This window comes from Schistocerca americana, chromosome 9 (assembly GCF_021461395.2).
Source record: "Schistocerca americana isolate TAMUIC-IGC-003095 chromosome 9, iqSchAmer2.1, whole genome shotgun sequence".
NCBI classification, from domain to species: Eukaryota; Metazoa; Arthropoda; class Insecta; order Orthoptera; family Acrididae; genus Schistocerca; species Schistocerca americana.
The window spans coordinates 85,003,809-85,141,737 of NC_060127.1; the positions used below are offsets into that span (position 1 = coordinate 85,003,809).

The window sequence follows — 137,929 nt, forward strand, 5'->3', positions numbered from 1 at the left end:
CCATTTCCTAGTATTTTACGACGCACTTTTTTCTTTTTAAACACAGAACCTGGTGATGATCTGCTAATCAGTAAAACGAGTAATATTACCACTTGTGTGATCACATGGTGAAATATGCTATCATAACAAATACATGACAGTCACTGTGTTTGTCTGTGGCAGTATGTCCTGACTGTGGAAGTATTTGCCATTGGATGCTAGTAGTGATATTGTCCAACTTTGAACAATGTCCTCATGCAGTGGCAAATTTTATTAAAATCAACCCATCCCTTGTCAGTCAGTCTGTCTTTACTACAGATATGTTCTTGGTAAGGGTAAGGGAATTATCAACAGCAGCAGAACTGGTGTAACAGGAGAAGGATCATTATGTATGGGATCTATACTCTGTGAACCACTGTGAAGTGCATGGCTTAGGGGACATCCCACCAGCAGTTAATATACTTCATAGAAACAGGTTACTGTAGTTGTTTCACTCAACTGCCACATTTTTAACTCTTTTCAAATTTTAGTTTGATGAAAGAATCCCACTGAATGCTTTGGATCATCCAGTAAATCGAGATTCCTCAATAGGGCACAGACAAAAACTAAGTGCCATCTGCCAACAGCCACTGCAAAAATTTTGATAAAACTATGTATTTCATTCCAGATGCAGCAATACAAATTAACACTTGGAAGAACTGTGTATAGCATACCAAGTTAAATGCAGATTGCTTGACAATCTTCCCATTATTTCTCAGCGTGACGATCAATTTCCTCTTCATTGGAGATTTCTCATATACAGCCATAGTGAAGTTCAGGTCAGTTGCAGCATGCTGCATACTCTTGCAACCAGTCATCCACCATTCGAGGGCACAGGCAGCAACAGTCACTGAAAAAAAAAAAAAAAAAAAAAATCAAAAAGCTACACAGTATCATTTCTTCTGGTGGATATGATGTAATATGTGTGATACGTTCAACTGAAAAATCATTTCTTCGAATTAATAGGCTGGTGCAGCTCATATTAATTTTTCATGGGAGTATCAAAAGCAGAAACATGCCAATGATTCACTATAACATCTTACTTGTTCAATCACATTACAACAAGCTCCTGAGTATCCAAGTTACTGCAATGATAAGTGAAAAGCATACATAATCCAGAACACACGTTTCCACCAGAAACTGCTATTTAACAAATTTACAAATCCTGGAACACGACGTACGTGAAAGCCCACTACGTTACACACACCCAAAAGTACCATTTAAGTACAAAATTACCCTTCAAAAAATTACTGTGTTTTGTATTACTACGTTCCAATCAACTTTCAAGAAATAAATGTCTAATTTTTTTTTCTATCTGTTTTTCATTCACTTCCTTTCCAGATGGCAGTTCTCATGTTCTTAATTTGGTCCTACATACTCTAATAATTAATCAATGAATTTCACTGCCTGGATGTGCATGACAATGAACACACTTTGTGGAATATATCTACTTCAATTAGCTACTAAAATCTTAGTTCATAGGCATTGCTGTTTGTTTTCACTATCTACATCCTCACAGGCAGAGATTTGTAACAATGATGTCAGTCAGCAGCAGAGAAGTACAATGTACGTCAATTACATCTTTGGCTGTGCAGTGAGTCCTTGCTGAGATGTCAGTGTATCATTCCGAGCTTCACTGTTTGTAAGTTTATTACAGAAAATGCTGCAGCCCCACATATAATTAATGCAAATTGTACTTCTTTGCTTCTGATCAACATCTCTGGCACCTATGTATCTGTGACCACATGCGCAGTGGCACGGTCCGTGATTTTAGAAGGATGCAGTGAGTGTTGGACATCAGTCTTTTGGCTCACTCTGAATGGCCAAACGATATACAGCTCAAGAAGAAGAAGAAGAAGCTGATTCATGTGACTGTACACTCAAAATTTAATGGAGCAATCGTGCTGTGAAACCATGAAGATTCATGATCCTAAAAGATTTTTTAAAATTTTTATTTCTTAATTAACTTTTTTTTTGGAAATATCTTTGATCTGTGCACTATATTTGTTTCATTCAGAAAATGAGTACTGAAGTGATATTTCACTTATTTTGCAATTAGAATGAGAACTGTAAAATAATTTTCTCAATTTTCTGCTTTACACATTACACTGTTCTTTAATATATACTACATGTTCTGGAGATGAGTCCCTAATTGCAATTTGCTGAAACTTAAGTATAAGAGTTTTCATTTGAACAGAAATATATTGCTATCTGCATAACTGCAGCCATGCTCCAGTGGTCCTGTTTGGTAACTGTTAAGTGGATTTTCTTCTTTTATCACCCACAAAGTAAAAGTTTCGTTGCACATTAGGCATGATACAAAAATATTTCATTTTCAACAAATTCATATTTGTAGAGTGGGAAAGATGATTGACCTAAGTGATGAAACTGGGCAGTTAGTGTTTCTCTTTCATAGTAATCTGCCAATACAGAGCTATGTGACACAAGTGGAAATTTGTCTTCCTCCAAGGGGTGGCACCACCAGAACCAGTGCCCCAGCATAACAGTTTGTGTATAACTTATCTCACTGAATGCAATTTACTGCTCTTAGGTTTGTGTTTTTTGTGAAAAGGACATCCAAGTTTTCAGTTTATCTTAAAATACAGGGATGGGAAAAGAACACTGGAAGAATCAGTGGAAATCCTACAATAATCAAAAACCAAAACAGAAAGTGGCAATACAAGTGCTAAAAAGACCATGCAAACCATTCTAAACTTCATAATGTGGAAAACCTCAAATATGTCATTACTACTGCTCAACTCTCTTTGATTTGACAGTGGCACAACAAAATGTGAGGTGCCACCCAAAATATCTGTGAATTTCACTGTAAAAATCAGAAAACTATATTTACATCCTAACACCTGCTGTAACCATCACATTAGTCACCTTCGGCATGTATACAATGATCCCAGCACTGTTCCCATTTTTGGAAGCACTCCTGGAAGTCTGCAGAGTGAATTGTGTTCAGGACCCATTGTGATTTCACTTGGATTTCTTCAATTGAATCAAAAAGTCATTCAACACAACAGAAGTTGCACGGGGCTAGGTCTGGCAAGTGGGGTAGATGGGGGACTGTTGCCATGTTCTTTCTGGCCAGGAATTCCTTCACAACACGTGAGGCGTGTGTGTGTGAGGGCATTGTCATGTTGCACTAACAGTTTTCTGTTTTCACAACTGTGGCCATTTGTGCCAAATACTTTCCCTTAATCACCTCAAAATCTGGCCAGGTGGAACAAAATCCATAAGAACTAGACATCAAATTTAGAAAAAAAAAGTCAACGTTGACTTCATGCTGCTGCAAACTTGTTGAACTTCGAGGATGGCTCTTTCCACTGTGATGATTGCTGCTTTGTTTCAGGGTCATAACCGTAAGCCAAAGATCAGTCACCTGTTATGACCCGGGTTATGAATTTTCGACACTCCCAATCTCTTTGTTACATCTCAGTGCACCTCTGAATCCTGACATTTTGTTGGTTGATGAGAATGGGAGGGAGAGGCTGCACTGCAATTCATCTTATGTTCAGTTCATTGGCTAAAATTCACTGACAGGTATGAAGCTAAAGTCTGTTACAAATGTTGTGAATTGTCTGCCTTCAGTCTTCATGAATCACATCAAGCACTTTCACGATCATTTGTAGTGTTGATAATTTTGACAGTTGAATGTTTGTTGTCTTCTATTGTTTCTCAGTCTCCCTCTAAGCACTTGAACCACTCAAATGTTCTTGCTTGACTTGGTACACTGTCACAAAATGCAGTAGGTTTCAGCTATAGTTTTCTTCAGCTTGAAACAGAATTTAATGCAAATCCATTGCTCCTTCGTGTTATCCTTTTCACAATTCGCAGAAGTGTTGAATCACATCCTGACACACAATACTACAATTCACAGTTGCAATTTTGTGCCACAGTATCTAAGACGTGCACCTCAAGATATCTGGTGGCGGAACATCATAGTGCTACTGGTTTGACTAGTCCAATGAAATTCTCAGATATTTTGGGTAGCGCGTCATACTTAGAAGCTTACAGGCGTGCTATTAGCCAGGCTTCATGATGAAATAAGGCCATGGTGTTGTTTATTAGAAGATAATTCATTGTGACTTTCTTCAGTGGCAGAAGCAATTTATTTTGAAGTGAGGTATTGCCATTTATCATAAATGACCAGCAGAATTTTTGTCATTGCTTTCTGTTTGTGCTCATGAATGAAACAAAGAAGGTCATTTGACTTAGCTTGATTTTTCAATAAAGAAGGCAAGAAATTTTTTAACAGCATTCTAAGTGCCTAACAGCTTATCTAACGATTGGACTTGGATCACATTGGATGACGCAACATGGACGCAGATCATTGTTGATTTTGATAATATCTAAAGCGGCAGTTTGTTTTTCCTCCAGATTGTTCCTGTACCCGAAAATGTTCACCATTCTCAGCAGTTAAAAAGAAAAAAATTGTTTAAATTCTTACCACCACACAGTGTTTTCTACCTCCTGGAAAATAATGTCTTTGGTGCTTAGATCAGTTAGTGTTTCGACTTACATTTATCAATGATGTTACAGTATTCAGCTGACGGCTGCATCTAGTACAGTCTTAGATCTACACATGGACAAGGGTGTGTAAAAAGTAAGTTCAGAGAACTAGTGTATTACACACTGTTGCTGATGTCATAAGTGATAGTACTCACTTGCCAAAACAGAGACGACGAGTGAATAATGGGATGCCTCAATGCATCTGCCTTCCTTGTTTACTGCAGAAATGATATATGATGCCCATGTCATATATGTTATTGTGAATATTACATACAGGTACACCATGCTGGGATTTGGTAATGCAGATACCTAGGAGGACAGTAACAATATATTAATTATCAACCAAAAATTAATGTTATTTTTTTTAATTAGTAAAGTACACTGGATTATTACTCACTTTTCTTGATATGACTGTGAGGTAAATACTGCTGCAAATAATTGGCGGGATCAAGACAAATGGCCAGCTCATCATAAACCCTGAAAATAATCTCATGCAATTAATACAAACAAAACTGATGAGAAAGGAATATGTATAAAGAACTATAAACATTATTAAAAGTTTATTAATTGAAGTCACCATATACAGGGTGAAAAGTATTTAAACCGACAAACTCTAGGAGGTTGTAGGGGACATCAAAACATATATTTTTCCCTAATGTCATTTTTTCCTATGAGGAGTATTTAAACCGGTAGAGGAAGATTTCTCTGGCGGCAAACTAATTAAACCAACAAACACTTTTCCATTTTTTTTATGACCAAAAGACAACACATTAACACAACACAATTTAAATTACAGTAGATTTTCAAAAATGCCTCCATTGACACATAAACAAAGGCTGCACAGTCGGATCATGTTCTGTCTGACACGGGCAAAAACCCCAGGAGTATCCTGAATTGTTCCTGCAGCTGCTACTATCCGGGCAACCAGATCCTCTTCTAATGCAACAGGAGTTGCATAAACAAGGTTGTGAATCTCTCCCCACACGAGAAAGTCCAGAGGGGACATATCTGGGGATCGAGCAGGCCATGGTACAGGACCACCTCTGCCAATCCACGTTTCTCGCAACCGTCGGTCCAGGAATCGACGCACATCACGACTGAAATGGGCCAGCACCCTATCATGTTGGAACCACATGCATTGACTTTTAGGGAGTGGGACATCTTCCAGCAATTCTGGCAATGCTCTGGTGAGAAAATTGTAATAGTGCCTGCCATTTAATGGCAGATATGGCCCAATTAAACATTCCCCAACAACACCGTGTCACACATTAACGTAGAACCGCACTTGATGAGCGCTAGTAACTGTGGCATGTCGGTTATCCTCACTCCAAACATGCAAATTGTGCATGTTGAAGACTCCATCACTCCCGAACGTTGCTTCATCGGTAAACAACACAGAGGATGAAAATGTAAGATGCATTTCACACTGTTCCAGGTACTACTGCAAAAACTGTGCTCTGGGTGGATAATAAACTGGTTCCAGGTTGTGGACATGCTGTAAGTGAAATGGACGTAACAACTGCTCTGGAAGGACTGTTCTTACATTCGTCTGATTCGTTCCTATGTTACGTGCAATTGCACGAGTGCTGATTGAAGGATACCGCTCCACATGCTGCAAGACAGCTTCGTCAAATTGCAACATTCTTACCGTGCGACGGCGTCCCTGTCCAGGTAATCTGCTAAATAACCCCGTCTCACGGAGACGTTGGTACACAGCAGGAAAAGTCGTATGATGCGGGATACGGCGATTATGATATTGTTGTTGATAAACCCGCTGTGCTACGTAGTACGCACCAACCATATCAGTGTACTCACTCCAGGTGTATCGCTCCATTAGTAAACAGAGACAATGCACTACTACACTGGTGGACAGCATTTGCCTACAACTGAAGAGCGTAATACGCCCTCTAACAACTGAAGAGCGTAATACAACCTCTAACAACTGAAGAGTGTAATACGGCCTCAACCGGTTTAAATAATCCTTATAGGAAAAACAGACATTAGGGAAAAATATTTGTTTTGATGTCCCCTACAACCTCCCAGAGTTTGTCGGTTTAAATACTTTTCACCCTGTATACGTTTCTTACATTCTAGAACAAATTTAGATATAAGATGTATCAGACAATATTCTCAACTGATTAGCTGAGTGAGTAAGTAAACATCTCTCCTAGGATTCTTGGAAAGAATGAAACTGGAGATCAGTTCTTGGATTGCCATCCTAATCTATTCGCTATGTGTATGGACACATTAACACTAGACAGAATGTTCCAAATGTGTGCGAACTTAGAGGATGAGTTGAACAATATAAATGATTCACAAAGGCATCCACATAGTGTCAGCAGCACCCACTCTTGTTCTTCTAACGCCAAATTAAATTTATGAAGATGAACAAATTGGGAACATGGAAGACAAGGTTAATTATCTTACACTGACGACAATGATAGCTATATCAACTTAAGTGTGTATACAAGCAGGAGAAAACCATAAGCCTTTAAGTAATAGGCTAGCTTTTTTATTTGCCAATGATTTTCCTCGGAAGACAACATGCTGCATCATCACTGCCCCGAAATCCTCAATCCATTTATAAACTTATCTGTATACCTTACATGATCATACTTTTGACAATATGCATACATGTGCAACTGAGTCAAATGCTTTGCAGAAGTCAAGATATACTGCATCTACATCACTGCCTTGATCCAAGGCTTTTCAGGATGTCACACGAGAAAAGTAAGAGTTGGATTTCATATGATCAGTGTTTTTGGGATCTGTGCTGGTTGCCATGGAGGTCATTCTATGACCTACACTTTTTTCCAACCTATAAGTGCAGTTTTTTGTTTGAGAGATCTATGGTATAGTACAATTAAAAGAAGGACTAACTCAGCCAATGATTCAGTGTAAAATCTGACAGGCTCTGGAGTATTGTTTAATTTTAATGATTTCAGTTGTTTCTCAACACCACTGATACTAATATCAAATTCAATCTTCTTCAAAGTGCTATGAGAATTTGATTAGTGCAATACTCTTGGATTTTCCTAAGTAAAAGAACATTTGAAAACAGAGTCAGCATTTTTGCCTTTTCACTGCTGCTCTTAGTTTCAATTCCCATCTCATGCATGAGTGTCTGGACATAGTTGTCGGTCTGTGTGGTGGCTGTCGGGAACAGCAGAAGGTGTAACTTGCCCTCCCCCCCCCCCCTACCCCCCACCCAAAAATTATGAGTGCTGATGGGAGAGGAGTGGTGGTGGTGGGGGGTGGGGGGCAGGAAGACAGAATGAGCTGCTTCCTGCAATTCTGGCTCCATTACCCTTAATAATGCATACAGTAGGACATAGCATCTAGGGGCAGCTTAATATTGGCAGCACTCACACACAAATGAATATCTTTCAACTAGTGCCGACTCTCTTCACTTCTCGCAGCACCAGTAAATCATCAATTTACCATGGACAAGTTGTAGTTGTTGAAGGCTTTATGCACAGTCCAGTTGGCAGCCAAATGTTTTTCATTTAACATCTCTCTATTTATAGCCCTATGGTTTTACAACAAAGATTTATGCAGAAATCTCTGTTCCTTTCAAAGTTTATTTACAATGACTGTTTACCATGAAGGGCCATTTCCATCATGAAGTGTACTACTAGGTACATGCTCAGGTAGCATAATAATTAAGCCCATTGCTCCTCTAGGTTTTATTCTATGTCTGGCACAAAAATTTGACAGTCATCACACATTAATTTACACTAATGCTTACATGTAACTAGTGGCAGGATGTAGGTAAAGCACACAATTGGAGCCCAAAGTACTGTCCACCATCAGGCAATTCCACATTTTGTATTTCAGCTTGACAATGCCTAGCACTATGTGGCAAGGAAATCACCAAGTTACCATGGACAAGTTGTAGTTGTTGAAGTCTTTATGCACTGTCCAGTTGGCAGCCAAATCATGTTCAAGCTATGTGCTCATGTGCCCACTTCAGTAAAAACAGATACTGAGTCAGTGACAAGAATGACACCAGCACAGCCCACTGCAGGCAGCTTAGAACCTTCAGTACATGAAGCCTTCTTTAGAGAATGATGGGTACAACTGCTTTCCTGGCCTCCATGTTCACATAACATCGTATCTATAGAACATTGGTTGTCAATTTGTTCTTCATGGTCCTCAAGCAATTACTCTTAGAGTTGGTTGATTTGCACTTGTGGTCAGTTTATCTTAAAAGTGCTTTTGCACTTGATTCTTCTCATAGTGCCAAATTTTTGAGCAGTATAGTTTCTATAAAATGATTTTAATATCCTAGCATGCCATAATTTGCAAGTACATTATTCAGTGTAACACTTAAAAAACTATTCACAAGGGGTAGTCATAAACTTTTAATTATCAACTCAACAAATAAAGTTTTGTAATTAATTTTGTTTGTTTGCAAGTACGTGTCTACAGGTACATTGATATTCTGTGCCACAGTACTGTAGCTTGCTGCAAGAAGAGCCAAAACAAAATCAGGCAGCAAGCAAAAAATTGATTATTTTTTCTTTTCTTCTTGGTGATAAAAAAAAAAAAATGTGTGTGGACTACACCTTGTACATCTTGCCTAGCTGCACATGTATGGTCTGGAAGCTCATGTACTTCCACAGACCGGGTTCTGGAAAAAATGTTGGTGGAACCTCGCAGTAACAAGACCTAGTCACACATCTCAGTTGTGCTCTGACAAGTGAGTGACATGTGTTAAAAAAGTAAGTGTTGTGTTATTAGTATACATATCTTTGGCACTCAAGTGTGTTTGGAAAACATTTATGTAAATACAAATATTGTAGCAAAAGAAGAATGTGACCTAATAACGTCAAATAAAGGAAATATATTCATACATAAATGCAAGTTTTGTAGTATCCCTTTATGATTTGCAAAATGTAAAGAACATTTGTCTGTTCAATTTATTGCACAGAAAATAGAAGCATATCGATTTTTAGAGATGGAATGTCTACAAACCCAACCAGAAGTTATCTACAGATGGCAATACTTCGGAATCACAGTGATGCTAACAGCTTTGTTAAGTTGCATTTAAAATGGCATGCAAATAACAATTTCAAAAAGATACATACTTTGAAATATTTTATACACAGTACTTATGGCTACAACTGAGATTCTAAAACACTTTCTAGCTCTGATGAGCATAAAGACATTTTTAAGCAAAGTGATGAAAACTACATTGAGCGCATTAGTGATGTTCTCCATAGAAAATGAGAAGATTCAAAGCATACCTGATTTCAGTGAAGTGGCATCTGAATTGTTTGCATCTAACAATACAAAAAATTGATCTCATATAAAAGAATTCACTTTTATTATAGGTTGATTTATTGCAATACTGTTTTGAGCATTATGTGGATATTGGACTCAAAATCTGCTGAATTAATTTACGTATAAAGAGACAGAATAATTTAATGCTTGTACTTACACATGGGAGTGTCAAGTGCGTAATAGAACATGAATCCGTGGAAAACCAGTGCACAAGTGAAAGCAATCTGAAAAGAAGACAAACACCAGAATCAGACGATAAGGCAATGAATGACAAGACTTGACATAATTTTTAGTATGGTACATATTTACATTGCCTAATGCATTTAAGTAAAAGTAAACCAACACAAAGTGTGTTATTGCAACTTATTTAGGAATCTGAGATTCATTAGCATAGCACCATACTTACAATTATTCCGTTGTCATAACTTCAGTGTTTTAGATTGGCTTGTGCGAAGATCCCAGTGTCTTACTCCATTTGTTCATTTCACACAATCTTACCAAATGAAGTGGCTTAAGGCACTGGCTTCGTATTCGGCGTAGGGGTGATTTCAAATCCACTTGCAGCTGTTCTGATCTATGTTTTCCACATCTCCCAAAACTGCTTCACATAAAATGTCAGTATGATTCCTTCAGAAAGTACATAACTGAATTTCTTGCTTATGCTTGTTCAGTCAGAGTCTGTGACCAGTTGACAATGATCTTATCATGAGCCATTAAACCATATACTTACTTCCTTTCTGTAAATATGATAATGTAGGAGAACCATCAGGTGTGTGGACTGGGCTGAGGTATATATTAAGAAGGAGAAGCAGTTGTTGGAAAGTGCATTAATAATTATGTTTCATTATACTACTGTTTCAGGATGGCAGCTTAGTTCCTTCACACAATTTTTCTGAGAATTCCAGGTTTTACCAGATTGAAATTCAAAATTTCCCTGAAACAGTTTTTCTTATATGTGAGAGTGTGTTGTACTTGACAGCTGTCATAGTTGGAAATGAATTTTTTTGAGCTGCCATGTCACTTATTAGTGGGGATTCTAGATTTATGGATTCATCAACAATTCTGTGGATTGTAAGGTCTCGCCAATCCTGGAAATTCCTTTGTCACTCATTGGCAGTCACTACTCTATGTCGTCATGTTGTAACCTAAAGTACATAAGAAGTACTTGGAGGAACATCTTGGAACTGTTGTCACTGGAATGCAATATTAAAAGACTTCGATAGCAATGACACTTCATGTTTCAAGCTGGTTGCATTTTGCACACGGCAAATTACTATACTTTGCATTGAAATTAATAAAACAGAACCAATGCCTAAATATTCTGGAAATCTATAAAACATGTGCTCCCAAACTATTTTTAAGCAATAAAAAAGACACTGTTTCTTTCCTGTTAATGACAAATTCACAGCTGAATGGCAGATTCTCACATGCTCGTTAGTCTCTCTTACTCATAACTGTGTGATGGGAAATGGACCTAGAGACCAAAAACCAACAGACAATAATGAAGATTCAAAAAGTCAGTTCTATGTTTACGGTAAATTTTACCAAACTTTTGACATGTCTCTTGTACCTGAATCAAATGATTTTGATTATGTATGTTATGAGACTAATAAACTACAATTCAACAAGTCAACCTGCACCATGCCTGCAAAGCATACCATACACAAAAAATGGTAGGAAATATTGTGATGATCACAATGAAAATAATGTACTTACTGCACAGAGTGCACTCAAGCAGAGTGCACTGCCAGGTGGCTGTACAGCGTTGACTGGTATATCAACACTCTCAACAACCACAATGTTTTTTGCAGACCCAGTGCGACGCTTTTTGTGCTGACATGAAGCAGGTTTTGGACTTGCAAAGTACTCTACTGTTGGTGGCGGTGGTTCTGTTGGTGTATGCGGCCGAGCGTAAACAAAACTCTCTCCCTAGTACATAAAAAAGAAAAGATAAACTGAAATATGAAACGATATGAGGAATACCTCAATATTATTCTGCTTGTATGAATGCATATTTGAGAATTTTGTCAATGTTGGTTTCTTATCATCTATGGCAAAATGAAATGTAGCCATTCTAATATGTTAAAAATCTGAATAATTTTTGAAATACAGTTACTGTATAAAATAACAACATAATCCTTCAGAAATCTCAGAATACAAATTATTGTCCATCCTGCCCAGGTTTAGCTGAATGTGGTACACTATGTTTTGCTGGCCGGTGTGGCCTAGCGGTTCTAGGCGATTCAGTCTGGAACTGCACGACCCCTACGGTCGCAGGTTCGAATCCTCCCTCGGGCATGGAAGTGAGTGATGTCCTTGGATTAGTTAGTTTTAAGTAGTTCTAAGTTCTAGGGGATGTTAAGTCCCATAATGCTAACAGCCAACCCCACAACAGGCCACAGCAGTCCAAACCCCCCCCCCCCCACCCGCCCTCCTCCCGACCTCTCCACACCGAACCCAGGTTTACTGTGCGTTTCAGCCCCCAGTGGACCCCCCCGGGACCATCTCATACTAGATGTGTGTAACCTCAAATGTTTGCGTGGTAGAAAAATTGTTGTGTACGCATACGTGGAGACAGTATTTGCACAGCAATCACCAACTTAGTGTAACTGAGGCGGAATAAAGGAAACCAAGCCGCATTCACCGAGGTAGATGGAAAACCATCTTAAAAATCATCCACAGGCTGGCCAGCACACTGGACCTCGACACAAGCCTGCCAAGCGGATTCGTGCTGCAGACCGGCACACCTTCCCGCTCGGGAAGCAGCACGTTAAACCACGCAGCTAGTTGGGCGGGCTATGTCACTATAGGTAGTACATCTATACCTATTACAGTTCAGTTAAATTCCAGGAATAAATTTTAGTAACATAGAAAGAGCTGTCAATCAGGCTAAATCCAAACTGAGGTGCTACGTGTCATTTCTTGTTAATATGAAGTATTACCAAACATGAAAGTCATGTTAAATGGTTGCTAAAAATCTTAGGAGCTACCAATGATCAAACCAGAAAACTGTGGATCTACAGTCTTGACATTTATCTGCTGACCCACCAAGCATTGTAACAAAACGGGATACAAGAAAACATTCTTATTTGTTATCTTTCAGCTTGTTAAGCTGTTTACCAGAACAAGACCAAAGGAAAGCTGAAATATTGTGATCATTCCAGCTGATCATACACCCATATAGTTTTTGTTTGCATTCATGTAAGTCTTTTACTAAATGCAGTTAAAACAATCAGCTATGGAGCTAGTGAAGCAGAATTGTCTGTTGCATATGAGGTGCTAAAGGCATCTCCCCTATCATCATGTCTGTTCCAGATCTGGCATTTATCGTTAACATATTAGCACTCCACATCATCCCTGTGAACAACCAAAAAATAATATGAATTCTTAAACCCAGACACAAATGTTTTTCTAGCTTTACTGGGAGTGTAAGCAGTTTGTCTCACTTAAGATTTAGTGAGTAGGATATGCAGAATTGTGTGTTACTGGTTGCACGAAAAGAAACGCATTGGATTCCCAAGCTCCCAGATGTATTTACACATGCTGAAAATCTCAACTGGACTCCCACAGTAGAAAGTATTTTTCCACTAAATGATATGTTTATCATCTCAGCTAATGAAAATGAATAGATTCTTCTAGGTTAAGAGTAATATTCGCATTAATTTTAAGGCTATAATGTCAAGAGGAAGGTCTGATAAAAAAGTCACAAATTATTAACCAAACACTGCAGGAGTGACCAAACAAAAATATAAAAGAAAAACACCAGAATAATGAAATGCTATGACAGTGACACATGCAGCCACTGATAGTGTTATATTAATAATAATGGATAACAAATTAGTAATAATAATAATAAAAATAATAATAATAATACATTTGAGTCTTGCAAATCCTAATGTGGTCTGGCACCATATGAATCTACTACTTGGTGAGAAAACATCACTGGAAAAGAACCAGCATACACACAAATGAGAACTTATGTCAGATCAACTTTTCTGAACACTGGAACTTGAGATTTGACCCCCATTTTTTCCATTAGATGAATACCAACCCTGGTAACAGTAGTAGCAGTTTGAAATGTATTTTTAGTTGCACAGAATGAAAAAGAAGTTGACTACATTCATACAGTGTATATTGTTAACAGATGAATAAAGAGATTGATTGATCGATTGAGCCTTACTTCTGGGATATTGGGTGGTGCCCAAGTTCCAAATGATGCCATTGTAGAATCTGCAACAGAAGGAACGAAATATTACTTTTGTGCTTTGCATTAGTGTTCTGTAAGGTATATCAGCACAATTTGTTTTCCAAAATATTATGAAGCCTTTACCAGAAAGTCTATGGTTGGAGTATCATTGCATAATATAGACTCAGTTACATTCATGCAATGATCACATGGCTGAGAATTAAAAATAATGGAAAGTACAAAGTAGAAATGTATGCACACTATATAATGTGGGAGTGCAGTAAAAAAAGTTTAAAGCAAGACTCATTCATCAGAACTATAACAACAAAGCAAACACAAGATGTGTTTCAGTGACAAAGGCCAATACTGCTGTCTTGGAGAAACAAGAAGTGTCCAGAAAACATTGTCCCTCATATTTCTGTAAAATAACAGAACTCTTACAAATAGGCTCATATTTGACACTAATTACAATGACTAGGTACCAACAATATTCACACTGTCTGATCATACACTGTGTTCGAACGTAAATACAGAATAGGCTGCCGTTGACAGAGCAAATAGTTGCCCAACAACTACTTCTCATATTCATAACTGCTACCGAGCAAGGTGGCGCAGTGGCTAGCACACTGAACTCTCATTTAGGAGGTCGGCAGTTCAATTCCACGTCCGGCCATCCTGATTTAAGTTTTCCGTGATTTCCCTAGATCGTTCCACGCAAATGCTGGGATGGTTCCTTCGAAAGGGCACAGCCGACTTCCTTCCCTAATCCAATGAGGCCGATGACCTCGCTGTCTGGTCTCCTGACCCAAACAATGCAACCCTTATAACTGCTTATTCCAGGATTACCTGGAGAGACATTAGATTCTTTCTCACTGGGAAACTATGTTATTATTGAAAATTAAGTGACTCACGTTACATTATAGTGAGAGATAGAAATGGTGAGACCTGTAACAGACAAATAACTAATAAACAGTGTAACTCTTTCCATTCATTTTCAGTTTCAGAACGACAAAATTTAGTAAAAAGGAAAAAGGTGTGTTGCTTGCGAGGATTTTGCACGACCTGACCATTTCTGGAAGGTCTCTTTGCTGCTATTCTGATAAAGGAAGTTTCACAATGTTTCTTTCCATTATTGTATAACAAATCATCTTTTCGAGAAATCAGCCACTGGCGAGAAGAGTTTTGTACATATGTACATAGAAATAAGTCATACGGCCCGTGGGTTAAGGTGTGGTGCCCGACTCCCCCCCCCCCCCCCCCCCCCCCCATTGTTATGACAGACTTATTTCTAGTGCAGCCCAAGATCTATGTTAAGTAGGAATGAGACAATTTGGTTGTGAATTGCCAAACCCAATGAATATGAAAGCAGAAGAGCTAGTTTTGGTAACAAATTGAAAAATCTGAGGGGGGGGGGGGGGGGGGGGGGGGGGCGGCATCAATACATAACTATTATCGAATAATGTGCAGAGTCCAACCTACAACCACATCCAGATATTTAAAATCCTCACATCTACTGTACAATGTATATTTTTCATATGGAAGAGAGTCCCATTTTAAAATCCAATAGCATATCACAGTCGTGATACAAGAAGAAAATTAGACATTGGTTCTACTTACATAACAACATCGAATGTAACCACACCCAACTTTAAATACTAACTCGTTCCAAATCCTGTATGATATATTCACAACACTGATCGCCAGAGTACGAAATAAATAAATTGCTTGACATTCTCATCCTTGACTGTCTCGCTTACTGCGCTCATATTGCTAACGGCTGTTAATGTTACTCGAATGGAGCGCAAAAACTGTCACCTATCGTAAAACTTCGAACACTGTGATCGCTGTTGCGCAGAGAAGCCGTTTTTTCCTCGAATGAATCACAAGTAAAATACAAAACTGGAAAGGTACTGTTTGCAGGCCCACTGTGATAGAAGCAGAACCGTTATATGTGCTAGACCTCGATTTACATGTAGCGAAATTTGTTATGCACTTTATCTTGAGACACCTCACAACACAAACTGACCAGCATTTCGCTTTCTGTGTTTATATTCGCCTCGCTTCATTGTTGCAACTTGGTCTTACGCGTCACTCTAGCGACCAAGCCCCCTGAACTAGGAAGATCCTTTGCGGAAGACAATCGCAAACTGATACGAAAATTCTGTACTCTGCTAGACGCTAGTGCTTAATTTTTTAGACGGCCATATGTACACATTTCTGTGCTTTCAGTAAATGCTTTACATAAACATAACTTACCGTACCACCGCACTGTGTCCCTCGAGACTGCTTCTTTTTTCGGCACTGTTTACCAAGCTGCAAAACACAGAAAGGAGTTAAATACGGTGTCAAACATTGTTAGGTTTCTACGATCCGAGTAATGTTTTTCAATACGACCCTCAAACACTTTATAAGTCACCTCATATGTTATTTCTGTCACAGTAATGATTCGTGAAAGGAAGCAGACAGTATATATTTTTTAGATATAATTCGTTACATAATAAAGTAATTGCATTCACAACCTTAAAGAGAATGTTGAAAGACATGGTAAGCTGTGAGGTGTACATCCTGTGGCACGAAGATAATTACCTTTTTTTTATGTATGACAGTAAAATAAATTATTATTTCATTGCAGACGCTGAAATACGAATGGATAAAGGAAAAATACATTAACAGCAATTTTCATACGCTGGATTTCTGTATTACATTCTTTACAAGCACGGACATCAGCTACGATACCTACTAACAAATGTAAGTGGATAAGCTTGCAACTGGCATAAGACGTCATGAACTGTAGGAAGTTAAAATTGATCTTCTTTTTTACCCACTGAGAAAAATGAAACAGGTTAAATGGTTGCAGCGTGCAGTGCAGCTAACTTACCAGATATCCGACTGCGAGCTAAAGAGACGTCCTCCGGTATCCCTGAAGATCTGCCGAAGGCATTGATGGGAACAGCGGAAGGGCGCCCTTTTATAGAGTTCTGAATGGAGCTGGTGGGGGGACCACACCTACCAAGCTTGTAGCGTTCTCGAACTAGCTGCATTCTCATTGGCTCGCTGCACAGAACATTGTTCTAGCGACATTTATCGATATACGGCCGAGACTGACAAATTCCGACGGCGCTTTGTGCCAGAACTTTCCCTGTCGACTTGTATCGATATATGCCAGAGACAGGCAGAAGGTCTTTCATGACCATTTACATCTACATACATATTCCGCAAACAACAGTGAAGTGCATGGCTGAGAGTACTTGCCATTACCACGCATTATGTTTTCTGTACATACGACTAAAAAATCATTCTATTTCAATTTCCCAAAAAGCCTTAAAGCCATGGATATGCTAAAGCTAATCGATTCCAGTTGTTATTCTCTGGTACAGGATACAGTGTTTCTGTATTTTGTGACGGGCACAATTTTACATTTTTGAACACTTGAAGAAAATACCAATCTTCACACCATTTTGAAATTTTACGAATATTTGTGCAGGTTTATCCAGACACTTCGCAGTATAAATAACAGCTTCCTCTACAAAAACGCTCAATTTATGTTAATGTCATCTATGACACATCAACATAAAACATAAACAGTAAGGGTCCCAACACTAAGTTTTAGCCTGCAATTACTTCTACTTATGTCGATGTGTGTCCAAGATAACATGATCCATCCTACCTATCAAGAAGTCTACTCACAAATTTAGTGTGGTAGTCATACTGGGGTTGGACAAAAATATACAAACCCAAGAAAGCCAGAGATTCTTAAGGCCTCCCCCCACCCTTTGCTTGCCCCTGCATTTTCGGACTTGTTGTTGTTGTTGTTGATGTTGTTGTCTTCAGTCCAGAGACTGGTTGTATGCAGCTCTCCATGGTACTCTATCCAGTGCAAGCTTCTTTATCTCCGAGTAACTACTGCAAACTACGACCTTTTGAATATGGTTAGTGTATTCATCTCTTGGTGTCCCTCTGCGATTTTTACCCTCCACGCTTTCCTCCAATACTGAACTGGTGATCCCTTGATGCCTCAGAATCGATCGCTTCTTCTGATCAAGTTTTGTCACAAATTCCTTTCCTCCCCAATTCTATTTAGTACCTCCTGATTAGTTACGTGATCTACCCCTCTAATCTTCAACATTCTTCTGTTGCACCACATTTCGAAATCTTCTATTGTCTTCTTGTCTAAACTATTTATCGTCCATGTTTTACTTCCATACATGGCTACACTCCGTACAAACACTTTCAGAAAAGACTTCCAGACACTGACTTTCGGACATTGTCAATCTTTTTCACAATGTCATTCTGCCATGATATCACGTATTACACTTACTCATGCGTCTTTTTGACATAGGTACGTCTTTAAGACCTGAGACACCAGTAAGTGGAACAGAAGTGAAACGTTTAAGCTTGTAATACGGTTTGAATTATGGCTCAAAAATTAAGTTACCCACTCGCAGAGTATATACCCTACCGGTAACTAAAGTCACTTTTCTCGTTCCTTGAGCGTGCGATGTGAGACTGAACAACTGGCACAGCTGAGTACTCCATCGTCGACGGAATCATCTTCGCTTCTGTTGTCATAGGACAACGAGTGATCTACGTGTAAATGTTTTGTTGAAAAAAATTGTATAAATCGCCAGTACGGTTAACTATTTCGTGTGTCCGTAGTACACAAAGGAAAACAGCTGTGGTCCAATACTGAGGAGACGTGCTTTCCGTCATGCCACGACCGTGATTTAAGGGTCAAAACAAGCAATTCTAAAAGCACTTCAATTTATTGCAACGAAAAGTAACAGTTATATGCTGGAGCGCAAACAGTGTAAAATACGACGAAACTGGATACTTTGTGCTTGCAATGAATTGTAGTTGTTTCAGATCCGCAATATCTTAATATCTATTGATCATGCCTTCGACACCGAGCAGAAAAAGGGATTGAGGGAAAACTTAAAAGACGTTACGGACAAAGCAGAAATAATTAATGCAGAGAACAGTGGCTAGAAGAGCGATGCAGAAGGATTTTATGGCAGATGCAAAGGAGTGGGAGTATTGGCTGGGGTGGGGGGGGGGGGGGGGGGGGATGCTATATATATCTTTCCACTTGTAACCACCAATTAATCACTACGTCTGGATTTTAGACTGGCATGTGACGGGGAGTGCTATTTTACTTATTTCTTCAGTATTTATTACAAAGTGTTTTTCTGAGCATTTAGGGTTTGTTAGACCGTCATATGCTGACATTTATATTTATTTCTTTATTATACAGTCGAGGGGCATGAAACGGAAGCAGTGGTTGGTAAGGAAATGAGACAGGGGTGTAGCCTCTCTGCGATGTTATTCAATCTGTATATTGAGCAAGCAGTAAAGGAAACAAAAGAAAAATTCGGAGTAGGTATAAAAATCCATGGAGAAGAAATAAAAACTTTGAGGTTCGCCGATGACATTGTAATTCTGTCAGAGACAGCAAAGGACTTGGAAGAGCAGTTGAATGGAATGGACAGTGTCTTGAAAGGAGGGTATAAGATGAACATCAACGAAAGCAAAACGGGGATAATGGAATGTAGTCTAATTAAGTCGGGTGATGCTGAGGGAATTAGATTAGGAAATGAGACACTTAAAGTAGTAAAGGAGTTTTGCTATTTGCAGAGCAAAATAACTGATGATGATCGAAGTAGAGAGGATATAAAATGAAGACTGGCAATGGCAAGAAAAGCGTTTCCGAAGACGAGAAATTTGTTAACATCGAGTATAGATTTAAGTGTCAGTAAATCGTTTCTGAGAGTATTTGTATGGAGTGTAGCCATGTATGCAAGAGAAATATGGACGATAAATAGTTTGGACAAGAAGAAAATAGAAGCTTTCGAAATGTGGTGCTACAGAAGAATGCTGAAGATTAGATGGGTAGATCACATAACTAATGAGGAGGTATTGAATAGAATTTGGGAGGAGTTTGTGGCACAACTTGACTAGAAGAAGGGATCGGTTGTTAGGACATGTTCTGAGGCATCAAGGGATCACCAATTTGGTATTGGAGGGCAACGAGGAGGATAAAAATCGTAGAGGGAGAGCAAGAGATGAATACACTAAGCAGATTCAGAAGGATGTAGGTTGCAGTAGGTACTGGGAGATGAAGAAGCTCGCACAGGATAGAGTAGCATGGAGAGCTGCATCTACATCTACATCTATACTCCGCGAGCCACCTTACGGTGTGTGGCGGAGGGTACTTATTGTACCACTATCTGATCCCCCCTTCCCTGTTCCATTCACGAATTGTGCGTGGGAAGAACGACTGCTTGTAAGTCTCCGTATTTGCTCTAATTTCTCGGATCTTTTCGTTGTGATCATTACGCGAGATATATGTGGGCGGTAGTAATATGTTGCCCATCTCTTCCCGGAATGTGCTGTCTCGTAATTTCGATAATAAACCTCTCCGTATTGCGTAACGCCTTTCTTGAAGTGTCCGCCACTGGAGCTTGTTCAGCATCTCCGTAACGCTCTCGCGCTGACTAAATGTCCCCATGACGAATCGCGCTGCTTTTCGCTGGATCATGTCTATCTCTTCTATTAATCCAACCTGGTAAGGGTCCCATACTGATGAGCAATACTCAAGAATCGGACGAACAAGCGTTTTGTAAGCTACTTCTTTCGTCGATGAGTCACATTTTCTTAGAATTCTTCCTATGAATCTCAACCTGGCGCCTGCTTTTCCCACTATTTGTTTTATGTGATCATTCCACTTCAGATCGCTCCGGATAGTAACTCCTAAGTATTTTACGGTCGTTACCGCTTCCAATGATTTACCACCTATGGCATAATCGTACTGGAATGGATTTCTGCCCCTATGTATGCGCATTATATTACATGCAAACCAGTCTCAGGACTGAAGACCACAACAACAACAAGAAGGCTTTCATGGGAATCTTGTACCATTCTTCCTGCAAAATAGTGACAAGTTGAGGCGAAGAAGAGGTGGATAGTGATCACGCACCCCTGTCTCCCTTTAGTAGACCACAAAGGCTAAATAATATGGAGATCTGGTGACTGATGACCAGGGGAGACGCGACAATTCATCCTCGTTTTCGCAAAACCAATCCTGGACGATGCAATGTGTGTGAACAGCAGCCCTGTCGACTTGGAACACAGCTTCACCACTGGGGAACCAACATTGCACAGTGGGATGAACCTAATCAGCCAAAATGATCACATAATCGTTGGTTGTAATGTGCCTTGCAGAGTAATCAAGGGACCGATGGAACGTCACGGTTGTTGTTGTTGTTGTGGTCTTCAGTCCTGAGACTGGTTTGATGCAGCTCTCCATGCTACTCTATCCTGTGCAAGCTTCTTCATCCCAGTACCTACTGCAGCCTACATCCTTCTGAATCTGCTTAGTGTACTCATCTCTTGGTCTCCCTCTACGATTTTTACCCTCCACGCTGCCCTCCAGTACTAAATTGGTGATTCCTTGATGCCTCAGAATATGTCCTACCAACCGATCCCTTCTTCTAGACAATTTGTGCCACAAACTCCTCTTCTCTCCAATTCTGTTCGATACCTCCTCATTAGTTATGCGATCTACCCATCTAATCTTCAGCATTCTTCTGTAACACCACAATTCGAAAGCTTCTATTCTCTTCTTGTCCAAACTATTTATCGTCCATGTTTCACTTCCATACATGGCTACACTCCATACAAATACTTTCAGAAACGACTTCCTGACACTTAAATCAATACTCGATGTTAACAAATTTTTCTTCTTTAGAAACGCTTTGCTTGCCATTGCCAGTCTACATTTTATATCTTCTCTACTTCGACCATCATCAGTTATTTTGCTCCCCAAATAGCAAAACTCCTTTACTACTTTAAGTGTCTCATTTCCTAATCTAATTCCCTGAACATCACCCGACTTAATTAGACTACATTCCATTATACTCGTTTTGCTTTTGTTGATGTTCATCTTATACCCTCCTTTCAAGACACTGTCCATTCCGTTCAACTGCTCTTCCAAGTCCTTTGCTGTCTCTGACATAATTACAATGTCATCGGCAAACCTCAAAGTTTTTATTTCTTCTCCATGGATTTTAGTTCCTGCTCCGAATTTTTCTTTTGTTTCCTTTACTGCTTGATCAATATACAGATTGAATGATATCGGTGATAGGCTACAACCCTGTCTCACTCCCTTCCCAACCACTGCTTCCCTTTCATGTCCCTCGACTCTTATAACTGCCATCTGGTTTCTGTACAAATTGTAAATAGCCTTTCGCTCCCTGTATTTTACCCCTGCCACCTTGAGAATTTGAAAGAGAGTGTTCCATTCAACATTGTCAAAAGCTTTCTCTAAGTCTACAAATGCTAGAAATGTAGGTTTGCCTTTCCTTAATCTTTCTTCTAAGATAAGTCGTAGGGTCAGTGTTCCAACATTTCTACGGAATCCAAACTGATCTTCCCCGAGGTCGGCTTCTACCAGTTTTTCCATTCGTCTGTAAAGAATTCGCGTCAGTATTTTGCAGTTGTGACTTATTATACTGATTGTTCTGTAATTCGCACATCTGTTAACACCTGCTTTCTTTGGGATTGGAATTATGGCTGCCCAGATCGTTACCGAACCCCCGCCATGTTTCACCATCGCAGATGAAAGTCGTTTTTTCAGTTTCCTGAGGGTGTCATAGTACACGTCAGAGGTGATAGTTGCACCGTGAGACAGGACATCAAACAGAATAACCACTTCAGAATCCCAGAGGTCGTTGCCATGACTTTACCGACGGAGGGTGCGGCTTTGAACTCTTTCTTCAGACGAGAGATGGCGTGGCACCACTCCATGGACTGGCATTTTGTTTCTGGTTTGAAGTGATGAACCCTTTATTCATCGCCTGTGACAACGTTCGACAAAAAATGGTCACGGTCAGCGTCGTAACGCGCGAACACTGCCGCACAGGTGATCCTTCGTTGCTCTTTATGGTCTTCTGTTACGTGGCGAGAAAGCCAGCAGGCACACACATCTGAGTACCCCAACTGGTGGACGAGTATGTCAGCACCACCAGCAGAGGCGTCCAGCTGTGCAGCGAGGTGTTTGATTGAGATCCATCGATTATGTCGAATGAGAGTGTCCGCACGTTTCAACACATCAGCAGTCACAGCTGTGTGCGGCCGGGCGGCACGCGGGGCATCGGACTAGTTTCTGCGACCTTGTCGTGATGATGACAGAGACCTCTCTCAACGACTCACCGTGGTTTTGTTCACTGCCTGTCTTTTGTAGACATTCTGCAAACGCCTAGGAATATGTGCGATGCTACGGTTCTCCTCCAAAAGAAACTCAATGACAGTTCTCTGCTTGGAACGCAGCTCCGCTACAGACGCCATTTTGAAGGCTACATACACTATGTGATCAAAAGTATCCGGAGACCTGGCTAAAAATTACTTGTTCTTGGCGCCCTCCATCGGTAATGCTGGAATTCAATATTGTGTTGGCCCGCCTTTAGCGATGATGGCAGCTTCCACTCTCGCAGGCATACGTTCAATCAGGTGCTGGATGGTTTCTTGGGGAATGGCAGCCCGTTCTTCAAGGAGTGCTCCACAGAGGAGCGGTATCGATGTCGGTCGGTGCAGGCTAGTCCATTACAGGGATGTTATTGTCGTGTAACCACTCCGTCGCAACTTGTGCATTATGAACAGGTGCTCGATCGTGTTGAAAGATGCAATCACCATCCCCGAATGGCTCTTCAACAGTCGAAAGCAATAAGGTGCTTAAAACAGCAATGTAGACCTCTACTGTGATATTGCCGCGCAAAACAACAAGAGGTGCAAGCCCCTTCCACGAAAAACACGACCACGGCATTCGCCATACCCACACCCTGCCATCGGATCGCCACATTGTGTACCGTGATTGGTCACCCCACAAAACGTTTTTCCTCTGTTCAGTCGACCAATGTTTATGCTCCTTACATCAAGCGAGGTTTCGTTTGGCGCCCGGCGGCAGTGGCCGAGCTGTTCTAGGCGCTTCAGTCCGGAACTGCGCGACCGCTACGGTCGCAGGTTCGAATCCTGCCTCGGGCATGGATTTCTGTGATGTCCTTAGGTTAAAAAAAAAAAAAAAAAGCTCTGAGCATTATCTGACTTAACATCTGAGGTCATCAGTCCCCTAGAACTTAGACCTACTTAAACCTAACTAACCTAAGGACATCACACAACTCCATGCCCGACGCAGGATTCGAACCTGCGATCGTAGCTTTCGCGCGGTTCCACTCAAGCGCCTAGAACCGCTCGGCCACACAGGACGGCTTGTCCTTAGTTTAGTTAGGTTTAAGTAGTTCTAAATTCTAGGGGACTGATGGCCTCCGATGTTAAGAAGTCCCATAGCGCTCAGAGCCACTTGAACCATTTGTCGTTTGGCATTTAGCGGCGTGATGTTTGTCTTATGAGCAGCCGCTCAACCACGAAATCCAAGTTTTCTCACCTCCCGCCTAACTGTCTTAGTACTTGCAGTGGATACTGGTGCAGTTTGGAATTCCTGTGTGATGGTCTGGATAGATGTCTCCCTATTATACATTACGACCCTCTTCAACTGTAGGCGCTCTCTGTCAGTCAACAGACGAGGTCGGCCTGTACGCTTTTGTGCTGTACGTGTCCCTTCACGTTTGCACTTCGCCATCACATCGGAAACAGTGGACCTAGGGATGTTTAGGAGTGTGGAAATCTCGCGTACAGACGTATGACACAAGTGACACCCAATCACCTGACCTCGTCCGAAGTCCGTGAGTTCCGCGGAGCGCCCCATTCTGCTCTGTCACGATGTCTAATGTCTACTGAGGTCGCTGATATGGAGTACGTGGCATTAGGCGGCATCACAATGCACCTAATATGAAAAACGTATGTTTTGGGGGGTGTCCGGATACTTCTGACCACATAGTGTATAATATATCGCCGCTGCCCATCGGAACTTCATGAAACTATAATAGTTGACGCAGGAATATTCCACGATGTTCCGCCACAAATTCCGTATTTATTCAACGGAAATAGACCGTGAAAAAAAAAAAAAAAAAGCATTGCCCCTCGTAGTCAACGGCCTTCTCGTAGAGTTATGAGCAAGTTACATTTGTATGTGCTGAGTATCACTTACCACTAACTGCACCGAGCATCGACCTTCTACACCATTCCCGCATTGCCGAGGAGGAGATTGCCGGCCGGAGTGGTCTAGCGGTTCTAGGCGCTACAGTCTGGAACCCCGCGACCGCTACGGTCGCAGATTCGCATCCTGCCTCGGGCATGGAAGTGTGTGATGCCCTTAGGTTAGTTAGGTTTAAGTAGTTCTCTAAGTTCTAGCGGACTGATGACCTCAGAAGTTAAGTCTCATAGTGGTCAGAGCCATTTGAACCAGTTTTGATGAGGAGATTAGTGTTTATTAGAGACGGAGCGCAAGCTCGGATTAGGGAAGGATGGGGAGGGAAATCGGCCGTGCCCTTTCAAAGGAACCATCCCGGCGTTTGCTTGAAACGATTTAGGGAAATCACGGAAAACCTAAATCAGGATGGCCGGAGACGGGATTGAACCGTCGTCCTCCCGAATGCGAGTCCAGTGTGCTAACCACTGCGCCACCCCTGTCGATACCAGCATTTCGCTACAGTTTTCTAGCGCTGTGACTTCTCTGTATACAACAGTGTCATCCGCGTACATTCTCAGTTGCGGGGTACAGGAGGCGATAACATATATGCACATTGTAGCAAAGAAAGATTAGCTTTTCTGTCTAAAGCAATTTTGTTATCAAATCTATACCTAAATCTCGTGGAGTCACTGCGTGTCATAATAAACCTGTTCAGTCAATTTATTTCAGTATTTTGTTTGATGTATCTGCTCAAGGAAAAAATTGTCGGTTTGATAATTTCTTGTTGCATCCTAACTTCTAAGATGTTCGCCTGTTTAGTATTTTCGGAGCCATATCAACTCCGTTGTATCACCTGTGGGCGCATTTTGAAGCTGGTGAATAAGGTAGCAGGCAAAGGAAGGAGCTTGGCGATGGTTGGTCGGTTTATGCGCTAGTTGTGTTGCGCTTTAACAACTTAAGGTCTCTCGTTAGACGTGGATTTCGAGATTCGAGTCTTTCATGTGGGTGCCATATCAGCAGCAATTGAAAAGAAACATAACTAGCTGCTTGAGGTTATTCTCACCGTTGTTCATTTAGCTGTTATCGCCATAGGTAAGCAATACTGTCATTAACGGCCGTACAGTTGAATACCTCGGACATCAAACGTGTGACATGACATTATTTTGATACTGAAATATTGGGAGTAACCTATTCATTGTAAATTCTATGCCCCACTAAAACTTTTATGTGTAACCAAAAGATAAAGAAACTTGCGGAGAACGTGCCGTTCTCGGAAACTCTTACTAGGAAATAACATAAAAATTCTATAACTCGTTATATGGCCGCTGGGAGCTGCTTTCAGAAGATTTTGAAACAATTGTTTATTTCGTATTAGATAAGATCTGTGGAAAAGTCTGTTTGTGAGCGAGAAAATTCTGAACGTAACCATAATGAGTTATCTCGAACTGAATGACCTGTTGCATGCCAGCCAGCGTAGATTACGAAAACAGCGGTAACGCGGAATACAACTCACGCGTTTTCCGCATGTCATTGGGAAATCCGTGGATGATGTCAGTTACTGCAGGTACATGTCGGTGGGGTAACTAAGATTTTCGGGGGCCCTGAAAATAAATTTTGGCGGTCTTTTGTACGCTCATAAAACTTCTAAAAACAAATATGAAAATAAAAGATAATCACACACCACAATTCAGTTTAAATGTAAAATAAAATCTTCTGTTGACGGTTTCATTAATTTGTCTATCACGTCGTGCATTTTCTCTGACCCTGAAGAACCGGCACGCTACACAACACACTGCATTTAAAGTGGGAGAGCAGCATTGCCAAAATCGTTGAATCATTTTAGTATCAACATAATAATAGTCGCAGCTAAACGATCTTCTAGTCTTAGTCTTAAGTTTGGCCTTTCCAGTCACTCAACCGTGGATTAGTCCTCTATCATTGCTGAAAGGTGGATTTTGCTAATTGTCTTAAATTTGAGAGGAACAATCTGTTGCCGGCCGGAGTGGCCGTGCGGTTAAAGGCGCTACAGTCTGGAACCGAGTGACCGCTACGGTCGCAGGTTCGAATCCTGCTTCGGGCATGGATGTGTGTGATGTCCTTAGGTTAGTTAGGTTTAATTAGTTATAAGTTCTAGGCGACTGATGACCTAAGCAGTTGAGTCGCATAGTGCTCAGAGCCATTTTGAACAATCTGTTGCTGATGAATCGGTATCCGTAATGGACGCTAATGGCCCGTTTCCAAATTGCGAACCGCCAGAATTTACACCTAATTCATTTAGACAGCTGGTATCGTGTCTTTGAGGTTTCCCGAAGACACTGTAATTCTGCCAGAGACAGCAAGGGACAGAAGAGCACTTGAACGGAATGGACAGTGTCTTGAAAGGAGGATTTAAGATGAACATAAACTAAAGCAAAACGAGGATAATGGAATGTAATAGAGTTAAATCAGGTGTTGCTGAGGGAATTAGATTAGGAAATGAGACATTTGAAGTAGTAGACGAGTTTTGCTATTTGGGCAGAAAAATAACTTACGATGGTCGAAGTAGAAAGGATATAAAAAGTAGACTGGCGATGAGAAGGAAGGCGTTTCTGAAGAAGAGAAATTTGTTAACATCGAGTGTAGATTTAAATGTCAGGAAGTAGTTTCTGAAAGTATTTGTATGGATTGTAGTCATGTATGGAAGTGAAACATAGACGATAAATAGCTTAGATAAGAAGAGAATAGAAGTTTTCGAAATATGGTATTACAGAAGATTGCTGAAGATTAGATGGGCACAACATGCGACTAATGAGGATGTACTGAATAGAATTGGGTAGAAGAGAATTTTGTGGCACAAATTGACTAGAAGATGGGATCGTTTGGCAGGACGCATTCTGAGACATCTAGGGATCACCAGTTTAGTTGTTGAGGGAAGTTGGGAGCGGGGGGGGGGGGGGGGGGGGGGGGGGCAAAAATTGTGGGCGGAGACCAAGGGATGAATACAGTAAGGAAAGTCAGAGGGGTGTAGGTTGCAGTAGCTACTCGGAGATGAAGAGCCTCGCACACGATAGAGTAGCACGGCGACCTCATCAAACCAGTCCATGGACTGAGACCACAACAACAACATCGTGTACTCACTGAACTTGCAAACTACTAGAAACTGCTCCTTTGATTTTTACAACTGTATTGACTTCCAGATTCAACTTTTAAAGCTCAGACTTTTCTTCAGTTTCGCTTTCAGTACTAATTGTAGTACACACACTGCTCTCCATAAGTTAAAAAACGCATGCTGCGCACCGAGCGAGATGGCGCAGATGTTAGCGCACTGGACTGGCATTCTGGAGGACGACGGTTCAAACCCGTGGCCGGCCATCTTGACTTAGGTTTTCCGTGATTTCTATAAATCGCTTCAGGCAACTGCCTGGATGAATCCTTTACAAGGCCACGTCTGACTTCATTCCCTATCCTTCCCTAATCCTACGGAACCCGGAACGGATGACCTCGCTGCTTGTTCCCCCCCCCTCCCCATTCCCCCCACCCACTCCCCGGCAAAAACAACAAACCAACCAATCAACATGCTGCGTATTACAACGGAGCGAGTTGAGTGGTATCTTAGTGAATTATTGGTTAGAATACAGAATAGTATGCTCAAATAACAATTAATAGCCAAGTGATACTTATAGTATTGTACAGATAATTATTTTACATATACATTCATACTGGTACATGTTGGTATTGCTCAGTTTTATACAAACTGACTTCATCCGTCCAAGCAGTTCCACTGAACACGATAGGTAGCGACATTAGACGGTACGACTGTGTAGAGGTACGTTGTTTACAGTTGCGTTCAGTTGTACACTGAAGCGCCAAAGAAACTGGTATAGGCATGCGTATTCAAATACAGAAGTATGTAAACAGGCAGAATACTGCACTGCGGTCGGCAAACACCTGTATAAGACAAGGGTCTGGCGCAGTTGTTAGATCAGTTGCTGCTGCTACAATGGCAGGTTATCAAGATGTAAGTGAGTTTGAAGGTGGTGTTACAGTCAGCGCACGGGCGATTGGACACAGCATCTCCGAGGTAGCGATGAAGTGGGGATTTTCCCGTGCGACCGTTTCACGAGTGTACCGTGATCGTCAGGAATCCGGTAAAACATCAAATCTCCGACATCGTTGCGGACGAAAAGATCCTGCGAGAACGGGACGAACGACGACTGAAGAGAGTCGTTCAATATGACAGAAGTGCAACTCTTGCACAGATTGCTGCAGATTTCAGTGCTGGGCTATCAACAATTGTCAGCGTGCTAACCATTCAACGAAACATCATTGATATGGGCTTTCGGAGCCGAAGACCTACTCGTGTACCCTTGATGCCGCACGACTCAAAGTTTTACGCCTCGCCAGGGCTCGTCAACACCGATATTGGACTGTTGATGACTGGAAACATGCTTCCTGGTCGAATGAGCCTCATTTCAAATTGTATCGAGCGGACGGACGTGTACCGGTATGGAGACAACCTCATGAATCCATGGACCCTGTCAGCAGGGGACTGTTCAAGCTGGTGGATGCTCTGTAATGGTGTGGGGGCGTTGCAATTTTAGCAATATTGGACCCCTGATGCGCTTAGATACGACTGTAACAGATAACACGTACGTAAGCATCCTGCCCATTCTGCTTTTCGAGGGACTTTAGCAATTTCAGCAGGACAATACGACACCCCACACGCCCGGAAGTGCTACAGAGTGACTCCAGGAACATTCTTCTGAGTTTAAACACTTCCGCTGGACACCAAACTTCCCAGAAATGAACATTATTGAGCACATCTGGGATACTTTCCAATGTGCTGTTCAGAAGAGATCTCAACCCCCCCCCCCCTTGTACTTCTACGGATTTATGGACAGCTCTGCAGGATTCATGGTTTCAATTCCCTCCAGCACTACTTCAGACACTAGTCGAGTCCATGCCACGTCGTGTTGCTGTACTCCTGCGTGCTCGCGGGGGCCCTACATGATATTACACACGTGTACCAGTTTGTTTCGCTCTTCCTTGTAATTCCGTTGGTATGAAGGTAGGACACGCCTCGAAAGAATGTAGTTCACGCGGCAAAAGTAACTGAAAATGGCTCCAAAGTGCCAGATTGCCGTGGTACAATGTTAAAGATAATCATTCACCAAGTAGACAACACTTTACTATCGCAAAAAAAAATGGATCGAGTGTCACGGATACGGTAAGCGAGTTGGTTGGTTGGCTGGTTGTTTTGGCGGGAGGGGACCAAACAGCTAGATCATCAGTCCAATTGGATTAGGAAAGTGTGGGGAAGGAAGTCGTCCGTGCCCTTTTCTATGGAACCATAGCAGCATTTACCTGAAGCGATTTAGGGAAATAACGGAAAATCCAAATAAGGATGGCCGGACACGGGTTTGAACCGCTGTCATCCCGAATACGAGTCCAGTGTGGTAACCACTGTAGCACCTCGCTCGGTGAATCGGGTTGGCTGTCATTCAAACAGAGTGTTTCATTGTGGCGAGATCTTTTCAAGAAATTTTGATCACCAGCTTTCTCCTCCGAATGTGAAATTACTTTGTTGACTCCCACCTACATACGGAACAATGATCATTGTAATAAAATAAGAGAAATCAAAGCTCGCATGGAAAGGTAGGGTACAGATGTCAATTTTTCCCACATGCTCTTAGAGTGTGGAATTCTGTGAACACAATGCCAAATAATCATATGTGAATTGCAGAGTAATCATGTAGATGCTCTCTCTCCCTCTCTCTCTCTTTCTCTCTCTCTGCGCGATGGAGAGCCGATCCAAGTCTCTCGCTGGCGAGCAGTTTTATTCTGCCAGTGTTTCGTATCGGCGCGCACGAGGCAGGAGAAAAGAGTGCATCGTTGTCAATTATGTAATTTTTAATTAATTGTAAATTGATACCGCAACTGGATAATTTTCGTGGGATCTACCCTTAAGGAAAAAGAGTTCTCTGAGCTGGACCACAGCACTCACTAAACATACCTTTTCTTGCTCCACTATTGACAAAATAGCACTTTCGATGAATGTAACACTTTGGTGTTTGTGTGTTCCACGCTAACCATTCTTTTCTTTTATTTACAGGTAAGTGAGCTGCAGCTGAGCTTTCCAGCTTCGATTCTACCGGGTGAGTACGATGTTCTGTAAAATATGAAAGATATGTTGTTTCGGAACAGACACCGTTACGATTATTTCTACTTCGCTCTGCAATGGAGTGTCCGCTACTTTGGAAAGACCTGACGGCTAGAAACGGTGTGCTGGACCGAGACTCGAACCCGGAACCTCCTGGACAGTTCTCATACCGACTTAGCTACTGAGGCACGCACCGCGCCCCGTCTTCACAGCCTCTTTCTTCATTTTTCCAGGAACGCTAGAGTCCATCGGTGTCGGCAAAGTAGGGGTAGTTTCTCTGAAGCTTGGCAGGTAGGAGGTAGAGATTCTGGCGGAAGGTAAGCTGTGATGGCGGGCTTGGACTGCTTAGTAGGTAAGAGTCATTGAGCGAAAGGCGGTGTTCCGTGTCATAAGTCCGGTCCAACACTCATATTTAATCTGCGAAGAAGTTTTGATGTAAAATTTTGTATTTGTGGGGATCTACAGCCACTAGATGCCTAATAAACGTAAACATGGTCCGAGGTAGGCTGCAGTGCGATGTTTACTTCATTGTACGATTAGCTAATTTCGACTAAGCGTCATTGTCAAGCACATTTATAACAACCGTATTTCATGTCATTTTCAAATCGCTCTTAATTACGGGAGAAAGGTAGCCATTTACCGTCATTTTACGAAAGGACCCACACTACGACAACCTTTTAAGACCGTAATCTGAACTTTGCTCTATGTACAACAACACGGTAGCATTTGTCGTACATAGCGCGAAGTTCAGAATACGATCTTAAAAGGTTGTCGTAGTGTGGATTATTTCGTAAAATGACGGAATATGGCTACTTTTTACTTGTAATTAAGAGTGATTTGAAAATGGCATGAAATGCAGATGTCACAAATGTGTTTGACAATGACGCTTAGCCCAAATTAGTTAATCGCACAATTGAATAAACATCGCATTACAGCTTGCTGCGGGCCGTGTTTACGTTTATGAGTTTTGATGTGGTTGCTTGGTTTTTCTTTAATTTATCCAGATGACAAGCACAGGATTTTCATTCATACAGTGATCGATTTAGACCGTAACCCAAAGTCAGCTTACGATCGATAAGCAAGGTGAGCCAAATTAAGCAAGGCTTAGAAATGAATACTCTATATTCTAAACGACAAGGACGGTGTACCGACCCAGCTGCCTATGTAACAGCTTCCAGGGGAACGATACATTTGATTTTCAGTAATTCATACAATTATTGACCCAGTTTAACAATTCTAAATGCTGTCTTAATCCACCGATATGAGGTACAAGCCTACGTTAAAAGTTTAACAGAACAAGAGTAGTAACACTGTGTATATAAGTTCCGACATCGAAGCTCAAGGCGCGCAAGTTACCCCGACTGTATTCACCCAGTACTTGAGAACAAGAGCACTTAGACACTTCCAACAAACTTAACTCGTAATTTCAAAACTCGTTTTCTCTGCCCCCCCCCCAATAAAATAATGAAACGAAAAAAGATGCAGTCACTTCAGTACCTTGCATGAAGCTTCACTTTTTTTACTTCTTTCTTACTAAATCTATTCCCAATACGTTTTTAAGACAGTACAGGGTTATTACAAATGATTGAAGCGATTTCACAGCTCTACAATAACTTTATCATTTGAGATATTTTCACAATGCTTTGCACACACATACAAAAACTCAAAAAGTTTTTTAGGCATTCACAAATGTTCTATATGTGCCCCTTTAGTGATTCGGCAGACATCAAGCCGATAATCAAGTTCCTCCCACACTCGGCGCAGCATGTCCCCATCAATGAGTTCGAAAGCATCGTTGATGCGAGCTCGCAGTTCTGGCACGTTTCTTGGTAGAGGAGGTTTAAACACTGAATCTTTCACATACCCCCACAGAAAGAAATCGCATGGGGTTAAGTCGGGAGAGCGTAGAGGCTATGACATGAATTGCTGATCATGATCTCCACCACGACCGATCCATCTCCTGTTTAAGAAATCCAGAACATCATGATGGAAGTGCGATGGAGCACCATCCTGTTGAAAGATGAAGTCGGCGCTGTCGGTCTCCAGTTGTGGCATGAGCCAATTTTCCAGCATGTCCAGATACACGTGTCCTGTAACGTTTTTTTCGCAGAAGAAAAAGGGGCCGTAAACTTTAAACCGCGAGGTTGCACAAAACACGTTAACTTTTGGTGAATTGCGAATTTGCTGCACGAATGCGTGAGGATTCTCTACCGCCCAGATTCGCACACTGTGTCTGTTCACTTCACCATTAAGAAAAAATGTTGCTTCATCACTGAAAACAAGTTTCGCACTGAACGCATCCTCTTCCATGAGCTGTTGCAACCGCGCCGAAAATTCAAAGCGTTTGACTTTGTCATCGGGTGTCAGGGCTTGTAGCAATTGTAAACGGTAAGGCTTCTGCTTTAGCCTTTTCCGTAAGATTTTCCAAACCGTCTGCTGTGGTACGTTTAGCTCCCTGCTTGCTTTATTCGTCGACTTCCGCGGGCTACGCGGGCACGCGTTTAACCGTTTCTTCGCTCACTGCAGGCCGGCCCGTTGATTTCCCCTTACAGAGGCATCCAGAAGCTTTAAACTGCGCATACCATCGCCGAATGGAGTTAGCAGTTGGTGGATCTTTGTTGAACTCCGTCCTGAAGTGTCGTTGCACTGTTATGACTGACTGATGTGAGTGCATTTCAAGCACGACATACGCTTTCTCGGCTCCTGTCGATCTCGAGCGCTCTGGCGGCAGAAACCTGAAGTGCGGCTTCAGCCGAACAAAACTTTATGAGTTTTTCTACGTATCTGTAGTGTGTCGTGACCTTACGTCAATGAATGGAGCTACAGTGAATTTATGAAATCGCTTCAATCATTTGTAATAGCCCTGTATGCACATATAACACTGAATGTATTAGGGCAATTCAAAAAGAAACAAGCTGGAGGCTGTAAAATGAAAAACTAATGAAGCGACTGTAATGTCACTGTCTGTGGAAGAATTTATGATCTCTATAAGAGCATTGAAGCTCCAAATTTGCTGCTACAGGGACATGGGTAAACACAAACATGAAAACAAAGGGTGCACGTACATGTGTCGACTATCTACTGACATCAGTTGTGCTAAAAACAGACACATGGGGTCTCAAAAAGAAGATCAAAGTGTTGTAGTGTGTTTTTGTACGAGGGGCACTGCTTGACTTTTACAAGGGTGAAGGTACGCCACAAACACTTCAGGGAAGCACGGATGTCATTGGTTGATGACATACGAGCTGGAATGCCACACCACATTACTATTCCATCGTCCAGCAGGTAGGTGCCCTCGTTATTGATGACCGGCGAGTTATGGTGGCAACCAATGCCCCAGGGGTAGAGCGAGTGTTGGAACTGCAACAGACCTTCAGCGCTCTCTGTTCGCTTGTGTCATTCTTTGGTGAATTCCTGTATCCTACACTACTCCTGCTGTCAGAAAATACACTACCCCTTTTGCTTTTATTTTGGAACCTACAGTCCTCTGCTTTCAGCTCTACTGAGTGCAGTGGATGGTTGATGCAAGAAAATGCTCGCTCTGTCGTCACGTGATTGGGCGGCCACATCCCTCTGTCATCGAGGCTGGGGTCTCAGCGCCCTTCTTCCATAGGCATTGGCATTAGGATGCCCTCAGAGATTTTCATTCTACAGCCTCCAGTTCATTTCTTTTTGAACGACCCTAATACCTGCAAAATTATACTACTGTACGCCCCAGGAGCAGACAACATTACATTGGAACTACTGACGGCCTTGGGAGAGCCAGGACTAACTAAACTCTACCATCTAGTGAGCAAGATGTATGAGACAGGTGAAATACCCTCAGACTTCGAGAAAAACATAATAATTCCAATCTCAAAGAAAGCAGGTGATGACAGATGTGAAAATTACCGAACTATCAGTTTAATAAGTCACGACTGCAAAATACTAATACGAATTCTTTACAGACGAATGGAAAAACTGGTAGAAGCTGACCTCATGGAAGAGCAGTTTGGATTCCGTAGAAATGTTGGAACACGTGAGGCAATACTGACCCTACGACTTATCTTAGAAAATAGATTTTGCAGACTTAGAGAAAGCTTTTGACAATGTTGACTGGAATACTCTCTTTCAAATTCTGAAGGTGGCAGGGGTCAAATACAGGGAGCAAAAGGCTATTTACAATTTGTACAGAAACCAGATGGCAGTTATAAGAGTCAAGGGGCATGAAAGGGAAGCAGTGGTTGGGAACGGAGTGAGACAGGGTTGTAGCCTATCCCCGATGTTATTCAATCTACCGGGTGATCAAAAAGTCAGTATAAATTTGAAAACAGAATAGATCACGGAATAATGTAGATAGAGAGGTACAAATTGACACACTTGCTTGGAATGACATGGGGTTTTATTAGAACCAAAATAAAAAAAATACAAAAGTTCAAAAAATATCCGACAGATGGCGCTTCATCTGATCAGAATAGCAATAATTAGCATAACAAAGTAAGACAAAGCAAAGACGATGTTCTTCACAGAAAAATGCTCAATAGGTCCACCATCATTCCTCAACAATAACTGTAGTCGAGGAATAATGTTGTGAGCAGCACTGTAAAGCATGTCCGGAGTTATGGTGAGGCATTGGCGTCGGATGTTGTCTTTCAGCATCCCTAGAGATGTCGGTCGATCCCGATACACTTGCGACTTCAGTTAACCCCAAAGCCAATAATTTTTTTTGTTCTAATAAAACCCCATGTCATTCCAAGCATGTGTGTCAATTTTTACCTCTCTATCTACATTATTCCGTGTTTTATTAAGTTTTCAAATTTAGACTGACATTTTGATCACCCGGTATATATTGAGCAAACAGTAAAGGAAACGAAAGAAGAATTCGGAGTAGAAACTAAAATCCACGGAGAAGAAATAAAAACTTTGAGGTTCGCCGATGACACTGTAATTCTGTCAGAGACAGCAAAGAACTTGGAAAAGCAGTTGAACGGAATGGACAGTGTCTTGAAAGGAGGATATAAGATGAACATCAACAAAAGCAAAACGAGGATAATAGAATGTAGTCGAATTAAATCGGGTGATACTGCGGGAATTAGATTAGGAAATGAGACGCTTCAAGTAGTAAATGAGTTTTGCTGTTTGGGGAGCAAAATAACTGATTATTGGTGAGGTAGAGAGGATATAAAATGCAGACTGGCAATGGCAAGGAAAGCGTTTCTGAAGAAGAGAAATTTGTTAACATCGAGTATAAATTTAAGTGTCAGGAAGTCGTTTCTGAAAGTATTTGTATGGAGTGTAGCCACGTATGGAAGTGAAAGTGGACGATAACTAGTTTGGACAAGAAGAGAATAGAAGCTTTCGAAATGTGGTGCTACAGAAGAATGCTGAAGATTAGATGGGTAGATGACATAACTAATGAGGAGGTATTGAATAGAATTGGGGAGAAGAGAAATTTGTGGCACAACTTGACTAGAAGAAGGGATTGCTTGGTAGGACATACTCTGGGGCATCAAGGGAATACCATTTGGAGGGTAGGGTGGAGGGTAAAAATCGTAGAGGGAGACCAAGAAATGAATACACTAAGCAGATTCAGAGGGATGTAGGTTGCAGTAGGTACTGGAAGATGAAGAAGCTTGCACAGGATAGAGTAGCATGGAGAGCTGCATCAAATCAGTCTCTGGACTGAAGACCACAACAGCAACACGCGATATAGTTCAGGAGATAAGACGTCATAAACTTTGAGATGGGTGAAAAACCGGTTTTTCTTTAAACAGAGTCACTCTGTTGTATACAAGGGAGTTCGATTTTTTAAAGAATCGTGGGTTTGGTTGCTGGTAATATTACAAAATGAGCAGACAAAGTATCGTGCTATCATATAATATACTATTATATACTTTCCGTTGTGTTTTACTAGTATTGTGAGATACATTACGTAGTTTCACACACAGTGCAGTCACAGTAATATGACCACGTATCAGAAGCGTGAATAAGAACATTTTGCAGCGCTTACCGCTGCGAAACGTGCAGGAAGAGCGTCAGTGAGGTTGCGTAAGGTACCGACAGGGATTAACAGCCATGACGACCCCCCAGTGTCGTGGCCAGATGTGCTACGTTTCTCGGTTGCGGATCGGTGGCGCGAACAACCCGATCCAGGCGGCGCCCCAGATTCTCACTTGGGTTCAAATATAGGGAGTTCAGTGGCCAGGAGAGTACGGTAAAATCGTGCTGCTGCTCTTCTAACGACCGACGCGCAGTCTGTGCTGTGTGGCACGTCGCATTGTCCTGCTGGTACAGGGTGGCGCACGAAATGTGTTACCATTTTGTTTTTCAATATAAACTTTATTGTCAATACAATCTGAAAGGTACATATACTACAATGAAGAGCCGTCCATGGAGATTTTTTCTAACTCAGCACATGCTCAATATTGGTTCAAATGGCTCTGAGCACTATGGGACTTAACATCTGAGGTCATCAGTCCCCTAGTACTCGTACTTAGAACTACTTAAACCTAACTAACCTAAGGACATCACACACATCCATGCCCGAGGCAGAATTCGAACCTGCGACCGTAGCGGTCGCGCGGTTCCGGACTGTAGCGCCTAGAATGGCTCGGCCACATCGGCCGGCCATGCTCAATATGTCCATCATTTCGTTTCCTAACTTCCTTCAAACGAACACTGAAGTTAGTTATTACCCTACGGCACATGTCTTTCGTAATTATTTCACTGCAAGCTTGAAGAATAAGTCTTCTGAGCTCCATTAAATCACGTGGACGTTTCGGGAAAATTTTTTCCTTTAGGTACCACCAAAGAAAACAGTCACATGGATTGAGGTCTGGACTATTGGGGGAGGGGGGGGGGGGGCAATTTTGTCCGTCATTGAAGCGACCTGGAAACCTGAGTGAAATGATCCGCGTGTCGAAATGCTCGTGTAAAAACACTAACACAGTGTTTGCAGTATGTGGCCTTGCTCCATCTTGCATGAACCACTGCATGTTGAAGGACAAGGCAGTGGCAAGAAGCTGCGGAATGAAGCTATTGCGAAGCATGCTCAAATAACGCTCGCTGCTCACAGTTTGTTCAAAGAAGTCCGTGACTTGAAATTGCTGCCCACGCTGTAATCCTCGGAGCATAATGTTGTCGTTCATGAAGCACTTGTGTGGTTTTGTTTGTTAACCACACCGTCTAAATGAAAATGCCCCTCGTCCTAAAACCAAACGTTGTTGTGAGTTTTTCCCTATCCTCCGCCCACTGAGCAAACAGTAGTCTCTGCTGCTTTGCGTTCTTCAGTGAGCTTCTGTGCACAGGTCATCTTATATGGGTACATATGGAGGTCACTTTTAACAATGCGTTGAACGGAGCGTCTGGATATTCCCAGTTGCACTGCTGCCTTTCTACACTATTTCCCGAGACTTCTCTGTACAGCAACTCGTACCGCTTATTCTCCGGCGAACAAACAGGCTTAGGCCGAGGTCGCTTCGCTTCCAATACTGTTCCTTCCTGTACAAATTTATCGTACAACCTGTGGATGGTCTTCTTGCAAGGGACCCATCGTGTGTTAAACTGTTATCGAAAACGCCTCTGAGTCACAACAAGGTTTTTCGTTTCGTGAAAAAGTAGCACAATTGCCGATCGTTGCTGTGTCGTCAGTATTCCATTGTCAGCCATTGCTGCTTACTAGTCTCGTAGCGGCAGTATCGTGAATTACACGTCATTTCGTAACTCATTTGTTTTTCCAAGCTCTGCAGGTACTGCTGTAGAGATCCGAGCGGTATATCTAACGTGCGTCGTAAATTGTGAAAGAAACAATTGGTAACACGCCGGCCTGTGTGGCCGTGCGGTTCTAAGCGCTTCAGTCTGGAACCGCGTGACCGCTACGGTCGCAGGTTCGAATCCCGCCTCGGGCATGGATGCGTGTGATGTCCTTAGGTTAGTTAGGTTTAAGTAATTCTAAGTTCTAGGGGACTGATGACCTCAGAAGTTTAGTCCCATAGTGTTCAGAGCCATTTGAACCATTTGTTTACTTCCCTACTTGGCTACAATGCAGACATTTGTTTACTTCCATACTTGGCTACAATGCAGAAAAGGCTTCCTAACTTCTAAGTCTATATTCGATGTTAACAAATTTCTCATATTTACAAACGCTTTTCTTGCCATTGCCAGTCTACATTTTACATCCTCTCTACTTCGGCAGTCAGCAGTTAATCTGATTTGATCCATTTAAATGGTTTTTGAAAGTCTGCGACTGTGAAAACAATAGGTTTCCAGAATGAGATGTTCACTCTGCAGCGGAGTGTGCGCTGATATGAAACTTCCTGGCAGATTAAAACTGTGTGCCCGACCGAGACTCGAACTCCGGACCTTTGCCTTTCGCGGGCAGGTGCTCTACCAACTGAGCTACGGAAGCACGACTCACGCGCCGTACTCACAGCTTTACTTCTTCTAGTACCTCGTCTCCTACCTTCCAAACTTAACAGAAGCTCTCCTGCGAACCTTGCAGAATTAGCACTCCTGAAAGAAAGAATACTGCGGAGACATGGCTTAGCCACAGCCTGGAGGATGTTTCCAGAATGAGATTTTCACTCTGCAGCGGAGTGTGCGCTGATATGAAACTTCCTGGCAGATTAAAACTGTGTGCCCGACCGAGACTCTGCAAGGTTCGCAGGAGAGCCTCTGTAAAGTTTGGAAGGTAGGAGACGAGACACTGGCAGAAGTAAAGCTGTGAGGAGCGGGCGTCAGTCGTGCTTCGGTAGCTTCCCCGCGAAAGGCAAAGGTCCCGAGTTGAGTCTCGATCGGGCACACAGTTTTGATCTGCCAGGAAGTTTCAACAATAGGTTTGTTTATAAATAAATCTTCTGCTACCAGTCACGATTTTTCTTTATTTTACTTTTCGCACGACGCGTTTCGGGAAGTCATTCCCATTTCCAAGTGCGTTTTTTGCGTGTATTAAGCCATTTCTATTGATGTTGTAAGTGTGTGAGAGTCTGCTTCATTTCGTTGAATTTTATTGCAATATATAGGAAGCACTCGATTTTTTAGCTGGATATCGATTCTTTTGGTGAAGGTAGTGGCGAAATTTAGAAGAATTTGTACTTACAGTTTTCTAATGGTCCATTTGTGTAGAGTCTCTCACACACACTAAACATCACACACAACTTGTTGTATACTTTACACATCGAAAATATGTAAAGAAAACAGTTACATAGATCTTCTTACAGGTAGTTCACAGAGGTAACATTATAAGTCAAGTGGACTCTCACAGACTGACAACATCAATACAAATGCCTTAATACACAAAAAAACGCACTTGAAAATGGGAATCATTTCCCGAAACGCGTCGTGAGAAAAGCAGAATAAAGAAAAATCGTGACTGAGTCATTAGTTATTTTACTGCCCAATCAGCAAAATTCATCTTCTACTTTCATTGTCTCATTTTCTAGACTAATTCCCTCAGCATCACCTGATTTAATCCAACTCCATTCCATTATCCTTGTTTTGCTTTTGTTGATGTTCGTCTTACATCCTCCTTTAAAGACACTGTCAATTCTGTTCAACTGTGCTTACAAATTGTTTGCCTTCTCTGGCAGAATTACATTGTTACTGGCAAACCTAAAATTCTTGTTTCACCTCTCCAAACCTTAATTGCTACTCGAAATTTTGCCTTTCTTTCTTTCACTGCTTGCTCAGTTTACAGATTTAATAACGTTGTGGATAGGTTACTACCCTGCTCACTCCCTTCCACGCCGCTCTTACAATGGCCGTCTAGTTTCTGTACAAATTATAAATAGCCTTACGCTTCCTGTATTTTATACCTGTTACCTTCAGAATTTCAAAGAGAATATCAATCAATATTGTCAACAGTTTTCTCGAAGTCTACAAAGGCTATAACTACAGGTGTGCCTTTCCTTAACCTGCCTTCTGAAGTTACGTTGAAGGCTCAGTATTGCCTCGCGTGTTCCTACATTCTTCCGGAATTCAAAATGATCGTCCCCGAGGTCGGCTTCTTCTTGTTGTTCCATTTTTCTGTAAACAGTTCGTGTATGTATTTTGCTTCCACGACTTCTTAAACTTGTCAGCAGCTGCTTTCTTGGGAATTGGAATTATCACAAGCTTCTTGAAATCCGAGTGTATTTCGCCTGTCTCACACATCATGCACACCAGATGCAAGAGTTTTGTCATGGCTGTTAGTAGTTCTGATGAGTGTCGTCTACTCCAGGGACCTTGTTTCGACTTAGGTCTTTCAGTGGCCTTCCTGCAATATCGTAACTCCCAGCTCCTCTTCATGGTGTAAGCAGAATAATTTCTGTGCTGTTTGCCATTGCATATGGGTGCGAGGAAAGATACTACAGCCAGACGAGATTAAAGAGATCTTGAGTTGACAGACTGTTACCTTCGTTTAGCGATTACAGAGCTGATTTGTTGAACGCTGTCAGACAAAGCCCTGTAGTCAGTCGACTGAATTAACACACTGGACTCGCTTTCAGGAGGAGTGTGTTTCCGATCTTCGTGTAGTCTTCCAAACTTAGGTTTTCCCTAGTTTCCGAAATTACATAAAATGACACAGTCGGTACGATACCTTCAATGAGATCAGATTCTTTTCTCTCTAATCTTTTACTTTGAGGCTCTCAGCGTTAACTAAAACTTTTCCATTTCTATTTTGCGAAATAGTTTTGAATTTCACAGTCATTTTTTTCGTTGTATGCGACGTTTGGCTACAGAACGGTTTTAACTTAGCTTTAGGTGATTCTCTTGGGTGCACAGACCTATCGAATGAACGTTAAAGAATATTGATGTATCCAGTGAAATTAGTGTACCGGCATTTTGGTATTACAGCGCCACATGTCAGTCTTCACATCGCTGTAACCGTTTCAGGACGCTTTCAATTTTAGCTTATTTTTCGGATATCTAGTGAGAAGTTTCAATACAAACTTTCACTAGCATTGTGTCTTTTCAAAACCTTTCGAATGCGGTAAAAAGTGCTTATTTCCTAGAATGATATTTTCGCTCTGCAGCGGAGTGTGCGCTGCACAGAGAAAATCTCATTCTGGAAATGTCCCCCAGGCTGTGGCTAAGCCACGTCTCCACAATATCCTTTCTTCCAGGAGTGCTAATTCTGCTATTTTTGCAAGAGAGCTTCTGTAGAGTTTGGAAGGTAGGAGACGGGATACTGGCGGAAGTAAAGCTGCGAGGACAGGGCGTGAGTCGCGCTTCGATAGCTCAGTTGGTAGAGCACTTACTCGCTAAAGGCAAAGGTCGCGAATTCGAGTCTTGGTTCGGCACACAGTTTTGATCTACCAAGAAGTTTCAAATAAGCGCACACTCCGCTGCAGAGCGAAAATTTCATTCTGAGAACCTGGCACTTTTTACCGCATTCGAAACGTTTTGAAAAGACACAATGTTAATTAAAGTTTGCATTGAAACTTCTCACTAGAATATCAGAAAAATAAGCTAAAATTGAAAGCGTCCTGAAACGGTTATAGCGATGTGAAGGCTGCATGCGGTGCTCTAATACCAAAATGCCGGTACACTAATTTCAGTGGATGCATCAATATTCTTTAGGGTTCATTCGATAGGTCTGTGCACTCTAGAGAATCACCTAAAGCTTCCGTAACCGCAAGTTAAAACAGTCCTGTAGCCAAACGTCGCATACAACTAAACAAAAAATGACTGCGAAATTCAAAACTGTTTAGCAAAATAGAAATGGAAAAGTCTTAGTTAACGCTGAGAGCCTCACAGTAAAAGATTAGAGAGAAAAGAATCTGATCTTATTGAAGGTATCGTCCCGACTGTGTTTTTTGATGTGATTTCATCTACCAGGAAGTTTCAAGTATTTAGTTGCTTTAAAAAAGACACATTTGCTTCAATATCTCGGCTGATAAAAAACTGAATCAGAACAGAATCGAACTTTCATCATCTGATTACGCAGATACCTAAATCATTGAGTTAATGTGCAGGAGACTTAATTGAGACAGGTCTAATAAGTAAAAAAATTAATCTGAATTAACAATCATCAGTACGATTTTATTCGATTTTATTACGTTAGCGCAGATAGAAAACTTTATCATCATTCAAAAATTCCTTGGCTGAATAATAACATTTTTGCATAAGGACGGCAAAAGGATAGTATGTAATTTTCTTTTCGGAAAACTTAGATCCAGTTTTGAAGGGTTTTCATTTTTAATTTAGCATAAATTTCCATAGTCATGTACTGAGGCGCCTGGGAGAAGATTTTTAATCTAAGAGATTATCTTTGTTGCTGTTATCGTACGTTATGTTGAAAAGGGTTTGCTATAGATAATTCTAGATTGTTATGTATAAAGATAAGCAGTTCATAAATATAAATATTCGCTGTAGTTAACATGCTGAGACCTCTAAATATTGTTCAGCATGAATTCAGAGGCTTGAGTATTACACATCTATCTAATACTAGTTTTGTAGTAACTACATTCCACTAAAAGAGTATTCCGTATCTTACAACAGATTCAAAGTAGGTGTGATAAACAATTCTTCTAGTTGGTCAAATATTTGAGTGGAGCGAAAAGAAGACACTCTAAGGCACATAAGTTACGAAATGGCTTTTTGCCCGACTTTTCATAGCCAAGCGAAGAGTGGGAAATAGACAAATAGGGTATCGAATTGAGTAGCGTGAGATCTAGCTTTGCAGAGAAAGTTTGAACTGCTTGAAATTAATTAGAACACTTTATGATTTGAGATGAGGCTGAAATATTTCATGAACAGCAGTTACCATATCCCATGCTTTCTGGCCAAAGCTTGAGAAAACTTATAAGAAAATACGGTGATATGTTGTAAATAAAGTAGTGATAAGTTCATCTCTTCAAGGCCGAAGTATTTTGCGTAGCATTGATACAGAAATTGTGAAATTATTTCTTGCAAGCTGAAAAATAAAACAAATACCAAATTATAGCATAAATTGAAACTTTTCTGCTTTCCATTGATCTCTGTGCTCTCAATAACGAAAGAATACCAATTGACATTGAAATATTTCATATTTAACGTTCGAAATTCTGAGAGATTCGAACTTCTGAGAAAATTAGGGGTAAGCTATAGAGAGAGATGGGTAATACACAATATGTGCAAGAGCCAAGAGGGAATAATGGGGGTGGACGACTAAGAACGATGTGCTCGGATCAAAAAGCGTGCAAGAGAGGGATGTAGTCTTTGGTCTCTACTGTTCAATCTGTACATCGAAGAATCAATTATGCAAATAGCAGGAAGCTTCAGGAGGGGAATTACAATTCGCTGATGAGATTGCTGTCCTGAGTGGAAGTGAAGAAGAATTACATGATCTGCCGAATGGAAAGAACAGTCTAATGAGGACAGAATATGAACTGAGAGTGAATCGAAGAAATACGAAAGAAAAGAGATGTAACAGCAATGAGAACAGCGAGAAATTTGACGACGGGACAGATGGTGACGAAATAGATGAAGGTAAGGAATTATTCTACCTAGGAAGCAAAATAAACAATAACGGATGGAGCAAGGAGGACGTCAAAAGCAGTCTATCGCTGAAAACAGGCCATTCCTGGCAAGAGAAGTCTAATAGCATCAAATATAGGCCTTAATGTGAGGAAGAAATTTCTGAGAACGTACGTCTGGAGTACACATTGTATGGTAGTGAAACATGGACTGCGAAAAACCGGAACAGAAAAGAATCGAAGCATTTAAGATGTGTTCCTACAGAAAATGTCGAACATTCGGTGGACTGATAAGGTATAGAGTGAGGTGGTTCTGCGCACAACGGGAGCGGAAAGGAATATGTGGGAAACACAGACAAGGAGAAGAGACAGGATGATAGGACATCTGTTAAGGCATCAGGAAATGATTTCCATGGTACTAGGGGGAGCGCTAGAGGGCAAAAACTGTAGAGGAAGACCCGGCAAATAATTGAGGACGTGAGTTTTAGTCTGAGAAGAATAGGTTGGTACAGGAGAGTAATTCGTGGCGAGCCGTATCAAACCAGTCCGAAGACTGGTGACTCAAAAAAGCTTTCTGAACCAAAATTGAAAAAAAATTGACAAAAAATACGGTCATATGTTTTGGGCAATGATTTGTTAAGAAGTAAGAAAATGAGACTAGAAAACATTTGATGTGCCTCGTTTGCTTTACATGATTTCGAGTGTTGTTCAAACGTGCAACTGTTTCTCTGCTCTGCTTTACACGTTAATTTAAAAAAAATTTCAAAACTTTCAACAATATTTTTGTCAGTTTTTTCAAGTTTGGTTCGGACAGTTTTTTTTTTTAATCATCAGTCTTTTGTCTGGTTCGAGGGGGGGTAGCACGTCAAACGGGCCGACATGGAGCAGGAGAGGCATCGCAGGACATTTTAATTTCCACTGTCTATACTTTTACAAATAAATTCATCAGCAGGAAGGATTCAGGATTCACACCCATTGCAGTGGAAGTTCGAAAACATAACAATATAAATTTTTTTACGTGCGAAATTTCATCATTTTTTCACTTACTAATGGATGCATTTGTTGCTATAGGTACACTTTTTTTCATAAGTTAGAGAGATTCTTCGATGAATTTAGCGCAGCATACATACGATACTCACAGGTGTATGAAACTCTAGAATTTATTTAATTTATGAAAAAACAAATGAACTGTTATATTTTAAACTTCATGTTTAGAAAAAAACACAAATTTTGTAGTTAATTACCTCAATTTTTCCAGAGTTTTTAATAGATTTGGAAAATTCTAGTTTCATACACCTTTAAGTATGGTTTGTATGCTGTGCAAAATTCGTCGAAGAATCTCTGTTACTTATGAAGAAAAGTGTACCTACAGTAAAAAGTGCTGCCATTAGTAAGTGAAAAAAATGAAGAAATTTCACATGTAAAAAAAAATTATGTCGTATGTTTTCGAACTTCCACTGCTAAGAGTGTGAATTCTAAATCCTTCCTGGTCATGCTGACAAAGTTTTATGAATTTATTTGTAAAAGTATAGACAGTGGAAATTAAAATGTTCAGTGGTGCCTCTCCTATTCCAAGTCGGCCCGTTTGACGTCCTACCCCCCTTAATACAACGCACAACGAATTCTCTTCTGTGCCAACCTCTTCATCTCAGAGTAGCACTTGCAACCTGTGTCCTCAGTTATTCGAATCTCTGTCTTCCTCTACAATTTTTGCCCTCTACAGCCCCCTCAAGTACCATGGAACTCATTCCGTGATGTCTTAACGGATTTCTGTACCGTATCAGATGCGTGGGACAGTGTTATCATTGCACCTAAAACTCTGCGTAGTACCGCATGCAAGAAACCTCGTTTCGAAACGTCGAACGATTCGGGAAATAAGCTGGCTGCACGTTCTCGGTGACTCACGCGGTCAGTGCTGTTGTACAGTCAGAGGAGTCGCAGTCTCAGGCGGACGGACGTGGCGCGTGGGTGGCGGGGGCGGGCAGCCCGGCCGTGTCGTCGCGCCGCGTGAATTATTCGCCTTCTCGCCGGCCGGCCGTGGCTGCGTCGTAAATAATGCGTCGGCGAGCGGTCGTTTCGGGCGGAAGCGGACGCCCTTAAAACCGGCCTGCAGCAGGCTCGCAACACGGCCGTCGCTGCGCTAGCACCTCTCTGCTGATTGCGTTCTCGGAATTCCGGCGCCCGTAACACGCGCTCGGCGAGCAGCTTTTGTCTTCTGCGGCGAGCAGCTTTTGTCTTCTGCGACGCCGCCGATAGCGCCTGCAGGCTGCTCGGCGTCAGAAATTCCACAGCCCCGACTCTTCTCTGCCTCTGTTTCCTGGAAGGCACACACGAACAGGCTCTGCGTGGAGTAAGAGCCACTACTAGCCAGAAACTAGTAAACATCCAGCGAATTGTTAGAAAACGAACCGTGACTCCAACCAATGCAAAGTCCAGTTAACGGTCACCACCGTCCTACATCTTTTAAACCTACACTACTGGCCATTAAAATTGCTACACCAAGAAAACGGGTATTCATTGGACAAATATATTATACTAGAACTGACATGCCATTACATTTTCACGCAATTTGGGTGCATAGATCCTGAGAAATCAGTACCCAGAACAACCACCTCTGGCCGTAATAACGGCCTTGATACGCCTGGACATTGAGTCAAACAGAGCTTGGATGGCGTGTACAGGTACAGCTGCCCATGCAGCTTCAACACGATACCACATTTCATCAAGAGTAGTGACTGGCGTATTGTGATGAGCCAGTTGCTCGGCCACCATTGACCAGACATTTTCAGTTGGTGAGAGATCTGAAGAATCTGCTGGCCAGGGCAGCAGTCGAACATTTTCTGTGTCCAGAAAGGCCCGTGCAGGACCTGGAACATGCGGCCGTCCATTATCCTTCTAAAATGTAGGGTTTCGAAGGGATCGAATGAAGGGTAGAGCCACGGGTCGTAACACATCTCAAATGTAACGTCCACTATTCAATGTGCCGTCAATGTGAACAAGAGGTGACCGAGACGTGTCACCAAAGGCACCCCCCTACCATTACGCCGGGTGATGCGCTAGTATGGCGATGGAGAATACACGCTTCCAATGTGCGTTCACCGCGATGTCGCCAAACACGGATGCCCCATCCTGATGCTGTAAACAGAACCTGGATTCATCGGAAAAAATGACGTTTTGCCATTCGTGCACCCAGGTTCGTCGTTGAGTACACCATCGCAGGCGCTTCTGTCTGTGATGCAGCGTCAATGGTAACCGCAGCCATGGTCTCCGAGCTGACAGTCCATGCTGCTGCAAACGTTGTCGAACTTTTCGTGCAGATGGTTGTTGTCTTGCAAACGTCCCCATCTGTTGACTCAGGGATCGAGACGTGGCTGCACGATCCGTTACAGCCATGCGGATAAGATGCCTGTCATCTCGACTGCTAGTGATACGAGGCCGTTGGGATCCAGCACGGCGTTCTGTATTCCCCCCCCCCCCCCCCCCCCCCGAAACCACCGATTCCATATTCTGGTAACAGTCATTGGATCTCGAGCAACGCGAGCAGCAATGTCGCGATACGATAAACCGCAATTGCGATAGGCTACAATCTGACCTTTATCAAAGTTGGAAACGTGATGGTAAACATTTCTCCTCCTTACACGAGGCGTCACAACAATGTTTCACCAATCAACGCCGGTCAACTGCTGTTTGTGTATGAAAAATCGGTTGGAAACTTTCCTCATGTCAGCACGTTGTAGGTGTCGCCACCGGCACCTACCTTGTGTGAACGCTCTGAAAAACTGATCATTTGCGTATCACAGCATCTTCTTGCTGTCGGTTAAATTTCGCTTCTGTAGCACGTCATCTTCTTGGTGTAGCAATTTTAATGGCCAGTAGTGTACTTACCCATTTTATTTTGAGATGCGGTTTTACTATACGAGTTTAGTGTCTATGACAAATTACGGTTTTACGTCGGAGAGATACACTGAGGAACCAAAGACACTTGTACACCTGCCTTGTAGGGGCCGCGCGAGCACGCAGAGGTGCCGCAACACGACGTGGCATGGACTCGACTAATGTCTGAAGTAGCGCTGGAGGCAACTGGCACCATGAATCCTGCAGGGTTGTCCATAAATCCATAAGAGTACGACGGGGTGGAGATCTCTCCTGAACAGCAACTTGCAAGGCATCGCAGATATGCTCAATAGTGTTCATGTCTGGGCAGTTTGGTGGCCAGCGGAAGTGTTTAAACTCGGAAGAGTGTTCCTGGAGTCACTCTGTAGCAATTCTGGACTGTAGAGTGCCGCATTATCCGGCTGGAATTGCCCTAGTCCTTCGGAATGCACAATGGACGTGAATGGATGCATGTGATCAGACAGGATGTTTACGGACGTGTCACCTGTCAGAGTCGTATCTAGACGTACCAGGGGTCCCGTATCACTCCAACTGCACGCGCCGCACACCGTTACAGAGCCTTCACCAGCTTGAACAGTCCCCTGCTGACATGCAGGATCCACATATGCATGACATTGTCTCCATACCCGTACACCTCCATCCTCTCGACGCAATTTGAAACGAGACTCGTCCGACTGGGGAACACGTTCTCAGTCATCAGCAGTCCAGTGTCTGTGTTGACGGGCCCAGGCGAGAAGTAAAGGTGTGTGTCGTGCGGTCATTAAGGGTATACCAGCGGGGCTTCGACTTCGAAAGCGCATATTGATGATGCTTCGTTGATTTTTTTTTTACTTTTTATTACTCAAGGCAAAATTGTTAACTTCTCACCCACATACAAGCGTTCTTTCTACTATTGTAGTGTGCATAATATCTTTCTTTTTGTTTGTGACCGTATCATTCCTAAGCATTTATTGTAATTGTCGAATAACACGTTTGACTTGCCTAATCTTATTTTTAATATGTTCTACACTCTGTCATTTCTCAAGAAGAGTTACAGTTTTACTATTAAAAGATCATCGTCATTTAACCCTCGCGCAACCAAAGCGGGGGACGGGGGGCGAGTGCTCTGTGTGAACCTTTTGAAAATATTGTAATTTAATGAGCTACATTATATTTACCTATTCTGAAAAAAAATGTTGTCTGTAATGAATTCTTCTACCGAATTTCATAAATATTTTTAATTTTTCAGTCAAACTAGCAGAATTCACTTTCCCCAGTGAACGTCATGTTCAGTATCTTGAAGGTGAGGACCGTACTTACACATCAATATCTCTTTGAAAAGTATGTTGTGAGGAAAAGTCAACAACTGTTAAGGAAATACGCATTTTTAAAACTTCTTTTTAGAGTGAGCATAAGGTGACGCCCCAACCCGCTCCCTCTCCTCGGTAGTGCACGTTATTGAAAGTGCCTTATTGAGGCTTAGAGTGTGCTAAAAGATACTTTCATGGTCAGGACATGTGTACGCCTTTAAAAATTATGTTTTTAATGTAAGTCAACAACATTTAACGAATTTTGCATTTTTTCAATTTTTTCATGGAAGCAATGCCCCAATTCTTGGAAAACCTGTTGTCTGAGCCGATAATTCATGAACTTGATGGGTTCAGTAACCAGTAATAATCACAATTTTCAGCACTTTCCTTCTTTGGGATTGTTGCGGTTTTTACGTAGGTTGGAACTTAAATAGTGGCAACACTGCTGTGGAGACATTGTGCAATTGGCACGTTGGGTGAAAGCCTTCAACGAAGGTCGGCGAACTGTGGCAGACATGCATCGGGCAGGTCGTCCTACCGTCTCTGAAGAAGGAGGAGAGGCTTTCTTAGCCGTATCGTAACACTGGATGAGACATGGGCCACATCGTACGAGCCAAAACTGAAACGCCAATCCAACGAATGGCGTCGTTATGGGTCGCCGCGAAAGTCGATAGTGCGTCTGAGCCCCAGTATGGTGAAAGTTACGGTGATTCTCATGTACGACTGTGATGGTGTTACCCTAAAGCATTACGTTCCTCCACGGCAGACCGTCAACGCACAGTATTACTGGTCGTTTCTGGAGCATCACTGCGACCAGTTGGGCGAAAGAAGCGGCGACACTTTCTGCGCAACCCACCCATCATTTTGCACGACAATGCGCGGGCGCATACAGCGCAAGCTGTGGCTGCTCTGTTCGGGAGATGGGACTGGGAAGTACTCTACCATCCACCATTCCCCCCGTACTTAAGTTCTTGTGACTTTGATTTGATTCCGAAGATGAAGCAACCACTTCGTGGCATTCGCTTCAGAACTGTTGCAGAGATTCGGCGGGCAGTAGACAGCTCCATTCGCACGATCAACAGAACAGGCTCTGCTAACGGTATACTACGCCTTCCACATCGCTGGCAACGGGTTCTACACAACGCTGGTGACAACTTTGAAGGGCCGTAACAGGTGCAAACATGTAACTCTTTTGTATCGGTTGTGAATAAATAGTTGTCACTATTTAAGTGTCCGCCCCCGGTAGCTGAGTGGAAAAAAAAAAAAAAAAAAAAAAAAAAAAAAAAAAAAAAAAAAGAAAGTGGTCAGCGCGAGTGGATGACAATCCTAAGGGCCCGGGTTCGATTCCCGGGTGGATCGGAGATTTTCTCCGGTGAGGGACTGGGTGTTGTGTTGTTCTAATCATCATCATTTCCTCCCCATCGACGCGCAAGTTGGCGAAGTGGCGTCAAATCGAAAGACTTGCCCACTGCGAACGGTCTCTCCGACGGGAGACCCTAGTCACACGACATTTGCATTTATTTACTATTTAAGTTCCATCCCTCCTATTCTTCATGCGCTCACAAAGAAAATACTGAAATTCAAGAAGGTGATGTTTTGACGCGTGTGATTTAGCCTGGTTTCTCGTGTAATTCAACTTTTCGTCGTGTACACGCGCAGTAGAAGGCAGAGCCAGTGCCGGCGGCGTATGCTCTCTGTAGGATGCACGCGTGGGAGTGTGGATTAAGAGTAGGCCGGGGTGGCCCGCCTACGCCGTGCGTGAGCGGAGTTACGCTGGAATTGGCGCCAGTCAACGATGGTGCCTGGACGCTTGTAAAAAACAATAAGTAGGGAGATGGCAGACTGGAACGTGAGACCAGATGAGTGGCTCTGTATGTGCTCACTCCAGGAGAAAGATGGTCGTGGCTGTTGTTGTTGTTGTTGTTGTTCCGAACACTGGTTTGCTGCAGGTCACCACGGTAGTGTAACCTGCACAACTCTCTTCATCTTTGCATAACTACCTAGAGTTGTAAAGCTACCGTAGGGTACCTTAGACTGTCTTAAGCATAAACCACGGTAGTTCACCTGGCAATATTGCTCAGCTAAGATCGTAACTGTGTCACCTTTTCGTTAGGTTTGTTGCATACCTATCGGGCTTCACCTCGCTTAGATCCCTTTGCTGACGTATGCGGTCAGTGTGTTATAAGATTCCCCTAGAAACCAGAAGTGGTGAACCGTCTAGAAACTGAGTGAGGATACGTAAAGGGCCGCGTAATGTGCTGGACGTGTTTGTTATCCGCATGTCTGTTACTAAGAGATAAACAATATTTGTACCAAAACTGAAACTGTCACTGTTCTGTTCAAGGTTTATTCGAAAGTTGTTAATCTGTAACGTGCAACAAACGGATGTTGAAAAAAAAGAAAGAAATAAAAGCAGATTTATCCTACAGCGCTAGAAAACGCAACTTCCTCAAAGACAGGCAAATTTTTTTTTAAAAAAAAGGAAAAAAAACGCTGAACAAAGATATATCAAATATCGCTTCAGTACTTCGTTGACGTCATTTAAAATATGTTTCTGTTACTTATAAACAACTTTCGCACTTATAAAAAATAACTAGTGACACTTGCCTTTGATCGTAAGAGGATCGTTCTATTCAGTACAAATAAAAACAATAATTGCCGGCCGTTGTGGTCGAGCGGTTCTAGGCCCTTCAGTCTGGTCCCGCGTAACCGCTACGGTCGCAGGTTCGAATCCTGCCTGGGGCATGGGTGTGTGTGATGTCCTTAGGTTGGTTACGTTTAAGTAGTTCTAAGTTCTAGGGGACTGATGACCTCAGATGTTAAGTTCCATACTGCTCAGAGCCTTTTTAACCATTTTTTTAAACAATAATTGTGTAGATCTTTTGTGTTTGTGCCTGTAAACTTTAGTTGCATCAAAAGTAACTGCTTTCGTTACATAAAAGCGTAGAATTTACTCGATCAACTAATTTTTATATTTATTTCTGAGGACGTAAAATATACGCTGAACTAACACTGAACGGTGTGTGGTTCTAATTATGTGCGAAACAAACAAACAAAAATGAAAAAGAAGTTGTCGATTCCCAGATTCCCTCTCTCAGTTCATTTATGTTTCTTTCTCTACCAGTGCTACCAGTATTACCGGTAGTCCTACCATTTACGTCGCCATTTATGTGCTGTATCAAAATCACTCCACTCCACAATCATTCGAACCTGCTTACCGTAGCGAAACCTTGGTCTCCGACTGTAATCCTCGCCTCTCACCCCCTCCACACACACACACACACACACACACACACACACACACACACACACACACACTTTCACATCCCACACCCCCCACCTCACCCCTATACCAACCTGACAATTTCTTGATACTTCAGCATGTTTCTTCTTTTAATCGAATTGTCACACAAATTTCATTTTTCTCCGATCGGCTCAGTGCCTCCTCACCAGTCAGGCGATCACTTATTTTGAACATTGTTCCGTGACAACGCATTTCAAAAGCTTCTACTCTCTTCTTCTCTCAACTGCTTATCGTCTATAACTGCCTTACATGGCTGCACTCCAGACGAATACCTTCAGAAAAATACAGGGTGGTTGTAGTTAAGCTTCCGCTGCTTAAGAGGGGCCCCATGAAAATCGAGTTTTTGTAGGGCAATGAAATTTCGTGGAAACGTTTCTGAGGAGAGACGGAAGAGAAATAACAAATAAACCACCGAAAGAAACAAGCTTTACTTTCCGTATGACGGGGTAACATTTGTTAACTACGTACCGTGTTTACATTCCAGGGCACACATGTTGCTCATGTTGCTCTTTGTGACGACCACCTGCATCCACTACAGCCTGGAACCGCAAAGGAGATTTGTCTACTGCGACCCGAAACATTTCAAGAGGACCATGGAAAGTTGAGCCGTCGTGACACAGTTCGTGCACTGCTTGAACATCCCACTTTGCATCCAGCGTCCTCAGTCACGGCGGCAGGAACTTCTCCGACAGTTTATGGAGCAATTGGCCATCGGTCTCTCTCAGGAGCTATTTCCAAATCGCCAGCTGATTCTAACTTCCGAATCGTGTTCTTCAATCGCGGCGCGGAAAGAGGATGTCGCCGTATTCCTTTAACGTGCCGATACTCGCGATAAAACTGTTTTACAAGTAAAAAGCCCTACTCACTTCTTGTCTGCCTGCAGCTGTAATGTACACTGACGCTCGTTTCAACCCTACGTCGCACTAGCAGTACCGGCGCCTAACAGCAACTCACCACAGTGATACTGCAAAGAAGTAAGTTTCTTCCGCGCACGTTCTGAACAACATTCCTATAAAGTTTGGTACCCATACAGTAAATACACTCTGTGATCAAAGGTATCTGGACACCCCCAGAGACATACGTTTTTCATATTAGGTGCATTGTGCTGCCACGTACTGCCAGGTACTCCATATCAACGACCTCAGTAGTCATCAGACATCTTGAGAGAGCAGCATGGGGCGGTCCGCGGAAATCACGGACTTATAACGTGGTCAGGTGATTGGGTGTCATTTGTGTCATTCGTCTGTACGCGACACAACATCCCTAGGTCCACTGTTTCCGATGTGATGGTGAAGTGGAAACGTGTAGGGACACGTACAGCACAAAATCTTACAGGCCGACCTCGTCTGTTGACTGACAGAGACCGCCGACAGTTGAAGAGGGTCGTAATGTGTAATAGGCAGCCATCTATCCAACCATCATACAGGAATTCCAAACTGCGTCAGGATCCATTGCAAGTACTATGACAGTTACGAGGGAGGTGAGAAAATTTGTATTTCATGGTCGAGGGCTGCTCACAAGCCTACTTCATCCCTGAGAGCTACCCATTCGTCTTCTACTGTATTTCTTTCCCGCATTCCTGTCAATTGTGCCCTTATGCTGTCCCTGAAACTCTGTAAAACCTCTGGTTTAGTCAATTTATTCAGGTTCCATCTCCTTAAATTCCCACCTTTTTGCAATTTCTTCAGTTTAATCTACAGTTCATAACCAATAGATTGTGGTCAGAGTCCACATCTGCCCCTGGAAATGTCCTACAATTTAAAATCTGGTTCCTAAATCTTTGTCTTACCATTATATAATCTATCTGACACCTTTTAGTAGCTCCAGGATTCTTCCATGTATACAACCATCTTTTATGATGCTTGAACCAAGTGTTAGCTATGATTAAGTTATGCTCTGTGCAAAATTCTACAAGGCGGCTTCCTCTTTCATTTCTTCCCCCCAATCCATATTCACCTACTATGTTTCCTTCTCTCCCTTTTCCTACTGTCGAATTCCTGTCACCCATGACTATTAAATTTTCGTCTCCCTTCACCACCTGAATAATTTCTTTTATCTCATCATACATTTCTTCAATTTCTTCGGCATCTGCAGAGCTAGTTGGCATATAAACTTCTACTACTGTGGTAGGCATGGGCTTCGTGTCTATCTTGGCCACTATAATGCGTTCACTATGCTGTCTGTAGTAGCTTACCCGCACTCCTACTTTTTTATTCATTATTAAAGATACTCCTGCATTACCCCTATTTGATTTTGTATTTATAACCCTGTATTCACCTGACCAGAAGTCTTGTTCCTCCTGCCACCGAACTTCACTAACTCCCACTATATCTAACTTTAACCTATCCATTTCCCTTTTTAAATTTTCTAACCTACCTGCCCGATTAAGGGATCTGACATTCCACGCTCCGATCCGTAGAACGCCAGTTTTCTTTCTCCTGATAACTAAAGTCTAGAGAGAAGAAATACAAATTTTGAGGTTTGCTGAGGACATTGTGATTCTGCCAGAGAAAGCAAGGGATTTGGGAGAGCAGCTGAACGGAATGGACGGTGTCTTGAAAGGAGGATATAAGATGAACAGCGACAAAAGCAAAACGAGGGTAATGAAATGTAGTGGAATGAAAGCGTATGATGACGAGGGCTTTCGGTTAGGAAATGAGACATTTAAAATAGTATATGAGTTTTCCTACTTTGGAAGCAAAGTAACTCATGAATGATAGCCATTTCTTGCTGTTACACACGCATTTAATTCGTTTAATCACAAAAGCACAAGATTTCTACCGCCATTCCACTTGTTGTTATAGCCACATGATGTCCAGTTATTTCGTTTCGTACTTGTGTGGAGATTGGCATGCAGTTTTCAAAGTGTTGTTGACGAGTCAGATGTTTAGCTTTTGTGTGTGTGTGTGTGTGTGTGTGTGTGTGTGTGTGTGTGTGTGTGCGTGTGCGCGAGTCTGAGTGGGGGGAATAGCAAATAGTACCTGAAATGCTAATAGAATAATCGTGCTTCGTTCTTAAATTAGATCAAATGCGTATGTGACAGCAAGAAATGAGAACAGGAAAAGAAATAAATGCTTTGACCCGTCATAAACAAGCGCCGCAAGATCATAGCATCAAAAAAATCGTTAAGTAACAAGGTAAACAACGTGACAGAGATTCGTAGTGTAAAATAGGCAATGAACAGTAAAATAGAAAGTAATGATTTAGAAAGAAAAGTAAACAAAACCTCTCACTGGAGATAGCACATATAGTGTTGAAGCATATTTTTGTGGAATAAGAAAGCTGTATAGTAGTCTTGCATGAGGTGGAATTTCTCTCAAAGTACTGTAAGCAAGCACGCAAAATAACAACAGTTACAACATTCAAAACTGGCTATTAGATGTCTGTTACGTCCCATGGGGTCAACCGTTATTGATTTCGTTTCTGTGGAACATTCGCCATCCATTACATCGTAGTTCGGCTCTATTAGTGAAATATTTGTAGAGACAATAAGATATTTGCGCATGTACTCAATTATGGGGGGAAACCAGTACGTTCTCCTTCATGAACTTGTATTTCTCCAGATTTTTTTGCAGAGTAGACCCTACCCTTCTCATATTAGCTCCATTTTTCAGCCACCAACGTGCACCTCTCTCTATCTCATTATTACAGTAGACCCGTTCAGTTGTCATCACTGATAGTTCAACTAGTTTTAGGCACCTTGTACCACTTTTTTTTTCAGCCAGCTGTCCTTTGGATTCAGATTTGATAGTCCGCTAGTCGCTTGCAGTCCAGACGATTCGCAGAACGCCAAACTTAGCTACTGTCAACGTAGCACCTGCTAGCTGGCAAACCTCATCACTTGTTTGTTGAACGGGAAGCAGAGATTTCAGGCGCTCTCATTTGTGGCTTGCTCCGTGGGACCCTGGAGACCCATAGAGTTCACTCAGGAGATTTACCAGATTTAGATGCCTTTTTTAGAAGAATCAAGAAAAAGTTTTGCGGAAATTTTTTTAAAAGAACGGAACAACAACTAAGCCCAAATTCCACTTATTAATTTGAATAGTCGACACGATGCAGCATCTACAGTTCTATTTATCATCTGGTTGTAAAAGGCCGTGTTGTTTCATTTACGATTCGTAACTACAGGCGAAAGAGGTTTCTCAGCCTGTGTGTCGACAAAAATTAAATATCACAACAAACTTGATAACGAACTTCTACTTTATTTCACAAAGCGTAATATTAAGCATATCGGCGAAAATAGGAACAGCCATCAACCATCATATCAAAATTAAAATTGAAATGTCCTGTTGGATTATGTTATATTAAATTTAAATTGTTTGAGATTTTTTGATTTAATTTTGAAATTAAGTTTTCAAGCAAATTTGCCGTTTTTATCACAGATAATCAGAGTACATAACGTAGCGTTAATAACGTACTGTAGAAACAAACCAGAGTGTAGACGATACAAGTGGGCATTAGAAATGTTTCCACTTACCCAAAAGATTAAGAAACGCTGGCATGATTAATCATGTGTAAGAATCCTCATAGTTATCTGGTAATTTTTATTGCATTTTTTTCAACAGACACTAAAATTTTTGCTTATTTTATGCAGTTATGCATAAATGAATCAAATGAAATAGAAAGGAACAATACTTCTTCTTTGTTAGCAGTTTTAATTTAAAATACATTTTCTTCAGTAATTAGTAATTTCACAAGCCTTAAAGATATAGTGTTTCTTACAACGCTAATGTTAGGACATTAGTAACTAAACTAGACGAAAATAAAATAATGCCCTAGAGAAATAGTCAGATAAATTTCTAGAAGATAGGTTACATGGTGCTTCCACATCTCCGATCTGTCTTTAAAATGCATCGGATTTGCATAACTTAATCTCCTTAACTTGTTTAAATAAGCTTATGCTACCTGGTGGTATATGTATTTCTTCTTCGTTTTCGTAGTTGGACGTTCTGAAGGCTTCGTCCACCTTTACATATATGTAATCTCCTTACTCGGATTCTTTCTCATGAAGCTTTAGCATTAACGCTTGCATTCACCAGTATCGAAACATAGGATGTACCGACGCCTTCTTTCTCAAGAGCTGTTACTACTGATCTCGTTGGAAATGTGTTATAAGCTGTGTGAAACTTTCTTAGTCCCAAACTGTGCGATAATTCAGTCTCGACGAGCTCTCATGTAATTTCAGTCACGTTTTGGAAGTCGCCCATCCCGCTGTATTGATTTCAGTTAACAGTAAAAAGTAATAAATAACTAAGAAACTGATACACTCGAGCTTAAAATTCTTTATATATCTAGTTTCATGAGGAGTTAGACATTCTGTAGAGTAATCTATTAAGAATTCGTACTTACAAATATGTTGGCATATATTGCAGAACTAATGTTACATTAATGATGGAAGCTGAAGAAATGAATTAAAATTTGTACCATGGTTGGGACTTGAACCCGGGCCTCCTTGCTTACTAGGCAGGTACAGTAGCCATTACATCACCACAGCACTATAGCTAACATACCTGCACGGACCCCGTTTCTACAATGCCCTCGCTAACTGGGGTAGTCCGTAGAGTTACGTTAACTATAGTTTTGTCGTGGTGTAATGGTTGGCATGCCTGCCTTTTTCAGCTTCCATTATTATCGTAGATAAAGATGTAAGTCAAACGTCTGAAGGGAAAATTAATTATATCAGATTTATAATGCTACATTATTCATTGGTATATCGTCGGTAGCCAGCACCCACGTTGCATGCCTACACACGCTACGTACACATGGCTGTTGAGACAGAAACGAAACCTAGGTGGACCTCATACCAGGCCCAAGTGCCCAGTTCGAACGCACCCTGCCCTCTGCCTCGTTGTCACACTATCACTTGTTCAACCTGCTTGTCGTCGTTGTCCTCTTTGTCTTCCTCTTTGGTTGTCAGCTGTCGGCGAAAGTTGACCACCACCATCAAGTAGTAGACGTTAATGCCTGTAACAGAACAGAATAGCTCGGATAAGGCCACACAACTTCTTCCTGTATTCTCGATTGATCTGCGTTTAGTTTTTCAAGGCCTATCCACTGTGCCAACTTATAACTAAATCTGAGGGGGGTGCGATGGGGATGTTCCCTTGTTAGATGCACAGATCGAACAGTAGGGGCGAAAGACTATGCCCCTCTCTTACACCCCGTGGTCTGGTGGCTAGCGTTGCTGCCTCTGAATCACGGGATCCCAGGTTCGATTCTCGGCCAGGTTGGAGATTTTCTTTGCCCGGGCACTGCGTGTTTGTGTTGTCCTCATCATTTCATCCTCATCATCATTATTCATGACAGAGGCTCGATTGGACTGAGTAAAAATTATGACTGTGTAAAAATAGGGACTTTGTACGGGCGCTGATGACTGCGCAGTTGAACGCCCCACAAACCAGACATCATCATCGTGATCATCAACGTCATCATCTCTTACACCCCTTTTAATCCGAGCGCTTCGTTCTTGGTCGTCCACTTCTATTATTCCCTCTTGACTAATGTACACATTTGTACATTACCCCTCTCTCCCTATAGCTTTCCCCCTATTTTTCTCAGCCTTTCGAACATATTGCACCACTTTACATAGTCGAACGCTTTCTCCAGGTCGACAAATCCTATGAACGTGTCTTGATTTTTCTTAATCTCTCTTCCATTATCAATGGCAACTTCAGAATTGCCTCTCTGCTGCCTTTATCTTTTCTTGAAGCCAAGCTGATCGCCATCCAACAGCTCCTCAATTTTCTTTTCCAATCTTCTGTGTATTATTCTTGTCAGCATCTTGGATGTGTGAGCTGTTAAACCGATTCAGCGATAATTCTCGCAATCTTCGGAATTGCGTGGATACCCAAGACAAAAGACGAAAATCATACCACTATAGCGTAACCGAATGGATAACGTCCTGATATTGTGTAGATGATATTTTTCCGAAAGTCAGACGGTAAACACCAACGTGAATATTCGTTTTGTTGTCACTTCTCCCAATGTTATCCATCCCTTCTGCCTTACTTGATCTTAAGTCGTCCAATAAATTCTGATTCTGGATGCCCTTTTGTTGTTGTTGTTGTTGAGGTCTTCAGTCCTGAGACTGATTGGATGCAGTTCTCCACGCTACTCTATCCTGTGCAAGCTTCTTCATCTCCCAGTACCTACTGCAACCTACATCCCTCTGAATCTGCTTAGTGTATTTATCTCTTGGTCTCCCTCTACGATTTTTACCCTCCACGCTGCCCTCCAGTACTAAATTGGTGATCCATTGGTGCCTCAGAACATGTCCTACCAATCGATCCCTTCTTTTAGTCAAGTTATGCCACAAACTTCTCTTCCCCCCCAATCCTATTCAATACCTCCTCATTAGTTATGTGATCTACCCATCTAATCTTCAGCATTCTTCTGTAGCACCACAATTCGAAAGCTTCTATTCTCTTCTTGTCCAAACTATTTATCGTCCATGTTTCACTTCCATACATGGCTACACTCCGTACAAATACTTTCAGAAACGATTTCCTGACACTTAAATCTATACTCAATGTTAACAAATTTCTCTTCTTCAGAAACGCTTTCCTTCCCATTGCCAGTCTACATTTTATATCCTCTCTACTTCGACCATCATCAGTTATTTTGTTCCCCAAATAGCAAAACTCATTTACTACTTTAAGTGTCTCATTTCCTAATCTAATTCCCTCAGCATCACCCGACTTAATTCGATTAGATTCCATTATCCTCGTTTTGCTTTTGTTGATGTTCATATTATATCCTCCTTTCAAGACACTGTCCATTCCGTTCAACTGCTCTTCCAAGTCCTTTGCTGTCTCTGGCATAATTACAATGTCATCGGCGAACCTCAAAGTTTTTATTTCTTATCCATGGATTATATTACCTACACCGAATTTTTCTTTTGTTTCCTTCATTGCTTGGTCAACATACAGATTGAATAACATCGGGGAGAGGCTACAACCCTGTCTCACTCCCTTCCCAATCACTGCTTCCCTTTCATGCCCCTCGACTCTTATAACTGCCATCTGGTTTCTGTACAAATTGGAAATAGCCTTTCGCTCTCTGTATTTTACCCCTGCCACCTTCAGAATTTGAAAGAGAGTGTTCCAGTCAACATTGTCAAAAGCTTTCTCTAAGTCTACAAATGCTAGAAACGTAGGTTTGCCTTTCCTTAATCTAGCTTCTAAGATAAGTCGTAGGGTCAGTATTGCCTCACGTGTTCCAATATTTGTACAGAATCCAAACTGATCTTCCCCGAGGTCGGCTTCTACCAGTTTTTCCATTCGTCTGTAAAGAATTCGCGTTAGTATTTTGCTGCCGTGACTTATTAAACTGATAGTTCGGTTATTTTCAGATCTGTCCATACCTGCTTTCTTTGGGATTGGAATTATTATATTCTTCTTGAAGCCTGACGGTATTTCGGCCGTCTCATACATCGTGCTCACCAGATGGTAGAGTTTTGTCAGGACTGGCTCTCCCAAGGCTGTCAGTAGTTCTAATGGAATCTTATCTACTTCCAGGGCCTTGTTTCAGGTCTTTCAGTGCTCTGTCAAACTCTTCACGCAGTATCATATCTCCCATTTCATCTTTATCTACATCCTCTTCCATTTCCATAATATTGCCCTCAAGTACATTGCCCTTGTAGTATCATATCTCCCATTTTATCTTCATCTACATGCTCTTCCATTTCCATAATATTGTCCCCAAGTACATCGCCCTTGTATAGACCCTCTATATAATCCTTCCACTTTTCTACTTTCCCTTCTTTGCTTAGAAGTGGGCTTCCATCTGAGCTCTTGATATTCATACAAGTCGTTCTCTGGATACCCTATCTCTTCTAAATCGACTTTTAATTTCACCGAGGGATATTTTGACTTTCCTACATGCCGAGTCAGTTGTTGTGCTTACCGAGATGTATGGCCATGTTGAGCAGCGTGACGATGGGGATCTGGACGGGGATGACGTGGAACATGAACGTCGCTGTCGCCAAGGTACTCGCCGTGGCCACCATAAGGAGCAGAGCCTCGGCCACGAGCCACGCCGTCACCATGGGCGCCGATTCCTGGCCAGCGAAGGAAGGAACTGATTACACATCTAAACACTATCCCCAATAATAAGCTGCGAGCCTTGCTTCATACCCTGAAACAACCGACACCGACTCAGAGGAAGGCCTCGGCGCTTGTTGGTGACGTCACGTCAGCTAGGCACGGCGAACGCCAGGTCTGTTGCAGGCGTACTCATAATGCTGGCGTCTCCCTCTCTGACAGAGATAAATGTGGAACTATTGCTGGTAGTTGGCCAACACACATTGTTCTGAGAGATTTCTGCAATCAATTAATTGTGCAGTTCATTACACTTCTTAACAAATAGTGTACTCCTGAAGTTAAATTTCCACCTGTTTTAAGGATTGACATACAAAACAACTTCATGGTCCAGCAGCAACAGAATTCGTGCTTCTTTACCTTATTTGTAAATCTGAGGAAATTACGTTTGTACTGGGTTGCTTTTACAAGAAACTGTGAACATATTGGTGCTCTTCTTTGGTTGACTATGGGGTGAGGAGCGCTGAATGTTAATGAAATATCTTGCGATTGTACACGTTGGGGGACGGGATGGGGGACAGAAGAAGAGGCAAAAGAGAGATACTCGTTTTATCAAATAAAACTTTTTTATCTTATAAAGTTTCTCCTTTCAGTTGCAAGAGGGGAATATTTATCTTTTCTAATGTGCATGTTTAAAAAAGTTAAAGCTCAGCAGTATTTTTGATGTATGAAGCTATTTTGTTTCCTGTTTAGAATTCCTTTCGTAGAAAACGACTGTAATCTAATGACTGGCAACAGTTGGACATTTACACATGTAAATTAGTTCACGTTCCAGTGTCGATGTCAAACGAAAATAAATAAACAAATAAAAGAAACGAGTTCATTGTAAGGGGGTTGGGGTAAGTTTCTATAACAAAGTGGATCAAGTAAATATAGTTACTTGAATGTAAAATTTCCGAAGCTTGCAATGGGCCAAAGCATCTTCTCATATTGATCTACGTTTCGACAGGATTCAGTAATACAGAACTATGATATTCATTTGCAGCTTTACGATAGTAAGAAAATCTTTCATCTAAATAAAACTGCAGAATCCAAAACAATACCAAACATTTTGTCCAAAAATAAGAGATTTATAGTGATAAGCACGCCGAGGCGTTTCTGCCTGCAACAGACCTGGCGTTCGCCGTGCCTAGCTGACGTGACGTCACCAACAAGCGCCGAGGCCTTCCTTTGAGTCGGTGTTGAAACAACTCACGTTGAATGATGAGACTAAAGTTATCAGTGAACGTACAGTGATTAACACTCAACTGAGAGGGAAACAAGTCGAAAGTTTACTTATTTACTTTCATATTTATATATCTTTTTTCTGCCAGATAAAATTGGTATAGAGGTGTGACGATCAAAGACCTTTATTTGGTGAATGTGGCTAAAATATCCACAGTAGTAATAATGATAATAATAATAATAATCTGCCCATTTGCCTGTGAAATTGGATCTGAAAATGACCACTCTTACCTTGTAGACGCCCGCCATCAGCAGTGGTGTGGCAGCCATCATGGCAACCCATATGCCGATGTTGAAGTACAGGATTGACTTGTCAACTGCAACACAACATCGAGAAAGATTTAACGCCGGTCCCACTGTCAAGTGCTGTTCAAACATCTGCTCAGTGTTTTAGTTATGCTTATGCAACAGCTCATGCCTCGCCTACCAACAAGGCGGATGGCGCAAGTACACTGATCATAAAAGTCCGGACATCACTGTGTAATCCGGAATTTCCCACGAGATGTCACCAGAGGTGGACCCGCCTTTGTACAAGGAGACGGGGAAGGTTGTGTTGCAAGTAGAGGAGTAGTGACAGCTGAGTGGGTCGGAGAGCACAGTGCCTTCTAACTAGACCAGTCATTGAATGTCACCCGAGTAATAAAGCCATCAGGGGCATTTAAACCGCTCTAAAACTGCCCATATCGGCCGTTGGTGATGTGATTGTGGACACGCGAAGGAAAAAGCACAGATAATCCGAGACTAGGCGGACCTAATGTAGTGACGGAGAGGGGCTATCGAGCATTGCGGAGGGTAGTCAAGCTAGCAGAATGTGCTTACGTAGCGATCTATGATTTTGCGGACAGGGTGGGCAGCAATCTGTGGTTGTTTCCTGATGATGCCGTGGTGTACAGTAAGGCGTCGACTTTGAGTGACTATAGGAAGATACAAGAAGACTCAGACAAAATTTCCAGCTGGTCCTAAATGTGGAAAAATGTAAGTTAATGCGGATATGTAGGAGGGACAAACCTGTAATGTTTGGATACAGTGTTACTTGTAGCCTGCTTCAGCACATGGGACGGGCATGTGAAAACTGTGGTAGGAAAGCAGAATGGTCGACTTCGGTTTATTGGGAGAGTTTTAGGAAAGGTTGGTTCACCTGTAAAGGAGACCTCATATAGGGCGCTGGTGCGACCTATTCTTGAGTATTGGTGAGTGTTTGGGATCCGTAGCTGGTGGGACTGAAGGAAGACATCGAAGCAGCTCCAAGGTGGACTGCTAGATTTCTTACCGGTAGGTTTGAATAACACGGAAGTGTTGCGGAGATGCTTCGCGAACTCAAATGAGAATCCGTGGAGGGAAGGCGACGTTCTTTTGGAGGAACACCGTTGACAAAATTTAGAGAACTGGCATCTGAAGCTGACCGCTGAACGATTCTACTGCCGCCAACATACATTGTGTGTAAGGACTACGAAGATAAGATACGAGAAATTAGGGGTCATCCGGAGGCATATAGACAGTTTTAAAAAAATTTCTTTTTAAAATTCATTTTTGATCGCACCACGTATGCTACAATATCATATGACCATCATCAGACCCAAGGGATCCTTAGAAGATGGTAGGTGGAGCACTACTCTCAGCTGCTGTGATGTCAACCTATATATATATATATATATATATATATATATATATATATATATATATAAATCCCAGGAGGAAAGGTCAGTATTCAGTGACAGGACAGGAACGCTCATTCGAAGCAAAATAGTCTATTAAACATGGTCTCTAAAATGCATACGTAAGAAACTATGAACACTTACACGTCTTCGATACTGTGAAACGAACCTCTTCTAGTGCAAGCTCTTTTCATTCCATATTTTGAAGGAGGTGGTATCGGTTAAAATAAGGAAAAATGTCCAGTGAACATGGGTTTTAAAATGGATATTTTAAGAGGTCCCAGCACTTGTTTAGTAGAAGAGATGTGATCACAGTATCGAACGTGAACAAGTGCTTACAGCTCTTAACGTATGCACTTCAGAGTCTATGTTTTCTAGACCTTTTGTGATTCGAATGAACGTCCTGTTATATCCCAGAATATTGATCATTCCTCCTGAGACACCCTGCATGCTGTACATTTGTCTTGTTTACAGGAGTAAGTCCCTATCCTTCGTTCTGAGAGGAAGTGTTACTATGTGCAGCTCTTTTTCTGATGGGTACTATATACAGAGGAAGAGAGACTGTATCTGCCCCTGTTCTATCCCAAGTCCAACTGTAACTCTCAGCAGCAAGGGTGAAACGTCTCTGTGGAGTCGTTTCGTAAGACGCTTGTCTCACTGGATTCTGCGCACCCTAATCTGTTCACCGTCTCATTGCGTTGTAATTTACTAACTCTCCCAGAAAGACTGAGCAATCAAACTAAGGCTTATTAAATGATAATATGTTTGATTTTTTCGTGTTCCATAGGAAATCATGACTGTATTTATTACATTTTTCCCTTCCATCTACCCTGTGTGTGCGTGAATGTGTCTGAATGAGTGTTTTTACGAGTGGTTTCGGGTTTCTTTTGTGGGGGACGATGAGTTGGTTGTCGTCTGCTAGGAGCAGATGATGTTTGCTTCTCGTTTGGAGGGTAGCACAGGATGACCAACTTACGATCCCAGTACCTGGAAAGAGACGTTTACCCCTTTTAGTCTGGGGTTAGTTTGTCTGTCAGGTTGGTGGCGAAAGCCCACCCCTCTGGCAGCTTCCGTTGCACCGGTAGTTAGGCGAAGCTCGTTCGAGAAAGGACACTCTGCAGCTAGCGTTTGGTGAGTACAGTTCGTAGCTCCTAGAGAGGGTTTCTGCTGATAGGAAGTAGGTCGAATTAGAACTTCCCTATGTTAAATTCATGGCATATTTAAGTACTTAAGCTTAACTGAAGCGTGTGTAGTTATGTACTTTCGGAATGTGGCATAATTATTTTGCTAAAAATCGGCGATGATTGTGGTTGAAATGAAAAGTGTGGAAGTTGCTTTGTTCCTTTCGGACAGTCGTGGGTATGTAGATGGAATCATTGAATTATTGTGTTCCACTTCTTTTTTGTGTGTTTTTCCTTTTTAATTGCACAATTATACGATCGTTTTGCGAATTATTTCGTTAAACTTTTTTATCCAGGCGCCAGTCATGTGTATTCATAGGAAGTGCATCAAATTCAGCAATGAAATATATGTGCTACGTCAAAGATAAACACTGCGTCCTTTATCTTTCTCATTGTTGCCAGTTTTCAAATTAATTTTCTGTTCCGTGATTTTTTAGTTAATCTGTTTGCTTGTGATGAACAAAAATGGGAGGAAAAATCAAAGTAAACGGTGTACTGTCTCAAAATTAAGAAATTATCACATTTAATTAAACAAGTTCATTGATGTACGACATACAATGCTGTTCCTCTTGTTAGTTTCTTTTAAAAAAATTGCATTCTTATAATTAAATTCTTAATTAAATTAAACTGATAATTTCCAGTTCGGTCTTTTCTTAATTGTTAGGAACGGCTTGGGCTGGTGGCGACCCTGTAATTTTTAAATTTATAATCGTCTTTGTGAGATGGCTTAACCAGAAATTGCACACAAGGGTTACATCTCCATTATTCTAGGTACGTAACGTATGTCGAGCCTTGGCTAGGATCTGTTTACAGTTCTACATACATATTTTACAAGAGCTAAGTGTCATCTTGGTCTGAATACAAAGATAGAAAAGTCTTCACATTCGTAAGTTGAAGTCCTTAGCTTCGAGCTACTGTCGAATGATAACTGCTATTCAGTGGCATTCAAATTTCAAACAGTACTTACACTGTCCTCTCAGGTCGAAGTCCAGAACGCCGTTATCCGCGTCGAAAGGCTTATAGTCCCGAATACAGGGCCTGTAACACAGCAACAGTCCAATACACAGTTTGTTAGAAGTTGTAATCCTTACAAAGTGAACGGCGGCTGCGATGAAAGCATTCCTTAAGAACATAGCTGTGCACAAGACTGTTAAGAGGAGGTTTACAATCTTTTGGTTCAAAAAAACTATTTCTTTTAAATTTCATTTTTGGATCGATAAAAGTGTTTAGAATCCACCCCCAAACGGTTTTTCCTAATGCGGAACGGAAATGTTTGTTATTCGCGGTTGAACAAAAAAAATGCACAAGCCTGAAATCGGCCTTTTTCACTCACCAGTTTTTTTTCTTGCGGAGGACAAGTTATTGTACCGGTGCTTGGGAGGAAACACACAAAATTCAAATGAAAGTTTGAACACGTGTGTTTGGAAATTAGCCACCAAGCATTTGCATTCTGGTGCGAATACTGTTGAGGTTGCGACTTTCCTGGCTCGTTTTTCTCGAAATGATGTTTTCTTTTTATCGCGCGATATGGTAACTTCAAATCTACTGAACCGATTGGCACGATTCTTTGTTTCCGACGAAGCTAACTAAATTGTCTAGGAGTTTTATCACTTTTATTCCGATCCATCAACTACAAATATTTTCACTTGGCCGACAAAGTCGACAAATCGATGAAAAAACCCTATTTTTTTTCAGATGGCCGCCATTTTGTTTCCTATGGTCCAAATAACTTAACCGAGGAACAACTCCTAAAGAAACTTATATACTTCGCTAACGTCAACAAATTTGATTTCAGACGTGCCGGCTGATCTGTGACGTACCGCGCGTGGAGATTTACATCGAAATTTTGTTTCGTTCTGACGGCACTTCCGCCTTTGCTCTTCGACATTTTCGGTCGAAAAAATTCCAGTTTGTAGAGGAAATATCAATAAATATTTTGAGTAAATTTGACATTGATATTTATAACACATCCCGAGAAAAAAATTCTCAAAGAACATGTTTTTTCGGGCCAAAGATAGTAAACCTCCCCTTAAGTTAACTTTTCGAGTAACGGATTAATTTTTAAGTTAACTTTGCAAAATGTTAACGCACTTTTTAACTGCGGTTAACTTCGAGTCCGTTAATTGCTAATTAGGCACCTACTATTTATGACAGTAAACGCCGCATCGCCCACGGAAATCATCTTCTGACAAGTTCGGGTTATGTACAGGGGGACAATTATAGAACTATATGAAAAAAAACGTAAATTAGTTGCCAAATAATTCAACATTTAAATGTCACTAAAGATATTTTGATTTAGGTTACATGTTAGATATACCAGCCATCATTGGCGATGACGAGGCGCAGACGAATAGCGAAATTCTGCAGGACCTGCTGACTGTCGGAACATAGATGCTGTCGATGACCCCTGAATGGCTACTTTCAGCTCGGTAATGGTTTTGGGTTTACTGTACACCATGTCTTTAATACAGCCACACAAAAAGAAGTCGCGTGTATTCAGATCTGGAGAATACGGGGGCCAATCGAGGCCCATGCCAGTGACCTCTGGAGACCCCGGAGCCAGAACGGTGTCCCGAAAGTGCTCATCCAGGACATCAAACACTCTAGTGTTTCGATAGGGCCGAGCTCCGTCTTGAATGAACCACGTCTTGTCGAAATCCGGGTCACTTGGGATAATGGGGATGAAATCATATTCAAAAACCTTCACGTTCGGTAGTCATCGTGCTATCAAGCAATTTTTTTTTTTTTTTTTTTTTTTTGGTCATCAGTCTACTGACTGGTTTGATGCGGCCCGCCACGAATTCCTTTCCTGTGCCAACCTCTTCATCTTAGAGTAGCACTTGCAACCTACGTCCTCAATTATTTGCTGGACGTATTCCAATCTCTGTCTTCCTCCACAGTTTTTGCCCTCTACAGCTCCCTCTAGTACCATGGAAGTCATTCCCTCATGTCTTAGCAGATGTCCTATCATCCTGTCCCTTCTCCATATCAGTGTTTTCCACATATGCCTTTCCTCTCCGATTCTGCGTAGAACCTCCTCATTCCTTACCTTATCAGTCCACCTAATTTTCAACATTCGTCTATAGCACCACATCCCAGATGCTTCGATTCTCTCCTGTTCCGGTTTTCCCACAGTCCAAGTTTCACTACCATACAATGCTGTACTCCAGACGTACATCCTCAGAAATTTCTTCCTCAAATTAAGGCCGGTATTTGATATTAGTAGACTTCTCTTGGCCAGAAATGCTTTTGCCATAGCGAGTCTGCTTTTGATGTCCTCCTTGCTCCGTCCGTCATTGGTTATTTTACTGCCTAGGTAGCAGAATTCCTTAACTTCATTGACTTCGTGACCATCAATCCTGATGTTAAGTTTCTCGCTGTTCTCATTTCTACTACTTCTCATTACCTTCGTCTTTCTCCGATTTACTCTCAAACCATACTGTGTACTCATTAGACTGTTCATTCCGTTCAGCAGATCATTTAATTCTTCTTCACTTTCACTCAGGATAGCAATGTCATCAGCGAATCGTATCATTGATATCCTTTCACCTTGTATTTTAATTCCACTCCTGAACCTTTCTTTTATTTCCATCATTGCTTCCTCGATGTACAGATTGAAGAGTAGGGGGCGAAAGGCTACAGCCTTGTCTTACACCCTTCTTAATACGAGCACTTCGTTCCTGATCGTCCACTCTTATTATTCCCTCTTGGTTGTTGTACATATTGTATATGACCCGTCTCTCCCTATAGCTTACCCCTACTTTTTTCAGAATCTCGAACAGCTTGCACCATTTTATATTGTCGAACGCTTTTTCCAGGTCGACAAATCCTATGAAAGTGTCTTGATTTTTCTTTAGCCTTGCTTCCATTATTAGCCGTAACGTCAGAATTGCCTCTCTCGTCCCTTTACTTTTCCTAAAGCCAAACTGATCGTCACCTAGCGCATTCTCAATTTTCTTTTCCATTCTTCTGTATATTATTCTTGTAAGCAGCTTCGATGCATGAGCTGTTAAGCTGATTGTGCGATAATCTCGCACTTGTCAGCTCTTGCCGTCTTCGGAATTGTGTGGATGATGCTTTTCCGAAAGTCAGATGGTTTGTCGCCAGACTCATATATTCTACACACCAACGTGAATAGACGTTTTGTTGCCACTTCCCCCAATTATTTTAGAAATTCTGATGGAATGTTATCTATCCCTTCTGCCTTATTTGACCGTAAGTCCTCCAAAGCTCTTTTAAATTCCGATTCTAATACTGGATCCCCTATCTCTTCTAAATCGACTCCTGTTTCTTCTTCTATCACATCAGACAAATCTTCCCCCTCATAGAGGCTTTCAATGTATTCTTTCCACCTGTCTGCTCTCTCCTCTGCATTTAACAGTGGAATTCCCGTTGCACTCTTACAAGGAATATCGCACCGATTATTCCGTGTTTGAACGGTGCACACCGCACAGAAACGCGTCGAGGGTGAAGACACTTCTCGATCGCGAAATACTGATTCTCAGTCCCCCAAATGCTCCAGTGTTGCTGATTGACGAACTCATCCAAACGAAAGTGGGCTTCGTCGCTAAACCAAACCATGCATGCGCATAGTAATTCCCATCATGCCCCGCGGCAAAACATGTAGTTTGAACTTTCAGAAGTTATGACGATTTTTATTTCATATAGTTGAATAATTGTCATCCTATAAACAAACGAGTGGGAGCGAGAGTATCGGTGCTCGCTGTTTACCGATTTTAAATACTCATACTTGTTAGTGGATTGTCTGTGGAGACTGTATCATGTAATCGGATTCTAGGTACACAACCGATGAGAATCCGAGGGTGCATTTAACTGATTATATTAATTTTGTATGCAGATCGGGAGAACAAATACTTTTCGATTGTAAATTGTGCTTGCCTAAAAAATTAGCAATTGAGTCTCACACTTCGAGCCTTAATAATAAGACACCAACATCTACGGCCCTTTAGTGTTACGCAGGAAGCATTTCGGAAAGTACAGGTCATATTTTGTGGAAATATGATGTGAAGTGTGTTTTGCGAGCACCATCAAAGATCATGCCCTTCTAGATCCCGTAAAGGATGATTTTGGTTTTGCGTAAGGCTGGTGTTTATTGTATTCCTTGCAGCTGTAGCGTGTTATATATTAGTCAGAGTATCAAGTCTGTAGAGGACAGGTGTACTGACAAGGGAAAATCCCCATCACACTCCCTCAGATTTAGTGGTAAGAGGGGCCAGTTAACAGCCTATCAAAAACTGAACACAGACCAAGCATGAAAAGAGGAAGACGGTGTACTGGACTGTGAAAAACAAAAGCAAAATAGAAATAGTGAACTTTCCAAGAACAAGAAGTGCGGTATATATCAGGTAGGAAGGAAAAGGGCGTCGTGGCGAAGTGGTTACGGTATTGGACTGTCATGCTGGCGACCCGTGTTCAAACCTCCCTTGTACCTCTTTTTTGTTTTTTTCGCTATTCGGTTTATTCAAATTTGTGTCTCTGTGGTAGTGTAGCGTCCGTTTGCAACTGTTAAGTGTAAGGTAGGGACCCATAATAACGGTTCATTCTGCAGAACTACTCTATTAGCAGCCGAAAGAAATTGGCTTTCGAATGGGAGCCGCAAACGTTTGGGCGACAAATCAAGCAAATACTACACCAGAAAGCACGTCTGGTGTGTCATACACGGCATTAGTGACGGTACGTGTGTCGCATGCTAGGAATCTCTTTAGCAACGCACCTAATTTGTACGGCTGGTGAATGAGTGATGACTCCTTGCTCGATACAGGTGCTCGTATGAATTTGAACGTGATCACTCCGAAGGAAATGATGAAAACATAATAGTTTGTCAAGCCGCAAGAAATGAACGCATCGGTTTCACAACCTCACAGTCCCTCTGCGCTCTGTCAAAACATATTATTTAGGCGCTTTTGAAGTTGCGTTCCATTTTGGAAGTCTTGACTGTTGAGGTCCTTTGATGTAACATAGTTCAAACCGTTTATTCGTTATTTTCATTCCTGTGAGACGTTTATGTAGTATCTTGCCTTCTCTCACTAGTCATCACATTTATTTGCGACGGTAACGTATTCTTAAAACATGACACATATTCTATAACCATTATATAGTATGACCACTGCCAGGCATACAAACATTTCAATGACCGGACGGAAAAAAGAAAGTGGCACGATGTAGTTTTCAACAAGGCTCGCCCGCTCGACAGTCGAACATCGTCACCACTTGTCTTCCCAGCTGCTCTATATTGGACTTCTTGTTCTTGGACCGTCCGCTGTTTCTACTTTCCTTTTTTTTTCACGCTTGATCTGTGGATTTTGATGGGCTGTCTGTGGGGCCCTCTTAGCAATAAATCTGAGGGAAGGGGGGGGGGGGGGGGGGGGCGGCCGCGGTGGTCTCGCGGTTCTAGGCGCGCAGTCCGGAACCGTGAGACTGCTACGGTCGCAGGTTCGAATCCTGCCTCGGGCATGATTGTGTGTGATGTCCTTAGGCTAGTTAGGTTTAAGTAGTTCTAAGTTCTAGGGGACTGATAACCACAGCAGTTGAGTCCCATAGTGCTCAGAGCCATTTTTTTGGAAGGGGGGGGGGATGATGAGCATAAGCGGCTTACGACAGCTGAGGAAATCCGCCATTGCAGAACATTGTCTTGGCACCGATCATCCTATGGAATATAACAATACAGAGATGATGGCATGCACTTCCAGCTACTGGGATAGTGTTATTAAGGACACTGTGGAGCCGCCCGGCGTGGCCGAGTGCTTCTAGGCGCTACAGTCTGGAACAGTACGACCGCTACGGTCGCAGGTTCGAATCCTGCCTCGGGCATGGATGTGTGTGATGTCCTTAGGTTAGTTAGGTTTAAGCAGTTCCAAGTTCTAGGGGACTGATGACCTCAGAAGTTAAGTCCCATAGTGCTCAGAGCCATTTGAACCATTTGACACTGTTGAAATGGAACTAGCAAGTAACGTTATAAATGGAAATGATGGTTTTTGGTTAAATTGTGCATAGACTCCTGCTCTCTCCCGTGTCAGAAAAGAAAGCTACAGAATTTATGCTTCCTCACCCGTTGGTTATTAATTTGGCTATCGATAACTTCTGACGTCGGTCACCTTTGGTTTGTGGTGGGGCTAGTGTTTACAGCGTGTTTGTGTGTCATCTTTCCGGAGTTACTCTGAAAACAGACGTTTTAAATTCCCTTGCATGGCGCTTACTTCCTGGAATTTTGCCCTGAAACTGGCAGGTTGGGTTCCTCTTGAAATATCGGCAGTTGGCGACGACGTCACCCGCTTGCATTCCCGTAAGTCATGTGGTGTCACCGCCAGACACCACACTTGCTAGGTGGTAGCTTAAATCGGCCGCGGTCCATTTAGTACATGTCGGACCCGCGTGTCGCCACTGTGTGATTGCAGACCGAGCGCCGCCACAAGGCAGGTCTCGAGATACGGACTAGCACTCGCCCCAGTTGTACGACGACTTTGCTAGCGACTACACTGACGAAGCCTTTCTCTCATTTGCCGAGAGACAGTTAGAATAGCCTTCAGCTAAGTCCATGACTACGACCTAGCAAGGCTCCATTAGCCTTACATAGTTTGATAGCTATCGTATGAAATGTCTCATCAAGAATGCTGTATTCACATCAAAGAATAAAAGTTAAGTATTCCAGGAGCTGCATACTTTTCTTATTAGTATTCAATACTTATCCTGTTCCAGAATTCACGCCCGTCTGCGTTAGATAGCGTGCATTTCGGCCTCCTAAATCTACAAGGTGTTGGCACATTTACCAACACATCAAGTCATTTGAACATTGTACACGCCTGGAGAAACTCAGGTCTCACAAATTTTGGCTAGTGCTCGTACAGCGCCAAAAGCATAGCGTTCTGAACCACTGCCGCACTCTGTCGCTACTCACCTCAGGTACGATCTCGTTTCAGGTTGGTATCGGGGGTATGAGACGAATGGCGGGAATCCCCAGAAACCTCCAAACCAGCCACGACGTCCCCAGTGGTTGCGCGGCCAATACGACCTGCCGCCGCCCGCTGCAAGAAAACTGTGCGTCAGAATAAAATACTCAGAAATGCTTTTGCGCCAGCTGCATAACTTGGGGACGCCCGTGGGCTTACATTCAAAGGGATAAGGGTCTGAAAAAGAAAGCTTTGTGGTTATTTTGATGTTTACTGCTAAGACTGGTTGACTGAATCACTGCACACTAGTCTGTCCTGTGTAAGACACGTCGTCTCTGCGAAACTACGGAGTGGCCGAGCGGTTCTAGGCGCTACAGTCTGGAACCGCGCGTCCGCTACGGTCGCAGGTTCGAATCCTGCCTCTGGCACGGATGTGTGTGATGGCCTTAGGTCAGTTAGGTTTAAGTAGTTCTAAGTTCTAGGGGACTGATGACCTCAGAAGTTAAGTCCCATAGGACTCAGAGCCATTTTGCGAAACTACAACAGCCTACATCCGGTCCCCCCTCCCCCTTCCCACGCGCCCATACGCACTGGACACGCACAAACTTACTTTTTTACAGTATTAAACTGATGATTTCTTGATCCTTCAGGACGAAACCGATCAACCGACTGCGTCTTTTAATCTGGTTCTGCCACGAATTTCTTTCACTCAAAAACTGATGTTAGTCTTGACCACTTTATTTATTGATTTTGTACTGCCTTAAGCGTTCTAGCCTTACGCCATTCTCAAAGGCTCAGATATCTGCAACACATTACTAGGTAAAAAGAATCTGAATTTGACGAACATGAACACAAAATATCTGGTCTACATTGCATGATGACATCAGTATCCAAAACATGAATGCAAAACATCTGCTCACATTACCTGATGACATCAAGTAATGTAGACTTCACATCCATGTTTAGGATACTGATGTCATTACAAAGAACAGAAACTTTATATCCATGTTTTGGATGCGAATGTCATCATGTTATGTAGACCAGATACTTTGTATCCGTGTTCTGGATACTGATGTCATCACGCAATGTAAACCGGATACTTCGTATTCACGTTTTGGACGCTAATGAAATCATGCAATACAGACCGGATACTTTGATATTCATGTTTTGGATACTAATGTCGTCAAGTAATATAGACCAGATACTTTGTATCCATCTTTTACATACTGATGTCATTATGTAGAACAGATACTTTGTACCCATGTTTTGCATACTGATGTCATTACATAGAACAGCCCCTTTGTATCCATGTTTTGGATGCTAATGGCTCAAATGACTCTAAGCCCTATGGGACTTAACATCTGAGGTCGTCAGTCCCCTAGACTTAGACTACTTGAATCTAACTAATCTAAAGACATCACACACATCCATGCCCGATGCAGAATTCGAACGTGCGACCGTAGCAGCAGCGCGGTTCCGGACTGAAGCACCTAGAACCGCTCGGTCACAACGGTCGGCTTAGATGCTAATGACATCATGAAATGTAGACCAGACACTTGGTATCCATGTTTCACAAATCTGATGTCATCAAGTAATGTAGACCTGATACTTGCTTGATAAATTCGGTTTCGTTTTACCAAGAACGTGTTGCAGATATTTTGAGCCTTTGAGAATGGTGTAAGGCCGAAACGCGAAAGGCTGTATAAAATTAGTGAGTACTATGGTCAAGACTGATGTCAGTTTTTTAGTGAAAGAAATTTGTGGCACAATTAGAGTAAAAGAATGAAAAGTATCTAGTCTACATTACTTGATAATACCAAGTAACGCTTATATGCTGTATAAATTTATTTGCTCCCCAACCGTTCACCTCCTACCTAACTGTCATACTACTTGCAGTGGATCCTGATGCAGTTCGGAATTCCTGTGTGATGGTCTGAATAGATGTCTGCCTATTACACAATACGACCCTCTTCAACTGTCGGCGGTCTGTGCCAGTCAACAGACGAGGTCGGCCTGTACGTTTTTTTTTTTTTTTTTTTTTTTGTGCTGTACGTGTCCCTTCACGTTTCCATTTCACTATCACATCGGAAACAGTGGACCTAGGGATAATTAGGAGTGTGGAAATCTCTCGTGCTGACGTGTGACACAAGTGACACGGAATCACCTGACCACGTTGGGAGTCCGTGCGGAGTGCCCCATTCTGCTCTCTCACCGTGTCTAATGACTAATGAGGTCTCTGATATGGAGTACCTGGCAGCAGGTAGCAGCACAATGCACCTAATACGAAAAACGTATGTTTTTTGTGGTGTCCGGATACTTTTGATCTCATACTGTAGATACACAGAAACCTATCGTACGTTGTGCGGTGGATGGCGCCTTGTACCACTGCCAGTCATTTCCCTTTCTGTTCTAGTCGCAAACAGAGCGACGGAATAACGACTGTCTGTATGCATCCGTGTGAGCCCTGATTTCTCGAATCTTATCTTCGTGGTCCTTACGCGCATCGTATGCTGGCGGCAGTAGAATCGTTCGGCTGTCAGCTTCAAATGCCGTTCTCTAAGTTTTCTCGATCAGGTTTGCCGAAAAGAAAGACCCGTTCCCTCCAGGAATTCCTATTTGAGTTCCCGATGCATCTCCGTAACACTAACGTCTTGTTCAAACTTACCGCTAACAAATCTAGCACCCTACCACTGAATTGCTACGCTATCTTCCTTCAATCCGACCTGGTACGGATCACAGACACTCGACCAATACTCAAGACTAGGTCGCACTAGCGTCCTATATGAGGCCTCCTTTACAAGGGAGCCACTCTTTCCTCGTATTCTCCCAGTGAACCTGTCCGCAGTTCATGGTCTAGTGGCTAGCGTTGCTGCCTCTGGATTACGGAGTCCCGGGTTCGATTCCCGGCCGGATCGGGGATTTTCTCTGCCCGGGGACTGGGTGTTCGTACTGTCCTCATCATCTCATGATCATCATCATTCGTGATAGTGGCTAGATTAGACTGCGTAAAACACTGGAGTATGGGAAGATTGATACTTTGTACGGGCGCTGATGGCCGCATAGTTGAGCGCCCCGCAAACAAAACGACGTCGTCATAATCATCATCATCATTATCATCATCATCCTAATGAACCGAAGTGCACCATTCGCCTTCCCTGCCACAGATCTCACGTGCTCGTTCCGTGTCGCATCGCTTTGCAACGTTACGCTCAGATATTTAAACGACTTGACCGTGTTGAGCAGGACACCAGTAATACTGTATACAAACTTCACAGGTTTAAACATTACCGGATGGATCATTATACTCGTCTGCATTAAGTTACATTTTTGCACATTTAGAGCTACCCGCGATGATTTTTTTACAAGTTACATGATTCCATTAATTACAGTATAGGTCGCTTATAGTACACACGATCCGATTTTCGCTTCATTTGGGTCATTGTTCTCGACTTTAAAAACGTTAATGCATGTCTTGAAAATGCCTCTTTCCCTCTGCTCTTTCTCTGTCGCAGTAGAAAACCGCACGCGCAAAAATTGATAAATTGTAGTGTGTGCTTCTGCGCTGTCGTTTCCGTATGTGCCTCATTTTTCAAGCAGCGTGCTATGTATCGAAATCTTTGCTAAAAAAAACACTAAAGGTAAGGCAGTATGTAATCATTAGAGGTAGTATATGCCGGATATACACACTGACGGCGACGATTTATTTGCAAATTTCGGAAAGAGGTAACAGCAAGATTTTGATCTTCTGCTTGGGAACCTTACTACGATCTCCGGGCAAGATACTGTTATGCGTAATGCAATTTCTCAGCGACAAGGCTAGCAATAACATCTCTTTAGCTGGTAAATGGCGACCTGCATACCGATTTGAGCTATTTTTTTCGCGTTTCATAACGAAGTATTTCATTGATTATCCCTGAAAAAAGAGAAATACTTTAGGGCGATTCATGATCGTTATGTGACTTTCAACATGTTATTCGTACTTTATGAAAAACGTTGTTTACGTATTGAAAAAAGTTATACGTAGATTAAGATCTTCAGACTCTACAAATTCGAGGATGTCATTGACCTCAGCTTCAAAGACTACATCTACATCTACATCTACATTTATACTCCGTAAGCCACCCAACGGTGTGTGGCGGAGGGCACTTTACGTGCCACTGTCATTACCTCCCTTTCCTGTTCCAGTCGCGTATGGTTCGCGGGAAGAACGACTGTCTGAAAGCCTCCGTGCGCGCTCTAATCTCTCTAATTTTACATTCGTGATCTCCTCGGGAGGTATAAGTAGGGGGAAGCAATATATTCGATACCTCATCCAGAAACGCACCCTCTCGAAACCTGGCGAGCAAGCTACACCGCGATGCAGAGCGCCTCTCTTGCAGAGTCTGCCACTTGAGTTTATTAAACATCTCCGTAACGCTATCACGGTTACCAAATAACCCTGTGACGAAACGCGCCGCTCTTCTTTGGATCTTCTCTGTCTCCTTCGTCAGACCGATCTGGTACGGATCCCACACTGATGAGCAATACTCAAGTATAGGTCGAACGAGTGTTTTGTAAGCCACCTCCTTTGTTGATGGACTACATTTTCTAAGCACTCTCCCAATGAATCTCAACCTGGTACCCGCCTTACCAACAATTAATTTTATATGATCATTCCACTTCAAATCGTTCCGCACGCATACTCCCAGATATTTTACAGAAGTAACTGCTACCAGTGTTTGTTCCGCTATCATATAATCATACAATAAAGGATCCTTCTTTCTATGTATTCGCAATACATTACATTTGTCTATGTTAAGGGTCAGTTGCCACTCCCTGCACCAAGTGCCTATCCGCTGCAGATCTTCCTGCATTTCGCTACAATTTTCTAATGCTGCAACTTCTCTGTATACTACAGCATCATCCGCGAAAAGCCGCATGGAACTTCCGACACTATCTACTAGGTCATTTATATATATTGTGAAAAGCAATGGTCCCATAACACTCCCCTGTGGCGCGCCAGAGGTTACTTTAACGTCTGTAGACGTCTCTCCATTGATAACAACATGCTGTGTTCTGTTTGCTAAAAGCTCTTCAATTCAGCCACACAGCTGGTCTGATATTCCGTAGGCTCTTACTTTGTTTATCAGGCGACAGTGCGGAACTATGTGTTGTTTGTATCCTCACTGCCCTTCGTTGCTAGTTGTTCGTTGAGGAGTTCCACCTATCCCATACTTTTCTTTTGTTCTTGTATCAGGCTTCCCAACTGCTGTTACATTATGTCGCAATAGTGTGAATGTTTGTCTACAGTATCCATGTGGATTTCTCATAAATTTCTAAGCGTCTTCTTCCCTGTTTTCCTGTTTCGGGATGTAAGTGACTGTTTACAATATCTACTTTTATCTTATTTTTAGTACCCGCCAAAGTCGAGTTAATACTTGGCGCTCAGACCATTATATCTCAAATTTTAATTCAAATTATCTATAGAAATGGCGTTCTGTATCTGTAACCGTCTATAAACTTCATCGTGTTTTCTTTGGAGTCACCATACATAACTGTAAATAAATCACCCTAAAGCGTAATCTGAATTTACGGCACAACTGAACACACTGGACGCCAACTGCCTTTCATCTACAGTGCGAGAGACTTCTAACAAGCATGGGAAGCAATGCGTTCTGATGCATACTCTCCATGTTGAACAAATTTCGTATGCACAAATACATACGCATGCTTGCTCTGTTAGAAGTCCAAGTGCACGCACAAAGTTGAATGAAAAAACGCATTCTGTGGACGCACCTTTAGAGCCAGCTTGGGTTGAGTTTGTTGGCGTAGCTTCGGTGGTGTTGGCTGCATAGCTTGAGTTTGTGGGTGTAGCGTCTGTGGTTTCGGCTGCATAGCTTGAGTTTGTTGGCTCACCACCTGTGGTGTTGCCTGCGTAGCTAGAGTTTGCCTGCTCGCCACCTGTGGTGTTTGCTGCGTAGCTAGAGTTTGTCTGCTCGCCATCTGTGGTGTTGGCTGCATAGCTAGAGTTCGCTGGCCCACCGTCCGTGGTATTCGCTGCGTCCTTTCCATATGGTTTGCCACTCTCCTCAGAGGGAGGATATGGGTCATAGCCCCAGAGCCTAAGAATTGCGTCGCTGTAACTCTCTGGAAGGAATAAAAAGGTACTAATTTACTGTCACTCTACATAAATGAAAATACATGTATGCTGTACAGTTGATCTCAATAACTGGAGCAGTTTTAACCAAATTCAAGGGGTTCTCAGGAAGTTTCAGTTATCACCTCAAAGAAATCAAAAGCAGCCATGAATGTTGGTGTTCGTATTCCTCCACACATTCACCTTTCAATACGACACATTTTTTACCTATGATGGTTGACTTGGCGCAGACTTTGGTTGTGGAAGTTTGCATTTGCGCTCTTCAGGAAGCGTACAGCCTCGAAAATAATTTCGTTGTCGTTCTTGAAATGCTTGCTGTGAGATGGTTTTTTCATCAAAGGAAAGAGAAAGAACTCATTGGATGTTATGTCAGTAGAATACAGGCGAGGCAAAATCTGATGGGCCAAAGAAGCAGCATTTGTGACTGTTGGTGACATCTTCCAGACTGTCTGGCCGTGGTCGACGAAACTTTTCGGCTCCTGGCTTTTCGTCCAAACGTGCGCTGGACACCTTCGGAGATGCAGCTGGCGACATTGAGTCTTGCCGATTGACGAGTCGAACATCTGAGAGCGACATGAATACTACGTAAAGTGGGCGTTGTCGAATTTACAGATGATCAGCGAAGATAATTTTGTCAGAGAAAACTTAAATATCAGTTGTCGCCTGCCAAGGATAAAAACTTACCCACAGAATCTGCAAAAGGACATTTCCTCAGTGTTGAGAACGGCTATGAGTGAGGCGCAGTCAAATGGGGGGGGGGGGGGGGGTGCCCCAGGGATCCTTTTTGATAGAAATTATATGTCCTCTAGTATTACAGGCGATTCTAAAATATTTGTGTTTGCTGATGACATTAGCTTGGTAGTAAAGGATGTTGTGCACAACATTGGCACTGTTTCAAATAGTGCTATTCATGACATAAGTTCATGGCTTGTAGAAAATAAATTAACGCTAAACCACAGTAACATTCATTTTTTTTACATTTTCTACGGCACAGTTCAACAAAATCCGACGTTTTAATTTCACAGAACGAGCATATGGTTAGTGAAACTGAACAGTTCAAATTTGCATGTGTTCAGATAGGTAGTAAACTGTCGTGGAAAAGCCCACGTTCAGGATATTCTTCAAAGACTTAATGCTGCCATTTTCTCTATTCGAACGGTATCTGAAGTAAGTGATAGTTCGACACGAAAAGTAATCTACTTTGCTTATTTTCATTCGCTTATGTCGCGTGATATTATATTTTGGAGTAAGTCTTCCCATTCTCAAAGGATATTTTTGGCTCAGAAACGGGTAGTTTGGGCGCTCAGTGGTGTAAATTTGCGAACCTCTTGTCGAACCTTGTTCACTAGTCTGGGTATTATGACATTGGCCTCAATATATCCATTTTTACTGTCGTTTCTTGTTAACAATATAAACTTATTTCCAAGAATTCGCAGCTTTCACTCAGTTAATACCAGGCAAAAATCCAATCCGCATTCGAATCGCACTTCCTTGACTGTTGTGTAGAAAGGTGTGCAGTATATTGCTGCATCCATTTTCAATAAGCTACCACAAATAGCAGCAATCCACGCGCTTTCAAATCGAAACTGATCAGTTTCCTCATGACTCACTCCTATTCTATCGAGGAGTTCCTTGAAAAATTAAGCCGCTTTCTGTGTTATATTGTTGATTGCGTTTACATAAACTTATGACTTGTCTTTTTTGGGTTCATAAACATTTTATTTTATCTGTTATTACTTTGTAATTTCATGTACTGACAGGTTCCATGATCTTACAGATTTTCTCCTCAGTTTGGTCCTGCGGAACTAAACGTGTTAAATAAAAAAATTAAAGAAAGGTTCTCACCCTTTTATCAAACAAATAACTGATCAGATCGGCAAGATTTTACGGAAACGTGACATCAGATAGGTTTTTGGACCAACAAAAAAAATTTGTCAAGCACACCTATCTGAAAGGACAAATGCCCTCTTCTGTGAGAAAGCGGAGTATATAAGATTCTGTGTACGTGTGGAAAGTAGGCCGAGCGGTTCTAGGCGCTTCAGTCTGGAACCGCGCGACCGCTACGGTCGCAGGTTCGAATCCTGCCTCGAGCATGGCTGTGTGTGATGTCCTTAGGTTAGTTAGGTTTACGTAGTTCTAAGTTCGAGGGGACTGATGACCTCAGATGTTAAGTCCCATAGTGCTCGGAGCCACTTGTGGAAGAGTGTACGTTAGAATCACCGAGAAATGTGTGAATACAAGACTGAACATAAAATTATTTCTTAAAAGACATCATAGTCGCCGTTGACTGTATAAAATATTTATTGTTACTGTTGAAATTTCGGCCTTATGGCCATATTCAAGTAACACTGCAAAGTTACTTTCTGTCAGAATATAAAACTATCTGACATCGTCAAAATGCAGCCTTTTTGGCTATGAGGGTCCCACAAGATCTGATCAGTACGACACTTATTACATCGTAATATGTTGTTAAATATACACTGAACTGTCGATGTTACCATCGTTCTAATAGTCTATCACACATACAGATTCAGGTGCACTGACAACATGTGGAGCTAAGTCGCTACGATGGTAACAACGACAGTTCAGTATATATTGAACACCATACTACGATGTAGTAAGTGTCGTACTCATCAGGTCTTGTGGGACTCTCATAGCCAAAAGGCTGCATTTTGACGACGACACGTACTCACGTCAGATACACTCCTGGAAATGGAAAAAAGAACACATTGACACCGGTGTGTCAGACCCACCATACTTGCTCCGGACACTGCGAGAGGGCTGTACAAGCAATGATCACACGCACGGCACAGCGGACACACCAGGAACCGCGGTGTTGGCCGTCGAATGGCGCTAGCTGCGCAGCATTTGTGCACCGCCGCCGTCAGTGTCAGCCAGTTTGCCGTGGCATACGGAGCTCCGTCGCAGTCTTTAACACTGGTAGCATGCCGCGACAGCGTGGACGTGAACCGTATGTGCAGTTGACGGACTTTGAGCGAGGGCGTATAGTGGGCATGCGGGAGGCCGGGTGGACGTACCGCCGAATTGCTCAACACGTGGGGCGTGAGGTCTCCACAGTACATCGATGTTGTCGCCAGTGGTCGGCGGAAGGTGCACGTGCCCGTCGACCTAGAACCGGACCGCAGCGACGCACGGATGCACGCCAAGACCGTAGGATCCTACGCAGTGCCGTAGGGGACCGCACCGCCACTTCCCAGCAAATTAGGGACACTGTTGCTCCTGGGGTATCGGCGAGGACCATTCGCAACCGACTCCATGAAGCTGGGCTACGGTCCCGCACACCGTTAGGCCGTCTTCCGCTCACGCCCCAACATCGTGCAGCCCGCCTCCAGTGGTGTCGCGACAGGCGTGAATGGAGGGACGAATGGAGACGTGTCGTCTTCAGCGATGAGAGTCGCTTCTGCCTTGGTGCCAATGATGGTCGTATGCGTGTTTGGCGCCGTGCAGGTGAGCGCCACAATCAGGACTGCATACGACCGAGGCACACAGGGCCAACACCCGGCATCATGGTGTGGGGAGCGATCTCCTACACTGGCCGTACGCCACTGGTGATCGTCGAGGGGACACTGAATAGTGCACGGTACATCCAAACCGTCTACCATTCCTAGACCGGCAAGGGACCTTGCTGTTCCAACAGGACAATGCACGCCCGCATGTATCCCGTGCCACCCAACGTGCTCTAGAAGGTGTAAGTCAACTACCCTGGCCAGCAAGATCTCCGGATCTGTCCCCCATTGAGCATGTTTGGGACTGGATGAAGCGTCGTCTCACGCGGTCTGCACGTCCAGCACGAACGCTGGTCCAACTGAGGCGCCAGGTGGAAATGGCATGGCAAGCCGTTCCACAGGACTACATCCAGCATCTCTACGATCGTCTCCATGGGAGAATAGCAGCCTGCAATGCTTGGAAAGGTGGATATACACTGTACTAGTGCCGACATTGTGCATGCTCTGTTGCCTGTGTCTATGTGCCTGTGGTTCTGTCAGTGTGATCATGTGATGTATCTGACCCCAGGAATGTGTCAATAAAGTTTCCCCTTCCTGGGACAATGAATTCACGGTGTTCTTATTTCAATTTCCAGGAGTGTAGTTTTATATTCTGACAGAATGTAACTTTGCAGTGTTACTTGAAAATGGACATAAGGCCGAAACTGCAACAGTAACAATAAATATTTTATACAGTCAATGGCGACTATGATGTCTTTTAAGAAATATTATATGACCGTGAATCCCAACCATGAGAAGTTAATAAAAGTATTTGCCGACTAGGGAAACCGGAAAAATCTGCTGTAGCAGAGCATTCTCCTCAGTCAGCAAATGATGTTTTCCAAGACCAAAATTTTGTCTACTGTAATAAACTATTATCCACGACAGTATAGAGAAGCCGAAGAAATGTGTAAGCACAGTGACAATATCAGCAAAAAGGAAGGAGTCATGAAACTCTGTGATGTATGGACAGGGACTCGGTAGATTTTTCTCCTTGACAGCCGACAATGGATAGTTAAGTTTGGCAAAGATTGTCTCTGCTGATCACGTGTAAACTCGACCGCGCCCACTTTGCACAGTATTTATGTCACTCTCCGATATCCGACTCTTTAGCCGACAAGACTCAGCGTGGGCAGGAGCACCTCAGAAAGTGTTCAGCGTAGCTCTGGACGAAACGTTAAGAACTGAGAAGTTTCTTCGACCACGGCCGTACAGCCCGGGAGATTCTCCAGCAACTAAAGCATCCAGCTACGACGGCCTTCATTGTATAGTGTGTTACTGTGTCCTGTGCAAACTGAAGTAGGGAACTGTCGTGTACCAAAAGCTTCCCCACGGACAGATTTCCCCAACACTTTGTCCTCACAGTGTTCGGTAACTTCGTCATGAGGTTTCGGTAGCATGTTCCTGTGACGGTTTGCCTCTTCCAAGCATAATCTGGGGCGTGAGTCGTGCTTGGGTAACTCAGTTGGTAGAGCACTTGCCCGCGAATGGCAAAGGTCCCGAGTTCGAGTCTCGGTCCGGCACACAGTTTTAATCTGCCAGGAAGTTTCATACCAGCGCACACTCCGATACAGAGTGAAAATCTCATTCTGGAAACATCCCCCAGGCTGTGGCTAAGCCATGTCTCCGCAACATCCTTTCTTTCAGGAGTGCTAGTTCTGCAAGTTTCGCAGGAGAGCTTCTGTAAAGTTTGGAAGGTAGGAGACGAGGTACTGGCAGAAGCAAAGCTGTGAGGACGAGGCGTGAGTCGTGCTTGGGTAGCTTAGGTGGTAGAGCACTTGCCCTCGAAAGGGAAAGGTCCCGAGTTGGAGTCTCGGTCCGGCACACAGTTTTAATCTGCCAGGAAGTTTCAATATATAGATTACCTGTTCTAGTAACAAATGTTCTCGTAACTTCAGAATTACATGACACGGTTATGTGCCATGCCTCTCATGCAGCGTCTGCCACTGGAGTTGGATGATCATCTCCGTTGGGCTTTCGCGCCTACCAAACAAATCTGTGAAGGAATGTGCTGCTCTCCTTTGGGATTCTCTGTTTATTCTACACCGAAGAGCCAATGAAACTGGTATACCTGCCTAATATCGTGTAGGTCTCCGCGAGCACGGAGAAGTGCCGCAACACGACTTGGCGTGGAATCGACTAATGTCTGAAATAGTGCTGGAGGGAACTGACACCATGAATCCTGCAGGGCTGTCCATAAATCCGTAACACCATGAGGGCGTGGAGATCTCTTCCGAACAGCACTTTTCAAACCATCCCAGATATGCTCAGTAACGTTCATGGTTCAAAATGGCTCCGAGCACGATGGGACTTAACATCTGAGGTCATCAGTCCCCTAGAACTTAGAACTACTTAAACCTAACTAACCTAAGGACGTCACACACATCCATGCCCGAGGCAGGATTCGAACCTGCGACCGTAGCAGTCTCGCGGTTCCGGACTGAAGCGCCTAGAACCGCACGGCCACCGCGGCCGGCTAACGTTCATGTCTGGGGAGTTTAGTGGCGAGCCGAAGTGTTCCTGGAGCCACTCTGCAGCAATACTGGATGTGTGGGGGGTGATCGCATTGTCCTGCTGGAATTGCCCAAGTCCGTTGGAGTGCACAATGGACATGAATGGATGCAGCTGATCAGACAGGATGTTTACGGACGTGGCCGCTGCCAAAGTTATATCTAGACGTATCTATATCACTCCAACTGCACTCACACATCACACCATTATAGAGCCTCCACCAGCTTCAACAGTCCACTGCTGACATGCAGGGTCCATGGGTTCATGAGTTGTCTTCATAACCATACAAGTCCATCCACTCGATACGAGGGTCACTGCAAAACAAATGCACACTATTTTTTTAAAAATACATCTTTTATTCTACATGTTTGAAAGTGTTACAGTGTGTAGATACGTCCTTTAGGAACAATATTTTCATTTTTCCACATAATGTCCATCCCTCTCAACTGCCTTACGCCATCTTGGAACCAGCGCCTGTATTCCCGCACAGTAAAATTTTGGACCAACCTGTTGGAGCCCATGTTTGGCAGCGTGCACATGGGAGTCATCATCTTCAAACCTTGTCTTCCAGTTTCCCAAAGAGATGATAGTCACATGGAGCCAGGTCGGGACTGTAAGGGGGGTGTTTCAGTGTTGTCCATCCGAGTTTTGTCATCGCTTCCATGGTTTTTTGACTGACTCGTGGCCGTACATTGTCGTGCAACAGCAAAACATCCTGCTTATGCCGATGTGGTCGAACACGACTCAGTCGAGCTTGAAGTTTCTTCAGTGTCGTCACATATGCATCAGAATTTATGGTGATTCCACTTGGCATGATGTCCACAAGCAAGAGTCCTCCGGAATCGAAAAACACCGTAGCTATAACTTTTCCAACAGGAGGGGTGATTTTGAATTTTTTTTCCTTGGGTGAATTTGCGTGATGCCACTCCATTGATTGCCTCTTCGTCTCTGGTGAAAAATGATGGAGCCATGTTTCATTACCTGTCACAATTTTTCCAAGAAATTCATCTCCACCATTCTCATACTGTTCCAAAAGTTCGCTGCATACCGTTTTTCTTGTTTCTTTGTGAGCCACTGTCAACATCCTGAGAACACACCTGTCACAAACCTTTTTTAACGCCAACACTTTCAGTATTCTGCAAACACTTCCTTCCCCTATCCCAACGGAGCGTGACAATTCGTTCACTGTGATGCGTCTGTCAGCAGTCACCAATTCGTTAACTCTCTGCACATTGTCTGGAGTGTGTGCAGTGCGAGGCCTGCCGCTGCGAGGACAATCCTCAATATTGCCGTGCCCGCTTTCATCGCGTAGCCTGCTTGCCCACCGACTAACTGTACTGCGATCGACAGCAGCATCTCCGTACACCTTTTTCAACCTGTTGTGGATGTTTCCCACTGTCTCGTTTTCACAGCACAGGAATTCTATGACAGCACGTTGCTTCTGACGAACGTCAAGTGTAGCAGCCATCTTGAAGACCTGCTGTGCCGGCGCCACTCACGGGAACAGGTTGAACTAAGTTTGAAAACAAGCGGGAAGGATGTAACTACACACTGTAAAACTTTCGCACATGTAGAATGAAAACTATTTTTACAAAAATAGGGTAAATATCTTTTGGAGTGACCCTAGTACAATTTAGAACGAGATTCCTCCGACGAGGCAACATGTTTCCAGTCATCAACGGTCCAATGTCGATGTCGTGGGTCCCAGGCGAGGCGTAAAGCATTGTGTCGTGCAGTCGTTAAGGGTACACAAGTGGACCCTCAGCTCCCAAAGCCCGTATCGATGATATTTCGTTGTATAGGTCGCACGCTGATACTTGTCGATGGCCCAGCATTGAAATCTGCAGCAGTTTACGGAAGGGTTGCACTTCTGTCACGTTGGACGATTATGTTCAGTTGTCCATGATCCCGGTCTTGCAGGATCTTTTTCTGGCCGTAGATATGTCAAAGATTTGATGTTTTACCAGATTCCTAATAGTCATGCTACACTCGTGAAATGGTCGTTCGGGAAAATCCCCACTTCATCGTTACCTCGGAGATGCTGTGTCCCGTCGCTCGTGCCCCAACTATAACTCCACGATAGAACTCACTTAAATCTTGATAACCTGCCATTGCAGCAGCAGTAACCGATCTAGTAACTGCGCCAAAAACTTGTTGTCTTATATAGGCGTTGTAGACCGCAGCACCGTATTTTGCCTGTTTACACATCTGTGTAATCGAATACGCATGCCTATACGAGTTTCTTTGGCGCTTCAGTGTACCAACCGTTGTGATGTGGCGCTCTAGACTTCAGGCGCAGACGGCACCCCGCACATCTTCTAAGTCGTTTGGGTTGCCGCGAGCTCCGTCACTACGGAACAGATGGCGCGGCCAGACCGACAGGTGGCAACGGCAGAGTTACTCCCAGAGCAGGACGCGGCGTTCATGGCAAAGGTGGTTGTCGTTCACATACCACTCTCTTCCTGCCTCTGCAGGGTCAAGTGACTAAATTGGACTTGCATTAATCCCTTACTAAAGGCAGCTATTAAGGCCGGATCGCGAGGTTAGCGGAGCAGTTCCTTTGTACCGAGCAACCAACCAGAAGGTCTCCACTAGGTTCCCCTTTGGACTCCTCCACCATCGTCCGCGACAGCACACCGTCTCCTCCGTCTGGACTTTAAGTGTCATCGGCAATGTGCTAGTTGCGACCTGGTATAATTTCTACAGTTTTTTCTTCACCGAAAAGATAGTGCCAAGACTTTACTTGTGCTTCTATCCTCACCGGACCTTTCGAGGCTGTATGACTATCGATGCTTCTGACTAGTTTGATGCAGCCCGCCACGAGCCTTCTCATCTCAGAGTAGCACTTGCAACCTACATCCTCAATGTTTTGCTGTATGTGTCCCAGTCTTTGTCTTCCTGTAAAATTTTTACACTCTACGGCTCCCTCTAGTATCATGGAAGTTACTCCTTAATCTCATGATCCGATGTGATAACAAATGTATCACCCAGTCCCTTCTTCTTGTCAGTGTTTGCCATATATTCTTTCCCTCGCCGATTCTGCGGTGAACCTGTTCATCACTTATCTTCTCAGTCCACGTAATGTTCAACACTGTTTTGTAGCACCACATGTCAAGTCCTTCGATTCTCTTCTATTCCTATTTTCCCAAGGTCCGTGTTTCGCTACCATACAGTCCTGTCCTCCAAACGTACATTATCCAAAATTTCGTCCTCAAATTATGTCCTATTGTATGTTTAATACTAGTATAATTTTCTTATTCAGGAATGCCCTTCTCGCCAGTGCAACTTTGCTATTTCTGTCCTCCTTGCTCCGTCTGTCATGGCTCTTTTGCTGCTTAGGTAGAAAAATTCCTTAACCTCGTCTTCTCGCTGTTCTTATTTCTGCCGCTTCTCACTACTTTCGTCTTTCATCGATTTACTCTACATCTATATTCTGTAGGGGCAACGGCCTTGCCACAGTGGATACATCTTTTCCCGTCAAATCACCGAAGTTAAGCGGTGTTGGGCGTGGTCGGCACTTGGATGGGTGACCATCTGGCCAGCTATGCGCTGTTGCCATTTTTTCGGGCTGTACTCAGCCTGGTGATGCCAATTGAGGAGCTACTCGACCGAATAGTAGCGGCTCCGGTCAAAGAAAACCATCATAACGACCAGGAGAGCGGTGTGCTGACCACACGCCCCTCCTATCTGCATACTCAGCTGAGGATGACACGGCGGTCGGATGGTCCCGATGGGCCATTCGTGGTCTGAAGACGGAGTGCTTTTATATTCTGTAGTCATTAGACTCTTCACTGCAATCAACATATCCTGCAATTCTGCTTCATTTTTACCGAGGTTGCAATGTCATCAGCAAATCTTCACCGACGAAATAGTGCCAAGACATTACTTTGCGCTTCTATCCTTGCCGGACTTTTCCTAAACTGTTGGACCATCGGTACTTTCCTGTGCTTTACGACTGAAAAATATGTTGAAAGTGTTTTGTTGTCGCTACTTAAACTAGAATATGCACTTTATTTTCATAATCCAAGCACTGAGGGAACTTCTTTGTGTTGGATTTAACTTCATTCAGATTTTAAGATTTGGCTGCTCTTTAAAGAGTGCAGTGATTAATTCCACATGATCAGAAACTCAGTTATTTTTGTTTAGGATTTAGGAACTCTAAGTTTGTTTTTCATTGAAGAACTGTTGTTTGTTTGTTCGTTCGCGAAAGAATTTCGTTTCATTTAGTACTTAAAGCAATTTTGCCTCCATAATACTTTGATGATTTTGTTAACATTGTGTTAGGAAAATAAACTTGTGTTATTGTGACTACCTGCCTCTTTAGTGGATACCTCCGTAGAACCGGATACATTACCTACCTGGTATGGATTCAAGACTGACCAGCAGTATTCACTTTGGTCGAACGAGGGTTTTGTAACATACCACCGATGTGGATGTACTACATTTCCTGAGGATTCTTTCAGTCAGTATCAATTTGGCATTTGCATTACGAACATCGATGGATGTGATTGTCCCCAATGGTTCCTTCAGCTCAAAATTATCGTTTATTTAAGTTCGTTCTTCAGCCTGAATTTCAGATCGTGTGCCAATTGCTTCCATCCTCAATGTTTCCGCATCTTTCGTACTTCCCAAGTGGAGAATTTCTATGCGAGTTACTAAGCTCACGGTTAACCGGTAAACTGCTTAGTCTGTGGACCATCGTGTATAAATTTGGTTTCTTCTGTGTGTGTGTAAATTGTTAGTACGAATTTGTTTGTGAGTGTAATTTGATGACTCCTTCATTTTTACTTATCCTGTATTCCGCCAGCCTGTTGAGATATGATTTATGATGTGGGTACTGTATTATGAATGTCTGGCATTCCTTTGCAATTTTGATTTTTAATTGATGTTACTCTGTAATTTAAACCGTAAATAAATGTTCAGTGGTTTTTCAATTGCGATTATAAGGTTGGTTACTAATGCAACCGACCCACCTTTTCGGGGTGGCTTTTCACAGCCATCTGATTATCAGTGACTATTTTATCTTTAATATTTTATTTCGTGTTGATCTGAGAGTCTTTATTTTGGATTTAACTGACTGCTAAGAGATACCTTTCCAGTGGTTCAGTGTAATCTTAATTCATTTAATTGTTCATCAACTTACAAGTTTAACTTGGTTGAGACTTACTCTGTACAAACGAGCATTATACTCTCTTTTGACCTGATCATTGATTAGGATGTGTTACTTGAAAAACGGGTAGGAATTGTTTACTAGGAACTCTCCAGACCAGCCACAAAACCGGTCCGATATTATATACGCTCGTATTTTATTCGTTCAGTGAAAGTACAGAACAGTGTCGAAACCCTTCTGGAAGGGTTCGTGATCAACTTGAGCGCCGGTATCTTTTTCCTTCTGTGTTTCGTGGACGGAGACAAGTAGCTGAGTTTTACGCGATTCTTCGTCTTTCAGACTTATCCGATACCAATAGTAGCCTCTGCGTCAGAAAACCACTGTGTCATATAATGGTGCATTGTTTTCCTACACTTCCGCCAGCTCAGCATGGATTATTGTTGCAACGAATTACCCCACGATACTCCTACTTTATTACTGGGCTGCGCTACCATTTTTTTTAATTTTACGCCATGTGTCTCCGTTCCATTAGCATTGCTTGTGTGTAATTCCAAACTGCAATTCTATGTCGTGGTGAGTTTCGGCCTTAAGATCCTTGAAGTATAAACAACAGCCGTGTAGGAGACGAAAGTTCTAGCGTCACTTCAGAAGGTGTCTTGGCTGCGAATGTAACAGTAGATGTCTGCCACTCGTCTAAAAATGGCGACGGAACAGTTAGGCAGCATCAATGTTTTTTGTTAAGTTTTGTATTTGTGGGCGAGAATTTGTCGAATGAGATCACAATAGCCTGGGAGTCAGGTACAGGATGACAATAATTGAAGTATACGAAATAAAATCGTCTAACTTCTTAACGGCTTGCGGTAGGACGTTCAAGCTGCGCTGCAGGCCACGGGGCTTTATGGGAATTAGTAAGCGCTGTATGGTTTGGTTTAGCGAAAAAGCCCACTTTCATTTGGATGGGTTCCTCAATAAGCAAAACTGGCGCGTTTGGTGAACTGAAAATCCTCATTTTGCGATCGAGAAGTCTCTTTACCCTCAACTGGTGACTGTGTGGAGTGCAATATACAAATACGGAATAATCGGTGCGATATTCCTTGATGGCACAATGACTAGCGAACGGTACTTGAAGGTTTTGAAAGATGATTTCATCCCAACTATCCAAAGCGACCCTGATTTCGATTACGCTCACGTTGATCATACACAACAACGCTCCTTGCTGGTTAGCTGCAGCGTATTAACTGCAGAGCTGGTTGCCATCTATCGCGCTCTTGAACATATCCGCTCCTGCTCTGGTGAGTCCTACGTCATTAGTAGTGAACCCTTAAGCAGCCTACAAGCCCTCGACCAGTGCTTCCCTGGGCATCCTTTGGTATTGTTAATCCGGCAGTCTCTTTTTATGCTCTCTACAGGAGTGGACGCTCAGTGACCTTCCTTTGGACCCAAGGCCATGTTGGGATACCGAGCAATGAACATGTTGACCGCCTGGCCAAACAGGCAACCGAGCGAGGTGGCGCAGTGGTTAGACACTCGACTCGCATTCGGGAGGACGACGGTTCAATCACGCGTCCGGCCATCCTGATTTAGGTTTTCCGAGATTTCCCTAAATCGCTCCAGGCAAATGCCGGGGTGGTTCCTTTCAAAGGGCACGGCCGACATCCTTCCCCGTCCTTCCCTAATCCGATGAGACCGATGACCTAGCTGTCTGGTCTCCTCCCCCAAAACAACCCAACCCCAACCTCGCTGTCTGGTCTCCTTCCCCAAAACAACCAACCAACCAGCCAAACAGGCTGGTCATTGGCCTCCTGGAGACCGATTTGCGAGCAGTCTTCAGCCGCAACTTCTTCGCGATTTGGGCCACTGAATGACGCAACCTGACCACACGAAACAAGGAGACGACGAATGTTTGGCTGTCATCCATGCGAGCCACTCGCAGGGAATCAGTTGTCCTTTGTCGGCTCCGCATTGGCCACACCCGGATGACGCACAGCTATTTACTGCGCCGTGAGGACCCGCCTCTATGACGCTGTGGGTCGTCTTTGACGGTGGTCCACATTTTGTTGGCCTGTCCCCTTTTAACTGTGCTCAGGCAGACGTTTGCTCTGCCTGATATGCCCCCTGCCCTTTTAACAGATGACACTGCCATGGCAGGCTTAGTTTTGCGTTTTATTCAAGCAGGTGGCTTTTATCATTTGATCTGTTTGTCATTTTTTTGTGTTGAGTCTGGCCTTTGGCCTACGACTTTAATATGGGTTTTTTCGTGTGTTTCTTGGTGTTTAGCTTTGCCTTTTTTGTATCTATGGTCGGCCAACTACTGTCACACTGTGCGATTTTAATTCCTTTTGCCTGGTCTCTCTCTGCGTCTTTCTTGTCCTGTGTCGTCTCTTGTCTTCTCCATTGTTCGTCGAGAATGAGATTTTCACTCTGCAGCGGAGTGTGCGCTGACGTGAAACTTCCTGGCAGATTAAAACTGTGTGCCCGACCGAGACTCGAACTCGGGACCTTTGCCTTTCGCGGGCAAGTGCTCTACCATCTGAGCTACCGAAGCACGACTCACGCCCGGTCTCACAGTTTGGAAGGTATGAGACGAGGTACTGGCAGAAGTAAAGCTGTGAGAACGGGCGTGAGTCGTGCTTCGGTAGCTCAGATGGTAGAGCACTTGCCCGCGAAAGGCAAAGGTCCCGAGTTCGAGTCTCGGTCGGGCACACAGTTTTAATCTGCTAGGAAGTTCCATTGTTCGTTTTTATTCTTTTTGGGTGTTTGAAGTTTTTGGAAAAAGGGACCGATGGCCCTAGCAATCTGCTCCCTTCAATCCCACAAAGCAACCAACCAACCAACCAACCTGATTTCGACAATATGTGGTTCAAACAAGACGGATCTCGACCCCACCGAAGCAGGTGAGTGTTTGATGTCCTGGAGGAGCACTTTGGGGACCGCATTCTGGCGATGGGTACCAGAGGTCACTGGTTGGTCGGCAAATTGAAGATGGTAATGAAATGACATAAAAAAAATTGTACTGCAGGAGTAAACGCAGTTCCAAAGCAAGGCCTACATGATCATTTCGAGAAACATTAAAAAGATTTCAGCTCTGTATTGATTCAGGGGTATTGTGAAAAGATAGAGTGATTTTTTTAACATAATCCACGTTTTTTATTTTCCATAGCCACAGCCCTAACAGAACTCGGACACACTTTGTATAGTCATGTGCTACGATACTTTGCCATGCGGTTTTCACTGTTTACTGGGACTGCAGAAACGCACCTGTTCCACAAAAAAAAAAACAATAAAAAGAAGAAAAAATGTGTTCTTAATTTTTTCTAGGTGATAATTGGACTGAACGAGGGGGCGCAGTGGTTAGCACAACTGGAAATATATTTCAAAGGACGATGGTTCAAGTCCAAATTTAGGTTTCTAAATCGCGCCTGAAGAGTGCCGGCATTGTTCCTTTGAAGATGCGCAGTTGATTTTATTTCCACAACCTTTCGTAATACGAACTTGTGCTCCACCTCTAATGACCCCGCTGTCGACGGAACTTGAAAGCCTTAATGCTTCTTTTTCCCTTCCTTCGAGGTGATAGTTAAAACCGTATGATTACCTGTGATATAATGAACATTATCAAGACTGATAGTTACACTGAGATGACAAAAGTCACGGGGTAGCGACATGCGCGTATATAGATGACGGTAGTACCGCGTACACTAGGTATAAAAGGGCAGTGCTTAAGCCTTTTGACTCAAAAGTTAAATTCAAAAATTTATTAAGAGACAGTTGATTTCTCGTCAAGTCACTTGTATTTACGTGATTCATGTGAAAAGGTTTCCGACGTGATTATGACTCCACGACAGGAACTGACAGTTGGAGCTAGGCCCAAGGGACTTCCTGATTCAGAAATCGTTAAGAAATTCAAAATTCTGAGATCCACAGTGTCAAGGGTGTGCAGAAAATATCAAATTTCAGGCACCAGCTCTCAGCACAGTCAACGCAGTGGCCAAGGCTTTCACTTAACGACCGAGAGCAGCACCGCTTCTGCAGAGTTGTCACAGCTAACAGACAAGTAAAACCGCTCTAAATAACCGCAGAAATCGATATGGGACGCACGACAGTGCGGCGAAATGGGGCGTTAATCGGCTAGGCCAGCAGACTACCGACGTGTCTTTGCTGGCAGCACGACATAGCGTGCGGAACCTCTCCTGGGCTCGTCACCATATCGATTGGGTCCTGGACAACTGGAAAACCGTGGCACGGTCAGACGAGTCACGAGATCAGTTGGTTCGAGTGTGGCGCAGATGCCACAAAGCCATGGACCCAAGTTGTCAACGAGGCACTGTGCAAGCTGGCTCCATAGCGGTATGGGCTGTGTTTACATGGAATGAACTGCGTCCACTGGTGCAACTGCACCGATCATCCACTGGAAACGGTTATGCGGGTCTACTTGGAGACCTTCTGCAGCCATTCATAGGCTTCATGTTCCCAAATAACGATGGACGTTTTGTGAATGAAAATGCTCCGTGTCATCCGGCCACATACGTTCGTGATTGCTTTCAAGAACGTCATGGACAATTCGAGCGAACGATTTGATCGTTCAGATCGCCCGATATGAACCCCCGTCGAACATTTATGGGACGTAATGTAGAGGTCAGTTTGTGCACAAAATCCTGCACTGGGAAAATATTCGCTATTATGGACGGCTATAAAGGAAGCAGAGCTCAATATTTCTGCTGGGAACGTCCAACGACTTGTTGAGTCCATGCCACGAAGTGTTGCTACAGTATGCCGGGAAAAAGGAGGTCCGACGCAGTATTGTGCAGTACCCCATGACTTTCGTCACCTCGGTCTGTGCCTCTCTCTTTTTCAATGCACTAACAGTTTTTTTACCAATAGAATATTATACGTAATTATCTGAACTGAGTGAATGCCAGTAAAATAACAGACGGGATACAGATGGCAATAAATGCAGCGGTGTAAACATGGCAAAGAACACTTGAGTTGTAGATCCAACGACTTGTTGAGTCCATGCCACGAAGTGTTGCTACAGTATGCCGGGAAAAAGGAGGTCCGACGCAGTATTGTGCAGTACCCCATGACTTTCGTCACCTCGGTCTGTGCCTCTCTCTTTTTCAATGCACTAACAGTTTTTTTACCAATAGAATATTATACGTAATTATCTGAACTGAGTGAATGCCAGTAAAATAACAGACGGGATACAGATGGCAATAAATGCAGCGGTGTAAACATGGCAAAGAACACTTGAGTTGTAGATCCAACGACTTGTTGAGTCCATGCCACGAAGTGTTGCTACAGTATGCCGGGAAAAAGGAGGTCCGACGCAGTATTGTGCAGTACCCCATGACTTTCGTCACCTCGGTCTGTGCCTCTCTCTTTTTCAATGCACTAACAGTTTTTTTACCAATAGAATATTATACGTAATTATCTGAACTGAGTGAATGCCAGTAAAATAACAGACGGGATACAGATGGCAATAAATGCAGCGGTGTAAACATGGCAAAGAACACTTGAGTTGTAGATCCAACGACTTGTTGAGTCCATGCCACGAAGTGTTGCTACAGTATGCCGGGAAAAAGGAGGTCCGACGCAGTATTGTGCAGTACCCCATGACTTTCGTCACCTCGGTCTGTGCCTCTCTTTTTTTCAATGCACTAACAGTTTTTTTACCAATAGAATATTATACGTAATTATCTGAACTGAGTGAATGCCAGTAAAATAACAGACGGGATACAGATGGCAATAAATGCAGCGGTGTAAACATGGCAAAGAACACTTACCTCGCCGTGAGTTGTAGATCCCGTTGTCATAGTAGTCATAGTCATAGCTACGGCGCACAGGTGGCGGTACTGTTACTATTACTGTTTCATCTGTGGACATAAAAGATAAGTTAGTTAACCTCTCTCTCTCTCGCTCTGTCGACCACACACACACACACACACACACACACACACACACACACACACACACCAATTGCATTGTTACACCTTTGAATCCCTGAAGGGAAGCGAAGTTTTCAGAGTGAAGCAGTAATGGTAATTCTATACGTGGGAAGTAGTATGGGCTAAAGTTGTGAAAATACGCAGCTCTGGAAGTCACACTTTCTCAGCCAAGTGTTACTAAAGATATGTCTTGTGCACTATACTTTCACTGCAATGATTCCTGTTTTCTGATCTGCTTTACTTCATCCATTTCACCCAGCGCATAGGTCAGTGGCCATGCGTTTGCGGCTGGATGGTCTTGTAGGGAAAACTGGGCGTGCTGTTCAGCCCACAGAACGAGACCGTAGTCGAGGCTGTGATTACCAGCATGAGCGGTCGTCAAACTTTTTTACGAAAGAGCCAAAGCTGAAAGTGTATCGCAATACCTCAGACCGCATGAGAACAGGATTTTGCACTGCCATACGCAACGCGTTCGCATCCCACCAAATGCCGGAAGAAACTCATTAAATCATACCTAACTGGAAGAGTGCAGAAAGTTGAAATAAGCAGTTCAAATAATATGCAAAAAACTGGTGATTTCTCAAACTGGGGAACAATCAAGAATGGGGTGCCGCAAGGTTCGGTCTTAGGTCCTCTGCTGTTCTTAATATACACTCCTGGAAATGGAAAAAAGAACACATTGACACCGGTGTGTCAGACCCAACATACTTGCTCCGGACACTGCGAGAGGGCTGTACAAGCAATGATCACACGCACGGCACAGCGGACACACCAGGAACCGCGGTGTTGGCCGTCGAATGGCGCTAGCTGCGCAGCATTTGTACACCGCCGCCGTCAGTGTCAGCCAGTTTGCCGTGGCATACGGAGCTCCATCGCAGTCTTTAACACTGGTAGCATGCCGCGACAGCGTGGACGTGAACCGTATGTGCAGTTGACGGACTTTGAGCGAGGGCGTATAGTGGGCATGCGGGAGGCCGGGTGGACGTACCGCCGAATTGCTCAACACGTGGGGCGTGAGGTCTCCACAGTACATCGATGTTGTCGCCAGTGGTCGGCGGAAGGTGCACGTGCCCGTCGACCTGGGACCGGACCGCAGCGACGCACGGATGCACGCCAAGACCGTAGGATCCTACGCAGTGCCGTAGGGGACCGCACCGCCACTTCCCAGCAAATTAGGGACACTGTTGCTCCTGGGGTATCGGCGAGGACCATTCGCAACCGTCTCCATGAAGCTGGGCTACGGTCCCGCACACCGTTAGGCCGTCTTCCGCTCACGCCTCAACATCGTGCAGCCCGCCTCCAGTGGTGTCGCGACAGGCGTGAATGGAGGGACGAATGGAGACGTGTCGTCTTCAGCGATGAGAGTCGCTTCTGCCTTGGTGCCAATGATGGTCGTATGCGTGTTTGGCGCCGTGCAGGTGAGCGCCACAATCAGGACTGCATATGACCGAGGCACACAGGGCCAACACCCGGCATCATGGTGTGGGGAGCGATCTCCTACACTGGCCGTACACCACTGGTGATCGTCGAGGGGACACTGAACAGTGCACGGTACATCCAATCCGTCATCGAACCCATCGTTCTACCATTCCTAGACCGGCAAGGGAACTTGCTGTTCCAACAGGACAATGCACGTCCGCATGTATCCCGTGCCACCCAACGTGCTCTAGAAGGTGTAAGTCAACTACCCTGGCCAGCAAGATCTCCGGATCTGTCCCCCATTGAGCATGTTTGGGACTGGATGAAGCGTCGTCTCACGCGGTCTGCACGTCCAGCACGAACGCTGGTCCAACTGAGGCGCCAGGTGGAAATGGCATGGCAAGCCGTTCCACAGGACTACATCCAGCATCTCTACGATCGTCTCCATGGGAGAATAGCAGCCTGCATTGCTGCGAAAGGTGGATGTACACTGTACTAGTGCCGACATTGTGCATTCTCTGTTGCCTGTGTCTATGTGCCTGTGGTTCTGTCAGTGTGATCATGTGATGTATGTGACCCCAGGAATGTGTCAATAAAGTTTCCCCTTCCTGGGACAATGAATTCACGGTGTTCTTATTTCAATTTCCAGGAGTGTATATTAATGACTTGCCATTTTATATTCACGAAGATGCAAAGTTGGTACTCTTTGTCGATGGCACAAGTATAGCTATCACACCCAACAGACAATAATTGATTGATGAAATTGTAAACGATGTTAATTCAGAAAATCATTAAGTGGTTCTCTACAAATGGGCTCTCATCAAACTTTGACAAAACACAGTATATACAGTTCCACACAGTAAATGGTATGACACCATTAATAAATATAGACTTCGATCAGAAATCGGTAGTTAAGATAGAATATTCAAAATTTCTAGGTGTATGCATTGATTAGGGGTTGAACTGGAAAACAAGACACTGAAGATCTTCTGAAACGTTTGAGTTCAGCTACTTATGCTATTAGGGTCATTGCAAATTTTGGCGACATGCATCTTAGTAAATTAGCTTACCACGCCTATTTTCATCCTCTGCTTTTGTATGGCATCATACTCTGGGGTAACTCATCATTGAGTAAAAGAGTGTTCATTGCACAAAAGCGTGTAATCAGAATAATTGCTGGAGCTCATCCAAGATCATCCTGCAGACATTTATTTAAAGAGCTAGGGATCTTCACTGTAGCCTCACAATATATATATATATATATATATATATATATATTCACTTATGAAATTTGTTATCAACAATCTGAACGAATTCAAAAGTAACAGCAGTGTAAATGGCTACAACACTAGGAGAAAGGGTGATCTTCACTACTCAAGGTTAAATCTAACTTTGGCTCAGAAGGGGGTAAATTATGCTGCCACAAAAGTCTTTGGTCACTTACTTAGTAGTATCAAAAATCTGACAGATAACCATACAGCATATAAAGGAAATTAAACGAATTTCTGAATACCAACTCCTTCTACTCATTAGATGAATTTTTGGATATAGTAAGTGGGTAGTTTCCCCCCCCCCCCCAACCCCCCCCCCCAAAAATAAAAGAAATTAAGTGTCATATAATATTCTGTGTAATGTAATATCTTATCTTGACACCTTTTATTAACCTGACACGTTCCACATCATTACTAACTGTCGTATTCATGATCTATGGAACAAGTACTATTCTATTCTATTCTAATGTAATGTAATCTAATCTAAACTCCGTGACGATGTTCCGCCCCATTTCGGATGTCAAGTTGTATGGCTACCTCCGCGGCGGCGTATGGCGCTGTTAAATGACGCTTAGCGCCGAACGCTGAGCCATCGACATACAAACCGTGGATTCGAACGTTGAGCGTGCCGAGTTTCTGACATCATAGCGTGGAAAAAAGGACGTGGGGGAATCTTTCCGAGCATGCAGGGCAATATCTAGCATCGTAGACGCGACTTACAGTCGTGGTAGAGGCGTGCGAAAATTGTAATCACAAAAAATAAAAACGGATTTAGCATAGCTGATTGGTCGCGAAATGAGCGTGTTCAGTTTCTTCGAATGCCTATGGGGGATAATTTCTCTCTCCCAGCACACATATTTGAACACTAATTTTGAAACACTGTTAAACTCAAATGGAGAAAGAGACTAACGAAGCTGAACACGAATTACATGTGCAGACTTATTTTGCGACCAACCAGCTGTGAATGCCATTTTTATTTCTGTGATTACAGTGGTCACACGTCTTTACCATGACCGTAAGTCACGTATCCGATATACAGGGTGTTACAAAAAGGTACGGCCAAACTTTCAGGAAACATTCCTCACACACAAAGAAAGAAAATATGTTATGTGGACATGTGTCCGGAAATGCTTACTTTCCATGTTACAGCTCATTTTATTACTTCTCTTCAAAGCACATTAATCATCGAATGGAACACACAGCAACAGAACACACCAGCGTGACTTCAAACACTGTGTTACAGGAAATGTTCAAAATGTCCTCCGTTAGCGAGGATACATGCATCCACCCTCCGTCGCATGGAATCCCTGATGCGCTGATGCAGCCCTGGAGAATGGCGTATTGTATCACAGCCGTCCACAATATGAGCACGAAGAGTCTCTACATTTGGTACCGGACCTGCGTAGACAAGAGCTTTCAAATACCCCCATAAATGAAAGTCAAGAGGGTTGAGGTCAGGAGAGCGTGGAGGCCATGGAATTGGTCCGCCTCTACCAATCCGTCGATCACCGAATCTGTTGTTGAGAAGCGTACGAACACTTCGACTGAAATGTGCAGGAGCTCCATCGTGCATGAACCACATGTTGTGTCGTACTTGTAAAGGCACATGTTCTAGGAGCACAGGTAGAGTATCCTGTATGAAATCATGATGACGTGCTCCATTGAGCGTAGGTGGAAGAACATGGGGCCCAGTCAAGACATCATCAACAATGCCTGCCCAAACGTTCACAGAAAATCTGTGTTGATGACGTGATTGCACAATTGCGTGCGGATTCTCGTCAGCCCACACATGTTGATTGTGTAAATTTACAATTTGATCACGTTGGAATAAAGCCTCATCCGTAAAGAGAACATTTGCACTGAAATGAGGATTGACAATTGCTGGATGAACCATTCGCAGAAGTGTACCCGTGGAGTCCAATCAGCTGCTGATAGTGCCTGCCCACACTGTACATGGTACGGAAACAACTGGTTCTCCCGTAGCACTCTCCATACAGTGACGTGGTCAACGTTACCTTGTACAGCAGCAACTTCTCTGACGCAGACATTAGGGTTATCGTCAACTGCACGAAGAATTGCCTCGTCCATTGCAGGTGTCCTCGTCGTTCTAGGTCTTCCCCAGTCGCGAGTCATAGGCTGGAATGTTCCGTGCTCCCTAAGACGCCGACCAATTACTTCGAACGTCTTCCTGTCGGGACACTTTCGTTCTGAAAATCTGTCTCGGTACAAACGTACCGCGCCACGGCTATTGCCCCGTGCTAATCCATACATCAAATGGGCATCTGCCGACTCCGCATTTGTAAACATTGCACTGACTGCAAAACCACGTTCGTGATGAACACTAACCTGTTGATGCTACGTACTGATGTGCTTGATGCTAGTACTGTAGAGCAATGAGTCGCATGTCAACACAAGCACCGAAGTCAACATTACCTTCCTTCAATTGAGCCAACTGGCGGTGAATCGAGGAAGTACAGTACATCCTAACGAAACTAAAATGAGCTCTAACATTGAAATTATGCGTTTCCGGACACATGTCCACATAACATCTTTTCTTTATTTGTGTGTGAGGAATGTTTCCTGAAAGTTTGGCCGTGCCTTTTTGTAACACCCTGTATAGTGCCACGCTGGGGGACGCAAGCAACCAACCAACCATAGTACACGGATGTGGTTGGTGCACTATATTCCACTGTATAATTGAATATTGTTGGACGGCCGGAGTGGCAGAGCGGTTCTAGGCGCTACAGTCTGGAACCGCGCGACCGCTGCGGTCGCAGGTTCGAATCCTGCCTCGGGCATGGATGTGTGTGATGTCTTTAGGTTAGTTCGGTTTAAGTAGTTCTAAGTTCTATGGGATTGATGACCTCGTAAGTTAAGTCCCATAGTGCTCAGAGCCAGTTGAACCATTTTTTTAATGTTGTTTTTATTTCGTCTGGTAGTTACTGAATGATCATTTTATGATAGATGATATTTTATAATTAGGTATATTAGTCCGTAAAATGAAGCCAAGTGTACAAAGTATGATTTGAATATGGGTACATATTTTTGTATAAATCTTGCCTCTCTAAACTCCATTAAATATTACCTAAGAGCGTTACCACATAACTAAAATTATTCCTTCCTCCAGAAAAAAATCGCATCTGAAAGGGTTAATACAGCTAACGTAGAAATTTTACTCCTGTCCCTTTCACAGACAGTGCGAGGTGCGAGCCATTTACAGCTGGCAACTGCCGCTGGAAAGCGCAGAGATCGCGTATGCCACTCCGAGGCACACGTATCATATGTATAGGTCGCATCGTTTCTGAGCGTTGAACTGGACACGCTTAACGTTGACTTTCGAAACCACGGTCCGTGCGCTGACGGATGAAGCTATGCGGACATGTGTTGCTATGTCAAAGTTGCTTGTTATGGCCCACTCTGCCATTCTTTTGATTAATTTTTAGAAAAACAATGCAGATTTTACAAATGGAAAAAATTGTACTGCTGGAGTATGGCTGATATAATGGATCTAATCCCACTTTCGGCTCGTAACATTTGTTGAAACTTAGGAGTAGTTTTAAAGTTATCGGATACTTACATCGGACGCACATCTTCTGCGGATTCATGTGTGTTACCAGGAAAGCATAGTAGCCGACCTGGACGCAGCTGCCCACCTGTAACACGTGCAGATAGGTATCAGTGAAAAAAAGCGAAACAAAATGACAGACACCACCCTCTAAAACGTAGTTTAACGCGGTGCCATTCTGGAACAAATGATTCAGGAAATTCTTGATGTATCAGGTTTGCCGCGCGGGATTAGGCGAGCGGTCCTGGGCGCTGCAGTCATGGACTGTGCGGCTGGTCTCGGCGGAGGTTCGAGTCCTCCCTCGGGCATGGGTCTGTGTGTGTTTGTCCTTAGGATAATTTAGGTTAAGTAGTGTGTAAGCTTGGGGACTGATGACCTTGGCAGTTAAGTCCCATACGATTTCACACACATTTGAACATTTTTTTGACGCATCAGGTTTGTATTCAAACTCAAGCATTCAGCGCCTTCTTCCGCTGCCGCGACTGTGTGGTACTTTATTTGGTTGGACGAATTATGCCTCGGTCATACAGCATCTAACGAAATAAACACCGTTGTCAATGTTCTTCCACAGAAAACTAACAACAGGTCTTAAGACACTATCGGACTATTGTGATATTAACTACCCGAAGCCAAACTCATCAAGGACACGGTTCTGCGCATTCCACTTACGAAACAGAGAGGCCAGGAGGAAACTGAGCATAAGCTGGCGAGGTCAACAACCAACACACTGTGGTACTCCAAAATATCTGGGAGTGAAGTTGGACCGTTCCCTCACCTGCAAAGACCACAGCAGTGATATAAAATTGAAATAATGTGCTAGCAGCAATATTATTCGAAAACTGACCGGCAACAACTGGGAAGCACATCTGAATGTCGTCCGCACATCTGCCCTTCGTTTGTGCTTCTCCGCTGCAGAATATGCAGCACCTGTGTGGCAGAACTCCAGTCATGCCAAACAGGTAAATATTGCCCTAAATGAAACAGGACACATTGTCACAGGCTGCCTGCGGGCAAACGGTTGAAAAAATCTACTCTCTCTTGGGCGCAGCACCTCCAGATATCCGAAGGAACTGCAGCTGAAATGGAAAGATAGAAGCAGGAGACAGACACAAAACATACCCTCTTTGGACATAAAGATCAGGCACCTAGACTGAAATCGAGGAAAAGTAGCCTGCAGACAACACAATCAGTTCCAACACTACGTGCCGGCCGCGGTGGTCTCGCGGTTCTAGGCGCGCAGTCCGAAACCGTGCAACTGCTACGGTCGCAGGTTCGAATCCTGCCTCGGGCATGGATGTGTGTGATGTCCTTAGGTTAGTTAGGTTTAAGTAGTTCTAAGTTCTAGGGGACTAATGACCACAGCAGTTGAGTCCCACAGTGCTCAGAGTCATTTGAACCATTTGAACCAACACTACCTGAAACGCGTAGAATACAACTGTGGAGTAGTTCATCATCAGAGGAATATTGGGATGACTCTAAAGAAGAACTTGCTGCAGGTCACCACCTCCCATAGGAGACATGGAGGGTGCTCAATAGTCTCAGTGTAGCCGGTCGTTGTGGCCGAGCGGTTCTAGGCTCTTCAGTCTGGAACCAGGCGACCGCTACGGTCGCAGGTTCGAATCCTACCTCGGGCATGGATGTGTGTGATGTCCTTAGGTTAGTAGGTTTAAGTAGTTCAAAGATCTAGGGAACTGATGACCTCAGATGTTAAGTCCCATAGTGCTCAGAGCCATTTGAACCAAGTCTCAGTGTTAGGTAAACATGAAGAAATAGGGATACATCTCGGAGGACAAGGTGTGTGTTGCGAACCTCAAGACCTCGAGCACCTACTCAGCTGCAGGGAACTGTGGCAGCATCTGTCTTGATGGACGATCTGGTTGTCGTCAATGATAAGGCAGTTCATACAGCGGAATTCTGGACATCACGTGGAAATAAGTATGCGTATGCTCAATGAGATATTCACTCTGCAGCGGAGTGTGTACTGGTATAAAACTTCCTGGAAGATTAAAACTGTGTGCCGGACCGAGAATCGAACTCCGGACCTTTGCCTTTCGCGGGCAAGTGTTCTACCACCTGAGCTATCAGAGCACGAGTCACGACCCGTCGCCACTATTTTACTTCCTCCAGTATCTCGTCTTCTACTTTCCAGACTTTGTGTATCTTCGTTACGAAAGCATCTACAACACTAGCACCAACGATTTACCCGCTTCCAGTTCACTTAGCTCCGACATAAAGCACTCACAAATACGCAGAACAGCGCCCTGACCACGAATGGCACAGCGTATTGACAACACTGCGCAGCTGCCGTTCGTGGTCCAATACAACAATGCAATGTGCAGGCTGGACTGGCATCTGCATTTATGTTCAAGCATGCATTTCTCGTCAACCTTTTGTCCAACTCCTGCGACTTGCAAGCGCCCCACGTTCCCTTACTCTTAAACCTGCTATGGTGAGTATAATTGATTTCCTCTTTATATAGTTTGGTGATCTACACTATGTGATCAAAACTATCCGGACACCTGGCTGAAAATGAGTTAAAAGTTCGTGGCGCCCTCCATCGGTTATGCTGGAATTCAGTATCGTGTTGCCCCACCCTTAGCCTTGATGACAGCTTCCACTCTCGCTGGCATACGAACAATCTGATGCTCGAAGGTTTCTTGGGGAATGGCAGCCCATTCTTCACGGAGTGCTGCACTGAGGAGAGATGTCGATGTCGGTCGGTGAGGCCTGGCACCAAGTCGGCGCTCCATAACATCCCAAAGGTGTTCTGTAGGATTCAGGGCAGGACTCTGTGCAGGCCAGTCCATTACAGGGATTTTATTGTCGTGTAACCACTCCGCCACTAGCCGTGCACTATGAACAGGTGCTCGATCGTGTTGTAAGATGCAATCGTCATCCATGAATTTCTCTTCATCAGTGGGAAGCAAGAAGGTGCTTAAAACATCGGTGTAGCCCTGTGCTGTGATAGTGCCACACGAAACAACCAGGGGCGCGAGAACCCTCAATGAAAAACACGACCGCACCATAACACCACCACCTCCGAATTTTACTGTTGGCACTACACGCGCTGGCAGATGATGTTCACAGGGCTTTCGCCATACCCACACCCTGCCATCGGATCGCTACATTGTGCACCGTGATTCGACATTCCACACAACGTTTTTCCACTGTTCAGTCGTCCAATGTTTACGCTCCTTACACCATGCGAGGCGTCGTTTGGGATTTACCGGCGTGATGTGTAGCTCATGAGCAGCCACTCGACCAGTCCAAGTTTTGTCACCTCCCGCCTAATCGTCATAGTACTTGCAGTGGAACCTGACGCAGTTTGGAATTCTTGTGTGATGGTCTTGATAGATGTCTGCCTATTACACATTACGACTCTCTTCAAATGTCTGCGGTCCTTGTCAGTCAGCAGACGAGGTCGGCCTGTACTCTTTTGTGCTGTACGTGTCCCTTCACGTTTCCACTTCACTATCATATCGGAAACAGTTGAGCTAGGGATACTTAGGAGTGTGGAAATCTCGCGTACAGACGTATGACACAAGTGACACCCAATCACCTGACCACGTTCAAAGTCCGTGAGTTCCGGGAACGCCCCATTCTGCTCTCTCACGATATCTAATGACTACTGAGGTCGTTGATATGGAGTACCTGCCAGTATGTGGCAGCACAAGCACCTAATATAAAAAAGTATGTTTTTGGGGGTGTCCGGATACTTTTGATTTCGTGATATACTTTGGGATCGAACAATGACCAGATCATGTTAATGAAACACTTTTAACTGAAACAATATTTACGAATGAAGAATGCAGCTTCCATTAAGACATAAATAAAAGTACACACTGTCTATTACTTTATGCCACAATTAAACATAGGGAGAAGTCACACGGAAGTGGCACGTTTGACCTCTACTTTTACGGTATTTTCTGCAAAGCATTGTTGGCGTCAGCTATAATATGTACGCTGTAGAACTTCGTTGTATTCTACAATAATCACTTATGTAATGATATTTATACCCTTCCATACTAATATTAATTATGAATAAAAATTAAGCTCCGCCAGAACAGGCCATGAAGTCCCAACGGTACCGACCTTCTACCGTATCATCCTCAAGCTACAAGCGTCACCGGATGTGGATAGGGAGGGGCACGTGGTCAGCACACCGCTCTCCCTTCCGTATGTCAGCTTACGAGACCGGAGCCGCTACTCCTCAATCAAGTACGAGGGCAGTTCAATAAGTAATGCAACACATTTTTTTTTTCTCGGCCAATTTTGGTTGAAAAAACCGGAAATTTCTTGTGGAATATTTTCAAAAATTCCCGCTTCGTCTCGTATAGTTTCATTGACTTCCGACAGGTGGCAGCGCTGTACGGAGCTGTTAAAATGGCGTCTGTAACGGATGTGCGTTGCAAACAACGGGCAGTGATCGAGTTTCTTTTGGCGGAAAACCAGGGCATCTCAGATATTCATAGGCGCTTGCAGAATGTCTACGGTGATCTGGCAGTGGACAAAAGCACGGTGAGTCGTTGGGCAAAGCGTGTGTCATCATCGCTGCAAGGTCAAGCAAGACTGTCTGATCTCCCGCGTGCAGGCCGGCCGTGCACAGCTGTGACTCCTGCAATGGCGGAGCGTGCGAACACACTCGTTCGAGATGATCGACGGATCACCATCAAACAACTCAGTGCTCAACTTGACATCTCTGTTGGTAGTGCTGTCACAATTGTTCACCAGTTGGGATATTCAAAGGTTTGTTCCCGCTGGGTCCCTCGTTGTCTAACCGAACACCATAAAGAGCAAAGGAGAACCATCTGTGCGGAATTGCTTGCTCGTCATGTGGCTGAGGGTGACAATTTCTTGTCAAAGATTGTTACAGGCGATGAAACATGGGTTCATCACTTCGAACCTGAAACAAAACGGCAATCAATGGAGTGGCGCCACACCCACTCCCCTACCAAGAAAAAGTTTAAAGCCATACCCTCATCCGGTAAAGTCATGGTTACAGTCTTCTGGGACGCTGAAGGGGTTATTCTGTTCGATGTCCTTCCCCATGGTCAAACGATCAACTCTGAAGTGTATTGTGCTACTCTTCAGAAATTGAAGAAACGACTTCAGCGTGTTCGTAGGCACAAAAATCTGAACGAACTTCTCCTTCTTCATGACAACGCAAGACCTCACACAAGTCTTCGCACCCGAGAGGAGCTCACAAAACTTCAGTGGACTGTTCTTCCTCATGCACCCTACAGCCCCGATCTCGCACCGTCGGATTTCCATATGTTTGGCCCAATGAAGGAAGCAATCCGTGGGAGGCACTACGCGGATAATGAAGAAGTTATTGATGCAGTACGACGTTGGCTCCGACATCGACCAGTGGAATGGTACCGTGCAGGCATACAGGCCCTCATTTCAAGGTGGCGTAAGGCTGTAGCATTGAATGGAGATTACGTTGTAAAATAGTGTTGTGTAGCTAAAAGATTGGGTAATAACCTGGTGTATTTCAATGCTGAATAAAACAACCCGTGTATCAGAAAAAAAATGTGTTGCATTACTTATTGAACTGCCCTCGTAGTTCCTCAGTTTGCATCACAAGGGTGATGGTCACCAATCCAAGTGCTAGCCCAGCCCGACAGCGCTTAACTTCGGTGATCTGACGGAAACCTGTGTTACCACCGCAGCAAGGCCATTGGCTAATTATGCACAGGCGGCAGCCGGATGAAAACGAGACAGATGAAAAAATAATATGTAAACTGTTCACTATTCTATAAGAAATCGTCAATCGCCAAATAGCTGTTTGTTTTCATAAGTTATTTTATTTAGACGACCAGTTTCGGCATCTCATTAATGCCGTCCTCAGGCCAGAATGCACTCCATGTGTAAACAATCTGCTATATCGATACTTCCGGAAGTGGAGCCATCAACATCTGGATTCCGTGAATTCGTTTTTGGAGTATTTGCTTCGAAGACTTGACAAGTCTTCGAAGTAAACACCCCAAGAAGAAATTCACGGTATTCAGAGTAGCTGCACTTTAACTACAATCACCAGTAAAAACACGTGTACCTGCGTTACCAACCTCTACGCCACGCCCCATCCGGTCTGTCTCGTCTCGTTTCGTTTGAAAGCTCCTTATACTTATCGACTGGGAACCATTTTTTTAACCGATGTAATGGTATCGGTTAGTGTATGCTATACCCAACAGCTCACATTAATTATTGTGACATGTACTATTCCGTATACATTTTTGGTAATGTATAGATCACATGAATACTCTCTTTCAAACTCTATAGGTGGCAGGGGTAAAATACAGGGAGAGAAAGGCTATTTACAATTTGTACAGAAACCAGATGGCAGTTATAAGAGGCGAGGGGCATGAAAGGGAAGCAGTGGTTGGGAAGGGAGTGAGACAGGGTTGTAGCCTACCCCCGATGTTATTCAGTCTGTATATTGCTCAAGCAGTCAAGGAACCAAAAGAAAAATTCGGAGTAGGAATTAAATGCCATGCAGAAGAAACAAAAGCTTTGAGGTTCGCCGATGACACTGTAATTCTGTCAGAGACAGCAAAGGACCTGGAAGAGCAGCTGAACGCAATGGACAGTGTCTTGAAAGGAGCATATAACATGAGCATCATGAAAAGCAAAACGAAGATAATGGAATGTAGTCGAATTAAATCGGGTGATGCTGAGGGAATTAGGTTAGGAAACGAGACGCTTAAAGTAGTAGATGAGTTTTCCTATTTGGGGAGCAAAATAACTGATGATGGTCGAAGTAGTGAGGATATAAAATGTAGACTGGCAATGGCAAGGAAAGCGTTTCCGAAGACGAGAAATTTGTTAACATCGAGTATAGATTTAAGTGTCAGGAAGTCGTTTCTGAAAGTATTTGTATGGGGTGTAGCCATGTATGGAAGTGAAACGTGGACGATAAATAGTTTGGACAAGAAGAGAATAGAAGCTTTCGAAATGTGGAACTACAGAAGTATGCTGAAGGTTAGATGGGTAGACCACATAACTAATGAGGAGGTACTGAATAGGAGAGAAGAGAAATTTGTGACACAACTTGATTAGAAGAAGGGATCGGTTGGTAGAGCATATTCTAAGGCATCAAGGGATCACCAATTTAGTACTGGAGGGCAGCTTGGAGGGCAAAAATCGTAGAGGGAGACCAAGAGATGAATACATTAAGCAGATTCAGAAGGATGTAGGTTGCAATAGGTACTGGGAGAAGAGGAAGCCTTCACAGGATAGAGTAGCACGGAGAGCTGCATCGAACCAGTCTCTAAACTGAAGACCGCAACAACAACAACATAGATTACGTGTTGTCGACTGACCGAAACAAGTTGTTTATACAGGGTGTTACAAAAAGGTACGTCCAAACTTTCAGGAAACATTCCTCACACACAAATAAAGAAAAGATGTTATGTGGACATGTGTCTGGAAACGCTTAATTGCCATGTTAGAACTCATTTTACTTTCGTCAGTATGTACTGTACTTCCTCGATTCACCGCCAGTTGGCCCAATTGAAGGAAGGTAATGTTGACATGCGACTCATTGCTCTACAGTACTAGCATCAAGCACATCAGTACGTAGCATCAACAGGTCAGTGTTCATCACGAACGTGGTTTTGCAGTCAGTGCAATGTTTACAAATGCGGAGTCGGCAGATGCCCATTTGATGTATGGATTAGCACGGGGCAATAGCCGTGGCGCGGTACGTTTGTATCGAGACAGATTTCCAGAACGAAGGTGTCCCGACAGGAAGACGTTCGAAGCAATTGATCGGCGTCTTAGGGAGCACGGAACATTCCAGCCTATGACTCGCGACTGGGGAAGACCTAGAACGACGAGGACACCTGCAATGGACGAGGCAATTCTTCGTGCAGTTGACGATAACCCTAATGTCTGCGTCAGAGAAGTTGCTGCTGTACAAGGTAACGTTGACCACGTCACTGTATGGAGAGTGCTACGGGAGAACCAGTTGTTTCCGTACCATGTACAGTGTGGGCAGGCACTATCAGCAGCTGATTGGACTCCACGGGTACACTTCTGCGAATGGTTCATCCAGCAATTGTCAATCCTCATTTCAGTGCAAATGTTCTCTTTACGGATGAGGCTTTATTCCAACGTGATCAAATTGTAAATTTACACAATCAACATGTGTGGGCTGACGAGAATCCGCAATTGTGCAATCACGTCATCAACACAGATTTTCTGTGAACGTTTGGGCAGGCATTGTTGGTGATGTCTTGATTGGGCCCCATGTTCTTCCACCTACGCTCAATGGAGCACGTCATCATGATTTCATACCGGATACTCTACCTGTGCTGCTAGAACATGTGCCTTTATAAGTACGACACAACATGTGGTTCATGCACGATGGAGCTCCTGCACATTTCAGTCGAAGTGTTGGTACGCTTCTCAACAACAGATTCGGTGACCGATGGATTGGTAGAGGCGGACCAATTCCATGGCCTCCACGCTCTCCTGACCTCAACCCTCTTGACTTTCATTTATGGGGGTATTTGAAAGCTTTTGTCTACGCAGGTCCGGTACCAAATGTAGAGACTCTTCGTGCTCGTATTGTGGACGGCTGTGATACAATACGCCATTCTCCAGGGCTGCATCAGCGCATCAGGGATTCCATGCGACGGAGGGTGGATGCATGTATCCTGGCTAACGGAGGACATTTTGAACATTTCCTGTAAGAAAGTGTTTGAAGTCACGCTGGCACGTTCTGTTGCTGTGTGTTTCCATTCCATGATCAATGTGATTTGAAGAGAAGTAATAAAATGAGCTCTAACATGGAAAGTAAGCGTTTCCGGATACATGTCCACATAACATATTTTCTTTCTTTGTGTGTGAGGAATGTTTCCTGAAAGTTTTGGCCGTACCTTTTTGTAACACCCTGTAAATACATACCTATTACATCATCGCCCGGTGGTTTAGTGATGCCGTCCTTGAAGTACATCAAGTTCTTGCGGCATAGTTTACAAAACCATGGGAACGTGCTTACCAGTAGGAAGACGGCGGCGACGAAGCTGCCCGTCTTGAGAGTGCAGCAGAAGCAGCCCATGGAGAACTTTGGAACGAGGCCCATCGTGCTCGACTGTGCTCCCTGAAACAGGAGACGGGCGATAAGGGACGAGGGTCAGCGTATACCGGTCCGTCGACGACGGGGTCACTAGAGACGGAGTGCAAGCCCGTGTGGAAAAGTTGTCAGCCTTGTCCTTTTCCAAGATATCGTCTCTGCATTTGTGTCATGCGATATAGGGAAACTATCTGTTGTATTCACTAAAAGCACTTCACGTGAAACATATAAATGTAACAGGAAGAGGACCTTCAGCGCCGAGTGTAATTGCTGGTATGAGGTAACTTCTTTGCATATAGCAACTTTACAGCTTTATCACAGAGCCAAATATTTTATTTTATTTATTTATTTAACCTGATCAGATTAGGGCCATCAGGCCCTCTCTTACATCGGACCAGTGTTTCACACATGCAGCATTTCACACATCAGAGTTACATCATGAACATAGTTTAAATGAGAAAATTAGCTTACTCTAGTAACAATATGAATAAAGAGTAGTGACTAAGACCTAATAAAGTAAATGCGGAAGTATTTTTACAACAGTTGCTATACATACAGATTATGATAAAAGCAATAATAATAACAGTAAAACAAAAAATCAAATAATAATGATAAACATGACTAAGACCTAATAAAGTAAATGCTGGCAGTATTTTTACATCAGGTGCTATACATACAGATTATGGTGAAAGCAATAATAATAACAGTAAAAAAAATCAAATAATAATGACAAACATGAGAAAGATTGGCAATAGTAATGAAGGTTTGTGCAGATGTACATTAATATCATGGTGTGTAAAGTAGATGTTTACTAGATAATATTCTTCTCGGGTGTGCAGCCGGATCATGACACAATATTTCCGCGGTCCAACTGGCCGCCATCTTCAGGTGAGAGTTTACTAGTATAGCGAGTTTTGGGGAAGGGAGATTTAAGGAGGGGGAAAGAGGGAAGTAATGAGGTGAAGTGTATTCATGTACAGAGCAAGGCATTACTGTTGCTTAAGTAGATACGTCATTAACTGTTTTTTGAAGCCGGACATGTTTTTAAGTTCTCTAACATAACGAGGGAGGTTATTCCAGAGTCGGGTTCCCGCACTGTAAAGGACTTGGAGAAGGTGACTGAGCGATGCAGTAGAACAGAGAGGACTTTATTATGATGGGAACGTGTGTTTCTGTCACGTTGTTCCGACATAAGCGTTAAGGACGAGGAGAGATATGAGGGACAGTGTACATTTATGAGGCAGTAGATGAGACAGAGTGTATGGAAATCTCTGCGTTTGTCTGTACGCACCCAGGACAATTTTGCATATGCTGGTGAAATGTGAGCAAAAAGTCGAACGTCACAGATATATCGGACGCAGGCATTCATGACCAGTTCAGGCGTGGCGAATTTTCCTGAGAGAGGCCCTGTAGGATAATATCGCTGTAGTCAATGATTGGGAGTATAAGCGTTTGTACTAATTTCTTTTTCAGATCGAAAGGGTGAGTTTTTTTATATTTTTCTAGGACATGAAGGGATGCTGATGCTCTTTTGCACACTGCAGTTACGTGCTCTGTCCAATTTAGATTTTCATCTATTATTACTCCCAAACTCTTTGCTGAGGGAGAGAAGTTAATATTTGTTCCATTTACTATAAGAGATGGTACGGATTCCCAATGTTTTGGGCTTATGAGCTTAGAGTGACCAACAAGTACCGCTTGGGTTAGGCAACAGCTATGGCAAAAGAAGATGAAAACACAGATTAGCAACAATTTACAATTGATACCTCACAACTACGGTCCGTGCGGCTCCCCTCGTTGCAGGTTCGAGTCATGGGTGTGTGTTTCGTCCTTAGCGTAAATTAGCTTAAGTTAGATTAAGTAGTGAGTAGCCTTAGGGACCGATGACCTCAGCAGTTTGGTCCCATAAGACCTTACCACAAATTTCCAAAAAAACAAAGGTTGGGCTAAGTTTTAGGAAAAATCCGTGGAAGATGGGCCCACATATTTCGTTATTTGTCATTTCATTCAATACACTGTATTGCATAACAACAATTATTCTGATCACAAATTAGAAACCTTGTCAGCCGGCCGGTGTGGCCGTGTGGTTCTAGGCGTTTCAGTCTGGAACCGCGTGACCGCTACGGTCGCAGGTTCGAATCCTGCCTCGGGCATGAATGTGTGTGATGTCCTTAGGTTAGTTAGGTTTAATTAGTTCTAAGTTCTAGGCGACTGATGACCTCAGAAGTTAAGTCGCATAGCGCTCAGAGCCATTTGAACCATTTTTAGAAACCTTGTCAAAAATGAATAAGCACACACACAATAATTTAAAGAAATTGAACAGGATCAACTCATTAACAAAAACCTTTAGCAATTTATACCATTAAGAACAGGGCCTAAGACCAGGAATATACATGTCCCCAAATACAAGTAAAAAGTCCCACCAACTAGGTGTGACTGCAAAATAGATCAACAAACTGAGTGTTACCAGTAAAATTAATTGCAAATGACTGCCGCTAAAATTGCAAACAAATCCCAAGCAAGAATAAAACTTTAAACAAATAGAAAATACCAAAAAGATAACAAGTTACGCCAATGACTGTGGCTGTTGGAAAGCCCGTAACAATTTATCAACCTTAATAAAATCCCTTAAGCAAAAAAATACACGCTTCAGTCTGGAACCGCGCGACCGCTACGGTCGCAGGTTCGAATCCTGCCCCGGGCATGGATGTGTGTGATGTCCCTAGGTTAGTTAGGTTTAAGTAGTTCTAAGTTCTAGGGGACTGATGACCTCAGACGTTAAGTCCCATAGAGCTCAGAGCAATTTTTTTAAATAAAATACACAAGATCTGCGACGAAATAATTCAAGATAGAAGAAAATATAGCTCCATAATTCACAGAGCAAAACTTGGTGAACAGCCGACCTGATAAAATTCAGACGTGAATGTAAAAAGAAGTACAGTGGACGAGTGAAGAGATGCTGGGTGGAAAGGAAGAAAACAGTGGTGCGTAAGTTCATTTTCGCTCCAAAGCGACCAGTCTTCTCATTTTAGGCGGTAACCAGTGTTTCGTCCATCTTAGATGGCATTTGAAAAGCGTGCTTGAAGCAACAGAGGCGAGTGTAGTTCAATACCGTGTGTAATAATTTATTACTTGAAGATAGCTTAATAATTGCATTGTTCACATTCCCACTTTCGGCAAGTGATTGCCCTCTTCAGTTGTGAAGAATCCCCTAACAGCTTCATCATGATACGTAAGAATTCCAGTCATGCACTTTGAACATCATGAAGTCGCCTGAAACATGTCATTGAGTCCCAACGTCATGTCATCACATCGTAAAATAGAATGACTGTGTGACATGATCTACATAATGTGTTTACCTTACTGCAAAACTTTTTTCTTTAATGTGCTGCAGTTTGTTGCAAATGGTAACTTAACTCATAATAAAGTTTTGTTTATGGATACACTTCCACATGTCTAAGCGGATTTCTTACTGTATCTAGCACAGTTTCATAGAAATACTTTTCTGTAATCCAGGAAAGACTTTAGACTCCTTAATCATCCATTGATATAGAAGGGCGATGTACTTGAGGACAATATTATGGAAATGGAAGAGGATGTAGATGAGGATGAAATGGGAGATAAGATACTGCGTGAAGAGTTTGACAGAGCAATGAAAGACCTAAGTCGAAACAAGGCCCCGGGAGTAGACAACATTCCATTAGAACTACTGACGGCCTTGGGAGAGCCAGTCCTGACAAAACTCTACCATCTGGTGAGCAAGATGTATGAGACAGGCGAAATACCCTCATACTTCAAGAAGAATATAATAATTCCAATCCCAAAGAAAGCAGGTGTTGACAGATGTGAAAATTACCGAACTATCAGCTTAATAAGTCACAGCTGCAAAATACTAACACGAATTCTTTACAGACGAATGGAAAAACTAGTAGAAGCCAACCTCGGGGAAGATCAGTTTGGATTCCGTAGAAATGTTGGAACACGTGAGGCAATACTGACCTTACGACTTATCATCGTAGAAGAAAGATTAAGGAAAGGCAAACCTACATTTCTAGCATTTGTAGACTTAGAGAAAGCTTTTGACAATGTTGACTGGAATACTCTCTTTCAAATTCTAAAGGTGGCAGGGGTAAAATACAGGGAGCGAAAGGCTATTTACAATTTGTACAGAAAACAGATAGCAGTATTAAGAGTCGAGGGGCATGAAAGGGAAGTAGTGGTTGGGAAAGGAGTGAGACAGGGTTGTAGCCTCTCCCCGATGTTGTTCAATCTTTATATTGAGGAAGCAGTAAAGGAAACAAAAGAAAAATTCGGAGTAGGTATTAAAATCCATGGAGAAGAAATAAAAACTTCGAGGTTCACCGATGACATTCTAATTGTGTCAGAGACAGCAAAGGACTTGGAAGAGCAGTTGAACGGAATGGACAGTGTCTTGAAAGGAGGATATAAGATGAACATCAACAGAAGCAAAACGAGGATAATGGAACGTAGTCGAATTAAATCGGGTGATGCTGAGGGAATTAGATTAGGAAATGAGACACTTAAAGTAGTAAAGGAGTTTTGCTGTTTGGGGAGCAAAATAACTGATGATGGTCGAAGTAGAGAGGATATAAAATGTAGACTGGCAATGGCAAGGAAAGCGTTTCCGAAGACGAGAAATTTGTTAACATCGAGTATAGATTTAAGTGTCAGGAAGTCGTTTCTGAAAGTATTTGTATGGAGTGTAGCCATGTATGGGAATGAAACATGGACCATAAATAGTTTGGACAAGAAGAGAATAGAAGCTTTCGAAATGTGGTGTTACAGAAGAATGCTCAAGATTGGATGGGTAGAACACATAACTAATGAGGAGGTACTGAATAGGATTGGGGAGAAGAGGAGTTTGTGGCACAACTTGACTAGAAGGAGGGATCGGTTGGTAGGACATGTTCTGAGGCATCAAGGGATCACAAATTTAGCATTAGAGGGCAGCGTGGAGGGTAAAAATCGTAGAGGGAGACGAAGAGATGAATACACTAAGCAGATTCAGAAGGATGTAGGTTGCAGTAGGTACTAGGAGATGGAGAAGCTTGCACAGGATAGAGTAGTATGGAGAGCTGCATCAAACCAGTCTCAGGACTGAACACCACAACAACAACAACAACAACAACAACATCCATTGACATATTTTAGACGATTTCGTGATGTTGAAAACGCATAAATGAAATTCTTGTATATCGTGACGAGGCTGTTATGAATTAATTATTCTGAAGATGGTAATTGCTGAAATGTGTAATGTTAACATAGTAATTTTAACCGTTCTTTACCTAATTAAATTGTTATATACACATTTAAAAGGTCGCATACTACCTTTTGGTGGTATGTCAATTCTTAAAAGGTAGCTGAATACTGCAATACATCGAAAAGTGAATATCAAGTGGCTGATGACACTCATGACGATGATGATGATGATGATGATGATGATGATGATGACTATGACGACGAGTCGTTGTAGCCTACCTGTAGCAGTGGGTGAGCAGACAGCGTGCGATGAGAAGTGTCTCTCGCTAAGACTGGAACCGGCTTGCCTAGTTGTCCGACCACACGACATCCTGTGACGCACGCTGCCATCCGCTTCCTGGATCTTGTGACGTACTGTTTATTTCGTCCCTCCTCATCATCATCCTTTGTCTTCTACACCAGCTGCACTACGTTTCTCGACGTGGTTTCATTCGCCAGCGTGCGAAGGTGTCCGTCTGTATTCAGAAATGTCGTAATTAATAGACACCAGTACCCCCACCACCCGTGCGCCCAGCTCGATTGTTTAAGGCAAAGTTCATGAAACGCACGGTATTTAAAAATATGCACCAAATCCACAATTCTGAAGGTACGGCAATGAAATTTTGTACCATACTTAACACAAAATTAGCACATTTACAGTTGAGTTCCTTGGATTATATATATTTAACTTCCAGCTTTAAACATGACTGTTTCTCAGAAACAGTATATTGGCTTCAACATAGAAATCACAAAGCCAACCGGTTGCAAATAACTGATTGGTGAATTGATTCAGGTTTCAACACCTCTAATGATGTCTTCATCAGAATGAAATTTTGAGAAACCGTAAAATTACATTGCGAGAAAGCAATGGTCAGACTTAAGAGCAGATACGCTCAAGTCAAAAAATAGAATAAAACACGTTCCAGACTTTGGCACGTATGCCTAGCTTTGAACAACATGCTAGGCTGCTCTTGACTCCAACTATTGCTTTCCCGCGATGTAATTTTTGCGGTTTCTCGGAACTTCATTCTGATGAAGACATCCTTAAAGGTGTCGAAACCTAAGTCAGTGTACCAAACAGCTATTTTCGACCGGTTGGTTGTATATTGAACTCCTTTTTATGGAATTAAAAAAATTTATCTTCCTAAGATAGTATACGTACCTTTTTTCTCACAAACTTTTCAAGATATTTCTACAATATTTTCTGTATTTCATCTCTTTGCATGTAGTGAGCTTCACACATGAGGTGTAAATATATCGAATAGGAGAATTTTAATATATTTTTAAAAATTATAACTGCGTAATTACTATATAAAACTTACGCACAATTCCAATCACTTTGTCCTATATTTCATCATACACTCAGAATTTCTAAATTTACTGTTAAGACAACATTTATTGCGCTTGCAGAAATAAGTGTACAAAATTTCGTAATTCTAGTCTTCATAGATTATGAGAAAAAAGTACATAAACTTTGCAAACTATAATTTTCAGGAAATGCAATTTTAAACTCAACCAGGCATGGGAAAAGTGTACATAAACTTTAAAAAATATAATTTTCAGGAAATGCAATGTAAAGTTCAACCTAAGGTTTTTTGTTATGTCACTTCTTCAGGTGGCTGCAGATTAATACTCAGGATCCCCTTTCCTTTCAAGGCTGGTTTCTTGTTTTCAGCCTTCTTTCCTTTACCAGGTCTTCAACTAGCTTTTCAGCTGCAGAGACGCGCTGTAAACCTATTTTGCTCGCAATGTCTTGAGTGAAATTTCTTATCTTGAAGCCCATTCTCTCCAATTTCTTCATCCTCCCTACGTCTCATCATTAATCACAAGAAATGCATCTAAAGTTGCAATTTTGACAACTGTAGAAGATGAAAATGTGGTTTTAGGGCATCATTTCCATATGAGTGAACTTACAGACTCATTTGGGTTATGGGATTTGCCATGAACACACCTTTTTAGAAGTTCAGGATCGGCCAGAAATCATTACGTGGGTTTGACAACATCCAGGATGCAATCTGGAAGCGCCTCCTGTGATTGTAGGGGTTCTTACCTGAATGAATCTGTAGATATTTATGCAAGCTAATGTGTCACAGAGATGATGAATGGGATGTTCATCTCTTCACATGATGTGGAGATGTAGCACAAATCGCAATTTTCGTGTCACTTACACTGGATAGGTTCTGTCTGACAGCCTTTACATAATGCACTTGAAGAGTGTCTATCATCATCTTAGGAAGTCTGTTGTGTCCACCAATACCGTTTCCATCTTTCAAACTTGTGTCCTTCATATCACTCACAGATTTCCTCATTGGGAGCCCATTCTCTTCCGGATGTGTCCAATGCAGCCTTCTAGATTACTCCCGTGCAAGTTCGGCTGAAAGTAATCCACAGAATCGTTGTTCACCAAGCCAGTATTAAAGTTTGCTTCAAGAAGTGGGCGTGGCACGAAAATTGGGTGACATTTAATTATTTTTCATGTACTTCGGATGTGATTTCATTAATGAATTTTGGGGAATTTATTGCGCATGAGTTCAACCAATAAACAAAAAAAAGAAAATTGATAAATAACATTTTAGTTCAATTTCATGAACGTCCCTCCTTAAACTATCAAGCTACTATGTACAGAACGGCTACCGGATGGTTATAATTAAAGTTCAACTACTCATAGATGTACACTTTGGGCCGTAACTATCGTATGGCAGCGAAACTTCGTAGTCATTCTGATGTGTAATACTGGAAAAACTATTACCAGTTTTGGCCTCCGGGTGCAAATATTTCGCAATGAATACAAGAAAGACGTATAGAAATGTTTCTGTACGTGATGGTTTAGGAAAGGGATGTGGGCAGAAAAGGTCAAACAAGTGAGAAAGGCATAATGTTGAGTTTATTATGAACCGCAGCTTACACAGTTTGTTCAGTGGATACGTCTGCGAGGTGCAGTACGCCACCAGATTTGCACCTGGTGCCCGAAATTGGAACTAATTTTTTTCCAGCGTATATCTGTTCCACATTAACGTACTGGAATGTCTACCACGTTTCACTGCCATATGATAATTGCAGCCCACACTGGACCTTCGTTAATAGCTGCACTTTAATTATTACCATCCAGTGCAAAAATCTGATTACTGTACAAATGAGATAATGTGTTCAATATTTGGCCTTAACCCTCTGGAGGGGACATTTAACTCCCACCGCCCTTTTGTGAGCTTTTAAAGAATGGAAAAAGTGGATATCCCATTATCATCTTTTGGGTCACTAAAAGTGAAAAAAATGAAAAACAGCATTTTGCGTTTTAATTTACTTATCACTGTTTAAAAACTTCGTTGAAACATCATTTACTACGCAATAAGGAAACGAGCAGATGCAAGTCACAATAATATGTCCTGCAGAAACGACCTTCAAGTGATCTCACGACGAACGGAAACTGATTGTTGTAGCATTTTTCACATACCTGGAACTGCGTCAGTCATACCCAGTTGCGGTAAGACATACTCCCACTGTCTTTGTGAAACCACTAAGTAGGTGGTAATTATGCTTCCCAGAAACCACAAAAAATATTAATCTAGTGGTAAGTATACTTCCCACGCCTCGTGGGGAAATTATTTTGGTGGTAAGCATGTTTCCCAACGCTAGTTAAAACATCATAATACTTTCTACGATTTTAAACGCTGTATTTCACAAGAAACAGAAACCAGAGCTGGTGCAGCAGACGACCACTAGATGCCAGGAGCGTGCAAAAGTCGTACGACGCATTACCACAAATTTGGTTAAGAAATCTCCCATAACCCATGATAGGGTTAAGCAGACGCAAAACTGTTTCTCTTTTATTATCTTTTGCGGCTTTAAACGAGAAGTAGCTTACAAAAGTTTTTCAGATTTTGCTTGGAGTTCGTTCAAAGTTGCTAAGTGCTCTCATTATCAAATACCTGATGAGTTTGGTCGGGATAATTTGCGCTTCGTTTCAAGTTTTTTATGCGTCTGTTTATGACGTCACATCTCCTGAGCAATGTGTTGTAAAATAGTATAATTTTGCAGGTACAGTCAGTGGTATATGTGAATACTGTCTGCAAAACGTTTTACGAACAGAGGTAGTAGTAAAGAAGTAATAAATTAGAAAGTTGTGCCTGTTTCTGAAGTTTCGCTACATCTGCATCGATACTCCCCAAGCAACGGTGTGGTGCGTGGTGGAGGGAACCCTGTACCACTACGTGTCATTTCCCTACTGTTCCACTCGCAAATAGAGCGAGGGAAAAACTACTATCTATATTGCCTCCGTATGAGACCTAGTTTCTCGCATCTTATCTTCGATGTCCTTACGCGCAAATTTTAAGTTGACAAACCAGAATAACTCGAAAAATAAGCTTCACACGAAGAAATGTGTAGAATCCAAAGTTGATTATTTTCGAGTGGGACATCTGCTGGTGCTAAAATTAGTCCGCCACCCCAGCCCCCCGGGGGTGGGTCGGGAGGCAACTTTAAAATTTCAAATAGGAATCAAATGCAGAATCAGATTCTACATAAAAAAAACTACGTACATTTTGTCTTTAACGTTTGTTTTGATTCTTGGTAGTTATCAAGAAAATCCATGTTCTCATTTTTGCGTGGAAGATAAGTTTACAACCCAGAATAACCCGAAAAATAAGTTTCACACGAAAAAATGTGTAGAATCCAAAATTGATTAAAAGTAAAAAATACTTATTTACTTCGTAAATTTTGATTCGCTAAAACTCCCCCCATAGGGTGGGGTTTGACAGAGAGGAATTAGAGTTTTACAAATGTTGAACCAAACATTAATTTTTTCCGCAGATTCGGATAAGTTTTGTTTGTTTCGTGGTCATGAGGCCACACAACTTTTAACTATCAAGCAAATCATCCCAATATGGAGAAATGGTTCAAATGGCTCTTAGCAATATGGGAATTAACTTCTGAGGTCAGTCCCCTAGAACTTAGAACTACTTAAACCTAACTAACCTAAGAACATCACACACATCCATGCCCAAGGCAGGATTCGAACCTGCGACCGTAGCGGTCTCGCGGTTCCAGACTGCACCGCCTAGAACCGCTCGGCCACCCCGGCCGGCTCAATATGGAGAGAGAGGTAGTGTTTTAGTTTTAGCGAATCAAAATTTACGAAGTAAATAACTATTTTTTACTTATCTGTAACCATTTTCCACGCAAAGATGAGAACATGGATTTTCTTGAATTACAGCACCAACTACCAAGAATGGAAACAAATGTTTGAGATAAAACGTACGTAGTTTTTTTTATGTAGAATCTAATTCTGCAATAAAAGATGGGGGTACCGATTTGAAATTTTAAAGTTGCCTCCTGCCCCATCCCCCAGGGGGCTGGGATGGCGGGCTAATTTTAGCACCAGCAGATGTCCCCCTCGAAAATAATCAATTTTGAATTCTACACATTTTTTCGTGTGAATCTTATTTTTCGAGTTATTCTGGTTTGTGAACTTAAAAATTTACACCCTGTATACTGGCGACAGTAGAATCGTTCCGCAGTCGGCTTCAAATGTCGATTCTCTAATTTTTCTGAACAGTGTTTCTCGAAAAGAACGTCGAGAATCTTCGTAACGCGTGTTGTTCGAACTGATGAAAGCTGGTTCTGCCTCGGTGGCAATGATGGCCGTGTGTTGTTTAGGATGAGGCCAGTTAAGGGTCTGTAACAAACCTGTCTGCGTGCTACACACACTGGACCTACACCTGGAGTTGTGGTCTGGGTGCGATTTCGCATGACACGCGTCTGCTACGGTCGCAGGTTCGAATCCTGCCTCGGGCATGGATGTGTGTGATGTCCTTAGGTTAGTTAGGTTTAAGTAGTTCTAAGTTCTAGGGGACTGATGACCTCAGATGTTAAGTCCCATAGTGCTCAGAACCATTTGAACCATTTTTTTTTTAATTTCGCATGACAGCAGGAGCATTCTCATGGCTATCCCCCGCGCCCTGACTGGAAATTTGCACATCAGTCTGCTGATTCGACATGTTGTGCTGTCATTCGTGAATTCAAGGGGGTATTTTCCAACAGGATAACGCTCGCCCACATACCGCTGCTGTAACGCAACATGCTCCACAGAGCATCGACATGTTACCTTCTCCAAGTCGAGCGCATATGGTTCATAATGGGACGACAACTCCGGCGCCATCCACAAACAGCATTAACCGTCGCTGTATTGACTGACAAGGTTGACCAGGCATGGAATTCCATTCCGCAGACCGCCATCCGCCATCTGTACAACACGACGCATGCGCGTGTGCATGCTTGCATTCAACAATGTGGCGGTTACACCGGTTGTCAATGTATCAGCATTTTATATTTGCAATGGCTTATCTCGCGCTTATATTGAGCTGTAATCGAGCAATGTTAATTACTTAAACATGTTACCTAGACGAGCGTATTTCCAAAATTTCGTAACGCTACATTAATTATTTTTTGGTTTTGCCGTTATTTTCCGTCACCCTTACAGTAAAAGTATACCTCTTAATGGGTAGATTACGACAGCGTTTTTATTCTTTGAATTCGGTCACTAATTAGATGACATAATGAAAATCAAATTTTGTTGCCCCTAGAAGCCAGTGGATGTAACTGTGACTGTGCACCGTTTTAACTATTTAGTGAATTAGGTTGTTGACGTCTCTGTTAATCTCGCACACGATAAAGAAACAGTATTCCTTATTTCAGTTCCTGTCAACTCAAATGCTGTATTATCTCTCTTCGTGGCTAACAAAGAATATACAAACAGCTTATCCTTCCGCTCAAGTGTATCTCTGATCAATAGGCCATGAGGTGTCGCCACAGTCGAATACATACAGTCACGACACTTTGTGCTACGGGAGTAGTTGCGATTTGACAACTGGAGAGGGAGACGCAGCAGCACTCCAAACGGTGAGAATGCACAATCACAAGCACCGTAAAGATAATGTTTGTTTTTATCGCTTTTTATGTGATTTTGCGAAATACAAATGTTACTTATTGCCTTCAAATGTTTTTGTAATATCAGAAGAAATGAATGACTGCAAGATAAATGTAGAAAATTTCGAATCTCTCTGATTCAGTGATGTAAACTACAACTTACTCATGAAGAAATATTTGCGAATATGTGTATCATTTAAGTTTATTTTGCTGAAAGCAAGAGAAAATAAACACACATTTCAGGCATGAGACGTACGGGGTGACCAAAAAGTCACTATAAATTTGAAAACTGAATAAATCACGGAATAATGTAGATAGAGAGGTACAAATTGACACACATGCTTGGAATGACATGGGGTTTTATTAGAACCAAAAAAATACAAAAGTTCAAAAAATGTCCGACAGATGGCGCTTCATCTGATCAGAATAGCAATAATTGACGTAACAAAGTAAGACAAAGCGAAGATGATGATCTTAACAGGAAATGCTCAATATGTCCACCATCATTCCTCAACAATAGCTGTAGTCGAGGAATACTGTTGTGAACAGCACTGTAAAGCATGTCCGGAGTTATGGTGAGGCATTGGCGTCGGATGTTGTCTTTCAGCATCCCTAGAGATGTCGGTCGATCACGATATACTTGCGACTTCAGGTAACCCCAAAGCCAATAATCGCACGGACTGAGGTCTGGGGACCTGGGAGACTAGCATGACGAAAGTGGCCGCTGAGCACACGATCATCATCAAACGACGCGCGCGAGATATCTTTCACGCGCCATCTGTCGGACATTTTGTGAACTTGGTTTTTTTTTTTTTGTTCGAATAAAACCCCATGTCATTCCAAGCATGTGAGTCAGTGTTTACCTCTCTATCTACATTATTCCGTGGTTTATTAAGTTTACAAATTTATACTGACTTTTTGATCACCCTGTATATATTTCAGTTGTTGTTTGTTCTTCATGATGATAGACGCTTTCTTTGCCATGCAAAGAAATTTTATAGAATCTAATGATTCGCCCATTTCTTTCACCTCACTCAATATTCTGATATGCAAATAGTTTTTTAAACGTAATTACTTTTGCTTCAAAAGGGAATCTTGCCATTTGTGCCTCAGATATAACAATAGTTGTGGAAATGGTTTCTTCTGTGTCCGGAAGCAGTTTTATTGCTTGTGACGTTTTATCATCACGCCTGTATGGTTTTCCCTTCAGCTTCAAATGTGATGGCTTATTTGGAACGCATAATAATGAAGGTATTATATTCGATACATGTTTTCTACTTTACACATTCACTGATTTGGCTGAAACTGCATCTAACAAACCTCGACATTGTTGGGAAGATATAGAATGTCTTTATGCGAAACATCAGGCTTTCTGGTGTTTACTAGCAATTTTTTGTTGTTAAAGAAAAACGATATTCTTCAGTAAATATCTATACATTATAAGAGAACCGTAAATAAACTGTCCTGTAATGTTCTGTTTCATACCTGTTGGGGTGCTTAGGAAACTGAAGAATGACTAATTTGTCGTCATTTTTTAGTGATTGTCAGTTTTTATGGCACTACACACACTCGCTATTATATAAATTAAGTTACAAATCAATATAAGCCATAGTATGCGCCCTCACTTGATGTATTTAGAAGTGTCGCGTGCTATTGTTGTGGGTAAGAAAAGAAAACTCGCAGTGTTGTGCCTTACGAGGTGCATTCAAGTTCTAAGGCCTCCGATTTTTTTTCTTCTCCGGACTGGAAAGAGATAGAAACATGCGCATTGTTTTAAAATGAGGCCGCGTTCATTGTCAATACGTCCCAGAGATGGCAGCACTGTACGGCAGATGGAATTTTACCGCCAGCGGCGAGAATGAGAACTGTTTTAAATACTTAAAATGGCGACATTTTCCTTACTTCAACAGTGTGCAATCATTCGTTTTCTGAATTTGCGTGGTGTGAAATCAATTGAAATTCATCGACAGTTGAAGGAGACATGTGGTGATGGAGTTATGGATGTGTCGAAAGTGCGTTTGTGGGTGCGACAGTTTAATGAAGGCAGAACATCGTGTGACAACAAAAAGAAAGAACCTCAGGCTCGCACAAGCCGGTCTGATGACATGATCGAGAAAGAGGAGAGAATTGTTTGGGGGATCGCCGAATGACTGTTGAACAGATCGCCTCCAGAGTTGGCATTTCTGTGGGTTCTGTGGACACAATCCTGCATGACGACCTGAAAATGCGAAAAGTGTCATCCAAGTGGGTGCCACGAATGCTGACGGACAACCACATGGCTGCCCGTGTGGCATGTTGCCAAGCAATGTTGATGCGCAACGACAGCAAATGGGACTTTCTTTTCGTCGGTTGTGACAATGGATGAGACATGGATGCCATTTTTCAATCCAGAAACAAAGCGCCAGTCAGCTCAACGGATGCACACAGATTCACCGCCACCAAAAAAATTTCAGATAACCGCCAGTGCTGAAAAAATGATGGTCTCCATGTTCTGGGACAGCGAGGGCGTAATCCTTACCCATTGCATTCCAAAGGGCACTACAGTAACAGGTGCATCCTACGAAAAAGTTTTGCAGAAAAAATTCATTCCTACACTGCAACAAAAACGTCCAGGAAGGGCTGCGCGTGTGCTGTTTCACCAAGACAACGCACCCGCACATCGAGCTAACGTTACACAACAGTTTCTTCGTGATAACAACTTTGAAGTGATTCCTCATGCTCCCTACTCACCTGACCTGGCTCCTAGTGACTTTTGGCTTTTTCCAACAATGAAAGACACTCTCCATGGCCGCACAGTCACCAGCCGTGCTGCTATTGCCTCAGCGATTTTCCAGTGGTCAAAACAGACTCTTAAAGAAGCCTTCGCTGCTGGCATGGAATCATGGCGTCAGCGTTGTGAAAAATGTGTACGTCTGCAGGGCAATTACGTCGAGAAGTAACGCCAGTTTCATCGATTTCGGGTGAGTAGTTAATTAGAAAAAAAATTGGAGGCCTTAGAACTTGAATGCACCTCGTATGTTAGGCTGTGGTGTCGTTCTCATATTTGGTGGCTGTAGACCCCACTGAAAATAAAAAACGGGTCGAGTGCACCCCCCCCCCCCTCCCCCGACCCCGCAGCTCGGGTTAACCCTCTGAGACCCAGTGGCAGTGTTGCCAATCCCAAAATATCCAAGTCGCTAGATTCAATATCAAAAGTCTCTAGAAAGTCACTAAAACTGATTTTGCTAGGGGTGTACTGGGAAATTTCGTGCTTTGAATGATGCAATAAGCCAGTAAGAGGGGGGGGGGGGGGGGGGAGGGTAATAAAATATTAATAAAATTTGTCTCATACGTAATTGCTATATTGTCTTAATTAAATGACACATCACTTGCAACAACATACATATAAAATGGGCTAACGTTTAATTAAATATGTTATCATAACTGACGCAACACATAAATTGTTGTTTCAATCACAGTAGTCAAATATACTAGAAATATACAAGAATATTTGTAACAAAAGAAAACAAGAACTCAAATTAGGTTACAAAATATATACATACCGGTATGTGAGCTATTCTTCGTCGTCACTCAGAAGATCGAATGACTCTTCTGTTTCATGCTCTGACAGAACTGTAGTTGATGTAGGGGGTTGAACGTCGCTCAGAAGATGATGTTGCAGTTCGACTGGTTTTGTCGCAAAAGAGTAACTTTTGTTCGTTCCAATAAGCTCCAATACGTCTGACGGTATGTCAAAAGATGCACAATCTTTATTTTGTTTCTTCAGCTGGTCTCTCAATATGATCAAAGCATTAATCGTCTTTAACGATAATCTGTTACGTTGTTTAGTTTTTATAATGTTCATAGAACTGAATATTCTTTCCACTTCTGCATTTGAATGCAGTAGGCATAGAACAGTCATTGCTAGCTGTGAAATCAAAGAAAAAGGGTTCTCCCTGCGGCATTTTTTATACTGCAAAACCTCACTCCAAAATCGAACAGTGTTAGTAGTGTCATTCCACCTAATCAAGTTGATATTATGCCATTCTTGCAGCATACCGTTTATGAAATCGCCACTAAAACCCAATTATTTTGCTACACCCGCTACAGCATTATTTTTATTCACTTTTAGTGTTTCTACAACATTCAGCATTGCCATTTTTTTCAAGATAGTCACGTTACTTGGCAGTCTTTGTTGAGTTTCTTTTATGAGTTTCAGACTAAACTGAATGCATCTCTTCTTCAAATAAACTTTATTTTCTTCAGACAAACTTGACTCAGACAATTTGTGTTCAAACATAACGCCAAGGTTCGGATTTGCGTACATACCTTCGCTTGGAACTGGTGTTGTCAACAAGTCAACAGGTGGAAAAACTATGTTTTGTCCGAGTGACTTCATGAAAAATACAAGTGTATCTAGTAATTTAGTGGGGTCACTGTCTTATCCTTCAAAAGCTTGTAAAGCATGTTTAATGTAAAACATGTAAAGATGGTTTGAGTCGTCACAGTACATCTTCTACAAAAGATCGGCAGTGTAACAATTGTTTTGAACCATGGCAAGTGAAAAATGTAGCTTTAGTTCTTCCCACTGCTGCAGAATTCTTCGTATTGCTGGTTCAATTGAAAGCCAACGTGTTGCACAGACCTGTTTTCCACAATTTATTGTCTCATAAACCTTTTTATATTTCTTTTGTCTTTTGGGTGAAATGGAGAACCAGTTGTAGGTTTCCCGTACAAGAAACTCTATGTTTCTAGGTATGGTATTCACTGAGGCGTGCGAAACTGCAAGCTGAAGAGAGTGACAAATGCAACGGATCAGTAACAAACGCTTCAAACCATATTCTCTCTTGAGTTGTTCCAAAAGGCCATTGTTTATTCCAACCATTGTGGAAGCATTATCTGTGCCAATTCCTACCATATTAGCGATTGGAAGTTTGAGATCTTTCAAAGAATTCACAAGAACAGCAGCCACATTTCTTGCATCTACAGTTTCTACTACAGCGTGTAGATGATACCTAGCATTTTAGATATTGATTCATCTATTAGTACACTGTATTTTTGGTTACCTATATCTTCAACCAGTGATTGTGTAAAATATGGAGCCAAAACTTCAGTTATAATGTTAGTGCACTTTGTACGATGTAATTGCATGTTTTTAGCGCCCTCATCACCGGAAAACACCTTCTTGCACAGTATTCCTAAATGATCTACAGCTAAAATAGAACAATGTTCAGCAATAAATAAAGAAAGGGCGCCTTCCGCTCTGCTTGCTATTCTAACTGTAGTTTTCGGAACAATTTTCACAGGTAAGGTGGTTTGCGTTCTTTTAATCAATTTTTTGTTTGTGCTTAATAGTTTTCGAATGTTTTCTAATATCACACAATTTAGCATAAAACTCTGTCGCACATACTTGACATCTTGCCTTGGATAAGTCTCCAACGACTGGTTTCAGCCACCCATTGAATTCAGGTTCTGCTTCCCACGCAGCCCGACAATTTTGAGCGTACTGCTTCTTCTTCTGTGGTAAATCCAATATGTAAGCCACCACAACATAAGTTTCACCAATTTATAATCACTGAAAGTACATTAAAACTCAGGCGAACTAGAGGTCATGAAACAAACTACTCACTCGGTAACTCGATATCAGTCCTATTGTTCACTGTTTAAAACGTAATAATGTCTGAGATACCCCCACCGAATTGTTCTTGCGTTACCACTGCGCATGTGGTAATAATTTAACTGCGAGTTAACATTCGAGAAATTAGAGGTTGCTGGACAGAAATGTATTTTATTATACTTAATATTACGTTTTTTTTTTTTGTCAGTTCGAAAAATAAAGGGAGTTCAAAAGTTGAAGAATTATAGATCGAATCGCTATCGATAACAGGCTAGTGGGTAATGAATAATGAATTGTTCTATAGTCAAGGTTTTCTTGCTCTGTAGGCAATTCCCACATTCAGGTTTACTAAATGCTGAACAATGCTACATGAACTGCTAAGAACTTAATTTAACTTAGTACATCTAGAACAAAGTCAGTGTAGTACACATTCTATAGTTAAAATCTTAGTTTTGTAAATGAAAATACTGGCCCAAAGTAGTTTTGATTTGTACTTTAAAAGTCGTCAGTACTCCAAAAGTCGTCAGATAAGCGCTAAATAATTTTTGTCACTAAAAAGTTTTTTTTTTTTGTCGCTAAGACGAAGGCAAAAGTCGCCATTTCTAGCGACAAAGTCGCTAAATTGGCAACACTGCCCAGTGGTTTCTGTCTGAAACCACAATTTCAACAATAGTGCCATTCGCATGAAACTATCCGTTTTATTGCAAGGCAGAGACTTCCAGTGGCACACTGAGGTACTTCTACGAATGTACTGCATTGAAGTAGCTACAGAGTTCAAAGCAACAGTTGAGGTGGGGATTGTGCTATATGATGGTTGGAGATTGTGACATGAGGTACCGTATTTCTTATAGTGGCCGTATTGAGGAGACCATTGACAGTGAAAGTAATTATATTTAATGCTACTGAAACGGTAAATTTGAGTTTGTACCATTGATTTTATGAATATTATGGAAATGAAACCACTGGACCAGTATGTTTAGTTGTGATACAAAATTTATTAAATTTTGGCCCATTTCTGCATATTATTTAGGACTATAGTTAGTTTCAGGCAGTAAGAGTTCATGAAAGTTTCGAAATGCGGAATTTTGCCTAAGAAAACTGCGAATTTGCTTTCAGCTGCATCGCATGAAATGATGGGTTGTTGAAAACTGAATGTCTCAGTGATTCCAAAGTTAAACTATCTCCATAAAACGACTGGGTGTTTACTTTTCGACAGTTTCTTCTTGCATTCGTTGCCTGCTATGATGATTGCTTCCTACGATGATAGAAGGCATGATACGTGTACCCAATTAATCTAATACATTATGTAAAATAAAATGTATGTGGAACCATGGTAGCTACAGAGAAACAGTTTACTTATAAGCGTTCTGTACAGCTTTCATGAGTTTTTCTAAGGTCACTGAATAAAAATGACGGCATTGATGGAGGATAGAGGGATACACAATATGGACAGAATTAGGTCGTGTAGACCTCCGTGTGTGCTACATTAACATGACAAAGTCGTTATGTCTAAAACTAAACAGTTCACATATGAAATTACTAATATTACACAAAAATAGCAATAGAAGAACATCATGCAAATCACGCATCGAACATTGTTTATGTTTCATCCCTCTGCCTTGAATGTGCTGCTTTAAAACAGTGTATTAATATATGGTAGCCGGCCGCAGTGGCCGAGTGGTTCTAGGCACTTCAGTCTGGAACCGCGCGACCGCTACAGTCGCAGGATCGAATCCTGCCTCGGGCAGGGATGTGTGTGATGTCCTTAGGTTAGTTGGGTTTAAGTAGTTCTAAGTTCTAGGGGACTGATGGCCTCAGATGTTAAGTGTCGTAGTGCTCAGAGCCATTTGAAACATTTTTTGAATACATGCTCTTTGAATTTAAATGTATAAGAAAAGAAAGTTTGAACTCGGTGAGCTCAGGGCAGCAAACCGGTAGTTAAAAAGTGACTGCTAACAGAAACCGAATATTCACTACGTCAGTCGTTTCCAGGTCGAGGGTAATTACCCTCTCAGGGGTAATATATGATTTTCCAAGGAATAAAAACAAAGGGGCTCTATTGTTTCATATACATCAATAAAAATGTAAATGTTCATTTGTTCAGAATCGTGTATCTCCGAAAGTTCACCGATTTCTTTGAAATTTGGACACAATGTTACGCTCTAATACGGGTGTGTTTTGGATGCCTCTTTCTTTAATGGATGATACACATTATATACGTAACTCTTTGAAATTTGTTTCGTAACAACGTTTCCTTATTATTAAATTTATGTAAATTAATGTATTATATACAGGGTGTTACAAAAAGGTACGGCCAAACTTTCAGGAAACATTCCTCACACACAAAGAAAGAAAATATGTTATGTGGACACGTATCCGGAAACGCTTACTTTCCATGTTGGAGCTCATTTTATTACTTCTCTTCAAATCACATTAATCATCGATTGGAAACACACAGCAACAGAACGTACCAGCGTGACTTCAGTTTGTTACAGGAAATGTTCAAAATGTCCTCCGTTAGCGAGGATACACGCATCCACCCTTCGTTGCATGGAATCCCTGATGCGCTGATGCAGCCCTGGAGAATGGCGTATTGTATCACAGCCGTCCACAATACGAGCACGAAGAGTCTCTGCATTTGGTACCGGGGTTGCGTAGACAAGAGCTTTCAAATGCCCCCATAAATGAAAGTCAAGAGCGTTGAGGTCAGGAGAGCGTGGAGGCCATGGAATTGGTCCGCCTCTACTAATCCATCGATCACCGAATCTGTTGTTGAGAAGCGTACGAACACTTCAACTGAAATGTGCAGGAGCTCCATCGTGCATGAGCCACATGTTGCGTCGTACTTGTAAAGGCACATGTTCTAGCAGCACAGGTAGAGTATCCCGTATGAAATCATGATAACGTGCTCCATTGAGCGTAGGTGGAAGAACATACTGACGAAACTAAAATGAGCTCTAACATGGAAATTAAGCGTTTCCGGACACATGTCCACATAACATCTTTTCTTTATTTGTGTGTGAGGAATGTTTCCTGAAAGTTTGGCCGTACCTTTTTGTAACACCCTGTATATTTAAAGATAGGTAAATAAAAATACGCACGGTACCAATGGAACGCTGTGTCAAAATTTCAAAGCAATCGGTCAAAAACTTTCGGGATCTACGATTAGAAACATCTGCATTTTGTATATAAGAACAAACATAGATGTTCGTTTCTTCAAAATTTCAAATCTCCGAAGGCTCTTCATGAATAGCTTCGAAATTGTGACTCAACGTTGCATTCGAATACAGAAGTGTTTTTATATATCGACTGGAACGCCGTCTGTTATATACGGATCATATACATCATAAAAGGGGAAACGTTATAAAAAGGTAAATGTTGGTTTGTTCAAGTTCTTGACTGTTTGCTTTTAACAACGTTCAATTCTAATATGAGCTTATATATATAAAGGGAGAACGTTTTTACAAAAAATCTCAAAATATACCTTTCCGATTTACTTGAATTTTTTACACGTTAATGTAATAACACTGTAGACACATATAGAGTACTGTATACACTTTCCAGTGTATTATACAGAGAAAAAGGGGAGGAATTTATGAACTGAGAGAGGTGGCAGGAGGAGATGGACAAAGAAAGGTGAGAAGAAGATTATGACGTATATCCAATTCTCTTACACATTAGAAATTTGTGCTTTGTGTTTTCTTTGTCTTTGCATTTAAGCAGACTGAACTACAGCAAAGTGTGTCGGGATACAGCTAGTTATTCTACGAAAGAAAGGGTTGTTAGAAGTAAATAGTAGCAATATCTCTCATTGAGTCATCAGTTCGTTGTTTAATAAAATGCCTACAAACACTAAATGTCATTTCTCTTTCGTCATTTTAAAAATGAGTGATCAAACGAAGTTCTTTCTCATATCGGAGTTTAGCTATGCGCTTACGTCGATGAGGGTGGGGGGAGGGAGGAGTAGCTAAAATCTGGCTGCACACAGGGGTAATGTTCTCAGAAAGATCGGAAATCACTGCTCCATGAGTAGCAGTGTGATGGTGTTTGGTTTGTGGGGCACTCACCTGCTCCGTCATCAGCGCCCGTACAAAGTCCCAATTTTTACACAGTCTAATTTTGTTTTACCCAATACAATCTAGCCACTGTCACGAATGATGATGAAATTAGGTGCTATTGACAAAGGATTTCAGATCGATTCCGTATTCCTGGATTTCCGGAAGACTTATGACACTGTACCACACAAGCAGCTGGTATTGAAATTGCGTCCTTATGGAATATCGTCTCAGTTATGTGATTGGATTTGTGATTTCCTGTCAGAGAGGTCACACAGTTAGTAGTAATTGACGGAAAGTCATCGAATAAAACACAAGTGATTTCAGGCGTTCCCCAAGGTAGTGTTATAGGCCCTTTGCTGTTCCTTATCTATATAAACAATTTGGGAGACAATCTGAGCAGCCGTCTTCGGTTGTTTGCAGATGACGCTGTCGTTTATCGACTAATAAAGTCATCAGAAAACAAAACAAACTGCAAAACGATTTAGAAAAAATATCTGAATGGTGCGAAAAGTGGCAGTTGACCCTAAGTAACGGAAAGTGTGAGGTCATCCACATGAGCGCTAAAAGGAATTCGTTAAACTTCGGTTACACGATAAATCAGTCTAATCCAAAAGCCGTAAATTCAACTAAATACCTAGGTATTACAATTACGAACAACTTAAATTGGAAGGAACATATAGAAAATGTTGTGGGGAAGGCCGTTTCATTGGCAGGACACTTAGAAAATGTAACAGACCTACTGAGGAGACTGCCTACACTACGCTTGTCCGTCCTCTTTTAGAATACTGCTGGGATCCTTTACAGGTAGGACTGACGGAGTACATCGAAAAAGTACAAAGAAAGGCAGCACGTATCTATTATCGCGAAATATGGGTGAGAGTGTCACAGAAATGATGCAGGATTTGGGCTGGAAATCATTAAAAGAAAGGCGTTTTTCGTTTCGACGGAATCTTCTCACGAAATTCCGATCACCAACTTTCCCCTCCGAGTGCGAAAATATTTTGTTGACACCGACCTACATAGGGCGGAACGATCACCACGATAAAATAAGGGAAATCAGAGCTCGTGCAGAAAGATATAGGTGTTCATTCTTTCCGCGCGCTATACGAGATTAGAATAACAGATAATTGTGGTTGGTTGGTTGGTTGGTTGGTTTGGGGAAGGAGACCAGACAGCGTGGTCATCGGTCTCATCGGATTAGGGAGGGATTGGGAAGGAAGTCGGCCGTGCCCTTTCAGAGGAGCCATCCCGGCATTTGCCTGGAGTGATTTAGGGAAATCACGGAAAACCTAAATCAGGATTGCCGGACGCGGGATTGAACCGTCGTCCTCCCGAATAGATAATTGTGAAGGAGGTTCGATAAACCCTCTGCCAGGGACTTAAATGTGATTTGCAGAGTATCCGTGTAGATGTAGATGTGGAGGACAACACAAACACCCAGTCCCCAGGCAGAGAAAATCCCCAACCCTGCCTGGAATCGAACCCGGGACCCCGTGATCCACTAGACCACGAGCTGCGGACGAGTAGTAGTGTCTCCCGCAATGAACGTTTCACAGTTACTTGTAGAACCATAACTGTTATCCGAGAGTGTTATTTTAAATCAACAGTTTAGAGCCATGACTGATACTCAGCCTAAATTACGTTCAGCTGCTTTTCAAATAACTTCCATTATTAGTCACTTCTTCATTGCCCTGCTAGCAGGATAACTTACCAGAGGAACTCGTGAAAAGAAAATCACCTGTAATATGTAACACCACTTCATGGCCATTATTACGAAAATATATCGCTTTTTCCAAAACTTGAGATCAGACAATGACGTTCCTTTCCTGGGGTGGTGGTTCTTGTTATTGTCTTCAGTCCAAAGGCTGGTTTGATGCAGCTCTCCATGCTGCTCTATCCTGGGCAAGGTTCTTTATCTTCCAGTACCTACTGCAACCTACTTTCTTCTGAATCTGCTTACTGCGTTCATATCTTGGTCTCCCTCTACGATTCCCTCCCCCCTCCCCCTCCTCCTTCCCTATACACTCCACTTCATTACCAACTAAAGACTCCTCAATGCCTCAGCATGTGACCTGTCAAACGATACCTTCTTTTATTCAAGTTGTTCACAAATTACTTTTTCCCCTTTTCGATTCTGTACCAACTCCTTAGTTAAGCTATCTACCCATCTAATCTTCAAATAAGGTTAAAATGGCTCCGAGCACAATGGGACTTAACTTCTGAGGTCATGAGTCCGATAGAACTTGAAACTACGTAAACCTAACTAACCTAAGGACATCACAAACATCCATGCCCGAGCCAGGATTCGAACCTGCGACCGTAGCGGTCGCGCGGTTCCAGACTGTAGCGCCTAGAACCGCTCGCCCACCACGGCCGGCTCTAATCTTCAGCACTCTCCTGTTGACGATGATTTGTTCATCGTCCACTTTTCATTACCGTGTCGCGCGGGATTAGCCGAGCAGTCTCGGGGGCGTCATTCATAGACTGTGCGGCTGATCCCGGTGGAGGTTCGAATACTCCCTCGGGCATGGGTGCGTGTGTTTGTCCTTAGGATAATTTCGGTTAAGCAGTGTGTAATCTCAGGGACTGATGACCTTAGCAGTTAAGTCCCATAAGATTTCTCTCACATTTGAACTTTCTTTTTTCATTTCCGTAAAAGGATACACTGTAGACAAGTACCTTTAGAAAAAAAATATTTTAACATTTACATTTGTATCCGACGTCAAGAAATTCCTCTTTCTCAGAGTTGCTTTTCTTGCTGTAGCCAGTCTGCGCTCTACATCTTCTCTACTTCAGCCATCGTCACTTATTTTGCACAAGTAGCAAAACTCCAAAAAAATGTTCAAATGTGTGTGAAATCGTTTGGGACTTAACTGGTAAGGTCATCAGTCCCTAAGCCCACACGCTAAGGACAAACACACACACCCATGCCCGAGGGAGGACTCGAACGTCCCCCTGGACCAGCCGCACAGTCCATGACTGCAGCGCCCAAGACCGCTCGGCTAATCCCTCTCGGCATCAAAACTCATATTCTACTTTTTGTGTCTCGTTCCCTACTCCTGGGGCAGCAGAGTTGTTTACTCACTACCAGTGATTTAGGAAAACAAGTGCGAAAGGACGTAGCGCATGGCTGTGAAGCTGACTGCAGACGCGTAGCGGCCACAGCAGAGCAGGACGGAAACCCGACGCTTTTTCTATTTACGTATATCAGCAGGATGTTGGTTTCCCAAGGCAGCACCAGACAACAAGCCGCATTTAAAACCTGCTGTGAACGGTATACGACCACTCGAAGGATGTTTAAACAACGCTGTTTTTGTTTTGTATACAGTATGTATTTGATCCATTGGCGGGACGGTGTTTCC

At 42.7% G+C, this 137,929-nt stretch overlaps 2 protein-coding genes across 2 annotated transcripts in view; both read right to left on the reverse strand.

Moving 5' to 3' along the window:
• Positions 1-16,941, reverse strand: part of LOC124550684 — a 20,446-nt gene extending 3,505 nt beyond the window's left edge. Inside the window, exons 1-8 of the mRNA XM_047125409.1 lie at positions 16,887-16,941; positions 16,265-16,321; positions 14,003-14,052; positions 11,539-11,751; positions 9,980-10,046; positions 4,934-5,013; positions 4,692-4,845; positions 693-868 (exon numbers count right to left, since the gene is read on the reverse strand). Coding sequence (XP_046981365.1) covers positions 693-868; positions 4,692-4,845; positions 4,934-5,013; positions 9,980-10,046; positions 11,539-11,751; positions 14,003-14,044 — 732 coding nt within the window. The 5' untranslated portion in view covers positions 14,045-14,052; positions 16,265-16,321; positions 16,887-16,941. The remainder of the gene's footprint in view (positions 1-692; positions 869-4,691; positions 4,846-4,933; positions 5,014-9,979; positions 10,047-11,538; positions 11,752-14,002; positions 14,053-16,264; positions 16,322-16,886) is intronic.
• A 40,829-nt stretch (positions 16,942-57,770) lies between these two features.
• On the reverse strand, positions 57,771-118,319 carry LOC124550972. Its single transcript, XM_047125792.1, has 10 exons — positions 118,233-118,319; positions 112,659-112,760; positions 103,667-103,742; positions 97,238-97,327; positions 79,970-80,320; positions 74,203-74,329; positions 67,255-67,325; positions 63,683-63,768; positions 62,034-62,187; positions 57,771-59,093 (listed from the first exon to the last, which is right to left on the reverse strand). The coding sequence occupies exons 2-10, from the start codon at positions 112,740-112,742 to the stop codon at positions 58,981-58,983; spliced, it is 1,152 nt and encodes a 383-aa protein (XP_046981748.1). The 5' UTR covers positions 112,743-112,760; positions 118,233-118,319; the 3' UTR covers positions 57,771-58,980.
• Between the last annotated feature and the right edge of the window lie 19,610 nt (positions 118,320-137,929).

Coding starts and splice junctions, on each gene's coding strand:
- LOC124550972 (XM_047125792.1), bottom strand. CDS start 112,742: ATGGGCCTCGTTCCAAAGTTCTCCATGGGCTGCTTCTGCTGCACTCTC. Junction 103,743..112,658: donor TCGCCGCCGTCTTCCTACTG/GTAAGCACGTTC, acceptor CACGTGTTACAG/GTGGGCAGCTGCGTCCAGGT. Junction 80,321..97,237: donor GATCTACAACTCACGGCGAG/GTAAGTGTTCTT, acceptor TATTCCTTCCAG/AGAGTTACAGCGACGCAATT.